The sequence below is a fragment of the Chanodichthys erythropterus genome, chromosome 14, assembly GCF_024489055.1.
Source record: "Chanodichthys erythropterus isolate Z2021 chromosome 14, ASM2448905v1, whole genome shotgun sequence".
NCBI classification, from domain to species: Eukaryota; Metazoa; Chordata; class Actinopteri; order Cypriniformes; family Xenocyprididae; genus Chanodichthys; species Chanodichthys erythropterus.
In genome coordinates this window covers 28,874,920-29,019,098 of record NC_090234.1, presented here as the reverse complement: position 1 = coordinate 29,019,098, position 144,179 = coordinate 28,874,920, and the positions used below count along the sequence as shown (strand labels likewise).

The 144,179-nt window shown below is 37.5% G+C and overlaps 5 protein-coding genes and 1 long non-coding RNA gene across 12 annotated transcripts; 2 read left to right on the top strand and 4 right to left on the bottom strand.

The window, feature by feature from the left end:
- The first annotated feature begins 36,898 nt into the window (after nucleotides 1-36,898).
- On the top strand, nucleotides 36,899-48,604 carry creb1b (cAMP responsive element binding protein 1b). 2 transcript variants are annotated; one of them, XM_067409928.1, is made up of 9 exons: nucleotides 36,899-37,003; nucleotides 39,744-39,801; nucleotides 40,077-40,189; nucleotides 40,327-40,473; nucleotides 43,017-43,117; nucleotides 43,192-43,331; nucleotides 43,526-43,708; nucleotides 44,852-45,005; nucleotides 46,217-48,604. In XM_067409928.1, exons 3-9 carry the CDS (start codon nucleotides 40,085-40,087, stop codon nucleotides 46,359-46,361), a joined length of 975 nt encoding a protein of 324 aa, XP_067266029.1. In that variant the 5' UTR covers nucleotides 36,899-37,003; nucleotides 39,744-39,801; nucleotides 40,077-40,084; the 3' UTR covers nucleotides 46,362-48,604. The 2 variants fall into 2 exon arrangements, with proteins under 2 accessions (XP_067266029.1, XP_067266031.1); XM_067409930.1 differs by lacking the exon at nucleotides 36,899-37,003 and adding an exon at nucleotides 37,023-37,159.
- Nucleotides 48,605-49,545: 941 nt separating this feature from the next.
- ccnyl1 (cyclin Y-like 1) lies at nucleotides 49,546-60,906 on the top strand. The gene is made up of 10 exons (XM_067408632.1): nucleotides 49,546-50,565; nucleotides 55,671-55,745; nucleotides 55,934-55,968; nucleotides 56,063-56,163; nucleotides 56,349-56,384; nucleotides 56,505-56,556; nucleotides 56,949-57,068; nucleotides 57,977-58,143; nucleotides 60,130-60,292; nucleotides 60,398-60,906. The coding sequence occupies exons 1-10, from the start codon at nucleotides 50,412-50,414 to the stop codon at nucleotides 60,512-60,514; spliced, it is 1,020 nt and encodes a 339-aa protein (XP_067264733.1). The 5' UTR covers nucleotides 49,546-50,411; the 3' UTR covers nucleotides 60,515-60,906.
- LOC137035400 (uncharacterized) lies at nucleotides 50,609-58,084 on the bottom strand. Its single transcript, XR_010897076.1, has 4 exons — nucleotides 57,955-58,084; nucleotides 56,070-56,143; nucleotides 52,690-52,723; nucleotides 50,609-52,218 (listed from the first exon to the last, which is right to left on the bottom strand). It is a non-coding gene; the product is annotated as an uncharacterized lncRNA (long non-coding RNA).
- Nucleotides 60,907-61,166: 260 nt separating the features above from the next.
- Nucleotides 61,167-65,392, bottom strand: fzd5 (frizzled class receptor 5). 2 transcript variants are annotated; one of them, XM_067408630.1, is made up of 2 exons: nucleotides 64,781-65,392; nucleotides 61,167-64,686 (listed from the first exon to the last, which is right to left on the bottom strand). In XM_067408630.1, exon 2 carries the CDS (start codon nucleotides 64,427-64,429, stop codon nucleotides 62,651-62,653), a length of 1,779 nt encoding a protein of 592 aa, XP_067264731.1. In that variant the 5' UTR covers nucleotides 64,430-64,686; nucleotides 64,781-65,392; the 3' UTR covers nucleotides 61,167-62,650. The 2 variants fall into 2 exon arrangements, with proteins under 2 accessions (XP_067264731.1, XP_067264732.1); XM_067408631.1 differs by having other exon boundaries at nucleotides 65,099-65,392.
- Nucleotides 65,393-74,452: 9,060 nt separating this feature from the next.
- Nucleotides 74,453-122,086, bottom strand: plekhm3 (pleckstrin homology domain containing, family M, member 3). Of its 4 annotated transcripts, none has more exons than XM_067410338.1 (8): nucleotides 122,043-122,086; nucleotides 118,341-119,236; nucleotides 112,822-113,769; nucleotides 104,188-104,333; nucleotides 103,808-104,001; nucleotides 94,637-94,700; nucleotides 82,020-82,177; nucleotides 74,453-77,055 (listed from the first exon to the last, which is right to left on the bottom strand). In XM_067410338.1, the coding sequence occupies exons 2-8, from the start codon at nucleotides 118,792-118,794 to the stop codon at nucleotides 76,884-76,886; spliced, it is 2,136 nt and encodes a 711-aa protein (XP_067266439.1). In that variant the 5' UTR covers nucleotides 118,795-119,236; nucleotides 122,043-122,086; the 3' UTR covers nucleotides 74,453-76,883. The 4 variants fall into 4 exon arrangements, 3 of the variants coding, with proteins under 3 accessions (XP_067266439.1, XP_067266440.1, XP_067266441.1); XM_067410339.1 differs by lacking the exon at nucleotides 122,043-122,086 and adding an exon at nucleotides 120,983-121,278; XR_010897147.1 differs by lacking the exon at nucleotides 74,453-77,055 and adding an exon at nucleotides 95,414-95,590 and having other exon boundaries at nucleotides 82,111-82,177.
- Nucleotides 122,087-126,717: 4,631 nt separating this feature from the next.
- idh1 (isocitrate dehydrogenase (NADP(+)) 1) lies at nucleotides 126,718-138,427 on the bottom strand. 2 transcript variants are annotated; one of them, XM_067409875.1, is made up of 9 exons: nucleotides 138,283-138,427; nucleotides 135,764-135,893; nucleotides 131,142-131,433; nucleotides 130,869-130,974; nucleotides 130,028-130,202; nucleotides 129,099-129,250; nucleotides 128,067-128,207; nucleotides 127,763-127,925; nucleotides 126,718-127,465 (listed from the first exon to the last, which is right to left on the bottom strand). In XM_067409875.1, the coding sequence occupies exons 1-9, from the start codon at nucleotides 138,314-138,316 to the stop codon at nucleotides 127,372-127,374; spliced, it is 1,287 nt and encodes a 428-aa protein (XP_067265976.1). In that variant the 5' UTR covers nucleotides 138,317-138,427; the 3' UTR covers nucleotides 126,718-127,371. The 2 variants fall into 2 exon arrangements, with proteins under 2 accessions (XP_067265976.1, XP_067265977.1); XM_067409876.1 differs by lacking the exon at nucleotides 138,283-138,427 and adding an exon at nucleotides 136,816-136,972.
- Nucleotides 138,428-144,179: the final 5,752 nt, after the last annotated feature.

Sequence of the window (144,179 nt, the reverse complement as noted above, 5' to 3'; positions counted from 1 at the left end):
TAGTTTCTCGCTAGAGCAGGGACCCTCAAATTCACTGTCCTCTCTTTCCCTCGCAACATCACTAACACTCCACCCCCTCACTTCCTGTAATCTTCACACTCTTCCTCTCCGTTTTTTTTTTCTATTCTGTTCTTTCCTTGTGTGTTTTTCTTTATTGGTTCTTTTGCTGTACAAAGTGTTTAAAATATTATTATTTGTATGATATAATGTTAGTATGGTAATGTTCTTTATTAAGGAAGAAGATGAAATTTATTTTTGTTACTGGTCTGTTTCATAATTCTTTTTTAAATTGGTATTGTAAGATATCTATGCAAGAACTGTTCAGTGGAGCATTTTTATTTAAGAATGTAATAAGTGTAATAAATGGTAGAATCTGAACACCTCAGACTGATGTTTTCTGTGAACAGAAAGAAGAAATATTTGAGAGATTCGCTGTCTTTTCATAGCCTTTCATAACCTTTGGTGCAGTGCTTTCAAATAGTCAAGACTCATTAAGAGACCATTTTGTCCCAGAAATCACCACATTGTGACAATGGCTCTGTGTACATTGGCTCAAAATGACTTTTTTTTGTGTGTGTGTCTCCACGGTTGATTGGAATTGGAAAGCTGAACACCATCACCAACAGAAGCACTGTGAAGGTCAAAGACTATCACACATTTTTTTGCAGAACAACAAACAAATTTAAACAAGCAGTGATTTTACTATTGTTCACAGCATAATTAAATCAAAATTATGAAAATATAAAATGATTAATAAAGTAAAAAAAAATATATACAATTCAATTTAAAAAGTAAATAAAGAGATTGTAAAACTAATCTATATGAATTGAGTGGTTTAGTCAAAGAGACTTGATCGCTTTATACGATGAACAGATTTAATTTTGGCTTTTACTCACATATACACACTGATCAGCGAAAATATATATATATATATATATATATATACAAAAGCTCAACCAAACCTGAATGAAGCACAAGAACAAACCTCTTTCGGAAGCTCAAACATGCTGTGTAACCAATGAGGTTCATTCTCGTGTGTTACACAGCACGTTTGAGCTTCCGGAAGAGGTTTTTTGTGTGAACTAACCCTTTAGTTACTTTGTGCATTTAGTATTGGAAGTTTGCATGAACTTAAATGCTTGTTGGCCCAAGTAAATAACAAGTGTCTGTACTTCTGAAATACACTTTTTCCTGCCAGTAAAGAAGACCTGTTGTCCCCATCCTTTGATGAGGGCAGCCCACAAAGGTCCTCTAGTAAAGTTTACTCAACCATACAAATATGTCCAACAGAGAATTTTAACAACAGCCTTGCAGGTGTGTGAATATCGGCCATTTTACAATGACTGAAGACTCATCCAATCGGATTTTTAAACCAGAACTATCCATTTTATAATTCGATTTTTATTACAAATTAATGACCCTGCCTCTCAAACTTCTCTCTGCGGGCCACTTTGTGCATCACATCCTTTAATTAGTCGTCACAGGGCTGCCAATGACTAAGCCACCATTTAGAAACTCGTACCCATGACTCAAGGATTAAAAGGGCTAATCGAATAACTAATGGTTAATTAGAGAGTAATTATGTGAAAGAAAAAGGTACTTCTAGCGCACATTCTCACAGCCTTGTAAATGTCTTCCAGTGAGATTTTCTCCATCAGCTTCGCTCCATTATAGCTGATGCTGGTAATTGAAATTCACATTGTCATCGCCTCAAACCAAAAGAAAATGTGATATTTATGCGTCATCCACCTCCTGATGCAAGCCTATCTCCTGACAGACACTCAAGCACCAGTACGTTTCATCTCAACAGAAGCAACCCAATACACTGAACATCTGGTGTCAACTGTGTAGAGTAAATCCAATTAATTGCATTGTTAATTTGTAGGAATAGACGTGTCAGTGTCTGTTGAATAATCTCACCTAGGCTAATCAAGAAATTCTGCAGGCTGCAAATTTCTAGCTCAGTCTCTCGGGATCCATGTCAGTAGCTTAATGTGCATATCCAGCCCCCTCCATTCACCAGCCCGCTCACCCCCTCTGCTCTTGGCACAGGGGTCGAATCGTCTGGGTGGCGGAGAAGACATTCATCCATGCCAAGTTTATTAATGTAATACGTCCCCGTGCCCTTGTGTGCCGAGACAATGGTACTAAAATTAGTGTGTTGATTAAATGGAAATTATGCCACTGATGTGATTATTGCTTTAATAGGGCTAAACCGCTGTAACTGATGCTAACTAACAAAAGGTCACTTAATTAAGGAAGTGATAGCAGAAGATAATCAGGAATTTACAGGACTCTCGAGGTGGCTGGGGACAGGAAAACAATGTTTTGTTGTGCACAACATGTTCGTGTGAACCCCTTGATTGTGCGGTAGTAAACAAGCTTGGATTTTCCCTTAAGACTGCATTCTGGGATGCAAGCAAACATTACAGCAGACGGCATGAGCGCAAGGAATTTCCCATGATTCCATTTGCTACCCTTACACAAAACAACTGTGACTGTAGTTTGTATCAAATTATAATATCACTATACTTTGATATACTTTGGTACTGAATAAACATATTCATTTCCAATGATATTTTCATGATACTCCAAAGGCATTTTAATATAATATAACTTTATATTATATATAAAATCCACATAATGTAATATATAATATATATACTGTAATATTTTTATATATATATATATATATATATATATATATATATATATATATATATATATATATATATATATATATATATATATATAAAATGTATATATATATAAAATGTATATAATATATATAGGCAACAGGCAATATCACTCAAGCAGGAGTGTGAATATCCGGTAACGCTTTAGATTACAGCCCAGAAAGTACTGCGTAGTTACAACAAATTTACAGCATAACTTTCAATAATTATATTGTAACTATACAGTAAGTATAGGGGAACAATATGTAAAGTATTGGGAATAAAGGGGTAACAACCAGGAAAATAACAAATTATTTATACTGTAAATATTTTATATCTAAGGGGTACTTATCATGACATATAACTAAGGGGTAAGTATGACATTACGGGCCGTAAATTAAAGGGGAGCTTGTTACCCTCTTATTTCGTGTAGTTACAGGGTAAATATGACATTACGGGCCGTAAATTAAAGCAGTGCTTGTTACCCTCTTATTTCATGTAGTTACAGGGTAAGTAATTAATAAAATGCAAACAATCTGATATCACTGACTCCGAAACCTTTATTTGAAAAACAACTTTATTAAAAACAGGTCTACAACACTTTTTTTTTTTTTTTAAATCAACTATTCATTTCAAACTCTAAAGTCCTGAAAGAAAGTAACAAGTTTTGTCCGTTTTTTGGTTGTTGTTGTTTCTCGCTTGGCTTCCACCTGCTCTTGTTTCTCAGCTGATGAATCTTAAGAAGGAATCCCATTGCTATTCTGTATTATAAGAAAATACAGTACACCCCGAAATTCTCATGGTTTAGGCTATTCATCTTATCGCTTCTGACCAACTGTCACCAGCGCCTGCATGAAAGTCAAGTTCGCATTCGATGAAGCACATTGAAATGAGCAACGTGAAGCTTTCATGACGTTCTCGCGGGAGATTCGTGTGAAACTCGCGCGAGAACTGCCGTCTCTGTTATTCTGTTTTGTTTGTTTCTCATTCTCATTATCTGTTATTCTGTGTATTTTGTTGTGAGCATTACTAAAAAAATAATTTAAAAAAAAGCATGAACTCTCAAGCATGAACTCTCAACCCTCGCATGCACGCGCAGAAGACAGCTGGTCGAAAGTTTTAAAAATATTCAAATATTTGGTATTTTTCTTACAAATACGTATCGTTTCACTTCAGAAGACATCGATTCATCCATTAGGGTCGTATGGATTACTGTAGTTATTGCTGTTTGTGCTGTTTGATGCTTCGACTTTTAGGAACATGTGAGCTTGCATTATAAACGTTCCCAGATGATTTATTTTTTTCCTAAAATCCTTTTTGTGTTCATCTTAAGAAGGAAAGTCATATACATCTCAGATGGCATGAGGGTAAAAGATGAGTAAACGGTGAGCACATTTCCGGGTGTTAGCAAATGGGATTCCCTCTTAAGATTCATCAGTGGAAAGAAAGAAAAAGGAACAAGAGGAGAAGGAAGCCAAGCAAGAGAAACAAATAAGTGTTTAATAATAATCTGTTTTGAAATAAGTTGTTTTTCAAATAAAGTTTTCCAAGTGATATGACTGCTTGCGTTTTTATTTATTTATTTATTTATTTTTATTAATTACTTACCCTGTAACTACATGAAATAAGAGGGTAACAAGCTCCACTAATTTACGGCCCGTAATGTCATATTTACCCCTTAGTTATGTCATACGTACCCCTTAGTTATAAAATATTAAAAGTATGAATAATTTGTTATTTTTCCTGGTTGTTACCCCTTTATTCCCAATACTTCACATATTGTTCCCCTATACTTACACATACTTACTGTATAGTTACACTATAATTATTGAAAGTTACGCTGTAAATTTGTTGTAATTACGCAGTACTTTCCGGGCTGTAATCTAAAGTGTTACCGAATATTCCACAATATTACTCTTATTACTGTATTTTTAATTAAATAAATGCAGCTATGGTGAGCATAAGTGTGCATATATATATATATATATATATATATATATATATATATATATATATATATATATATATATATATATATATATATATATATATATATATATGCCGTTTATATATATATAAACTGACATAAAATAAAGTCTGAAATGAAAAGATGTGAAATGATTTCCAATTTATAAATGCTAAAGAGGCCAAAATATGATATCTTTCATTAATAGTCTTGAATTGTAAAATATTTTTACTGCCATCACAATGAAACATCAAACTTGATTAAAAATGGTGAAAATGTCAAAGGACTCATAAAAAACTTCTTAAAAGCCCTTTAAAAAATTCATTGTATTAGGCTATAATTTAATGTCTGCTTTGCTGTCTGAAGAGGGATGATCACATTTTGTTAAACCTTTAATCTTAAGATGGCAATAAATATGCTTTTGTTTTATTAGCTCACACATAAAATATCTGCTGTTAGGGCACAATGAGCGCTTTCCCATAAAAGCCAGCAATTTATTTCTAACCATGGAGGAGGGGAATTATATTAACTGCCAGAGGAGATGGTATTTGGAGTGGGATGTGGCATAAATTGAAGGGTTTCATGGTTGTCCCAGCACAGGAAATACTTGTATCCTGACAGGCTGGAAGCAGGAAATGATGGCAAACAGTTTAACTAACTTGTGTTTGGAACAATTCCTTCTCCATGTTGACGGATGCTGCTTATTTATGGGTACTCACATTGGGAGTGATCAAAAAATAGGTTTTATGTATTGGATTTGATAGTAATTTGTTGAAACATTGTCAGATTGACTGAATTTTTATATTTTTAATGAACTAACCACCTGACAAAGATACAGGAAAGCAACAATCTTGATGACTCAGACAAAGAGAGTGAGAGAAATCCCTGTGAAATGACTTCCTCCTAAGAATAGAGGGAAGGAAAACTATGATCTCACAAGCAGCCGTGCAAACACAACATGATTAATACTTCCCCACCGGATCGTCAAGCACACACACACACACACACACAGAAACTTTTCTAGTACCCTCTAGAAATATCTGTTGTGATTGCTCCTGATATGAATGTGCTAAATTTGTCTGTCCTTTGCCACCGTTTTACTGTAAATAGTATTCATTACCCCTCTGCCAACCATAGAGAGGGGAAAAAATATCTGGTCTGGAAATTTTGAATCTGAAATAGGACAATCTGAGGATTACAACATAATTAACATAAACATCATAAACTCAAATTAAACTTTGACCCATAGTACTATAGTATATACACATGAATGATGATGCCTCAAATCATGCAAACCAAGCCACTTGGCACTTGGGCTAGTAAGAAAGCAACAACCTAGCAACCACTCAAAACACCCTAGCAACCACAAATCAATATGTTTTGAACAACCACTCACAACACCTTAGCAACCCTCTGACAAGGGAAGGGCATCCATACAGATTCCACATTTCAATTCTGATTCACACACATTCACACAATTCTGTTTTTGATTCATTAAAAAAAGAACCGCATAAGTCATTTTTGCAAATCGCACTACACTGATTGCTTTGTATGTATGTTTTTGAATGCACAGAAACTGGTTATTGATATTATTTCTCGGCACATGCACATTTAATCACATCGCATTCAATACAGATTGCAAATTCATGTTCACAACACAATTCAGCAGAATGCAGTGACACCTGTAGGACAGGAGGTGCTGTACATTAAAATACATTTTCACACAGCCATTCAAAACAGACAAGGTAAAATATTAATACTGGGATGTTAAGAATAAACATTAGGAATGTGCAAATGAAGATTGCAATTAATCACAAAATCTATATATTTTTGCCTAGTCTTAAGGACAACCTGAACAAAAAAATGAGTTCAACTTTTATTAAAGCATATTTTACTAGAAGCTAGATATACAAATCTGTTGTGAATAACAACACGTGGTCTACCAGTCTTCCTGTGGGAAATAGCAGTAGTGGTATCTTCACGGTGCAGACACCTCGGTTTGCCATCCAGTCAAAGGTCAAGATTCAGTGGGGTCAGGGGTCAGAGAGGGGGTCACATATGCATAGCATTTTATCCATATCTAACCATTAATCCATATAAAGTGCTCAGGGTGAGTGAAGCAATTACAGAAAGTGTATAAGGATTCAAGACAATACAAACTTATCTGTGGATGACAGTAACTCAAGAGCAGATTTAGATTGTCCTCTTTCACCCTAGTTTTTAAACTCATTCTGTAACTCACTCACTGACACACACACACACACACAGTATTTCCTTCCCGTTTTCCTGCATACGCTTTCTCCCCGTTTCCACACGGAAAATCTTAAAAGCAGTCCAGTCCACTGACTCACGCTCAGGGTTACACGGGGTCAGAGCCACTCAGCTCATTCAAAATTCCCCCATAGTTCCGACCAAACATCTGTAGATTCCATTGAGCATCAGAGAACTTCCTGGATGAAGTTTGTATGTTTTTGTGTTTTTTTTTTGTTTTGTTTTTGTGCAAGTATAGCAGTACTACAAAATCTACAGCACCACAGAAAACAATATATTTTTGATGAGCTGTTAGCTCGCAATTAGCCAGGAACCATTTCCATTAATAAATAAATAAAATATTATTCCAAAGTACATTTAAAATAAATCGATTATTATCGACTATTACTGACTTGTTGTTCTTATCTAGTTACATATAAAAAAAATAAAAGAGTTACATTAAAATAGAAGGTATTTAAAAAATTGAATGTGTTAAATAAAAAAGCCAAGTGTTAAAAAAAGAACCCAATATATTATTTACATAAAGTAAATGTATGCACATATAGAAAAAATATTTAATTTTGTCAGCAAAATGCTACTTCACTTGATTGTCTAGCCTATGAAATGGAAGAAGAAAAAAAATCCACTTCAAATTGACCTCATCATGTCTCTCTGCTCGATTTCAGATATGTATTCTCAGTAAAGGTCGTTCAGTAAATCTGCTGAGATCCACCATTATGGCCAATTTCTTGCTCTGCTGAGTAGTCACATCAACAAGCTTCGAATAGCCAATACTAGCACTTCAATTGCTATCTACTGACTGCTCAGACTCATTAATGTCATACGCAGTCTTTATCAGACAGTTACTGGAGTGTACTGCCTAAATTATTCAGGGTAAACACATGCACATCTGAAGAGGACTGAGGAGGCTTATCTCAGAGAGCAGCCTGTTGTTCTTCCACGTTCCCTTCTCAGTGCATATCAATTCAGCCCGTGTCGGGACTTTGGAGGAATCATCATCATCATCACCCTGTCTCTCTGAACAAACTGTGGATCACTATATCTGCAGCTTGCTCTCTGTTGGAGCAAATCCACATTGATTTTAATGTTATCATTATAGCCGTCTTGTTGTCTGTCAGGGGATTACATTCAGGGTTGCCAGATTTTCACAACAAAACCTGCCCAATTGCTACTGAAAACCAGCCCAAAACCTGATCAATCGCATTTCAGGGGGGCCCTCAGTAAAAATTGTGTGGGGGGGGCTAAAATCCGTGTTTTTGGCGGGATTCCCCTGGTAAAATTTCGTATTCCAGGGGCTAAATATCATGTTATTTGGGGTCGCTTCAACCAGCAGACATGAAACACAACCCACGGAAAACTTGGCAACACTGATTACATTAGGTGCTTTTCTGCACATTCAGTCCTTTGGATTTTATATATATATATATATATATATATATATATATTAGACTTGTGCCGATATTCGGTAATGCGATAAATCGCGATAATGAATATGCACGATATTGTAATCGTCGGTACTTCAGAATACCGTAAATAATAATTTATTACCAATTATGAATTTTTTATAAGGCAATTAAGAATACTTTACCCATCAATCATATAAAATGCACAACACCGCTGTATTCTGCGTCAAAAGGACACGCGCTCAGATGTAAACAATCCCAACGTGCACGAGAAGCACATGGCGGAACCAGTGAAGGAGACGAACTGAATGAAAGTGCGCGTTCACTCTCTGACAGCAGAGGGCGCTGATGGAACAGCAGCGTGCAGCGGTTACCACGGAAACCGTGCAAACAAAGGAACTGAATTTTTTTAAATGCTTATTCATTTTTTTGTAATCTCAGTGTTGTTCATCACAGCACCAAATACTGAATACTTAAAAAAAACACTTAAAAGGATATTTATTTTCAAACCTAAACATTTTTATGTTTTAATCTGGACTACAACATGCCCTAATAATTAGAAATGTTCTGATTATTTGTTATTGTTCAGTAAAACATACAGCTTCATTAGTTAACATGTTAATTCATTATCACTAAACTGACAATAAAAATACTTATAAAGTATTAATTATTATTAATTAATGTTAATTTCTTAGTTACTATTTAATAACATTACTAAAATCAAAATAACTTATTTAATGGACCTGAGATAAAACTAACAATGATCAGTTGTGTTTCTAAACTAACATTAACAAAAAATAATACTTTCTGTAACAAATGTAGCTATTGCTCAATCTTAGTTAATGCATTAAATAGAGTAAAGTGTTACCTGTTGTTCTAATTCTTTTGAATTTTAATCTGTTTGAAAATTTCAGTCAGCGATGTTTTTGTTTCATTACAAAAAGAGTTCTTAAACCTGTTAAACTATGACAAAAATGGTTTTGCAACTTATTTTAATATCGTGATAATACCGTATACCGTGATAAAAGCTTCATCAATTAATCGCAACATGAAAATCTGATACCGTCACATGCCTAATATATATATATATATATATATGAGCCAAAACATTATAACCAGTCACAGGTTAGGCAACAGGGTGTTGGGCGTCCAAGGCTCATCGATGCACTAGGGCAATGAAAGTAATCCCGTCTAGTCCCCCCACGACCCCCCATTTGTAATATAGATTATACTATATTACAAATAATAAAGTATAATATAAGTAGCCTATTATAAATAAAATACAAATAAAACTTAATTCATTATAATAAATATAAGTATAACAAATAAATATAAATATACAAGTAGAATTTTTTTTAAATGTCCAAATTGATGACTAACAAACGCATCTACTATCAAAAAAACAAAAATAAATTTATCCATAGAGAAACTGAAATACTATGAAAATAGTTTCAGTTATGATGTTTTGTTTTGTTTTTTCATTTGATTTAGTCTTTAGTCTACAACATGACTTTCAATGATTGAGATCTGGCAGCAACAGCACATTTTTCCACTTGGACGAGCAATTCGCGGACAGCTTTCTTTGCGAATGAAATCCCCCATATGCTACCAAACCAATCAGAATGCAGAACTATTTATACAAAGCATATATCTTTTGTCAGCCATCAGCCTTTGGCAAATGAAAGCATCCAAACTATTTGGATATTGGTATTTGGATTTGAAATCCTCCTGCCATTTACACTTGCATAACATTAAAAATGCTCTCACTACTTTAATAAATTATATATATGACATAGATTATAATCTAACCTCACTATACAATTTAGCAAAATGAGTTTCAGGCTCTCCCATGACAGCCACTCAGAACACAGCTCAGATATTCAAGAGAAAATGTAAAAACTTTTTTAGAATTTGCCAATGAAATGGACACCCCCATCTTCTTTAGCTTCAAAAAGAGTGTGGGGCATTCATTTCCCTTGAATCAGGTTTCAACTATTAGATGAGCCTTTGAACATGAACATAAAAGGAACATGTCCCACTCACAAGTATGCCTCAATTCCTTTTGTTAAAAAATAAAAAATTAAAGAAAAAAAAACCTATAATACCCCAAGACCTGGTTCATCTTGATGGGAAGACAGCACTGCACATATATACGGCCTCATCGAGCATGAGGAAGAAACGTTCCTTTGTCCCCATCCTAACCTCAGAACGAATTCCCTCACCAGAAAAAGTGTAAAAGGAAAAGCCCCACTGCAGTTTGTCTTGTCTTTCATCCTGTTTTTCCCCTCTCTCTTATCAAGCCTGAGAGGGCAGAGGAAAAGGAAGTACATACACACAGAGAGGTCTGGTGACAGTCACACGTGTTTCCTTTTTCTCAAGGCCTGTGTGTATTGTTGTGGCCACAGGTGTGGGGCAGAGGGCAAAAACTGCAATTTCTTTCCCTTACCAGCTAGGTCAAATACCCTTCACAGTGCTGGACCTGGTGAAATTCTGCATCTGAGTCTCAGAACGCAATCTGTGCTGTCACACATAGTCACACATATTGTTGAACTGCAGAATGTCTCCACACACTTCTTCAACTCTGATCCACCAATGTATCGAGGAGCTGAATTAAGTAAAATAAAGAATAAATGATTTTGTCAGTGATTAGAGGACTGAATGCATATCTTTGGCTTCAAGACCAAACACAGCATGTTTTATAAAAAAAAAAATAAAAAAAAACATACTGCCTATAACTGGGTGAAATATTGACAAATATCTGATATGGCCATTTGATTATATTTATATAAACATTTATATGTTATGAATTTATAAACACATTCATAAAATGAAAAATAAAAAGTTTTTTGTATTAATAAATAGTTTTTTTTTATTTTTAAATTGCACAATTGCAAATGAAAACCCATATTGGCCAACCACTAACAAATAGCACCCTAAAAGCTACTGGCGTACACTTTGCTTTGTCACTAGAAGAGTCTATAACGACAAGACCAGAGCGATATGAAGAGAGAAAAGAAAACTTCCTTTGAAGAAGTATAATGAAGGCTCTGGCCAAAATGGATGTCTTTTTGTATGACTTAAAGGGGTCATCATGTGAAATAAAAATTTTCCTTGATCTCTAGAGATAAAAGTGTTCATTGTACTATGGAAAACACACTACAACTTTCAGAACTTAAAGCTTCTGTCCAGTTGAAAAAAAGACCAAATCAAAACAAAGCTACAAAAACAAAAGATTTTTCTGCACTTACGCAACTTTCGGAAATCAGACAAATAAAACCACTTGAACACTTGACTGTCATTATATGCCATCCTGAAAGATGAAAACAAAAAAAGAAAAAGTTAATGGTGAAATTTATTTATTTGCAAAAATTATTATAGATATCGCAATAATATTATTACCATACATTTCTGCCAATTTCTGAATTTGTTTTGATATTGTTATACAGCCCTAATAGATGCTGTTAGTCCAAAACTCCAGAACTTCTAATTATAGTGTGAAATGTATGCAAATCAGCCAAATTATATGTTGTTACTGGCTGTGTGTAGCATCCCAACATTAGAAATGAGTTGAAGTATTTTTCACAAGGTTTCTTTTCTGTTCCTGACCAGTTTAGTCTGAACTTCACATTTTCAGTGAATTATTTATTTTGTGACTCTGTCACACTGTAATTCAGGGTTTGCCAAAAGGCTGTTATTGAATTGCGCAGCGCAAACAATACAGGAGCCAACAGCAAACCCACAGCCTGTGAGAGAAAGTTCAGCAAAGCACTGTATCTTATTTCACATATGAAGAGGGCATTTATAGAAAGCACAGAGAAGGTGAAAAAATGGTCATAAAAACACAAACACATACACACACACACAATTACAGCATAAACAGATAATTTTAGGATGTCAGCAAAATAAGGAATAGTAAAAAAAAAAAAAAAAAAAAAAAACAGTTCATTAAGCAAATATCCTAGGCTGCCAATGGCTAGGGCAGAGGAGAGGATGAGGATGTAATTATTCCATTATCTAATTGTCAGGGCATACACGACTATTTAATTTCATCTTCCAACACAATATGATGCCATGGGCAGGGATGGGGTTGAGATATGCGACACGAAATTCAAAGAACATTTTCACCCACTTGGGTAAAACTAAAAGTCCAAGAAGCCGAAAGAAATGACTAGTTTTCCAAGAAGTTAAAAACCTATTTATGTTGTTTTTGTCAGTGAACTAATCACATTTTAATTCCTTTTTTTCCTCTAGTATTTTGTGTTTCTGCAGAGACAATGATCCAATTAAGCTGAGGCTTAGAGCTTATCTCTGTGCCCGTAGCCTGCAGAAGTGAATGGGCTCTAATTGTGTCTCTTAATTGCCACGCTGATTCACCTGCAGCTGGGAATGGTTAGATGGCAGTCTCACACCACCCTGACAGACCTGGAATGGAAATGATGCCACTAATGAAGACACTGGGCGGAACTATTCCTCACGCTGACAGGAAGGAAATACGCGTCCAGAAAGACTTACAGGTTCCAATAGGGATTAGAAGGCTCCAGGGTTTCTCTCTATTGGGCCTATGTTCTCATGGGCTTTGGCTGTATCTCAGCACCATTATCGCAAACTCAAAGCCTGAACTATTCACAGATAACTGCTGGAGGGCGATTGACTCCCAAATCACACACATGCTGGTCTGAATGTCGCCTGCCTAGCTGAGTATTGATTTGAGCAGTTATGTGCATTGTATCAAAATGAGACAAGATCAATATGAAAGTACACACCAGTTCAAGGCTCTATTAATATCAGTTTAGATTAAAGTTTCTTTGAGACCAAATAATTTCAAACTATGATCTACATATAATGTACAATATATATACACATCAACTTAATAAGCTTGACCCCAACACCGGTTTAACAACAATGATGTTGCTACACCAAGTTGTGGTTAAACTTTAACACAAGGAATAACTTCTTGGTAGCAGTCGCAGCTGAAAAGGGCCAACCACAGTTCTCAATCTGATGGCTCCTCTTACTGTTTTCTCCACATTGAAGTACTGTTTTCTAATGACCATTTACACAACCAGGTACAACAAGATAACATGAAACTTTTTGTTCATCCTCTCTGTGTCCTCTACTTTGCCCTTGGACTGACGCATGGGACACAACATGGTGCTAATACTCCATGATACACCAAAGTGAGCAGTGGGATATCAGAAAACATTTCACTGCCAACATGACTCGATTGAGCAAAATTTCTCAAAGGGCTCCTGCACTCGGGCCAGCCTCCAGCCTTCAGTCCCTATAGCAATGGTGGCTCTCCTGCCAGCCCAGCGGGAGGAACAGAAGCCCAGGTGTGGATCAAAGTGACACTTTAAGACCCTGCAATCCTAAATGGGAAGCCCACAGGATGGACAGACCAAGCCACACCTGTGCTGGGTTTGATAAAGGATCACAAAGGTGCCTCGACCATGACCTCCAGACGTGTGCGCAGACAAGTTTCTATTAGGCTCCTAGGCTTGTGCAGGCGATTAACATGTCTAATGCCTCAGTGACAGAGAGGCTGAGAAGGGGGAGACGGGGGTGTTTGCTGGCAGAGGAGTGTGAAATCCGCTAATTAACGTGACCTGCCTTTGATCCAAAGAGAATACACAAATAACATCTGAATCAGGAGGAGCACTAGGCAAATGGGGGCTGCGCCCTACCCAGGCAAGCTGGGGCTTGGCGTGTGACTTCTACCCTCCGTCATATTACACATCCTGAAACAAAAATATCCCGGGTATCAGATCTTCTTTTAAGACCATCCCTCATTCAAAGACAGTGCCTATCTCGGTCTCCGCCCATTCTTAGAGAACATGTGTGGACCAGGCGGCATCTTTTGCGCCAGGTCTGGAGCAGGCAGTCCCCTCCCCGTCCCCACAGATGGCCCTATAGGCCCCCGCCTGACGATGTGTTGTTGTGCTGTGCACTCAAGCACATTTGATTGAGGGAGGAGGACACGTCTCTTCCTCTCTCCGTCCACCACATGGGGCTCACCAAAACATTCCACCTGCTACTCAAGCATCAGCAGTTGCACGCTCCGGACAGATTGTGGAGTGAGAGGTGGCAGGAGGGTGGAACGGCAAGATTTTGTCGCACGCAATTATATTTTGTTTTTTTCTCTTTTCAAGAGACTGCTCACTGCAAGCCATGCCAGAGGATGCTTCTGTGTTGTTGTTTTTTTATCGTGGCCCCATGTGCAACCTGCATTGCATATGTAGTAACACAGAGCCAATTTCCCAAGCTATGTCACAGGAAGACACATGGGGGCGTCTCGAAGACATGTCATGATAATGACTGTTTACCTGCCGTCTTCCTGTCTCCATTTTCCACAAGCTGTATCCCATCATACAGAGAAAGACAGAAATGGGTAGAATAACAATATTTCTTTGGAATGGCATAATGTACACTGTATAAAATTTTACTGTGCGCATGCCACATGATCTATATTTAGACATACGAAAGAAAACAAAACAGTCATAAAAATTTATTTAATTGACTTCATCAAGCATTTCACCATTTCATCAGATAAAAGCTAATACACACAGAAACTCAAAAGGTCTTCACTATAACCATTAAAAAAGTTAGATTTAACATGAAATTATTACAGAAATATATTACTATTCTATAGTAGAATGCACTTCTCAAAGTACAATAATGCAATTTATTAATTGTAAAAGTTTTAGGGATTTGTTTGATTACAAGTTTTTCATAATAAATAAATAACAAAACTCCATATCCGATTAAACTGAAATGGATAACAAAAAAAATAGGGCCCTATTGTTGAATTTTTAATAAAATATTATATTATTAAACTTTAATGAATTCATTTAATTAGACATTCTTTTGCATATTAAAATTTAACTAATTTAATTTAAATTAAATTTTATATTTAACATGGAATTTGGGGCGGGGGGGGGGGGTATAGGGCCATATTTACTGGCTGAATTAAACATGCAGTGTAGTAAGGTCAAGTGACCTTAATGTAGCATACTAGAGTGAAATATTACTACATACTGTACACACAAGGATAAGAAGTACTGTTGGAGCCATTTAAGTTTGAATGTTTGAATGTTTAAAGTGTATTAACTTAATTGTTGACTTAACTATGATTTATATGTTTTTTATGAATTTAAAGATGACTTTTATTTTGTAAGGTGACTGTATAAGGAAGAGGTCAGATTGGAATCAGCTGTGAAGGTGGAGAGAGCACACAGCTTTTGACCAAACATTGTTTGATTGACCAACATTAACCTTTTTATTACTTTCTTCTGAAAATAAATACTTGATTTAGCATTTACGTTGGAATGGAGGTCATTTCTTGGATTATGTGCATCAAAGAATCCCTCAACCTTTACACAAGATCAGTGGCTTTAATTTGAATTAATTGTGGACAAAAAGGCCCTACATTTCAAGAACACTAAAGGCTGGAATACACTACAAGATTTTTGCTATTGATTTGTCCTGATTTGCCAAAAGTCGGAGCCAGTCTGCAAATTTTGGGCAGTTGACAGATTTCACAGAAAATTGTGTAGTGTATGATGGGCACAGACTGAGACTTTTTTGGTTTCCGTCTGATTCTATCTAGTTGGAGGATATTCTGATAACTTGAGAAATTTAGAACACATTGTTTTCCTTTGTCATACATCTGTTTCTGTGTGAGATTGTTGTGTTCAGAATGACGTAGTGCATGATCCTCAGACAATTAATGTATGATGGCCAGTTTTCTCCTTAATTATTTAAAAGGTCAACAAGTCAATATCTTCTACACAGGTTGCCATAGTAACAACCCAAGCATCAGCATGATGCCTAGAGACGTTCTTGTGCAGCAACCAAGAGTTGCGAACATTGTGGACAGTTTCCATTTTCCATGGAAACTGGAAATTTCACCTAGTTTGTGTCCATCAAGACAACTTGCCATGTTGCTGATCTCATGGGGTGCAAGAGACAGCATTGCAGTACATGCTCTATGGCAAACAGTTAACTATAGGGAAAAAGTGAACTTATTGAATTTGGGCACTGCAGTGTGTAGATGCTACACATATGATGTTACATACATTGGTTCCCAGATGGCAACTACTTTGAAATCTGAGCTTACCTGAAGCCAGGGGCGTAGCACCAAATTTTGGGCCCTGGGTACAAACCATCTTGCTGGGCCCCTGTACCAAATACCATAGTGATACCAATGGGTGGGGTATTGCATTTTTATCATAAAAACACTTAAAATGTAAACAAAATAAGCCACACTCTGATTAATATATTTTTGTTTCATTGTCAAAAGTACTACTAACTTGCTAAAATATCCTTTATTGTCAGAATACCCTTTTTAAAGTGTAGGCTAAGTACAAGTTAATTGCTGATTATTTGTCTGTTTAAAATAAATGCAGACTATAGAATCACAGGGTACACTAACCGCCAAACTAGACATTCAGTCTTTGAATTACGTTTTAAAATAAGTCATTTTCAATCATTAAGATGTGCATTAAACTGAGAACAATCCTGTACTTAATGTAAGAGCGTGCGCGAGCTAATTTGCATAACAATGCGGTAAAATAGGCGCTAACGATCTGTGTTTTCGCGGGTGTTAGATTTTGATAATGGAGGGAAATAAACAGTGTTTTCATGTAAAGTTCTGACTCTGGGGAGAACTGCAGCAGAAAAGGAGACAAGCTGCGCAGGCTCCGCCTCCGTCTGCTTCTCACTCCGTTATTTACTCAGAAATATTGTTTGCTCGCTATGTAGGGTGTGATACTATAAAGTATTGGTATATTATTCAAATAGAGTACGAACATAAATGTATGCTATTCTACCTGGAGTAGATATTTATGTTAAAACAATTTCAATGCTCGATGATGCATTTGTAGCTCACCTTTCTTTTCAAAAACCTGAGTGAGCAACTGCTTGCCCTCATTTGCCTTTCTCTCTTTAATCTTCTTTTCTTTTCGTTTTTGAGCCCCTGATTTTCCTTTCTTAAGGAAAGACATGACTCTTCCCCTGTCTTCCTAGTTCATATCACGGCTAACTCCAGCTCCTGCCTCATTAACTGATTCACGAATCACCGCAGGTCCGCAGAAGCACCTGACCTGCGGGTCGTACCATTTACATTGATTCGAGAGGGGTGGTGGGGCCCTGCACAGCATGAAAATGACTTTTTTTATACCAAACCAGTGCCTAACTACAAGTTTAGTTTTGCACAGCAACTTTTTTATTTGTAAATAAATGCTATACAAATGTTAGTGCATGTATATGTATGTATAGAAAACTGACTTCTAAGGGCCCCCCCCTGCCTCGGGCCCTGGGTACTCGGTACCCTTTACCCCCCCAGTCCGACGCCCCTGCCTGAAGCAATTCCAAAAGTTTGATTTTAATAGGATTTCAAAGTGCCTACAAAAATGTTCTGGGTTGGATTTCAAATCACATTGTTTTTCTCAGCTCAGATTACAAAAAAATTGACATTTCAGGCCGATGCGTGGGGGGGAGGGAGTATGAACAAAATCCTATCATGCAAACAGTACAAATCACAATTTCTTATCTTTGATGAAAATAGAAAAAAGGGTACTTTAACAGAACTTAATCTCATTTCATTATTTTGTGTTTTTATATGGAAATGGATGAACACAACCTTAAAAAAAATAGCAAAAATAACATACTGTAACTCTTGTGATAAACACAGTCAATACAGTAAAATTAACATTAACAAAAGCGATAGATCTGACTCATGTTCAAAGCTGTTGAGCTGTTCGAAGCCAACTCATATCTGTGTCTGCACATTATTAAAATCTATATTAAATGTGCCTAAAATTATAAGAAATTTAGGACATCCCCAGCTAATTTTCCGACCTGATCTCATAATAAAACACAATTTTTTACAAGTTGGCAATTTCATATGAATTTGTACAATTTCATTTGTACAAAAACAAACTATTTTCAGGAAAAAAATAAGTATGAAGGTCCACCCCTCACCCCAAACCTAAACCTAACTCTCATGGGAGCACAAGTAGATTGTACATACAAAGTCATACGAATGAATATGAATTCATTTCAATTCACAACTTAAAATTGTTACAAATTGTCAGTGTGTTTGTATTTTCACATTATTTTATTTTTCTTGACTCATTTTACTCACTGATACTGATCTAACACAGTATAAACGGTAAAATCCCTACCATTTGACATATTTCTGCCATCACATACAGTCAGGCCCGGCCCCTAGGATACTTTCTGTATAAAGTATATTATTCTTGAGATCAGGTTTTGTTACATTTACCTAATCTGGAATATTTCAAATTGCATTACTGTCAGTCCAAATACATATGAAATGTGAACACAAACCTTGTCAGTACTGCTCCAAAGCAAACAGAGAAAGTGTTGCAGTTGTGGTTCGGAGGAAGCTTCATAAATTGAGCAAGCGAGGAGGAGCACTGGACAAAACAGCACACAGTAATTTACTGTATCCCCCTATCAGACACGTTCTGTCTATCTGCTTTTAAGAATCAGTAGGGACTGTCAGATCTCTGGCAGGCTGTTGGGAGCAGATTAAGGACACTATCTTGGCATCAAGCCGGGTCTACAAGCACAGCTTCTGGAAATAGATAGCACATGGCAAGCCTATAGCCACATAACACACTGCAGGTGCCCAGGATGGGGCTGTGTTCAATATCATGAGCCTATTCATAGAAGACGCCAGTCTATTCACAGGGGATGTACTGCAACATTAACGATTATTAATTAATGGCACAGATTAAAGTCCTGGACAAAAGAGGATCTTTATATTGAAGAATCTTTCTCGCTGTGATCTCTGCTTCACAAATACAACACTCACCCATCATGATTTTTAAATGCTAAGCCTTAATTTAAATGTTAAGTGTGTTAGATCAGCTCCCCATGCCATGAATATTAGATCCAGATCTTTACAAGATCCTGCCAGAAGATATCATTTTTTTCTGGTATCCAAAACCAGTCAGCAGAGTTTTGTCTGATGCCCAAAACCAGTTAACATGTAAGTCCTATCTGGTACCCAAAACTAAAAGTCTTCTATCAGCCTGACACAAAAGTCAACAGAACCCATTATAATCAGTGATATTGCCTACACTGGATGAGGCGCGGTTTGACGCGACGACGTGACACAACAAATTCCCAACAGTAAACGGATTTCCTGTTCTATTTCTGACACCAAGTTCCAGGTTCTTTGCAACGGTCAGTTTGTCGCGTTCCGTGTAGACAGCTTTTAGCTGTTGCGGCACGATGCGATGCAACGAAAGTTGCCTCTGGTATAGACACGTGTAAGATGTCAACTGAGAAAGCCAAGAAAAAGCAGAAAGTAGGAGACGACGTAATGATAATAAAAATTAGCAGGGATCATTATGTTTTAATGGACTTCATCTGAGCATCATCCCTTAATCTGGGCTATGTCCTGTACTTTGTCCTGTACTTCATCTGACCAGTACAAATCCAGTGTTATTAAAGGTGTACTATGTAATATTGACAGCTAGCGGTTGAAATGGGTACTGCAGTCCAAATTCAAAATATTGGGTAGAGTTGTTTCCCCTTCTCCTCAGACTCAATGCTCACATGTGTTGCAAGTTTGAGGACAAGCAACAAGAACGAGCTCACTTGACAACAGAAGGCGATGAACCTTGCACTTAAGTTTATAAGATGATTTATCTGTGTTTTAATATGCCTCTGTTTAGATGAATGGTGAGGCTTTTTCGTCAGGTATAATCTGCGATCTCTGACCCAATTTGTTAGCTGGATTCCATGGCTACAAATAGTGGTTCAATGGTTCGGATTGTATTATGGTTTTTGATTCTGTGTTTTGTAGTTTGATTAACATTAATGACATATAGACAATAGTATGTATAATAGGCCACTGTCACTTTAAGACCGAATGCACGGATCAAAAATTATTCTCTTGTTCTCTTTCTTTTGAGACATAACTGACTGTGAGAACACTTGTGGAGATTGGTATTTTGAACGAATATTGTGTGTGTCCATCCAAATGCAAGGAGGCGTGAAAGAAGAATCAATTCGGAGTTTGTGCGCTATCTAAAAAGGCGCCTCTCTCTGTGTGTGTGGGCACCTCTGGTGTGTGTGTGTGTATGTGCGGTCATGCGCACAGATAACAGTGCACGAGACGTGTAACAAATTAAATTCTCTTTTGCCTCTTCTAGTGCTGAAATGGTTTAAAATCTGTTGAATGTGTAAACTAGCAAAACAACACATGTAAATTCTAAAGTTTCAGTCTACGGTGGTTAAAATTGAAATTAATCCGCGAATCACATGCGTGCCGAACCGTGGGTCCTGGTCCGTACGGATCACGGATCAACAAGGATCTGTTTAACCCCTAGCAACAATACTCTGTTTTTTCGCCAACTGGCAACCCGGGGTGTCGAAATACTATTGGGTAAATCGGCAGTGGGCAAGATAACACATACCAAAACAATAACAGACATTGCGACACAGAAAGCACATTTCAAAGTAGAATAACTGGCTGTAGAATGGGTTTCTTTTTTTTTCTGAGAAACAAAATATGTGAACTTAGCTTTTTTCTTCCTAAATATCTGCAAATATATTATGGTATTTTTATGCTTTAGTGCAGTAAAAAGTTACATATAACACCTTTAAAAAAAAGCAATGGAAAAAAGTGTGAATAGCATTTGACGCATCAATTTGACTGCAATTTAACAGGGTTTCATGTGTGAAAGTGGCTAATAATACAGTGCACACTTTATCTTACATATTCTAGCCAAAGGGATTCTAAGAGTTTGCAGTCAAAACAGATGATAATGCAAACCACTCTGTTCCTCTACAGGGGGTTTCTGGAGAAATGCTCCTCATGCGCGATAGCATCACAACAGCATGCTGAAGCCACATGGCGCACTGCGAATTAAAGGATCTAAGAACATCTGAGTGCCAATACATGATAATGTACTGCTTGATTTACATGTTTCATTCTAGCTCACTTTAATTAGGAATGAGAAATCAGCTTTTGCCTCATGAACGAAGCACACATGGCTCGGAATATGAAAATCACATAAATGCCTCAAATCCCAATGCAGCAATAACACCGGACACACTGGGCCGTAATGCACCATATGTTTAACTATACAGACATTAAAACATAAAGGACCCTCTAATATAAGCCTAGTGATTAACTGCCTTAGGAAGCAGATTTCAAACTATTCTTTTAGTGACACTGGATATGGTAGGCAATAAAACAAGCATCTGTTTGGTGCAAGTGTCTTCTCCTAATGAAATGTTGAATCTCACACCTGCTACCTGTCTCCTTCAGACCAGAGGGGATATCCTAAACATATTAGACGCCACAGGATATGAAACTAACATTGCATGGCAGTTAAAATGCAGTCGATCTCTTCTTTGTAGGTCACTTTGGCTATATATTGTTTCCTTGCCGACTGTAATGTGTTCATTTACAAAGTGCCCGAAGCAGAGAAAGTCTAAATATTTCCAATTATTGAACAAAGTGTCAGGCATACCTGTGGTAATTAAAACCCAGTTGACATGGAAGATAGTCAGCGCTCTCATAGGTCACCACTGCACATGCTGCAGGCCTGCTCATTAATTGCTACCAGATTTAATTGTTTATTATCTTGATATGAAGCTGCGATAAATAACCTGTTAGAGGCAGTGGGAATGATGATTTCTCCTTTCCTTTCATGCATTTTTACCTGTTGCAGAGCTTCAAACTGTAACTAAAATAAAAATTTAAAATCTAGTGAGTTGAGAAAGATTGAGTGTTTGTCCCTATGTGGTTTCATCAGATATTATCTCGATAGTGTGCGCACCAGAGTTATCTACATGCAACAGAGTGCAACAGTGCCCACCCACTATTTTAGCGGTCGTGGTTCTGTAAGTATTTTCCCCTATTAATTTTTCCAATAGGCATTTTAAAAAAGTCTTTAAGAGTTATAGGACATGAATCAACATTACAAGCTGTAATATGAAGCAAAAAGTATTTGAAAATCGGACAAAAACACAAAGGTACAAGACTGTGTACTAAATGGCTTTAATGAGGGAAAGAACTACAATCCCATTAAGCAAATGACAAAATCGAATTTAAACAATGGAGAAATATATAACTATTCATTTAAAGATGCTGATAATAAACTGACTCTACATCCTTTGAAGTGCTTCATGGGAGTGGGTGGACGCTAAAGTGTTCTTCTGCCATGATTTACTTATCGCAGTTTTCTGATTGGTGGAGATTTCTCTGCTGAATCACTGAATCATGGGTAGTTTGATGTTTGACGGTACCCCCGCAAAATGTAAGGGTTTTCTTCTGTATGGAGAGAGGATAGTTCCGTGTTTCCCACCTTTTCAGCCTTTCTACAAAGCTTCAAAGAGGTCTTTGAGCATCCTGAGGGAGGCAAAAGCACTGGAGATCAGAAGCTATCGCTGTGTCAAGGTAAAACCACAGCTTCCGAATACGCTCTGAACTTTCGAACACTTGCCGCTCAAACGAACTGGGTCGAAGATATGCTGAAATTATTAGAAAGATATGCTGAAGCTATTTCGTAAAGGACTATCTCTGGAGCTTCAAGCTGAGCTTGCATGCCACGACGATGGAAGATCGCTTAACGAATTCATTGAATTAGCCATTCGCATTGACAATCTCCTCTGATCACGGCGCCCTGTCCGTCTGTCCACCCTGACCAATCCCTCGTCAGAACCCATGCAGCTCGGGTACACCCCACTTCACCCAGAGGAGAGAGAAAGTAGACGACAGCTTTATTTGTGCTTATACTGCGGTCAGGCTGGCCACTTCAAGATCAAGTGCCCCATCCGACCCAATCCATCCAACCTGAAAGCGGTGAGTTCTCCACTTTCCATCAAATATTCCTGTAACTGTCTCAAGATTCCCATTCAAGTAACAGTTAACAATCAACGCATATCCACATATGCACTTTTGGACACTTTTTGGCAGCGGGTAAATTCATGTCAGATACATTCATCAAAGAAGACAATATTACACTCACGGACTGTAGCTCTCCATTGACAGTGGAGGTGCTAGATGGGAGACCCATTGGAGGAGGAAGAATGGCGCACATCACCACTGAACTCTCTCTGCAAATGGGAGTCCTCTGTCACGAGCACATTCGCTTTTATGTTATCCATTCAACAATCCAGTCATCCTTGGTCTCCCATGGCTCAGAACTTACAACCCGCATATTTCTTGGATGGGATGCTATGGGATGCTACCTGTCATGAATGCTGCCTCAAACAGATCCCTCCCATACCAGTTCAAACTGTCTCAGTTCACGAGACCAACATCGACGAGCCCGACATACCTGCTGAGTATGCTCATCTGGCGATCGCTTTTAGTAAAAGCAAGTCAACTGAATTACCTCCTCACCCTTCCAGTGACTGTGCTATTGATCTTCTACCTGGTACCACGCCCCCTAAGGGCAGAATATTTCCCCTGTCACAGCCTGAGTCAGCAGCTGTGAAAGCATACATTGAGAAGAATTTGGCCAAAGGATTTATCCAACCTCCTACATCCCCAGTGGCATCAGGTTTCTTCTTCGTCAAAAAGAAGGACGACAGCCTTCTGCCCTGAATAGACTATTGTGGACTGAACGACATTAGTCAAATTTTGCTATCCCCTGCCATTGGTACCCGCAGCCCTAGAACAGTTAAGGCAAGCCAAGTACTTTACCAAGCTGGACCTCCGCTGTGCATACAACCTGTTTCGTATCAGAGAAGGATATAAATGGAAAACAGCCTTTTCCACCACTACCGGCCACTATGAGACCCTTTTTATGCCGTTTGGGCTTTCCAACAGTCCCTCCATCTTTCAATCATTCATCAACAACATCTTTCGGGACATGCTAAATCGCTGGGTCATAGTCTACATTGACAACATCCTCATCTATTCCACTACCTTCGAGGAACACATCCAACATGTCAGGGCAGTACTGCAACAACTTATTCAACACAGTATGCCAAAGCTGAGAAATGTTAGTTTCACTGTACTTCTACATCGTTTCTGGGATATGTCATCAGTCAGGAGGGAGTGGCAATGGATGACAGTAAAGTGGCAACAACCACGCACTTTGAAAGAATTACAATGATTTCTGGGGTTTGGCAACTTCTACAGATGGTTCATACGGAACTTCAGTGGCATCGCGGCCCCATTAACTTCCATGACTAAGCGACAATCCAGTGTTCGAGAAATGTCAAGGCAGATGCGCTGTCTCGTCAGACAGAGGAGGTGGAAAGGACGGAGAACGAAAAAATAATTATTCCTGACAAACTGCTGCTAGCCCCGGTTCAGTGGGACGTCATCACCAAAATCACTCAGACAAACGAACAAACAGCACCACCACCAGAGTGCCCACCGAATCGCACGTTTGTACCCGCACACATCTGCAACAAATTGCTACACCAAGTTCATTTCCACAGCTCTGGCCATCCAGGTATTACCATCTGCTACAAAACCGGTTTTGGTGGGACACCATGTTAACAGACACCACCCAATTCATCAATGATTGCACAGCCTGTCAAACCTCCAAGACACCACATCAAGCCCCAGCGGGTCTGTTACAACTGCTGCCCATTCCTCAACGTCCCTGGTCTCATGTTGCCATTGACTTTGTCACCGACCTCCCTGAGTCCCGTGGTCATACCACTATACTCACAGTAAATGATCGCTTTTCCAAAGCATGCCGACTCATACCACTTCCCAAGCTACCCACCGCGTTTGAGACAGCAGAGATTCTATGCAACTATGTGTTTTGCTTCTATGGTCTTCCGGAGGACATTGTGTCTGACAGGGGCCCACAGTTCACATCCCGGGTATGGGCAGCTTTCTTTAAACAATTAAACATCAACATCTGCCTCACCTCAGGGTACCACGCCAAATCCAATGGACAAACCGAACGCATGAACTAGGAACTCATCAGATTCTTACGCACATACTGTCAACAAAATCAATCAGATTGGAGCCGCTACCTGTTGTGGGCCGAATATGCTCAAAATTCCCTGTAGAAACCTGCCACTGGCGTCACGCCCTTCCAATGCGTCCTGGGTTTTCAACCGCCACTCTTTCCCTGGTCCGGGGAACCATCCAATCTGCCATCAGTAACCGAGTGGATGCAATGAAGCGAGGAGACCTGGGACCTGGCCCATCATCATCTACAACGTGCTGTAAGAAGGAAAGAGATACAGGCCAATCGGAATCGTCGCCCCAATTCTGAATACACCGTGTCACAATGGGTCTTTCTGTCAACAAGGGACCTGCATCTAAGACTTCCATGCAGAAAGCTCAGTCCCAGGATTGTAGGGACTGAATTCTTTTTAAATTTGGAAACCCTCTGGAGGTCCGAGAGGAGAGTCGGAGGGAGCCAAAGCCCACAACCCCCCACGCTTGATGATCGAAGGTGAGGAAACCTATCAGGTAAGAGAGCTGCTCGATTCCAGGCGCCGGGGTAGGAGACTACATTATCTAGTCGACTGGATGGGGTACAGCCCGGAGGAGTGATCCTGGGTCAATGCGGATGATATCCTGGCCCATCATTCATAGAAGAGTTTCATCGGACGCATCTGGAGAGACCAGCCCCTTGACCACGTGGTAGACCCCGGCGTCCTCGCATCTGGAGCCGCTCGCAGGGGGAAGGCTCTGTCACGAATGTGGCTCCCGCGCCTCTTCCTCCGCACCACCGGAGGGAGCCGTCACCTGAATATTGACTGTTCACCATTCAGACTACGTTTCCCATAGGCCCTCATTCCTGGGACTGATTGCACACACACCTGCACCACATCACACTCACACTATTTAAGACACTCACACAAATCGCAAAGTCTTGATTTGCCCCGGTGATCATTTCTGAGCGTTTTCTTGTGGACCGTTGCTCTGTTGCCGTTTGGACTGTTTGTTCCCTGTGATTCTCTGCCGCCTGCCCTGATCTTTGCCTGTGTACAGGACTGTGCTTGCCTCCTGCCCTGATCTCTGCCTGTGACCCGACTCTGTTTGTCTGCCGCCTGCCTCGACCATTGCCTGTCCCCGTTTATGTCTTTGCCTTTGCCCCTGTCTGCATTGATTATTATCTTAATAAAAGCTGCAAATGGATCCCCGCTCTGTCGACCCATCATTACAGTCAGCCAGTAAATCGTTCAGAGCCATTAGAGTTCACAACTTACTTTCTTCACTGAACAAATTATTTATCTTCCATTTATGTCCAATTTAAAATATGTCAGGAATGTTACTGTATACAGTGAACTGAAGCACTTCTGAACAAATTATCAAGTGATTCTGTAATCATTAAACTAAAAAAGTAATTTGACAAAAGTCAATGCTCCTTTGTCATTTTTTGTCTAGAGCCCTATGTTGCTGTTAAAACCTGTGCATTTTGTATCTTTTTTTTAAGGTACCGCATGGAAGTTGTGCTGTTTATAAACACATCGGGTTTTAATGAGCTCTACCAGGGTGGTGCGCTCAGAAGAAAATCTGACATTTTTGTCAGCTTAGCTGAAGAATAGCTGTAGTCGGAGGGATTTTCAGCATGTGCCACAGAGAGAATAGAAAAATTTATGATTCAAATCCTTTTGGGTCTAACTATTCATGACATGAATGACTGATCTGTTACAAGGTCACACTCACAGGGTGCTGATATGAATTCATATACAGACAAATGATCAATGGTACACACAGTCATGTCCGAATAGGCATTGAATTATTGAGATGCACATGAATACAACTATTTCTTTCTTATTTTTATGAGTCATGAGTTACTGCAGATTTTTATCACATTCAGTAGCACAACTTAATACATTATTCATATCAAGCTTATGATCCAGATGACCTCCAATCTAGGTGCCCATAATATGCTAATCTAGGATCTGCTTTCACAAAGTCATGATCTTAACCATTACCAGAACAAACAACCTTCAGAAAGAAAACAGGATTTATGGGTGTTCACTTAAGTTCTCATATAGACTCACTATAACTCAGCTAATTAAAGTCCTGGTTTTTATTAACACATTAGCGATAAATCAATCAATGACAAATTATTCTCAGCCAAAGCAAATTTCCACAAGCAAAGCACAACCAAATAAAAAAATAAAACCTGTGTGTAAAATGAAACTCAAGCATAAACCCCTACAGTATAGGTAATGAAAACCACAGCAGGTGCTGCAGGCATAGAAAGACACAATCGGCAACACATCATGTACAGGAGGTGTTGTTTATTGTGGGGAGAAACTATAGAGGTTTCCATAGTTACTTATTCATTTCTGGGGGGGGTGAGAAATAGCCAATAAGCTATTGTAAGAAAGAAATTCATGCTTAAAAATATGCTTCAAACCTAAAAATCCTGATATCATAGATTAACTTGTTGAATTGCCTGCATGTCTTATTTTATTTTCAGTCAGTTCAATTACTAAATTTTTCTGCATTTTTTCCAATAAAAAACACAAGAATAGCCAATAATGAATGCTGTCTGCATGAATTCTCGCTATACACCTGAAACCACATGAACAACTCAGTTTGCTCTCAAATGCACCTTGCTGGCAATCACTTTTGCTACAGCATGCACTCTTTTCAAGCTCTTTTAAAATGCCTCACGGTTTATGAACTAACTCGAATTAACACTATAAAAAGGAATGACAAGAGCCTGTGAGACATAAAATATATCAATCAACACTTCATAAATTCATTACCAGAACAAAAAACTCACCCTGCGTGGAGTTTCCTTGCAACAGATAAAGTAAATGTGTACCATTTCTAAAAGTTTTGTGTCATTTAACCCTTGTGCATTAAAAAAAAAGTTACACTTAGGTTAAAAATGGACAAAAATGTCCATGCCAAAAAACTGTCATAGAAATATGATGTATTAATATTTTTTTCCACTTTCACTGATGTCAATTTTTTAACCAGCATCTGTTCTATTCATAGATACCAAATATTCATTAATTTTAAGAACTTTAACCATTTAAATGCTGGTTTGTTTACATAATGCCATAGGTGTTTTTTTATGAAAAAAATAAAAATAGTAGTTAATTTTCATAAACTAAATGCTAAGCAGAATTTTTTTTCTTTGCTTATTAGATTCTTGGGTGGGTCAATGAACAACAACAACATTAATTTTGAGGCATTTATATTTTTTATGTAGTGTAAGATGTTTTACAAAAAATAACACTTAGGTCGATAATGGACAAAAATGTCCATGCCAAAAAACTGTCATAGAAATATTATATATTAATATTTTTTCCACTTTCACTGATGTCAATTTTTTAACCAGCATCTGTTCTATCCATAGATACCAAACATTCATTCATTTTCAGAATTTTAACACTTTACAAATCGGTTTCTTTACATCCTTGGCTTCTAATGCACCTGTGTGCTCATTGTCAGTGGGCAGCACTAGTTTCAGAGCTTCCTCTGCTGAGTAACGTCTCTTCAAACAATGAAATGATCAACCCCTCAAGCACCACATATTTATAGGTTTGGCTGTGAGGATACCTGTGTGAAATCAAACTTTGTATAAAATCTACCAGACTAAAAAATCAGTATTTTCTTGTGGTGAAAACTAGAATAATGTGTTTAGGGGCTTCTGAACGTCTACTTCAAATTCAAGCGTAACTTTTATCTCCGTACAAAAACAATAACAAGTGAAAAAGTGCAATCAAGGGTTAAGATGCGTGTTTGGTCAAAAAGAAGAACCTTAAAGCCTTCTTTGACCTTTTTCATAGTTTTCACATGACCCAATGACCCTGCCAAGGGTGTGACTCATACATGGAGTGGGATTTTTGATTGCCAGTATGATATAATTTCTTTCAAACTAATTACACAAATTAAATTTTCAGTAAACACCTGCAAACTACACTCTGACATCCTTACCAGTATCCACACAATTATAGCTGCATTATTTTTCAAATTGACTTTATCATAGACTATAATATGCATAAGCAGAAAACTCAAATAAAGCGAGTATTTCTTTTATATGCCAAATTTGAAAATGTGGCACAATCTAGTAAAAAATGGTAAAAATGTAAAATTTGAAGCCTTGCCGATAGAATGAATGCCTATTTGCAAATATTGTATCATTTTATAGTCAAATGGCCCTGGGTTAAAAAATTGCAGTTTAAATGGGTTTCAATGTGGACATTTTTGTCCTTAAGGTCCTAAGTGTGAGTATTTTTTGTACAGAGGGTAAAATTGATTTTTTGAAGGAAATGAGGGTAAAATATTAAAATTCCAATAAAAATAAACACCTGAGCCAAAATTCATGTAGTTGGCATTAACAAAGGCACACTTATAACAAAAAACAAAACTGAAATGGACAAAAATGTCCATAATTCGAATTAATTACAAGCCATCTTCCGGTATGCGCGAGTCAATATAACATAAGCAACTGCTTCAACAGAGATTATTCAACCGATGAATATTAGTCTATGCTTTATCTATTACTCAACGTGGAAATGGGGATCATGTAACGTTATTTTGATGATTCTTATTCTTTGGGCACTTTTATGTCCCAGATTTTTTAAAATAAAAGTTTTTTTTATCGTCAGGTCTTTTATTTAATTATTTATTGCCCTTTTATCCCAGACCGACAATGATTTTATTATAAAAATACGAATTATTACATGTATAAAACTAAAGAAGTGAAATAATCATAAAATATTTAATTTTCTGATATTAACTCACCCTCATGTCGTTCCAAACCCGTAGCCTAAAATCATTCAAACTTTCGCGCTTTGGCTGTGAGACGGAAGCGCTCAGCGTTTGTCATCACAACCAGAGCCATTAAATATGTTTTTCCACGGCTCTGATCACAACTATGCACTGTTTTCAGCCACATAATGTTTTTTTTTAAGGTTTCAGACATTTATACACATAAGCACCAGTAAAACAATACATTTAGAGTTTGTAAAATACACACTTAGCCTATGTCAGACCTCAGTGGAAGCAGCAATAACAATCTATTCAAATATAATTACCGAAGTTTATTCATATCGACACACATAATGGGCCTAAGTAACTATAAAGTTTACTCTATTATTCTCCTAGTTCACTAGCCACTTACTTGCACGTATTTCGGGAGAAACTGATGAATTCACGTGCTGTAAATCCGACTGACAGGACTCTGCGAACTGCTGGTCAAACTAAGATGGCGGCGCCCATCTCCCTTATAGATCAAGATAAAGATCATTTATAAAGGTTTTAAAACTTCAAAACACACTCATTTACACATATTTGAGAATCTGAATATCAGATAGTTGATGACATGGTGAGCAAGTTTGTTTTTATTTTAAATAAAAAAAGTTATTGTGGCTGCGTTAGCCTACTTGACAAGCATGACGCATCGCCATGGAAACAATATGCAAACGTTAAAATAATAGTCGCCTTAAAAAAACTCACTCTGAGGGGTCAACCAGAATATTTTAAACTCACGCTTGAGAGGGTTAAAATAGTCAATGTGACTACAGTGGTTCAAGATTAATGTTATGAAGAGACGAGAATACTTTTTTGTGCGCTAAAATAAAACAAAAATAATGACTTTATTCTAAAATTTCTTCTCTTCCCTGTCAGTCTCCTACACTGTTGACGTAGTAAATGCAGTGCAGCGCTTCCGGGTTCTACGTCAGAACGGCACCTCAGTATCGGTCGACACTGATCACGTGAGCAGCGCGACGCATGCGTGTGATGCTGACGCAGGAGCCGGCCAATAATGAGTCAGCGTTCCGGAAGTGCTGCACTGCATTTATCAACAGCGTAGGAGACTGGACACATTTTGATAAGATTGTATGAAGCTAACAGATTATTACTGGTTCATTTCCCTTGTGAATAATAAGATCACCTGTGTCTGCTTCAGTCAGTGCTGCAGACTTTTACAAACACTTATTGCCCTCTGAGAGCATAGTGCTTTGCTTCTGACAACTTAGTCCACTTAAGACAAAATAAACATCTACTGAGGTTTGTAATTGTGAATTAATATCCAGTGAGGCTCGCACTTTGCTAACTTTTGATGTAAACTGGGTCTAAAGCAAGGGTTCGGACAGCACAGAGTGATGCTCAGGTCTAGAGAGAGCACCTGGTTGTGTAACACCCCAGTGCCGCTCCACAGGGGCCATGCATTATGCAGCGATTGCATTTCCATGCTGCTTCCTCCTGCGCAGCAGTAAAAATAGAAACGCAGACCTCTGTGCTCATGCTTTGTTGTTTACGACTGCGCCGTCCTTCTTCGCTCCTGAGCACAGACGTTATTACTCAAACACCCATACATGGCACCTTACCAGAGATATTAAGATCAGAATAGGTCAGGCTGCACAAGGAAACATCATCCTGAGATGTCAAAGATCCCAAGCCACAGAGCGTTTTATGTCTTACTTATTATTAAAAACACCATTGTGTTCATATTCCCTCTCTGAACACTGCCTGAGAGACAGGAAAATAAATGCAAACCATTTTGCATGAGGCTATTCTTCACCTAGTGCTTGATACATTTTGTTATACATATTTTGTCTGGTAAATTTCCATATTACATATTCAAGTTGATGTTTCTGTGGGGGTTGTGAGTGGCAACTTTGCTTGCACTACCAACTTTGTGTTTTAAACAACAGAAAAGGCCAATGAGATTTCCTCCGGGTATACAAAATCTCTATCTACTCTGTTTACTGTTGTCACCATTGCAGTTCTACTGCCTATTATAAAGAACAGCACAATATAAAAAGTGAGTGCAACTTCACTGACAGCTACACTGAGGCAGCCTTTGAGCCCACGCATCAATAAAAACTGTGGCTCTTACTTTCTCTAAGTCTATCAACACTGCAGACACAAACAAGAGGAAGAAAAAGACATGACTGAGAACTGGGGTATATACCCACTGAATGAAAGTAAAAGTCCATCGCTTATTGATAGAAACAAACTTTTGCTAGTTTAAAATGATAGAATGAAGAAACTTTTGTTATGAAAACATTAAATCTTTTTCATTATCATTTTATAATGATTCTACTGTGTGCACTAGAACAATTTAATCGCTGAAGCTCATTCGTGTATTCAGAAGTCAGAAATTAACAGGAGCTTGGGGCAGAAAATGGCATGTTCCTCTGATTTTATTTGTGACATTTATAGTCTTTAATTAGTTGGAACTGCACAGAACTTTGCAACTGCCTAGCACTGCTCTATAGTAACCATTCACAATGCCTTAGCAACACCTTAGTGACTACTTTAGCAAATGCCCTGTAGCAACCAATTTTGGCATTTTTCTTTAGTTTCAATTATTAATATATTTATTGCAAAAATTACATTGAGTTGATGTTGATTTAATTTTATTGTAACACTTTAGTTTAGGGTCCAATTCTCACTATTAAGTTGCGTATTACATGCATATTACTGGGATATTGGCTGTTTATAGTACTTGTGTTGTGGATAATGCAATTACAAGTTCCTTGAGTTACATAATCAGATTACTTTTTTGAAGTAACTAGTAAAGTAACATTACTTTTTCAATTTCCAACAAAATATCTAAGTTACTTTTTCAAATAAGTAAGGCAAATTACTTTTTCACATTCATTGACTTACACCTCTCCTGTCCCCATGTTGAGAGAAATAGGGTAAGTGCAGAAGCGTTTCGTGCGCTGTGTGTCAACATGATGGTTATTGTAGTTCTAGACTAAATGTGAACATGCATTTACTCATCTCACTTGCACAAAAACATTCAGCATTCCTCAAAACGAATAAAAACAGTGAAATGCAATGCAAACCTGTAATAATTAAATATATTAAATTACACAAATATACTTTTTAATCTGACTTTGTTAACCAATGTATTTGCTGCTGACCTTCAAAAATCTAATTCAACCATATACTAACAAGCAAAAAATTACTTTAGATTCGATTTAGAAATAAGAGTGTTGAACTTCCTTCTCCTGTATCCTATTCTTTTTTAGTCCAGAATGGCAGCACAGCTAAAAGGTTTGATTGAGCTTGAACATTACTTTTCATAAAAAGTAACTAGGCTAAGTAATGCAATTAGTTACTTTTTTAGGGAGTAATGCAATATTGTAATGCATTACTTTTAAAAGTAACTTTCCACAACACTGCTTATAAAGCAATGATGAATATGACCATATTCTACATCCCTTAATCCTACCTAAACTTAACAACTACCTTACTAACTATTAATAAGCAGTAATTAGGAGTTTACTGAGGCAAAAGTCATAGTTAATAGTTATTTATAGATAGTGAGAATTTTACCCTAAAGTGTAACCAATTATTTATTTATTTTTAAAAATCTTCTAATTTTTTAGAGAATTTGGCAATTGATTAAACTTAAACTAAAATAAAAACATAAACGTACAATCTTAAAAAATAAAGGCTGCAAAAGGGGGGGTTTAGGCTCCCCAAAGAACCTTTCAGTGAACCTTTTAATAATCTAAATAACCCTTTTCCAAAATGAACCTTTTGTCCGATGGAAAGGTTCTGCAGAAGTTATGGATCCGATGCTAACAAAGTGTATAAAATTCCTCTGAAAGGAAAATATTGCCCCTTAACAGAAAAGATCATTTCTGACACAGATTCAGAGCTGTCACCACCTTCCACAAATCTGTGTTAAATCACCATTCAGTGTGGGTTGCTGCTCGACTGGGAGAGCTCAGGCTTGTTACCTCGATTGTTTGGGTTGCATAATTAGTTGAATATAAATCAGTGAATAAAACACAATCTGCAATTCCAACGATAGGCCATTAAGTGCTAAACACATTAGCATTTTTTTCTGATTCTAGCTGAATGACTCCAGTAAAGGGAATATTCTATAAGATGCAAATAGATTGATCACAGATTTAATTTGTTAACTGTTCAGTAATATAACTTTACGAATCACAGACCAAGTAGCAATGTTTGAAGCCCTGTATGTCACATCACTAGCGTAGCACAACTAGCCACCGGCTCCTCTACTTCCTCTGACAACGTTTGATGAATTTTCATTTGGTGATGTGCATGGTTTGCAGTATTGAAAAGGCTTTAATGTATCCCATATTCCTTTCATTCTCGCTCTTTCTCTTTTCTTTTTTACCTTGAGCACCCTCACTGCACCATCAATGGAACAGTTCCCCCAAACTCAAGCACTGTAAGTCCTGCTTATCCTAATGGGTCCTCTTAGGCTGAGAGGAGATACAACCGTGCCAGACTCAGACAAGAGACTGAGCGAGAGTGTGCGTTCACTCGGGGGATGATGCGCAGCAGGAGCTCAAAGGAGAGAAGAAGGTGGAGGAGGGAGTGAAGAGGAGGAGGAGGAGGAGGAGGAGGAGGGGAAGAGAATCTCTATGGCCAACTCTGAATGTAGTTCTTTCTCAAGGTCAACCTTATACACATGAACGGTTATACAAAAACAGAATAAAAACAGGCTACATTCAATGTGCACTTTCACTGGGAAGTGAGAATAGCTTTACAAAAGATGCTTTCTTATAGATTTATGTTTTCAATAACAGTGGTATTGCCTAGCTGTATCATAGAGACGAGGGCAATTTTAACGTGCTGTCGTTGTGATAACGGAGCAAATTTTTTTTATATTGATTTTGGTGTATATCACAACAGTTTCCTCTTATCATCACTCTATAGGTCTACTGTCAGCCCACGCAGCCTTGTAAAGATAATTTCACATATTGCACAGATTTGTCACTTTTTCCCTGAAGACATCTACAAAGCACAAATTCATGGTTGTTCATTAACGAGACGGTCAATTCCCCAAACAATGTGCTTCATGTCACAATAAAAAGCAGGTTTTATGGCTTGTTGCAGTAAAGCGCTATTAAACAGATAAAGCACACCAAACGGGCATCTGGAGGATTATAAAAAGGGCTGCCACACGAATAAACTCACACACCCCAAACCCATTGCCATTCAGAGAGGGGTTATTGAGTGCATGCTGCAAAAAAAATGCGTAAATGCTGCCCCCTTCAGGATGACTTTAGGACGGCTACAACACCATGTCAATTGAAGAGAAAATTGTGTGTTCTCTCAAAAGAGGTTTACTGCTGCCTCCATGTGTTAACTTAAGAGTGCAGCTTATGTAACCTCTCAAAATCGTAGCTTTCTGCATATCAGAAAATTAAGAGAAATTTAATTGTGTCTGAGGTAAACACAAAATATAAATTAATATAAAGTGTCCACTGGCCCACTCCTTCTCAAGTTGAATAAGGCCCAATGGCCTATTTCCTAAGGAGATTCAAAACAGCATGAGCACCACAAACTCGTATGGCGAGCATCCAGTCAAGCAACATCTTGTTCATGGTTTGGCAGAGGCTCTGCTGTGGACAAAAAGGCTGACTTTTTTTTTTTTTGTTTGTTTGTTTTTTTGCTTTTTGTGCAGCTTGTCTGCTATGGTATTGCATATCAGGCTTATTGCTATATTGTGTATTGAGCATATTCTATATTATTTGTAGTGTGTTGATACATTTTATTTGAGCACCTGCAGTGTTAAAAATTAACTTTCTTATTAAAAGGCAATTTTTGACCCATGGAATTGATTTTCAAACCCCATAAAACATCCATATACACCAAATACAAAAAAATATTATAACACAAAAAACACTCTGCCTGAATGCATTTTTTTATGGACTCTAAGACTATACAGTCATCTACCATCATAATTGCATTTTAATATAATTGCTGTTTCTAGTTTTGGACTAGAAATTTTTTACTTTAATGATGAGTGTTTTTATAGGATCAGAATTTAAAAAAAAAAAAAATTGTAGGCCTAGAATAGAGTGTTAGACAACTGAGTAAAATAATGGAATTTGCTAGGGGGGCATTCAAATTTTAAATATTTATTTAATATAAGGTAGCTAGGCATATGTTCTGCACTATGGCTCCATGAGTCACTGTATTTCATGCCCACTCCCTTAAAAGAAATAATTTTATTCAGACTTTGATGCCTTTCTAAGATATACTATGAATTCACATCAATATCAATTTAATAAGAAAATCGTAATAAAATTGTCTATCGTTATTCCTCTCCCCCTCAATACCTCTACAATAACAGTGTTTGCCAACCCTCTGCATATTCATTTGGAAAAGCTGAAGTCGACCATAATGCTAATAATAGAGGTGATTTATCCTTGCTGTCTTGATAATTTATGTTGAATTAATTATTTATTGATGAACATGACGTTTTGCAGAATTTTGCGTATAATGGATTACAGATACACGGTTAAAGTTTTCTGGAAAAAAATACCCTGCTAAAAATAAAAGCTTAAACCAACCTGGTGAAATGGTTTGATGGCTGCATGGCTTTAAAGGCTTTGAGGACACTAACCAGCTGAACGCCAGCTTAGCCAGGCTGTTAGGCTAGTTTTGGTGTTTTATATTTATTTGATATTTCTATGTAAGCCTATACTAAACAATTTTCTGTTTTTAAAAACATTTGTCGAGATTCATTCACAAAATCTTGTAAGTGTGTCGTATTCGCACTATTTCGTCAAGCTTCGGCCACGCTTCGTCTGTAATCGTCACCACTCGACTCTTCCCGCCACGCTCTCGGCCGCTCTCGCTCAGTGCAGTGGGGTTGATGATCGGATTTTCGTCTCGTTCTCTGTGTTGTTGTTCTCGGTGACGCGACGGAGGTGTAGCCTGACGCGGTCTCTTACGTGTCGGCCTGAATAAAAGTGGAGCTCCGAGGGCTCGAGAGTGACGGAGGGAGTCTGTATCGGTAAGAGGAGACAAGTGTCCGGAGGGAAAGGGCTCGTCCCGAATGGCATATAAGTCTGGTTTGGGTTCGGCCCGTTGGAAACAAAGAGATCATGGCGGCTGTAGTTGTTGCATGCAGAGGGAGGGGAGGCAAACGGGAGAGCAACACAAACCCAGGGTGGGAAATTTTGATGCATGGCTGATCATTTAAAATGCTACGAAATATGGATGCACACCATCTCTGTTTTTTTTATGCATCTTCGCAGTTCATATATGTGGGGTTTCTCCCTTTTTGTTGGCTTCTTTCACACCCCGGTTAGACAAAAATGTGTGCTGCCTGGTGGAATCAGGGTGTAATACTCTTATATCATTCAGGAAATATTTAATCTTCTCTAATGTCCTTGATGCATTGTGCGATTTATTGGGCACGCCCTGATGATATTGCAATATTTTAGGACAATATATGGTTTATTATTGCACTGTTTCATGGTTTCATTATATATTATTCCAAGGGCTGTGATCGCACGCCCTTAAACAAATACAGTTTTTATACACAATATAGGAAACCTTTTACCCCCTGTACATTGCACATGACTAATAAAGAGATGCAATATTGTATTGCATAATTGCATTTTAAATAGCAAAAACCTATTCAAATACAAGTGATCTTTGATTATGCATTTTGAGGCATTACTCCTGATTTGTCCACAGTGCCAACTTTTTTTAATGCACATAAGTATTTTATATTAATATCAGTAGGCTGTCATTTGGATTCATGCTTACAGTTTTAGATATAAAGATCTATGAATGCACAATATCCTCACGTTTCCTAGAATAAGCTGTCTGGCAGAAAATAGGATTTGAAAAGTAGAGGGAGAGCTATGCATGACCAATCAAACCACAGATAGACTCTGAGCGTCATGAGATCACATTACTGTCGGTTCACGCTTTCTGTCATGCCGGGGCCCGCGCTCTCTTTCTCATCTTTTTCTATCTCAAAGTGCTCTGTTTGTCTCTTTATTTCACAAACATCATGCATAAAAATACTGCCACTAATGGTAATAAAACATTGTGTTGTTTTTTATATATATTTTGTATTTATTGTATGTATTTTATCATTACTTTTTGATATTGTATTTATATTATTTTATATCTATACTAACATATGGTACAAACGGTATGATATAAAAGCCTAATGGAGCTTTAAAAAAAAAAAAAAAACAACAGTATAATTCCATTATACTGTTACTGTATAGTATTTTAGTTTTTGATTGTCAACTGTGTTAGCATAACTTAGACTTTTTATCTTAGACATAAGTTAGCATATCTTAGCCTCTAGGATCCAAGAGGGCTGAAGCCAGTTATTAAAAGCCATATAGCCTGGCTAGCTGTATATGGTGTAAATTAATCCAACTCTTCCTCTCCAGACAGTTTAGAGGTCAAGCACTCCAATATCTACACATGCCGAACAGTCAAGGGAAGTCAGGACTGCATTCACAGCATATTCTGATGCTTTCTATAAAAGAAAAAGCTATATGATACCTTTATTGCAGTACTTAATTTTTATCACTGGCCAGTGCGCTAGTAATTTTAAACTCTCATATTAGATGTTATTGTAGACTAGTGCAGAAATCTTTTCAGAGCACCTAGGGGTTGCGTACTGGGACCTTCTTTAATGAGAACCTACAAACTCTTTACATTCACACTGGGATTTCGATTAATTTCCATTGTGCACTGTAAGGCATTGCATCTCTTAGTGTGGCTTATATAGGCGTACATTTAGAGAGAGACCTGACAATATTCTGTGCATTAGCATCAAAATCCTGACTGTAAACATGTCCAGCTAGGATTTAGCAGTTGGTTTATGTATCTTAAATTTACACTAGACATATTTTCTTTTCTGGACAGGAAAGGTTTCTGGGAAGAATATTTATCAGTGGACATGCAGTGTTGCAGTCTCAGATTTTAGTTCAAACGACCATAGTATTGATTCATAACTGCTCATCTCGAGTCCAGGAAATCTGCACCCTTATTTCCGACATAATGTCAAATGATTCAATTAAAACTCCATATAGAGTTGCAGCACAGGAACGCTTTAGCCGTACTTAACTAATGTGTGTCTATATTTGGATATTCTAAAATTAGCTCCCTTTCCAAGAAAGTCTAACTTCATTTTCATTTGCTAAAACTAGAAAGAAAAACTCTTTAGTGGTTTTTAGCCTTTGTTTGGGTTGGGTTTCGTCATGTCTTAATCATGTTACATTACTATACCAGCTAAATACCAAGTAGTATACTACTTACTTGGATGCATTGTTTGTTATAGCATGTCAATGACTGTGATACTATCATGGCAGCAGGATGCCATACAACACTGGTACTTAAAATAGTACTTAATGCTCATTCATTTATACAAGCCACAGTAACAAGGAAGGAAGGAACTGTGTCTAATCTCATATTACTTGCAGTGGTGGCACCACAGAGCCATAGTCTGTATACTTTATTGAGGAATCAACCCGCTAATTACTTATAGTTGCTTCTTCATATTAAGCTGTAATAAAAGAAAGTATTACAATTACACACTTGAGCTTTAATGCCACTTTGACCTCATTATCTCAATTGGTAGTCTTGTCAGATACTGTATACCAACAACAGTGTTAGCAGAGGTTTTTTCTCAATATTTCCTTAGTACTATGGAGGATGATTTTCAAAGTAGAAATGTCAAAGTTGCTGACTAGTATAGTGACTTTTCTGTGTCTGATCAGATTTCCACAGTAGAAGAGAGGACGGTGTGAAGGTTCTGCCTAGGTTCCCCTCTTATAGGTATGTATGCTTCATCTGCAATGCCACATCCAAAGTTTCAGGTCGAGACTGTGATATTAGTGTTAATAAAAAAGAATTAACTTGCTTAACATATTAATCATTTATGTAATTGAAAGTCACCATGATATCAAAATGTATAGTTCTTGTTTTGAATGAATTATTGAGTATTTATTATAAATTTATTATAAAACTCTTTTTTAATGCCATTTTGTTTATTTGTTCGTGTGGCAAAAATTCACACTAAAGATGTTGGATTCCATTCGGTCTCTCACCAGCTAACTCAATGACCATGGAGTCGGGAGCCGATGCCCAGCAGGGTGCAGACACTGCGATCTCTGAAAATGAGAACCAACAGCTCACACAGGCCCAAATCGCCACTCTTGCACAGGTAAGAACATAATCGATTGTTTACTATACAGTACGTCAAATGAATTTAAGACATCATAATTTAAGTCAAGAGTCTGACATTAGAGACAGAACATCTATATTTTACTATATTTTTACTCTGTGTGTGATGTTGGATAGGTAACGATGGCTGCCGGACACGCAAGTGCCACAGGGCCTACTGTCACCCTGGTGCAGCTGCCCAATGGTCAGACAGTGCAGGTCCACGGAGTTATCCAGGCAGCTCAACCTTCAGTCATTCAGTCACCACAGGTGCAAACTGTCCAGGTATGACAGCTTAACACATCCAAGATCTCTAGATGTTCATGACCCTGATGTATTTTATTCTATTCATCTCACATGGGTTAGTTCTTAAAGGTTTAGTTCACCCAAAAATGAAATTTCTGTCATTAATTACTCACCCTAATGTCGTTCCAAACCTGTAAGACCTCCGTTCATCTTCGGAACACAATTTAAGATATTTTTGTTGAAATCCGAGAGGTTTCTGATCCCCAAGAAAAAGCAATGTAATTACCACATTCTGGGTCCAGAAAAGTAGTAAAGATATAGCTAAAGTCTCATAGTCAATGTGACTACAGTGGTTCAACCTTAATGTTATGAAGCAACCAGAACACTTTTTTTGCCAAAAACAAAACAAATTCTATTCTCGTTGATTCATAACATTATGGTTGAACTACTGTAGTCATGTTGACTATTTTAACAATCGCTTTACTACTTTTCTGGACTTTGAATTAATTATGTTGCTTATTATGAGGGATAAAAAAAAAACTTATGGCCAAAAAAACAAACACAATAATTAACATTGCGAACAAATTTAAACATGAAATCTATGAATGCTAACAATATATATGTATTTCAAAGAGGGTATTAAAACTGCATATTTTTAAATGAACTGAATGTGATTAATTACAATGTTTAATATGATTACTTTGATTACAATATTAATTGTATTTCAGAGAGTGTAGTGAATTTGTCATTTTATTATGAAATACAGAAAGCATTTTAAACTCTTTTTAACTAATGAGATAATCATAATCAAGTATGTGATTAATAACGAATTATGTTTTATTTAACTGGCTTGTGCCAAAAGTAAACAAAAATGCACTAGTAGCCTATTTATCTATATGTTCACGTACACTACTTAAGCCTACGTGTGCATAGACAACTTCTAACAGCCAGTAAATGTTAATTAAAAGTTAAAGTTTGCTTTATTTTCGCCAGAGTAACCTATACAGTAATATATGTTTACAGCTTATACCGTTAACGATTAGCATTACCATTATTACATAGCATATAATTCTTGACCAAAACACAGCAGGTAAGAATGCAACAATTACTCCCAAAACTAATTGTAATAATAAATACTTACACAGATAGCTCGTCCTTTTGAGGTAGGAGAGCGCCAGGATGTTTTCTTCTGAGGTGCTTGTTAGGGGTGTGACAAGTCAGGTAGCTCGAGATTGAGTTCACAACAAGATTTTTACACACTATTTTTAAGAAATCCTCAATGGATTTGAGGATTTCTGTTTCTGTTCTGCTTTCTGAGTATGAATTATCATATGCAGTAAAAGACAACAATACTCAAGTACTGTAAAAGGTTTTGCCACTAACTCAACTGACTGACTTCTCTCCTGTATGATTTCAGTCTCTTCAGACCTTACTGTACATGATTTATGAGCTTTTACAACTTTTGACCTCCTAACTGAACTCCTTTCCACAAACTGATCATAGAAATAAAAACAGTATAAATAAAAATGTTAATACTTTACAATAAGGTCTCATTTATAAACATTAATGTATTAATCAACATAAAAAATGAGCAATATATTTGCTACAGTATTTATTAATCTTTGTTAATGTTAGTAAATAAAAATAGTCATTCATTGTTAGTTCATAGTTCACAGTGCATTAACTAATGTTAACAAATGAAACCTTATTGTTTGTGCTCGATAAGATTAAGAGAAAACTGTTATTCATTTTTATGGTAACACTTTACAATAAGTGCAACCATAATCACACTCTCTCAATATTCAAAGTGCAAATTAGACCAAATTTTTCTTTGATACTGAGCTAAGAGTTTGTTACAACTACACTGCCCAGCCTAAAATAGCTTTCATATTGAGAGATATTTGCATTCATCAGGGAGCCGCTTTCAAAATGCGGGGTATTGAAATGTCGTTCGAAAGCGCGCTCGCGTTTACTTTCACTTTCACTCTGTGAATATGGAGCGTCGGCGACCGTTATCCAACTGAATTAAATGTTTTTTAATTTAAATACAAAGCAAAACGACAGTAGAGGCGTAATGTAAACGTAGCGGTGGCATATTCTTTCCTACTCATCCTAACACTCTGTCATGGCAACATCACGAGACTACTTTTCACCTCAACGAGTAATCTCGTCACATTTTAGTCTCGCGTCACACCCCTAGTGCTTGTGTATCGCAGTTGTGCTGCTGTGGTATGCCATTTCGGTTTTGCAAAGGGAACAAAGGACCATTTTATTTGGCCTCTGTTTAAAGTATTCCCATACTTTTGATAATCGTGGTCTAGGTTTTTGTGATAGAATGGAACTTTCTCCATTCCCAGGAGCAGAAGCGGCCATTATGCGAGATGAATGTAAACAGTGTGACGCGTCGACGCATTTCACGCACGTCGACGTATTTTTGTAGTCAACGTAATCGATGACGTCAACGCGTCGTTGCAGCACTAGTGAGTACTAATGAAAGAAATTTCATTTTTGGGTGAACTAATCCTTTAACATGCAATTATGTGAAATTTGACCTACGCATGAAACAATTGTTTGTTGCTCAGATTTCTACAGTAGCGGAGAGTGAGGACTCACAGGAGTCAGTGGACAGTGTGACCGACTCTCAAAAACGAAGAGAGATCCTTTCTAGACGCCCCTCATATAGGTACGTATAGGTTCTTCAAAGGTTTTGCATTACATAAGGAAATTTTCCAGTCTACAGCTGTTTGTGATCTATAGGAAAATCCTGAATGACCTGTCATCAGACGCTCCAGGAGTTCCGAGAATCGAAGAAGAGAAATCTGAGGAGGACACTGCGCCTGCCATCACTACAGTGACAGTGCCAACCCCAATATATCAGACCAGCAGCGGCCAGTACAGTATGTTAAAGCCCATGACTGAAGTATTGAGATATTTTGGGATTCTGCATCTCCCACTTTACCATCACTGCTCAACATTCCTGGAGCACCGTTAGACCATAACTCCAACATATTTGGTTCTTAGACATATAGTGCCTTGTGCGAACCTTCTCACCAAATCAGTGACAACCTCTTAATTGCCATTTCTCTTTCAGTCGCCATTACACAGGGTGGAGCCATTCAGCTTGCAAATAACGGCACAGATGGAGTGCAGGGATTGCAGACTCTCACCATGACAAATGCAACAGCAGCCCAGCCAGGGACCACCATCCTGCAGTACGCCCAGACCAGTGATGGTCAGCAGATACTGGTGCCCAGCAATCAAGTAGTGGTACAAGGTAAGTTTAATTTTTTTCAAATCAGTTTTAAGGATATAACCCAGGACATTTATTAAGTAAAAAGTATCAATATTGATTTGATGTTGTTTTTAACTTGTTGACCTATTTTGTTATTCTGGGCAACTGTAAAAGCTAAGGGCCGCTAACAACAAGGATGATAACTCGGGGCCTAATTACACCTGGTCACTTCATGTGTTTTCTCTGATTGGATTTAAATCCGATCACTCGAATCACTTCAGGAAGTGTTTGAGAAGCAAGTGTAAATGCATCTGGTTGTTGAAACCACATATGCAAATTTGACTCCTCCCAAAATGTTAATGTGCGAGAGCGTGTTATATGCTATATGACATTGTAGCCAGATATGACAGTGCTACTGCAACACGCATCGCCGCAGATGAGTTGCTGAGTATCGCTTCAGCAAGCCGACATGCAAACTAATGCAAATGAAACAAAGTAAGTCGCAGATGTTGAACACACATTCATCTTCATTAAAAGTAGTGAGACTAAATGATCTTACCAGTGCTAATGCATCTCTTTCTGTTATTGTGGTCTTTGATCTTAAAATTAGCTGATGGTAAATAAAATGCAGTGCATATCTGTTGCTTTTGTTGACATGAACTTGCATATAATTGGCATGTAGTGCAGAAATTGAAGATCGGATTTATATTTGTTTTGCAGAGACACATTTATGTGGCCAGGTGTAAATGAAACCGTTTTAACAAATCAGATAACCATAACAATAACGATAAAGATATAGTTCTAAAAATCTTTCTAAATACAAAAGAATAGCAGAGTCCACACTAAAACTATAAAGTTAAGGGCACAGAGAAAAGATATCGTTGGAATCACTTAAGACGATTTTTTTCCAGCTGATGAACGATAAAAATAATGACAGCCAATCAGAATTCATCCTGCTGTACAGAGCTCAAGTATTTAAAGTGGCAGATGACAAAACTGCAGCGCACGTGTAATAATCAGAACTATTATCGTCCACTGATGTGGATGCTAATATAGTTAACATTATAGTTATCGTTCTTGGTATGAAGTTCTTTAGACATTAATATTCTATGATTTGATGTTGTGCTTTGAATCAAACTCTCTATTGATTCATTGTTTGTGGGCTGCATTTTGTCTGTCCGACAGCTGCTTCTGGAGATGTGCAGGCCTATCAAATTCGTACTGCCCCAACCAGCACGATTGCTCCAGGTGTGGTCATGGCATCCTCCCCGGCCCTGCCAAGCCAAGGTGGTGCTGAAGAGGCCACGCGCAAAAGGGAAGTCCGCCTCATGAAAAACAGGTAAAAACAAAAAATGGTTTTAGTAAAAGTAAACGTACAGTAAACCTTACCACCATTGGGCATAAATAATATAATTTACTGCCGTGTTGGCAAAGCTGAATTTTTAACAGCCATCACTCCAGTCTTCAGTGTCACACAATCCCTCATAAATCATTGTAATAAGCTGAATTTCTTAAAAGTGTCTTATTATTATCAATGCTGAAAATAGTTGCTGCATAATATTTTTGTGGAAACAGTGATTTTCAGGATTCTTCAATGAATAGAAAGTTCAAAACAACAGCATTTATTTGAAATAGAATTTTTAATGTATACAATTCTAATTTAAAAAAAAATATCTTACTAACACCAAACTTTTGAACGGTAGTGAACATAATATCAGTCTTTCTACAGTAGCAGTAGTACAGTACTGACTAATCTCAATACTCGCATAAATATGTAAAGCTATTGTAAATATAGGCAATCTCATGTAAACAGTCGCGAAAAAAAAAAGATTTGTGTCAAAATATTGGTTCTATGCATTAGACCTTGTAGTAAATCTAGCCTAAAATACCTGGTGCGTTTGATTATATTGATAATATTCAAACATATATATTGACCAAAAAAAAAAAAAAACATAATACTTGGATACATGCAGTTGTTTTAAATTTGTTTGTTAAAGACCCCCTGTGGTGAAAATCAAGTTTTTAATGTTGTTTATATGTCTATGTGGTGTTTTTAATATGCTTTAAGACAAACCATGTGCAAATTCATCAGTCAACACCATTGCTGATTATTTTCTCCTTAAAACTGTAGTTTACCAAAGACGGTTTGAAACTGCCCCGTTCTCTTCCATCACAAGGATGTAACCAATATCGTAAACGTGTGGGGCGGGGCTTTCATATAATTATTTTTACGGAAGCTGATTTTTAGAAGGCAGCTGATTCTGAGATGGCGAACGGGAACATGGTTTGTTTAACATTAGCAACACATTATTTGCTGTTTGATAACAGTCAAGTCAAAGGCTAATCATATCAAAATCTGTTTTGTCAATATAATATTACAGTATCAACTGAGGGTGCTTTTGTTTTGGTTTGAGGGTGCTTAAGCACCTCAAAGCACCCCGTAGAACCAGGTCTGCCTGTATAATTAGCTCTTTCTGGTTCAAACATATCATATCATAAGAGTCATCAATGCATCTGCTAAATAGATCTCAAATTTCTTCTGTCCTCCAGAGAGGCTGCTCGTGAGTGTCGTCGGAAGAAAAAGGAATATGTCAAGTGTCTGGAGAACCGCGTGGCCGTTTTGGAGAACCAGAACAAAACACTCATCGAGGAACTCAAGGCACTCAAAGACCTGTACTGTCACAAATCAGAGTGATGTACCACATGTTCTGGCGGACTTACGTGTACAGAGACTAAAGGGCGAATCAGCCCGACACGGACGCATGTTTTCTAAATGTTTTCTTATTTTAAAATTGCTGCAGACTGCCTGTATGAACACACAAGTATGTGAGGGAACTGAACAGAAGCCCCCTGGCCAACACAAATCTCTTCTAGAAATATTGGATCATGTCATTATAGACAAAAAATGCTGAAAACTTTACTGTGGACTTAAACACAGAAGCACGTTCTCAGCCATCTTTACTCCTGGACTCAAACCGAAACTCAGAGGAGGGGTTTGTAGGAAAATGTTTACCTTTTTTCCAGTGTGCTGTTGTATAAGTCATCAATAACTTTTAAAAGAGTTACAAATAATGTAAAATAATAATTTAACTGACATTTCAGTAGTATGGTAGACATCATTAAGAAAGATTTTCTCTTGGAGTTGGCATCATTCCCTCTTTAGATTTAAAAAGTTTAACGTGTCTGTTACTTTTATTTGGTGTATAGTGCTCTTGTGTTTTAAGTTGAGGTTTTTTACATTTACTTATGAACAAACTATATACAAATATGAATATTGATTTACAGAATCTATGCCATTTATAAACTGAAATATCGTGTATCATATACAGAACAAGATTATATCCCGTGTACATTTCAATTTCGACATTTTGCTCATTTCAGAAGACAAAAAAGTTTACTTAAATGATTTAATTGCTTAAAATCCTGCCTTTGCAGTAGCAACAGTTGCACAAACACAATATAAAACGGTTGTTTTATTGCTGACATTAGGTCACTGATACACCAAAATTATGTCAGAAGTTACGCACAGACGTAAATTTGAAATATTTCGAACATTTCTTCACATTTATGTTGCTCAGATTCAGCAGATCACTTTTGTGTTAAGCTTGTATATCATAGAGCTATAACTGGATGAAATACAGTCCAATACATTCTATCTCTGGCATTACAGGCCAAAGCATGTTTTATCAATATTACATATTTGGCTTTGATATCGTTAAATGGTCAATTTTTTTTTTTATTTCAACACTATGAACGTGGAGGCGGTGTCTTTGTATTTGATAACACAAGTAAAGAGTACATGTTATCAATCTATTATGGCATATGCATTTTGGCAGCTATTTCATAAAAAAGACATGTTTAAAGGATTTCTCGTTTCATTTTTTCTTTTTGTATACAATCAGTTGCTTCTGAAAGTTCAAGAAACAACTAAACAGTTGGTAACTTAAGTTACAGCTTGCCTTTATCAACATTAGTTGTATTTTGTTTACAAAGTTGTCTCATTTGACCCAAACTTTTAAAGTTTTTGATGAATAATGTTTTTTTTTTTGTTTTGTTTTTTTTATAAATCAGGTAATTATTGGACTTTTAACCAGCTCAAGGTTTCACATGTTGGTTGGAGAATGACATTTTGCATGTTCTCTGCATTGAGGACTGAAAGTTTTAAATGAGATGTTAGCAGACTGAATTAAAAATGCCCGTCAACAATTCCAGTGTTCCGAAATGTACCTTTTGTCATCTGTTGGCGAGTGCATCATCTGCTGCTACTCTTAAATGTCGAACCGTCTGCCTGACGTGTCATTTACGTGCTCAAGCGTGACAAATTAGGGAAGCAATCTCTCCACAGCAGGCACTCAAGGTCCAGATCTGCAGTCGAACTGCTTATGCAAGCTGACATGCAACCTGATTTCCCTTACAAAACCAATTATTTTCTGACACAAGAATCTCATCGAAGGACAGACTGACCTCAGCTTTCAGAGAAATGCAAATTCTGTCTCCAGTGATAGAATCTTTCTTTATTTTTCTGAACCAACATGAATAGAACTTTTTTTCCCCTCTTGTATGTACCCTGTATGCAATGAGATTGTTCTACTGCCATGCTGGCCAAAGTGAACTCTGAAATATGCGAATATGCGTGTTTGCCTTCATGCATACAAAAGACCAATCAATTTAAAGCAATGTTTGATTCCACTCATTTTGGACAAACACATCATGCACTTTTTGTATGATAGCTTTCACCTTTTGGACACTATGTACAATAACCGTTAAGATTTTATAGTGTTTCAAAAGTTTAGAAGTGTATTGTATATACTCTGTGACTTGGCTTACATTTTTAGAAGCTTTGCACTCTATTACTATATAATTGTGTATACTTGTTGTTGTTCCCCCACCTCCCTTTTGTACACAAATGTAAATCTTTAATAAAATACTAATACTGCATTATGAGTCTTATAGTTGAATAAAATGCTTCCCACAATGCAATGTGCTTAACTTCATCATACTCGAGTGGAGAGCTCAGCTGAATGAGACCCTCAAAAAAGTATGAAGCACCAATTAATTTGTGACTTAATGGTAATTTGGTAGATACATTCCAATTTTTAAGACATTTTTTAAACAAAATTGGATTTAAAATATAAAATAACTTGGCTATTCTTTAATTTGAGTGGCAAAAAATTGGCTGAATTTCTTAGACTGCTTGTTTTTTTTTTTAAAGTAATAAAATGTATTTAAACTATATTTAGTAAAATGGAAGGATTGTTATTAACATGTAACACCAGACTAAAAGTGTAACAAAGTGTATGAAAATTAAGAATGAATGAACGCATCATGCACTCCTCATGACCTTTCACATAGAAAGTGGTATATTTTATAATATATATATTATATAATGTAAAGATGTAATTTTAACCCAAATCTGTTTCGTCAATATTATATTTTTAGTTTCAACTGAGGGTACACCTCAGGCACTTTTGCAAAGTAGAGGAACACTGCTTGACCCTGCAAATGAAGAATGGCCCTACCGTTTTTATTTTAGAGATGACAACTGGACCCCACTCCCTGAATTAAACATACATACTACTGTTTGAAATGTTTGTCATTACATAGTTTATAACATTTCACATATTCAAAAGAACAGTAGGCATCCTACAGTACACACTATGGAGTATGCAGTACTATAGTATTCCATTTTATTCTATTCACAAAGAGGTGTGTAAACGGGCGGGGTTAAAATCTCTAGCTTGACGGCGTGGATTGACAGTTTTAATCACCAATCCTTGAACAGATATTTAGTTTGTTTTGATAACTCATCCAATCGCAATTGATGGAATGTCAAAACGGGGCGGGTCCTTAGCTGCGTCACTCGGAGCAGATGGCGGTGGTGGCGGGGAGCGGATCGCTTCTGCTGCTGCACTGGCCGGCGAGGAGGAGGGGATAACGGGGGGACTCTCCGACGAGACTCGGTGGACAAATTCTAATAACTTAAAACAACCCCGGAGCTTGAATTGGGCGCACGTAAATGGACAGGACTTTATTTATCCGCTGCGTTAAAAGCCTAATTTTCTCCCGTTGCGGGCCGAAGGCCTGAGGATTTGAGTGATTATTGAATCCAGAGTTTCAGCCAACACACAGATCTGCCCTATAAACGACGGATAAATGCTTGGAAGTTTGTTATTTAGGGGCTATTTCATCTCTTCCCGATTTGAACCGCCAAATCGGCTTAATTTAGGCCTCATTCGGACATTTAAATCAGCGTTAAAGGGATGGTTTATCTCAGTTAGCTCGGCGGCTAATAACTCGCTTATTCACAATGAATCAATATTAGCCGTTAGCAGTTAGCATGTACGGCTAATTTAAAGGAATAAATCCGTATTCGATAATCTCGGACCGATATTTTGTAGTGATATGTTTTCAGTCACGTGTCTTGTATCCGGTTGTATTGATTACTCGGGTGCTAATGCCTTGGGTTATCTGTGGCACTGTGTCTAAATGCATGGAGTCCCGTTATATGACTGGCACAGATAGTAAAATACCTCTTGAGTCTGGAGCAGCAAGACAGCACAGCAGTAAATGCTGACTTTGTGTCCATTTCAGCTCTTCATGCACCTTCATTTAGCTTAAGTTCATTCATTGGATCCATTGATTCACATCTGATGACAGAATCAGCCCAGGTGTGAGTTTCAAAGGTGTTTGTCATAGACCAACACACCTGAGCAGGTAGAGCACGTGCTTGTGTGTGTGTGTCATCATGGGGAATACAGTGTCCTGCTGCGTATCTCCCAGTGGGAGCCCCAAACTACCCCGGCAGGTGGAACGTCTGGAGGACTATCAGATCAACGCAGACCTGAGCGATGACACCGGTCCATACCTGCAGCACATCAGTGACCGAGAGGTGCCCGATGGTAAGTTCTAGTGGGTGTTGTGGTCTCCTGGTAAAAGATCTAAACCACAGTTGCACTAGTGGAGATCAACTATCTGGACCAACCCTGCTCGAACACACCAAAAATAGCTCATCAATGTCTTAATATCTACTTGATAATTACAGACAGGTGTGATTGAACAGAGTTGGAAATTAACTTTGCAGGAAGGTGGATCCCCACTAGCAAAACTGCGCAACCTTGAGCCAGACAAGTGGTTTTCAGCTGCACTTTTTGAATGTCTCTTTATTTAGCCTGATTTGTATCATGTGCTTATTTGAAGAGCTTTCAAGATCTGAAATAGATGTGTCAAATAAGGGCACATCCAATATGTGCAGTTCCGAGGTTCTCCAGGACCGGATTTAAGAACCAAATCTAGAACTTTAACTGAAATGTTGTAGGTTTGAACCATGTAAGGGTTCATCCATGTCACCAACTGTCACCACAAAACAACAGTATTATATTATATTCAAAACTATTAAATTCTGTTTTATTCTTCTGTTATTGTGTTTCTGCATTTGTGTGCCACAGCGTCTTGAAGAACTGTGCTGAGATCCGATGCCTTGACCTCTTCATCTCATGGGTCGGGTTTCTCCTAAGAGCTCAACACTTTAAGTGCTGTTGGTTAGCTCTGAAAATGGACAGCCTATGACATTTTTGTTCAAAATTACAGTTGCAGATTTAAAAATCAGCTATTGTTACTGAAAGAAAAGAGGTTTATGGAGATTTATCGAAGAATGTCTGTTAGAATTTGGGATGTGTGTGTGAAGCCTTTTGGGGCTGTTTGCAGTCTTTACTGCCGTTTATTTAGCCTGAGCTATTTTACCCTCAGGGGAGACCTACATAGACACACACACAACTTAATGTCCAGTGCTGTATTTAGAGCAACATGTCTTCATCTTTGTTTCAAAGCACATTATGACAGCAGTGTAAACTCCACTACTGCGACTGTGGTAAATCCGTTTATGATTGGGACATTCCAGGTCATGGTTAATTTGGAATTTTGTTAGAGAACTTATTCTAAGTTTAACTGGCAGAGATTATCAAAAATGTATAGTATTCCTGGCATCCCAGTGATGTCGATCTTTGGGACAGCTGCATTCTCTCCTTATCTCTCTCTCTCTCGTTGGGAATCTGAATGAGGCACGTTTTGTTCCCTTTGGGGCTTAGAGGTTGAGTTTGGATAAACTTAGTTTTCCTGCATTGAACTGTCTCACCATTTTCATGAACAGAATCACAGTTCTCTCTGGTGTCTTATATGAGTGTTCCCAATCTTTTTTTGTCTTATTTACCCATTAATAGGCCTTATGTACCCTTTAATAACCACCAAACCAGGAGAAAAGAGAAGTGCAAGAAAGACAAGCACTGCTGCTGAGATCTTCATTAAAATGTCATTTGTGTTTTATTACTACTGTAGTGACAGCACTGAAATTTATTTGCAAGTTGTGAATTCTCTTTTATAAGTAACAAAATCTGTCTGTGAGGTACACATAGCACTTGTTAGGAATCACTGTGCTCCACGACACTACAGCCGTGTTCCTCTCCTCAGTAAGGATGGCTGCCCTACCCCCAGGGCTTATTTTTGACATTGGTGGTGGGGGAATGGGAGTGTCAATTGAGTACATGAGCTCTAGAGACCTGTGGAATGAATGAATGAATGAATGAATCTCTGTTGTTTAAGCATATACAGAACTGTTCAAAAGTTTGGGGTCAGTATGATTTTTTTTTTTTTTAATTAAATTAATTCTTGTATTCAGCAATGATTCATTAAATTGATCAAAAGTGACAGTAAAGAAATTTACAAAGTTACAAAAACAAATACTGTTTTTGATCTTTCTATACATAATCCTATAAAAATGCATCACAGTTTTCAGGAAAAAATATTAAGCAGCACATTGACAAGAAATGTTACTTGATACTAAAGTATTTTAAATAATTTTAAATTTTACTACTATTTCACAATATTACTTTTGTACTGTATTTTTTAATTGAATAAATGTAGCATTGACTTATTTCGAAAACATTAAAAATAATCTTACCATCCCCAAACTTCAAACAACAATGTTGACAGATCACCATAAATACTAATACTGTCTTTAATTTACTCACCCCTACGTCGTTCCAAACCTGTTGGACTTTTATTCTGTTGAACACAGAAGATACATTTTTGAAGATTATCCTAGTTATCCTTTCCAATAATGAAAGTGAATGAAAAAAAAAAAAAAAAATCTCAAATCTTCCAAAACCAAACAATTGCTAAAAGTCACTTGCATGTTTATCAGAGTTCATTATAGACAGAGCGATGCTTGAGTGGTCAATGAATCATTCTTTTCAGTGAATTGTTCATAAAAATTGTGTGTCCATTTTGATGCTTGAAGCTCCAGTCCCTAGTCATTGTAATTGAATGGAAGACAGTGTCTTGTGTCCCTTTTTCCCACAGAAGTTACACAGGTTTGGAGCATAATGAAAGTGAGTATATGATGACAAAATATTTAGGTTTTTGTTGAACTAATCCTTTAAAGCAGTAATTCATGGGAGGTCATTACAGGGCTTTTACCACAGTTAAGGAGTGTTCTTACCCACAAAGCGAGGTGGAGTAAAATCACTGTAACACACAGCCTCTTGTTGCTTTTGGTCTAATCTTTATTTGTGCTCCACCAAGAAAAAAACGCATTTGTATTTTTTTCTGCAGTGTGACGTTAGTTTTGCGTTTTAACACTGAGTTGGCGAACAGATAATTGGCTCTGGTTTGCCGCCCGTATATGTTAATTAAAGCTGCCTTGTCACCAGGCGTTCCTGCACCTTTCTATCGGTCAGCGTTCTCTCTCACCCATATCCATCGATCTCTCAGGGAAAGGATTCTGTGCCTCAGCTCTAACAAGCATTTGGTTGAGAAATAAATCTTCAGGTTTTCCCAACTGGACTTGGCATTTGTACTTTGCCATGCCATTCACATTCTCTGATAGGTAATGGCTGTGATAACTTGTGTTGAAGAAAGCTGTCAAGACTGGAACTGCCAGGTTCTGAGGTTTTCATCTCCTAGAGTATGCCTTCGGATGTATCTGAATTAAGTCCTTGGAAATCATCTATGCTATGCAGTGATCATAATTTAACATGAAGGTGAATTGCAGCAGGAATTGGACATTTGAGTGACATTTCGATAGTTACCTTTAAATATCTTTGCCATTAAACCGAATCAATATGATGTTAGTCTTGTAGCTTGCTATAAACTTAGCAAGAATTTCTCAAACTGTTGCTTCATAGTTGTTGACCTGCAAGAGAAACGTTTATGCTAATGCCCTCTTGCAAGCATAGTGCCCCTTGTGGTACTGCTGACAATGCTACATGCATTATGATTTGACATTTGTGACCCTGGACCACAAAACCAGTCATAAGGGTCAATTTTTTGAAATTGAGACTTAGACATAGTCTGAAAGCTTAATAAATAATCTTTCAATTGATGTATGGTTTGTTAGGATAGGACAATATTTAGCCGAGATATAACTATTTAAAAATCTGGAATCTGAGGGTGCAAAAAATCGAAATATTGAAAATCGCCTTTAAAGTTGATCAAATGAAGTCCTTAGCAATACATATTTACTCACAAAAATACATGTTTGATATATTTACAGTAAAAAATGTACAAAATATCTTTATGGAGCATGATCTTTACTTAATATCCTAATGAGTTTTGGCATAAAAGAAAAATTGATCATTTTGACTGATACAATGTATTGTTGGCTATTGCTATAAAAATAACCTGTGCGATTTATGACTGGTTTTGTTGTCCAGGGTCACATTTGATCCATTGGGACACAAAATTATGTGATTGTTTTCACATACTTGTAAAAGTGCATTCTGGGCTGTAGACTGTAGAGTAAAGTCATCTAAAACTGGGTTCCCAGAACCCCCTCTAGAATCCTTCTGCCCTGCACCTGCGCTGCACACCTCCTGCCAGTTTTGTAGCTCCCATGACATGGTTGCAGCTGTCCAAACATCTCCTTGGAGTGTTTACTGTATAACTTAGCAGCACTGGCACAAGTCTTTTGACCCTGTCTACACTGAATTCCAAAAAGAATGCCTCTTCATTGGCTGGTGAAGACACCTTTTCATAAGGTGACCTGGGCAAAATCCTCAGTCCTAAAATTCTAAACTGCACTTTGGGTAGAACTTTTTTGCATTTGAACGATACAGACAAACATAACACCATCTCGGTACAGTTGAATTTGTGTCTCGGCCAGGGGAGTCGGTTCTGTTTGTTATATGTGCTCGTCCTGGCACAGCTCCTACGGTGCATGGAGGTGTGGGTGGAGCTATGGGTGTAAGCTTGCGTTGTATTGCAGTGCCCATACAATAGGCTCATTGTGCCCACCACTCCTCTCGCTCCTGTGGCAAGAGCGGGTAGCAGCGTGTTCCTGCCAGTCAGTTTGAGCGTGCCGAATAGGACTACACACCACCTTATTACTGTTGTAGGGGGGTTTCAGTTTGAAGATGAGTATTTATTCTGAATGATCACTGCCACAACTGCTTTTCTAGCACTAGCTTTTTCAAGCAGGAAAATTGAATCTTATGCTGTACTGCAAGTATGGAGTTTTATTTATTTATTTATTTTTTTTTGAATGAAATTAATACTTTTATTCAGCAAGGGTACATAAAAGTGAAAGTAAAGAGGTTTCGAAAATTTTTAAAAAGATTTCTGCATCAAATACTGTTCTTTTAAACTTTCTATTCATCAAAAAAAAAAAGAATGAAAATTTTTTATCATGGTTTCCACAAAAATATTAAGCAGCACAACCGTTTTGAAGATTGATAATAATAATAATAATAATAATAATAATAATACATGTTTTTAAAGCACCAAATCAGCATATTAGAATGATTTCATTCAGAATTATGTGACACTGAAGACTGGAGTAATGGCTACTGAAAATTCAGCTTTGCCGTCACAGGAATAAATTACATTTTACAATAAACAAACATGATAGAAAAGTTTTTTTTTTTAATTAAATTGTTAAATTTTATTTGATATTTAAGTACATGCCATAATTTTTTAAGTGTTTTTTCCTAATGTTTTTAATTATGTCTTCTAGATCTGGCTTTAGAGTCCAACCCCTCAGATCATGCCCGCGCCAGCACGATCTTCCTTAGCAAGTCACAGACAGATGGTGAGTGTTTCCAAAAATTGTCATCAGTTAATTATTTCATTTTACTTCTAGTTAGCAGCTGCATATTAACTAGTGTCCTGACCCATACTGTTAATAGATGGAAGATTACTGTTAAATGGCCAGTGGCACAGCTTGTTAATATTTGTTAAAGAAATGTTTAACAAAAACCCTTGGTTTTCTCTTTTCAGTACGGGATAGGAGGAAAAGCAATCACATAAACCACGTGAGTGAACATGTTACGGACTTTGTTTTGTGGTTGTGCTTGCTTATACTGTTGGAACATCCGCAAGTGTATTAAATGTTGGTCTTTTCCGAAGGTCTCACCTGGTCTGCTTTCAAAGAAGTACAGTTCCTGCTCTACAATATTCATTGATGACAGTACTGTTAGTCAGCCCAACCTGAAAAGCACAATCAAATGGTCAGTGAAGGTCCACTGTTTTATTGCATGATTTCTATATTATTGTTTAGAGTAAAATATACACATTGAGTACATATTATTGAATGCATGTAAAAAAAAAAAAAAAAATGAAAAGGTAGAGTACTGTTGGTTGTTTTATTTTGTCTTGGTTTGCATGTTGACACATTTCTGTTCTCTGTTTCCAGTGTCACATTAGCAATATATTATCACATTAAAAACAGGTAGGTTTTGTTATGTTCTTTACCATGAGCAAATAATTTAAATTATACATATGATGAGGTACTTCATATAATGTTTACATGTGTTCTGTGATTTTAAACCATTTCATTAATCCATTTTAGGGATTCCAATAGGTCATTGGACATCTTTGATGAAAAAATGCACCCCTTATCTGTAAGTTAACCCCTTATTTATCTTGTTAACTTCACTTTTTTTCTTTTTTCTTCAGACAGGTTGCAATATCTATTTTTGTGTGCATCAAATCCGTTTAGCTATTTAGTCTGAGCAGCAAAAAAATGTTTTGCAATCCGATTTGTACATTTTATCTGATCCATGTGTGGTTTAAAATCCAGCTGAAATGGATTTTTGGAAATGTATTTCTGAACAGTCAGTTATTTTTGTTACTTGTAACACTGTAAGAAGTCCTTATGCTCTCGCACTTTCCACAGTAACTCTGTGTTATAGTAGAAGGTCTCTTGGCATCTTACTGGCATTTGAGCTTAAATTTGAACTAGAAATTGTGAACATATTAGCATATTATGTATAATAAATGCTTGCTTTGACAGAGGGAGCAGGTTCCTGATGATTACTCCCGCACAGACCCCGAACACAAACTCATCTATCGATTCGTCCGGACACTGTTCAGCGCGGCACAGCTCACGGCCGAGTGTGCAATCGTCACTCTGGTAAGAGAATGCCAGCCTGTCTGACTGGTCTGCTACACTTTCAACAATACAATGAGGAAAAAAAGACTGTACAATGAGGGAAAAAATAAGAGGCTTCCATCAAGCAGAGGCTTTGATTTCTGACTGAGATGCTTAGGCACATTTTCCTGAAGTCCACTAGAGGACAGCAGAGCACCAGAGAATGAATCATAATTTGCCCGTTTAACCTGTACTGGTCCAAAATCAGTTCCAACTTCTTTCTTTTATCTTCAAGAAAATCATGTTATGCACTGCTCACCCATTTCACGACCAGTTAATGTGGAGTTAGTTAAATCATGAAGAAACAATAAATACAATTTTTTACTGCATTTCTTAATCTGGGTAATGCCATTTTATAAAAATATACTGTTGTTCATTGTTCATGCAGATTAATAAATAATACGTGAATTAATGGTAATTTATAAAATATGAAACAATGTATTAGTATACACTATCTTCAAGTGTTTTTTGATTAATACTTAATATCCAGCAAGAGCGTATTTAAATTGATCAAAAGTGACAGTAAAGATATTTATAATGGTATGAAATTTTTTTCAAATAAATGCTGTTCATTTGAACTTACTATTAATCAAAGAATCTTCGGGTAAAATATCACACTTTCCACAGAAATATTAAGCAGCATGACTGTTTTCAACACTGATGATAATATGGCATATTGGAATGATTTCTGAAGGATCGTGTGACACTGAAAATGTGACTTTTTTACTCTTATTTAGAAATTATCATTAACCTTAACAAATACTTTAAAAGTATTAGTAATTGTTATTTTTGTAATGAACACATTAGCTAATGTTAATGATTTTAATATTTTTATAAAGGGTTAAAAAGGCATTTTCTGACAACATACTTCTCCACTGTCTTTGCTGCAGGTATATTTGGAGAGGCTGTTGACATATGCCGAGCTGGACATTTGCCCATCTAACTGGAAGAGGATTGTTCTTGGAGCCATCCTGTTGGCCTCAAAAGTCTGGGACGATCAGGCCGTGTGGAACGTCGATTACTGTCAGATCCTCAAAGACATCACTGTTGAGGACATGTGAGTGAGATAATATAATCACTGTCCGTTCCTGCTGAAATGCCACAGGTCGTTTGTACCATCCGTGTATGATCTAGAACAAAACGTCCCGATGTGATACATCAATGCACCATCCAAATTCTAGTATGTGCTGCAGGAAGGAGACAGTACTGCTTCACTCCTCTTCCAACTCATTCCAGTCTACAACTCCCACATACCCCACAACTTCCCATATCCCTTGGAACAGGACACACTTCAAAACCTTGTTTTTTTGTTTGTTCTCATGTCTCAATATCCATATAAATGACACAGACAGGGTTTGTGTGTGTACGTGTCTGTTTTTGTGCTGTTCTACCTGATTGTGTATGTTAAAGGCCATGTCCCTCTTCTCTCCTCTCTGCCCCTTCGCTCTATTTTCATCCCTTTCATTGAAGCAGTCTTTGTGAGCCTCTGGGCTGGCGGGCTTCAAGTGCTCTCAGACTCCTCTACAATGGTCCAGGCTCTCGCCCACTCCATTTGTTGCCCCTAGCGACCGAACCTCCCCCCTTCCCCTCTCCCTACACCTCCCATACCAACCTCAACCTAATGTCTGCTCTTCCCAAAACATTCGATCACTGTCTCCACGATGACAGTCTCTGTACCTATGATGGTTTGGGGGGTGTAAAAGATGTTTCTGGTTTATAATATTACTATTATGATAGGTAACAAATAGAATGAACTTTTTTTGTTTTGAAATATCAAGTTTATGATATTAGATTAAAAATTGTGAATTTAGGCCTCTCCTCATTTTAAATGTTCTTTACATTTCATGGCTTTTTTGCAGATGACTTAAATAGCCCAAAGTAAATGGTACAGTTTTTAAAAGGACAATTATTCGGTGTATTCTTTCTCATTTAATATGAGATTACCTACTAGGGGCCAGATTTACTAACAGCTTGCGCCAGCGCAAACCCTCTTTTGGTGTTAAACTACTGTCAGGATTTACTGAAGACACACTATGAATAATTAGCACTGAAAAGGTGTGGACAATTATTTTTGATTTTATTGCACATGAATTTGTAGGAGTTTCCCTTTCAGACGCAAAATTTATGGGAGGACAGTATTTAAATGAATCATGCAAGGTGATTTACTAAAGTTTGCTCTAATCAATTTACTGATATTTTATTGGTATTTATTACACCATTATACCGCCCAAAATAGCATGTCTTAAACCAGATGCTAATTTGTGCTGCTCTTGGTAGATTGCATTGGACATCATGAAAATGATCCGGCTTCATCCTGTTCTTTTATTTGCTTGACGTCAGTACTGTAGATCACGTGCAGAACTTTCCAGTCCCATCTGCGCTTTTTTGGAATTGCATTCTCACGCTAATTTGCTATGTTTAGTAAATCTGGCCCTAGATGTATAATTATACTCTATTGTTCAAAAGTATTTTTTTAGCCAAATCAGTACTTGTGACTGTAAAGACAAATAAATGCTCTTTTGAACTTTCTATTCAAAGAATTCTGACAAAAACAATCACTGTTTCCTCAAAAATATGTTTTCAACACTGATTAACAAAAAGAGAGAAATGTTACTTGAGCAAATCACCATATTAGAATGATTTCTGAAGGATCATGTGACACTGAAGACTGGAGTAATGAAGCTAATTCAGCTTGGCCATTACAGGAATAAACATTTTTAAAAAATATTTAAGTAGAAAACATTTTAAAATGTAATATTTCATAATAATGCTGTTTTACTGTATTTATGATCAAATAAATGCAGCCTTAGTGAGCGTAAGAGACTTCTTTCAAAAACATTTTAAAAATCTTGCTGACCCCAAACTTTTGAATGATTGAAAAATTGAAAATGCTGTTTAAAGTAGTTTAGTATGTCACATTGTGAATGCTTGATGTGGATCGTATAGTTGTCATGTTGCTTCTTTTTTCTAATCGGTTTACATTTTATTTACATTGATTTTAACATGCTCGTGACTAATTTAATCTCAATATCAATTTTTTTAGGAACGAGATGGAAAGACATTTTCTGGAGCTGCTGCAGTTTAACATTAACGTACCGGCCAGCGTCTATGCCAAGTATTACTTTGACCTGCGCTCTTTAGCAGACGACAACAACCTGAGCTTTCCTTTGGAGCCACTAAGCAATGAACGAGCACAGAAACTAGAGGTGGGGAGCTAAACAATTTGACCAGTTTATTTTGGGACATGAAGTCATAACTAATGGGTCAATGTATAAATACAAAAGTTCTCATTTCAATTTTTTATTTCAAAGGCAATCTCAAGACTATGTGAGGATAAGTACAAGGATCTGAGCAGAGTGGCCATGAGGAGATCATTCAGCGCAGACAACCTTGTGGGCATTCGCAGATCCAACGCCGTTCTTTCTTAGAGCTTTTGCTCGGAACAGTCACCACTCTAAGACGGCGCTCAATGGACAAAACTCATTCTCTGCCCCTTCCTTTGGCTGCGATGTCACGCCAGTCGAAAGATCCTACACCTTACCCAACCAATGCAGAACAACATAGAGACAAAAACGGACTGAATGGGTTTTTTTTTGTTTGTTTTTTGCTTACTATGTAGGCTACTAGCTGTGAACTGTCAGTTTTTAATTGAAATCATTTGCAGATGGAGTATTTTAAATAAACACTAATCATGTAACACGTCTGAATTTATGTTTGAAGAATGTTTTACAAGGTCACTCCAAACTGTCAGAAGGTTGGTTTAAGTGGTTTTGTTGCATTACACTGAAATTAATCCAGGGATTTTAACACATACAGTTCTTTCTTAAGTGCTAATTAACCATGTTAGAACTGTATTTGTTTTAAACAATGTAAAAAAAAAAAAAACTAATAAAGTGCAGGTTTTTAGTGCCTGTAAAAAAAAAAAAAAAAAAAAAAAATTGATAGTACTCTAACAAAACATCAGGGTAAACATGCTCAGTAGGATTTGTTTTAGATCAACACGTTGAATCTTTTTTCCAAAACAGCAGTAAAAATAAAAAGCACAAATGATTGACCAAACATTTGACTTGCAGGCTCACAAATTGCTCCTCACTTTTATTCTCTACCAGCAAGAGAAACAAAAAAAACATGTAAAAGACACTTTTCATAAATATCTAAGGATCTCTTTAAAATTGTAGCACTGAATTTCATATCTTTTACAAAACATATGTACAAAGTTGCAGTCTGGACTCTTAAAAGGACATGTCTTCTACAAGATTTACATATGAATAGAGCCAAACGAGTATGTACACTCAACCAGACATGCAGCAAAATTGTGAGGCATTTTGAAGACTACACAGGAAAAGTTTTTCTACAACAGCTTGGACAGTAAACAGAAACCATTTACATATTAATGCTCCACTGAAAGATTTCACACAGATCTACGAAACCAACACAGGTTTACAGATTCTGTCTGCTAAAAGTGCATACCCAACACTGGTTTTCTGATTCAAAACACAAATAAGGTGAAATGACAAACAAAATTACCAAAGGATCATGAGGCTCGACAAGGAAATTGATGGAAGTAAAAGTCTTTCAAACAGACCAGAAGAAATTAATGTTCCACATTGTTTTGAAACCAGTTAATATTTGGCCTTTTAAGTTCTATTCAACAAACCTAGTATGGCTGCTGGTTAACACCTGAACCCTTGACCACAAGAGGGAAGTCAAGCTCACATTATAGAGCTACAGACTTTCCAAACAAGTCTATAGATGGTACATACACATCCTATCATTTAACACTGCCTAATAGATGCTAACCAATAATCTATTATCAGTGGACAGATAGCTTGACAATCTTTGAAACACAACCTGGTAAGGGGCTGTTGAGGGACCCTGAAGAATATACGGTGACCATGAACCAATGTAAAACAACAAAGTGAATGTGAACTGCTGCTTCACTATACTTCACTAAGCTGGAACAGTGTTGTTGCTTACAGAGAGCACAGGAAAGCATCTACTCGCATCCAACCTAAAACACATATTTAAATTAGACGACTTGAGATGTTATTTAAAATGATGGAACAAAACATACCCACATCCTGCAAAATGCCGATAAAGTCACAAACACAACAGAGCGACTCTGAGATATCACAATGTTCTTGAATAGCATATTTACAAGAATACACAAATAAATAAAATATCTCCAAAAACTCATCAATTTGACTCGACTCATATCAAGTACTAACCTCAGATCTTTTTTTCCATCATTCATGATCTAAAAGCCACAGACAACAGCTAAGATGTTTGCGACAATTTTAAGTTGAAATTTTTTCCTCACAAAGTATCAACATGTTCATTGCTTTTTAAATTAGACCAGTGAATGAAAAGAGCTTGATTACAACAAAACAAAACAACCAATAGTCTGTAAAAATCCTTCATAATATTATATTCATGCCGTCCATCAAATCTGGTGATGTTGGTGGAAGGTCGAATAGACACCTGCTCATTTAGAGTCATGACCTGCACACTTCATGCGTCACTGTTGTAGGGTTTATAAAGGATCAGGGGTTCCTGGCCAATGTTCAGACATGTGATGAGGGTGCTGATTTGTGATAGGTCCCAGTGGGTGCTGTTCCAGCTCGGGCTGTGAGAGCGGTACTGGCCTCGCTGTACATGGACGAGCCTGATACAGGTGGCTTCCGGGTCCTACAGGGCATGTACCGTGCCACAAAGCGCTTCCAGGACTCCAGAGTCTTCCCTGACCAGATCCAAACACCTGAGGTAATGCCTACTACAAGACACATGAAGTACTTCAACATGAAGACGGCATAGTCCGGGCCCATGCCGAGCCGCTGGCGCTCGGATGGGCAAGAACAGGCCAGCGCCCGCTCCCATCCTGGCCTGTAATGTTGCTCGTACACCAGGCATGCTACCACGATAGTTGCGGGCACCGTGTACAGGACGGTGAAGAGCCCAATCCGGATCATTAACTTCTCTAGCTTGTCTGTCTTTGTGCCGCCCTGTTTAATGACACTACGGATCCGGAAGAGGGAAACAAAGCCAGCCAGCAGGAAGAGGGAGCCGGTGAAGAGGTAGACGACCAGAGGTGCCAATACGAAGCCACGTAGGCTCTCCAAGCTCTGATTGCCGACGTAACAGATCCCAGCCACAGGGTCTCCATCTACTGAACTCAAAGCCAAGACAGCGATGGTCTTGACGCTAGGAACGAGCCAAGCAGCAAGATGGAAGTACTGAGAGTAGCCCGCGATGGCCTCGTTACCCCATTTCATTCCTGCCGCCAAGAACCAGGTGAAGGAAAGCACCACCCACCAGATGGAGCTGGCCATTCCAAAGAAGTATATGAGCAGGAAAACCAGCGTGCAAAGGGCTGGACCCGTTGTGTCGTAGAGGATGTGCTGTTGATCGCCGGAGCCCTCGCAAGCTACTCGCTCGTGGCCCGCGAGCAGTCGCACGATGTACCCCAGCGACACAAACAGATAACAGGCAGCAAGGAAGATAATCGGCCGCTCTGGATATTTGAAACGCTCCATGTCGATGAGGAAAGTGGCCACGGTGGTGAGCGTCGAGACGAAGCACAGCACCGACCACAGTCCGATCCAGAAGGTTGTGAAGGTACGCTCATCAGGGGAAAAGTAAGGTTGGTGACAGGGCAAAGCACAGTTGAGTAAAGAGCCAGTATGTACACGGTTATGGAGAGGATGCGCTTCTTTTTTGATGGGCACCAGGGGGTCTCGACAACGGCAGTCACGTTCACACTTCTGCGGCGGAGCGGATTTTGCAGTGGCTCTATGTCGTGGTGTTCCCTTAGGAGTGGGTTTGGAGAAAGGAGGTGATAAAGTTGTAGTCTCAGTGCTGTTCCTGTCCATACAAAGCCGATCGGTGTCACCCAACATGGGCAGCTGCTCGCAACTCATCCGCTCTGGCCACTCAAACCCATACTGGATCATGAGGGGGGAGCAACCCCTTTTAGCTCTCTCGCACACAGACCTGCAAGGCGGTAAAGGTTTTTTGTAGTCCTGAAGACAGATTGGGGTGTACATACTGCACAGGAAGAAAAGCAAGTCCGGGGAGCAACGGATTCGGACAAGTGGCCAAAACTGGTGCACTTCCAAGCCGACTTCATCCTGGGTGTCATGATTGAACTGGTTGGGCATGTAGGTGTGATTGTATCCGATCCCTTTGCACATCGGTACGGTGATGGGCTCGCACACTATATCCTTAGAGGCAGCATCGCCGAGTCGAGACAGTTGCAGCAGCAGAAGAACGTGAAGCCAAAATCCGACCAGGTGCATCCCAGAGGTCTCCATGGTGAAATGATGCTTATCTGTAGGTTTCCTCATACTGAAAAAACTATGAATTTCAATTCTTGAGTATTTTCTCAGCTCAGGTTTTCCCCCCCTTCCTTCCTTTCTTTCTTTTTTAATTTATTGCTGCGTTTCGGAAAGAAGAAATCCCAAAAGGAAACCTTAATTGCTCCAGCAGCATGTCCACAGTCCACAAGGTTGTAAATCACAGTGAAGTTTCATTCCAGATCCCGAGGACACTTTCTTCCAACTGTGTGAGTGCATTTCAAACAGACCATGATTCTAAACACGGGCTGAAAGAGTAAAAGAACAACTGTAGTTAAATCAAACAATAGATTAATAATTCGACAGAAAATCATAAACATAGAATTGAACGTCAGAACGTACCGTGGAAAAGCACGCGCAACCGTGGACTGAATGGTCAATCATTCACCAAGTAAACCGTGTTAAGGTCGAAAGTTCATTTCCCGCAGATACTTTGTAACAAAGTAACATTTTAAGCGTCGGTTTCCTTTCTTATCTGCTTTAAATTCCACATGGCAGGTGAATGCATCCGATGAATGCAATCCGGCGGATTCACAACAACACAAAAAAAAAAGACGCCGAAAAAACGAGAAGAAAACAAGGAAAATAAATATGACGTCCAAAAATTAAATCCTTTTTTAAGATTATAATAAAGGTGAATAATAAAAAAATAAAAATCACCTTTCGCACTAGTGCTCAGGGCAACAGGTTTCAGGTGCTTCCTGCCATTTCCTTCAGTGTGTTTCCCAGCAGTCCACTGGAGTCCTTTCACGCACTTTAACATGTATAAACTCCACAATTCCACACTAAACTCTTTTACTAATTTGTTGAGAACGTATTTTTCTGTGTGGCAGAGCGTGTGTTCCCTCTGTTGGCTGCCGAGCCAGTAATTACTCACTCCGTAGAGGTTCAGTGGAGTGAAAATACTCCACCCGCAATGACACGCCCACAACTTTCAGGCCCCAACCCCTTTTTACCAGGGGCCACTGACAGACAATCATCTGTGTGAAAAGAACTGCCCCATCTATCTATCTATCTATCTATCTATCTATCTATCTATCTATCTATCTATCTATCTATCTATCTATCTATCTATCTATCTATCTATCTATCTATCTATCTATCTATCTATCTATCTATCTATCTATCTATCTATCATTTTGATATAACCTGTGTCATTCATATCATTGTGACATTGAGCTTTTAATCACTTAATGAGTCTTAAACTATAACATGGTATCCACCCTAAATTGAATAAAAAATGTGATGTTACATGGGTTAGGCATACTATAATAATGGCTTAACAGATCAACACAATGAAAATTCATGTTAGTCAAAAAAAAAAAAAAAAAATACCAGCAAGATGCCACAAGTTACTCCTCTAACTGTGATGAGGATGTTTAAATTAATCAGTGGAGATTTGGGGGGAAGTGAATGGCACTGGCGTGTGTGTGTGTGTGTGTGTGTTTGACTATGAAAAGGCCTTGAGTCTCTTGTGCAAGTGTATCCTGTATTACGTTTGTTGTTTACCCTCTGGGCCCATTCAGGACAGATGGAGCTGTGCAAACACTCAGATAATGACTCCTAACGCAAGCTTAATCACTCATGCCTCAACGAGACAAAGAGAGCAACAGAGAGGAGCACCTTACCACACTGATACTCTGCTTGTGAACAGCTAGTGTGCACTGTGATGCCATCTCTAGGTCAGGGTTCATTTGTAATGTTATGAATTGTCAACCCAAGGTGAGGTTTTTGTTCTGTTTTGTGGTGAAGCACTGAACATACATCTGTAAATCTTTTTGACTTCTGGTTGCAAGACCCTGTGAATGAATTGGACAGTTTTGCCACACTTGGGTACATTACATTTACATCTTACATTTAAGTAGCTTTTATAAACGTTCACTAGAAAAAACATTACTGGGGTGCATCTTGAGACAAAACTATGGCAGTGACAAGATATGTCAGTACAAGTTGCTTTCAGTTAAAGCAGTTTAAACATGCATTTTAGTCTAGGACTAGCTTAAGCCTTTTCTGTGAAAACACTGTATTTGCAAACTTTAACTAAAATGAAAACTATTAAAATTGTATATAATTTAAATGAAGTAAAATATAAATATTAGACGGAAAAACTTCAAACTGAAAGATTTAAATAAATAAATTCAAACTGAAGTACTAAAATTACTAAAACTAAAATAAAAATAAATTAAAACTAAATAAAAAGATTTAAAAAATTATAAAAAATGACAAAAAATTAAAATGAAAACTGAAATAAAAAATAAAAATAAAAGTTAATTTAAAATTCTAATAAATAGTGCATAAAGAATACTAAAATAACACAGTCGGACACACTCAGAAATGTGAATATAGCATTGCATTAGATAAAATATGTGGCATGTACTTGAACGACTGTACAAACACACTTTCCAAGCAAAATATTCCACAAAAAAATGTATTCGTTTTTGTGTGTGTTTTAATAATAGATATACAATTCAAAATTAAGACTCTGAACACTTACTGGTAGTCAAACAGTGGATCATGTTCATAGTAATTGTGATGAATTGGACCTGTGTAAACTTGAGGAAAAATGACATCATACATCCTCAAGAAATCACTTTAGGAACAGGTTAAATTGCAAAAATGGCTCCGAAATTACTACTGGGGGCAACTGTAAGTATAGTATATATTACTGATAAAGTACAGTCAAATTGTTGTGCTATTTTAAAAGAAAAGTGTGACCAACTATTGCCCATTTCCTACACGTTTGCACTGGCGTTATTCAAGCTCCTCCGTGCACTTATTCAGACAGGAAGCATGTTTTGGAATTCTTCACAGAAGGGTGGCTATCTCTCTCTCTCCCCCTCCCTCTCTCTCTCTCTCTCTCTCTCTCATTGTTGATTCAGTATTCTGTAATCTCACAGCTTTCTATAAGTCCAAAGTTCTCACAGGGTGTGTGCCAGTATACATGTGTGTTTAAAAGTGCAAGTGACCAATCCGCCTGCTCCGTCAGGTATTTCTAATGCTCGATTAACACTTAGATGACATCAGCTCACAGAAAGTCTGAGAGGACGAGAGTAAACAGAACTCTACATGCCACAGACTTGCTTAGAAATCAATCATTGAGACAGACTGGCCTCGTACATTGTTTTCCTTGTAACGCTCGAGATGTTTGATTGTGTCTTAAATGCTATGGCAACCGAATCAATCTTGCCAGCCATTTGTGCACCTGTTTCATAGGTTACCTACGAACTTTGTCACACATTGACTACAGAACCCAACCTTAAGGAGTCACACAAACGCCTTTCAGTATACTGTGTCCATGGTAGTTCTCTTGCCTTGCAAGAGAAATTGCTAGTCATACTTGTATCAAAAGTACTTAGCTAGTCTGTTGAATGGTGATATGGGGAGGAAATATAACCTGATTAAAACCAGTTTCAGTCATGCTTTAGATAAGTCGAGCTTGGATTTTCTTTATTTGAGCTGTAGAGCAATGTGAAATGACATTGAAGCGTGATGAGGTGTGGTGCTCACTAGCCGTCTGTTGTGTTGTCTCCTGGGCATGAAAACATCCCATGGTGGTTGGGTTTTCCTCTTTTTTCTCTCTTATCCACTCCCTCTTCTCTTTCTTTACATGCCTGAACATGTGTTTGGGCACATGCTTTTATCTGATACCTGACTCTCTGTCTGTGCAGATGGACAATTCATACACAATGACAACATGATGCAATCTTGCCAAATTGACCTAATCTCATCTTCATTTGCTTTTCTGTCTCTGTCACGAGAAGATTATATAATACGGATGCCGTTGTTGTATTTAGGAGAAGTACACTGATAGGATATGTAATTGAAATAGCTTTTGTTAGTTATATTGGCAGCGCAATATTGAAAATCGGTCCATTTAACAACAGGATGGTGTAACGCAGTACCAGTGTAAAAATGCAGCAGTCAAAATAATAATAAAAAAAGATCTTTACAAAAGATATTTATAGTAGGCCTATTTATTTATAATTATATTAGACACAGAACTGTCATTAAAAAAGTTTGGAGTTAGTAAAATGTTTTTATTTATAAAGTTCTGGCTCTTTGTCGCCATCTCTGTTCGAAACCTGCAATTGCAGTTATTTGCGGAATTATCATCTTTACGTGCTTTGTGCATCGGCACGGCTCCTCAGCGTGGATGAAACTAATGCTTTGAGGAGAATGTGTGGTTGTCAGTCACCAGACCGGTGGATACTGTACAGGTCCTTTGGAATTACAGATTGTAGCCTTGGAAGTATCACCAAAATAAGAATTTTCACAATTTTGTTCTGACCAAATGAGAAAAACAAACAAACAAACAAAAAACAATAAATCACACCACCAACGGTGGTTAAATCTAATGATCGCTTAGCTCATATCAAATCAAATCGTGCAAATTATTATTGTTATACTTTGTTCTCAAATTGTTAATGTTAACAACATCAGCATTGCTGGTATAAGCGTTACCTGTAGATTTCAATATCCGTACAGTCTAATCTCTAATTGTCCATTTGTCATACCATACAATCCACCCTAAATAATGACAAGTTTAATTATTCCAGCTGCTGTGAGAAAAGGCTATAAATGATCCGCCACCTGCAGCATCCTCACCATAGACTGTATAAGATCCTCACATTCGATGTAGCCTACTAGCTGGGACTCGTTCTTTATGTATACAGACATGACGTAATGACGCAAAGATGAACGGCTGCATGCTCGATTTCCCCGCAGAAACCTACCAGTTCCACTCGAATTACAAAACATTATTACAAGCTTACCGTTGTGAATCGGGCTAAGGTAAGGTGATAGCTTTGAATGACGGCTGCTTATGTACTCGCTCAATTTATTTTGGATCATTTTTAACTAAATTACTATTGATCAAAAGTGACATTAAAGACTTTTACATTGTTACAAAGTATTTTTATTTAAGAAATGTTGTTCTATTCATAAACCTAAAAAAACACACAGTTTCTACAAAAATATTCAGCAGCAAAAATGTTTTCAAAATTGATAATAAGAAATGTTTCTTGAGCTGCAAATCATCATATTAGAATGATTTCTGAAGGATCATGTGACACTGAAGACTGGAGTAATGATGCTGAGAATACATTTCACAGGAATGAATTACATTTTAAAATATATTCAAATAGATAAACAATATTTTTAATTGTAATATTTGGTCTTAAATTTAAAACAAATGGGACTTGGTTTGATATTTTATTAAATGCAAAAACATACATTTTCATTTGTGGCTTTAAAGGTGCCATCGAATGTTTTTTTACAAGATGTAATATAAGTCTAAGGTGTCCCCTGAATGTGTCTGTGAAGTTTCAGCTCAAAATACCCCATAGATTTTTTTTAATTAATTTTTTTAACTGCCTATTTTGGGGGCATCATTAAATATGAGCCGATTTATGCTGCTGCCCCTTTAATTCTCATGCTCTCTGCCCACGGAGCTCGCGCTTGCCTTAAACAGTGCCTAAACACAGTTTACACAGCTAATATAACCCTCAAAATGGATCTTTACAAAGTGTTCGTCATGCATGCGTCGGATTATGTGAGTATTGTATACTGTTATATTGTTTACATTTGATTCTGAATGAATTTGAGGCTGTGCTCCGTGGCTAACGGCTAATGCTACACTGTTGGAGAGATTTATAAAGAATGAAGTTGTGTTTGTGAATTATACAGACTGCAAGTGTTTAAAAATTAAAATAGTGACGGCTCTTGCCTCCGTGAATACAGTAAGAAACTTTAACCACATTTAACAGTACATTAGCAACATGCTAACAAAACATTTATAAAGACAATTTACAAATATCACTAAAAATATCATGTCAGGTTTTATCGCTCCATCTGCCATTTTTCGCTATTGTTCTTGCTTGCTTACCTAGTCTGTTGATTCACCTGTGCACATCCAGACGTCCTGCCCTTGTCTAATGCCTTTCATAATGTTGGGAACATGGGCTGGCATATGCAAATATGGGGGCGTACACCCCGACTGTTACGTAACAGTCGGCGTTATGTTGAGATTCGCCTGTTCTTCAGAGGTCTTTTAAACAAATGAGATTTATATAAGAAGGAGGAAACAATGGAGTTTGAGACTCACTGTATGTCATTTCCATGTACTGAATTCTTGTTATTTAACTATGCCAAGATAAATTCAATTTTTAATTCGAGGGCACCTTTAATATATTGTGGGCCCCTGTATGTACTCACAATGTACTGTTTTGTGCATTTACTGTATATATCATAAAATTAAATCATATGAAGTTTAAATTATAGCTTGCTTGCTAAACATTAACATTTAAGGACAAATCATTACTATTCATAAGGAGATCCCAAACAACTGAGCATGATAAAGCAGAACACAGCTGATGTCGAGGAGTGTTATAGCTCAGTGGTCCTGTGTGTTTAAAGAATTTTCACTTTTGGGTGAACCATCCCTTAAAGCGGCAGGTGGACGTTAGGAGACCAGGGGGTTGAAGCAGACATTCTAACCCCTTTTACACAAGAACCGGACCCTGGCGCTCCATCCCATGTCACTATTGTCTCCACCCCTCCCGCCTCCATTCTGCCATCGTCGTTTTCTCCTTAAACCGCCCTTTTGTTGTCTTTTTCTGATGGCATTTCTGGCCCCTTGTTGTCAGAGTCCTAAATGAGTCTTGACTGGCCTGTGGGCCACTGGAGAAGCACAAAGGAGAGCGTTCCCCTCGCTACAGTGGAGCCATTGTGGCATTCAACAATGTACTAATTGGCGACGACAATTAAGCACGACCAACACTCAGGTTCAATTTGCCCACTCCTCAATACAAATCACAGGCAAATGAGTCAGACCGTGCACACACACAGCTCACACACACATTCACACGGCCCTGCTAAAATAACAGCTATTCTCATAAGCATAGCGCAACTACCAAATATACGCTCCCACCCCTTCAACGTGTTCATGTTAGCTGTGAAGGGACATACTGCAGGAGACTCATACTGTGAGGAGGGTGAAACAAGAACAGCTTGTCCAGACAGATTGGAAATTTCACAAAAGCTATTTTCTTTTGAGTGATGTAAAAAAGATTTGGTAAAAATTCTGCTTTGATACTTAATAAACATAGTATCTAAAGTGTTTATTTCTCTTTCTTTTAGGTACAACTTCAGCATAATTCATCTATTGTTCATTGTGTGTGAAAAAAACCCCCACAGAATATCCCTAAAAACATCCTCTTGACACGAAAAAATCTTCACCGTTCCAAAAAAAAAGGATGCAACAAGTCCAGATATGTGTGAAAACACCCATCTTAAAGGCATCTTCAGCATTGAGCTGTCACACATTAAGACCGTAATGGAGTCTGGGATCAGCAGGACGCCTCAGTTTTAAGCCGAGCTTTAAGAGTTAGCGAACAAGCACATTCTCACAAAAAAAACACACACAAAGGAGGAAAGACTTGGCATGTTCCGGCCCATCGGCAGTGGTTGGATCCTTGTGGATTATTCTCTGTCAGAGAAAGGCTTTAGAGCTCTCTAAGACCTGGACAAATTACTGTTCTCTTTCAAGAGAAGAAAAAAGCAGGGGAGGAGGAAAAAACATGAGGGAAGTGTTGAAAAAGTAAACCAAGGAGGAAGCGTCTGGGGTGGCCGGCCGTTAGCTTAACCGAGACATCACTCAGACAAGAATCGGGAAAGGTTTGCAAAACTATATTAAACAAGCCTGGTTATTTTTTTCCTGCACATGTAAGGTGATGAAAGTGAATATATGGAACAGAAAAAAGAAAACAAAGAAAAAAAGACAGGTGTTAATTTGTGACTACATGGAAGTCAACTAATACAGTTTATATTTTTTTTAACTTTCAGATTTTTAACCACAAATATTTTCCATTTTTATATTAGCTATACTTTCTTATATATATATATATATATATATATATATATAATATATATATACACACTGAATAAAATTATAAACGCAACACTTTTGTTTTTTCCCCCATTTTTCATGAGCTGAACTCAATGATCTAAGACTTTTTCTATGTACACAAAAGGCCTATTTCTCTCAAATATTGTTCACAAATCTGTCTAAATGTGTGTTAGTGAGCACTTTTCCTTTGCCGAGATAATCGATCCACCTCACAGATGTGTCATATCAAGATGCTGATTAGACAGCATGATTATTGCACAGGTGTGCCTTAGGCTGGCCACAATAAAAAGCCACTCTAAAACGTGCAGTTTTAACACACATCACAATGCCACAGATGTCGCAAGTTTTGAGGGAACGTGCAATTGGCATGCTGACTGCAGGAATGTCCACCAGAGCTGTTGCTCGTGAATTTAATGTTCATTTCTCTACAGTCTCTAAAGGCGTTTCAGAGAATTTGGCAGTACATCCAACAAGCCTCACAACCGCAGACCAGCCCAGGACCTCCACATCCAGCATCTTCACCTCCAATATCGTCTGAGACCATCTGCTGCAACAATCGGTTTTCATAACCAAAGAATTTCTGCACAAACCGTCAGAAACCGTCTCAGGGAAGCTCATCTGCACGCTCGTCATCCTCATTGGGGTCTCGACCTGACTGCAGTTCGTTGTCGTAAGTGACTTGAGTGGGCAGATGCTCACATTCGATGGCGTCTGGTACTTTGGAGAGGTGTTCTCTTCATGGATGAATCCCGGTTTTCACTGTACAAGGCAGATGGCAGAAAGCGTGCATGCCGTTGTGTGGGTGAGCGGTTTGCTGATGTCAGCGTTGTGGATCGAGTGGCCCATGGTGGCGGTGGGGTTATGGTATGGGCAGGCGCATGTTATGGACAACGAACACACATGCATTTTATGGCATTTTGAATGCACAGAGATACCGTGACGAGATCCTGAGGCCCATTGTTGTGTCATTCATCCACGACCATCACCTCATGTTGCAGCATGATAATGCACAGCCCCATGTTGCAAAGATCTGTACACAATCCTGGAAGCTGAAAACATCCTAGTTCTTGCATGGCCAGCATACTCACCGGACATGTCACCCATTGAGCATGTTTGGGATGCTCTTGATCGGCATATACAACAGCGTGTTCCAGTTCCTGCCAATATCCAGCAACTTCGCACAGCCATTGAAGAGGAGTGGACCAACATTCCACAGGCCACAATCAACAACCTCATCGACTCTATGCGAAGGAGATGTGTTGCACTGCATGAGGCGAATGGTGGTCACACCAAATACTGACTGGTTTTTGGACCCCACCGGATCAGTACAAAACATCACTGATTAGCTTGTAGTTTTCAACACATACTGATGTTTTCAAGACTATCAAAAGTCACTTTTGTATTTCAACAGAACATCATTTATGTTATTCAGCTAAATAACATTAACTTGGTGACAAATCAACAGAATTTGAAACAAATGTAGAATAAATCACAGAAGTTTTCATAGGCATAAAAATTTGATCTGTAATCTTAATGGATGTGAAATTTTCAATGTCAGCGCAGCACTTTTTTTTACCAACTGGTCAGAAACTCACTCACACTGGCCCTGGGCCAGCAGTCTATCCTTATTGTTGAGCCCTGGGTAGATTGGACAAATATTTAAAATGCCTTGAAGATAAAGAAAATACATCCATGGTAACTGGTCTCAATAGAATTATGATATCACTAGACTGAATTTCAAATGTTTATAAGTCGGTACCACTGTGCAAAAAATTAGAAGCCTCATGCTGTGGTCTCGAACAGGTCCAGTGGTTGTTGGTACAACTCCAGACAGAACCAGATACAAGCATGTGGCTTTTAATTTGGGATTAACTCGTGAGTCAGTGCTTGGACCCACTCCGGTGCACCAGGACCCAAAAGGGAACACCACAACCACAGCCACGGCCATGATGCATTTGTTCCATTGCTGCCACCTTGGAATCTGGCCAGAAAACGAATCTGTGCAGAATTGGAATTACATTGCAAAATCCTAAAAGTCAATTTAGATGACGAAATTAATGTTGAAGCATAAAAAGAGCAGAATGTGTTAAGTAATTTTCTTTATTGGCAACAGTGGTAAAAAAAGAAAAAGAAAAGAAGAGGAAAACTGGAAGGAACCCGCACCAGTACTGAAACACAAATATTTGTAGTTGCATAAGAGGTTGTCTGTAATGGAGAGTTTACACAATACAAGAAAGCACAGGGAAAATCCGGAAACTTATACAGAAATTGCAGTGAAGTATATAAATAAAATAAATACTTCTGAAACAAAACTGACATGTAAATATACAACTGAAAACAAGAAAAAAAAAAAAAAACTTCCATTACACCTTCAACAAACATGAAAATTAAAGACCATTTTGGTGTACTGAAGGAACAAAAGATATTCACCAAGTACATCCAGTGAGTTCCCTTTTTGTTTGTCCCATTATTCGGTGTGTTAAGAATCCCTGATTTTAAAGAACAGTATGATTAATGCAATGTAACATAATACATCAAACTTTCAAAGCGAACAGATGTCAGATACACCATTACATCTTACAGTATCAAGTAAAACACGGTGCATTTAGCTCAGTTCAAGCTTAAAATGGTGAAATTCAAGATTTTGGGAAGATTTTTTTTTAGTAAGATAAGTAAAGGTCTTTGCCTTCAATTACCAAAACGATTAAGTGATTATATTACGATATATTCTATAGCCTGATAATTCTGATTAGATTAAATACTGAAATATTATTTGATTGACTATAGCTTGCTAATCGAAGAACATCAACAGACCGATGCATTGGCTTTCAATTTAAGGCAGGCAAACAGACACAGATTCAATAAATACAACCAAATGTTCTAACACGATCATCCATCCATCCATCGCTTTACTCATTCTATCACACCTCAACCACACGTAAACTAAGACTGAATCTCATGTAGAAGTAAACTTCTTGGTGCAAAACAAGCTCATAAGCTCAAAACTTAAATAAACACATTTTATCGTAAACAAAATGTAACATGGTAGCAAATGATATATAAGTTGACCTATAGACCCATCTCAAAGAGTTCAATTAGTGACAACTGTCAGCCAGTAATAAACAAAATCCTAGTAGATGTCGAACATCAGTCCGAACGTTTCACATCCAGTAAAACCAGTAACTTGTAGCCAGTTTTTGAATGTCTAGGTAGTTCCAATGCGTTTATATCAGTAAAGCTGAATGTGATTAATATCTAAAGCTTTGTTTGCTGGTGAGGTGTCCAGGTAGAGAGACTCCTTTTTCCTACTGTATGCTTATAGCAGAAAAAACTGAAGAAAATGGGAAAATTAGATATAATAGTGATTTTTAGGAGTCAAGGGAACATTCTAAAATGTCAGTCAGCTCGCTACATTTACAGTAGGGGTTGTCTAGAAAAAAAAGGTAATTTTTTTTTGTATTGTTCACATATTGTCCAACTACAGAAGCACAGGTCTGGTCGAAAAACAGGAAGTCAAATAAGGCAGCGAAAGCAAAACAAGCGACTTTATTGCCAATTCTAATGTTCAAGTAGAAAGAAAACATAGTATGAGCGTAGAGAGGCAGCGTGGATCAGAGGCCAGTTGGACATGAATTATGAGCTTGTCCACGGCGGGTTTGCTTTACGTATCTTGTTAAAAAAAAAAAAAAAAAAATGTATGAATGCTAAACAAAGCCCTGGAACTCTAGACTGTAATTTTGGGGCTTGGTGGCCGAGGGTAGTTTGTAATCATAGACCAGGCGGTTAGCAAGAACAACGTGGTTCGGCTGCTTATAGGCACTGCCATTGAGTGTTGATAAAGAGTCAAACTTTTTAAACTTCAGCTGATTTAAGATGAAAATGGGTAAGAAAACATACTGTGACTGAAAGTGCAAAGAACCTGTAATAAATAAATACAAAACACTGAACAAATTGCAAATGTGAAAATGCAATAAGGAAATCATGTGAAAACAACAACAAAAAAATGTTTCAGTTCGTCTTCATGTTCAGCCTTCATGTCCTCTTCGGCATCGTAGGTTAGCGTGGAGGGAAACCGAATGGAGAGGCCAGACTGCCATCTTGCAGCGCTCATTTTCACCAAACCATTAATGGATTAGAAGCTCTTTTTGTGTCTAGAAATTGGTTTGAATCATCGCTCTTGGATTGTGAGTCTGCCAAAAAGTGCATTATTTTACATCTGTCAGTGAGAGTGTGTTTATGTGCAAGTGTGTGAGCGTACTTTGCCTGTATTTGTCGGTTGGCCCTGGCTGTCATTTGGTAGATGAAAGGGAAGGGTAAATTGGTATCATTATGAAGCCTCTGCTCTTCGGGAGCTGAATTATTGTCTCTGTGCCCATCTCTCTCAGGTGAGGGAGAATGTAAAAAAACAAAAACTCCTCTGTTTCTCGGTTTTCACAGAGCACTTCCACCGAAGGACCACGGTATCTTGTCCTTCTTGGATACAGCAGCACTTGGACTTCATTAGTGCAGTGTGCTCGGCAGAGCTTTCAAAAAACCGTCTCAGGTGTCCAGCTCAAAGCAGTCTAGCACTTCGTCATCAGGGCTGTCGTGAGGGCCGTGCCTCCTCCAGAATGATGCCGGCTTCTTGTGCAGTTCTCTACGTACGCATCGCGGGCACGGCTGGGCTCGCATCCGGCACTCTGCGTGGAAGACGGCTCCACAGCCCTCGCATCTGCAGTCAAAACAGAGAAAAATGCTGATGGTTGATCCAAACATTTATTTACACTCAAAACAGTCCTGTTTCTGAATATATATTCACTAAGACTGAATCTCGAAATGTACAGTAATCATTCTGTTAACAGTTAGAGGTCTATAGGCCACCAGTAGATGTTGTAATTAATTATTTCTTTATTAGAATATAACCAGAAAATACAGGAAATGTGTATGCAATATTAAAAAAAAAAAAAAAGGCTAAAGGCTTCTATAGGCTAAAGTGGCAAGTATTTAGTGACCTCTCCTTACACTTGAGCAATAGCAGGAACCGGCTCTCTTAAACCTAAATGGAATGGAAAAGAACTGGAAGGCCATGAAAACTTTCAAAATCTGTTGAGAAGTTTCTCAGATTTTTTTCTTTGAGAAACTGGAAGAAGTCCAGGTGGTCACACTAAATACTGATTTTTGCTTAAAGGTGCACTAGAACCCTATTTCACAAGATGTAATATGTAATAAAGTCTAAAGTGTCCCCAGAATGTGTCTGTGAAGTTTCAGCTCAAAATACCCCATAGATTTTTTATTATTCCATTTTTTAACTGCCTGTTTCAGGGCATCATTAAAAATGTGCCGATTCAGTGCGTGTCCCCTTTAAATGCTTGCGCTCGTGACTCTATAATACATTGCATAAACAAAGTTCACACAGCTAATATAACCTCAAAATGGATCTTTACAAAGTGTTCGTCATGCAACATATCAGATCATGTGAGTATAGTATTTATTTGGATGTTTATATTTGATTCTGAATGAGTTTGATAGTGCTCCGTGGCTAAAGTTAACGTTACACACTGTAGGAGAGATTTATAAAGAATGTTTATAAAGAAGTTGTGTTTATGAATTATACAGACCAAGTATTTAAAAATGAAAATAACGACATGGCTCTGGTCTCCTTGAATACAGTAAGAAATGATGGTAACTTTAACCACATTTAACAGTACATTAGCAACATGCTAACGAAACATTTAGAAAGACAATTTACAAACATCACTAAAAATATCATGTTATCATGGATCATGTCAGTTATTATTGCTCCGTCTGCCATTTGTCACTGTTGTCCGTGCTTGCTTACCTAGTCTGACGATTCAGCTGTGCTGCTCCAGACGTTAATACTGGCTTGTGTAATGCCTTGAACATGGGCTATTATATGCAAAAGTTGGGGGCGTACATATTAATGATCCCAACTGTTATGTAACAATCGGTGTTATGTTGAGATTCACCTGTTCTTCAGAGGTCTTTTGCACAAATCAAATTTAAATAAGAGACTCACTGTATGTCATTTCCATGTACAGAACTCTAATTATTTAACTATGCCAAGATAAATAAAATTTTAAGTTCTAGGGCACCTTTAAAGAAACCATTTTGTTCTGATCCCCCCCATATTTCCTGTATTTCCTGTAAGTATTTTGTTTTTAAGTCCAAAAACTACTTAACGACCAAACAACCAAAGAAACCTACAAATACTTTTGCACAGTATCTGTTTATATCTGTTTATATATATATCTGTTTATATATTATATTATATTATATTATATTATATTATATTATATTATATTATATTATATTATATTATATTATATTATATTATATTAATTATATATATAATACATGCAGTACAGTCCAAAAGTTTGGAACCACTAAGAATTTATTTAATTAAAAATACAGTAAAAACAGTAATATTGTGAAATATTATTACAATTTAAAATAACTGTGTACTATTTAAATATATTTGACAAAGTAATTTATTCCTGTGATGCAAAGCTGAATTTTCAGCATCGTTACTCCAGTCTTCAGTGTCACATGATCCTTCAGAAATCATTCTAATATGCTGATTTGCTGCTCAATAAACATTTATGATTATTTTCAATGTTGAAAGCAGTTGTGTACTTGATGAACTCCTTGATGAATAGAAAGTTCAAAAGAACAGCATTTATCTGAAATACAAAGCTTCTGTAGCATTATACACTACCGTTCAAAAGTTTGGGGTCAGTAAGAATTTTTATTTTTTTTTAAAAGAAATTAAAGAAATTAATACTTTTATTCAGCAAGGATGCATTAAATCAATCAAAAGTGGCAGTAAAGACATTTATAATGTTACAAAAGATTAGATTTCAGATAAACACTGTTCTTTTGAACTTTCTATTCATCAAACAATCCTGAAAAAAAATATTGTACACATTAAATGTTTCTTGAGCAGCAGATCTGTGCACAGCTGAATCATCAGACTAGGTAAGCAAGAACAACAGCGAAAAATGGCAGATGGAGCAATAATAACTGACATAATCCATGATATCATGATATTTTTACTGATATTTGTAAATTGTCTTTCTAAATGTTTTGTTAGCATGTTGCTAATGCACTGTTAAATGTGGTTAAAGTTACCATCGTTTCTTACTGTATTCACGGAGACAAGAGCCGTCGCTATTTTCATTATTAAACACTTGCAGTCTGTATAATGCATAAACAATACTTCATTCTTTATAAATCTCTCCAAAGGTGTAGCAATAGCCGTTAGCCATGGAGGACAGCCTCAAATTCACTCAGAATAAAACTTTAACATCAAAATAAATACTTTACTCACATAATTCGAAGCATGCATGACGAACATCTTGTAAAGATCCATTTGAGGGTTATATTAGCTGTGAAAACTTTGTAAATGCACTGTAATATAGTTGACAGCTCATGTGGCAGGGAGCTCGTGATTTAAGGGGGCGGCGCCGAGTGTAAATCAGTGCATTGTTAATGATGTCCCAAAATAGGCAGTTAAAAAAATTAATTAAAAAAAAATCTATGGGGTATTTTGAGCTGAAACTTCACAAAAACATTCAGGAGACACCTTAGATTTATATTACATCTTGTGAAAAAGCATTCTTTGGCACCTTTAAATAAATGTAGCCTTGGTGAGCAGACGAAACTTCTTTTAAAAACATTAAAAATCTTAGTGGTTCCAAACTTTTGGACTGTACTGTACTGTACTGTACTGTACTGTATGTATGTATATATATATATAATATATATTATATATATATATATATATATATATATATATATATATATATATATATATATATATATATATAAAAACAAAGATCATTTTAATATATAAATATATATAAAAATATAATTTTCACATACATGTCCTTTTTTTAAATATCTTCTTTTACACAGGCTGAAAAGGTTAGTTCCAGTCTATATAAAATTACTACTCCTTTACTAGAACAATTAGGACCTCAAGAGCTCCTCATTCCTCTAAAAAGAAACAACTTCTCTCTGTGCACCATCATGGGCGGTAGTAGTCCAGTGGTTAAAGTTTTTGGGCTGCCAAGCCAAGACTTAAACCAAGATCACTGTTGGCCAAGAGGTTGTGCCATACTAACCAGAAGTACTACTGGTGGTCTATTCCTGAAAACGGTCTGCTTTGCACAAAAGCATAAAAAAGGACTTGTTTTTATAAGAATTTCAGAAAATCATTCTTATATATATATATATATATATATATATATATATATATATATATATATATCATTCCTATGATATAATATGATATCCTCTTTACAGAGAACTATTAGAAAATAGACCCCAGAACGGAAAAATGTCTTACAATCTGAAGCATGCCCAACATGAATAAAACCTAAAGCATGCTAACAAGATAATACTAGCTGTCAGGATGTCTATTTTAAATGGGCCTCTATATATAAATAAGTCTTTCCAACAGTAAGGATCCAAAAGCCATAAGGACTGTGGTGTACTTGCTCATCAGAGAGGTGTGGTGGTGGTTTGTGGAATTTATGGATTTACAGTGGGGCGTGGAGACACCTTCTGCTCATATGACAGCACACTAGAGCCCTATTGAGCATGTACTGTTACAGATACAACATGAAGTGCATACAAACACACCCATAAAATTCTGGATAAACTAAACAGGTCACACAGTGAAGCAGTTAGTGCAACACCTTGATCCAGTTGTACTAACAGACACGCTCAAACTGAATGGACAGATGCGACTGGGTCTATCAGTGAATCAATACGTACCAATAGTAAGGCTGTAAATCAAATTATAGAATAAAACGTTATGAATCTGTTCATGCATTGCATTTTTTCCTTTGTTATACATATATGCTTTTTAAATAATACATATGTAATTAAATATATTATGTAATTAAATATATTACACTATAGTGTTTAACACATTGTATAAATACATAACATATACATATATAACGCATTGTTAAATTTGGCTTTTAAAGGTCTCTCTCCATTACAGATCTGCTGAGGTATTCTGACCAGTCTACAGAAAACCAGACAGAACAGAATGAAACTTCTAAAGTTTTAATATGAAACAGGGTAAAATGTGTTAACTATGTTAGATAAATGTAACTGCATTAACCTTATCTAATTCATTTAAATAACATAGCTCTAACCAATAGTCATTGCGGCTTTATCAGTGTTGCTGCATGAGGAGCTATGTTTAAATAGCAGCATCTGTTCTGGGAACTGCACTCCACTTCGCTGAAGAGTCCGAAAGATTCTAGTCACACTGGTGGTATGAAGACCAGAGAGCGGTTTATCAGCTGCAGGCCATAAGCGGCCAACACGCAGCATGCTGAAAAAAGCTGAGATGCTCGAAGGATTAACTGCTCCCTTACAAAGGGTGTACTATCACTGCATCATCACACCTCAATCCACCGCCCGCTGGGTGTGACTAACATGAGACAGAGGCTGGACAATCATCCGCAATGAGCTGGAGCACTTGACAGACAACTGGCACTTATATGAACTACACCTGTAGTTCCTCTACTTAGTAAAAATTATTTGAAAAAATGTAAAGCTACTTTTATGTTTTTAGGGCATTGCATGTAGCATCTTTGATTTCACAGGGCTTAAACATCATGAGACATTTAGAGGTGAAACAGTGGCTACATGTCTCACCTTCTGGTGGAATTCTCCTGAAAGGGATAGATGACCTGGCCATTTTGGCAAAGCTCACAGATGAAGCCCTTCTCCCGGCACAGACTACAGCTGTAGACATGAGAGCTGGCAAACTTGATCACCTTGGAGAGGAAGGGAGCAAGCTTTCCATCTATGACCTACAGAAGAGAAACGCATTACAAAAGTGGAGGTTAGCTGTAAGCATTTCATGACCAACATATTATATCACAATAAGAGTCATTTTATTTCACTTTAACAAAATATATAACAATATAGTTATTTTTGCTGGAAATAAGGTTACGATACCAAAAGTTATGATACCAATCGAATTTCACAGCAAAATTGTTAGTAATAACATAAGAAACTAATTACAAGCCAATAGGACAAATAAATGAAACAGTATAAAGATACAAAGGAAATAATGTTTATCTTTGTTTTTCAGATAGGTCTATCTAACAGAAGTAATACTACAGAAATGTAGGACTTCAAGCCGAACCGGATTTAGTTTCTTTAGCATCTTATTGTGGCTGAACAGTTTAAAATTGCTAGAACATTTAAACTGGTAATGCTAAAAAACTAGGGGTGTACATGTATTCGTCCCGAACCGTCATGGTTCGGTTCATGCAGGAAGACAGCGAATACAGTCAGTCAAAGGCGAACCACACTCCAATCCAGAAGGGATTGAAGGCACAACATTAAGGTATGTTGAAAGATACAGTACAACTTACTGAAAAGTATCATATCTCGTGTAATCGCTCAAACAGTGTTTCAACCATGGAAAGATGTCAGTAAAACAGTTTGTAAACAATATGTCACGTAGTATAACATTTACCTCAGAAAAGCCATTCAGTGTCAACAGCTTTTTACGTTAGCTCCCTAGAGAAATGAACTGTTTCGCTAAATATATGCATTATATTAGGCGATATATTACACTGCGTTCCAAATTATTATGCAATTGACATATCAGTAAGATTTCAGTACAATAAACATTCAGATTTTAGTTTTTCTAAGAAAATGTTTGTTTGTTTATCCATGTCTTTTTAGACAACTGGTATCAATCTCAGACAAAATAATTTGCCAGGTCTATGGAAACCCTACTTAGAGGTTGTTCCACATTATTAAGCAAGTCACAGTTCTCATGCAATATGGAGAGGAAGAAAGATCTTTCTGAAGATGAAAAGCATGAAATGGTGCAAAGTTGTGCAAAAGGCATGAAAACAACTAATATTGTGTGAAACTCAATGGAGATTATCGAATTATCATAAGATTTGTGAGTGATTTAGAGCACAGCAGAACTCGGTCAGATAAAGGCTTATTAATGAAAGTTCCTGTCAAAAAAATGTATTGTATTAAAAGGGCAGCTATAAAAAAGCCAGTGTTGAGCAGCAAACAGGTATTTGAAGCTTCTGGTGTCTCTGGAGTCTTGAGAACCTCACCATGCAGGCTGGCAGTTGTGCGTAAAAATGCATTTTAGACACCACTAACCAAACCTCACAAAGAGAAACATTTACAGTGGGTTTAGAAATACAAACAGTTTTATTGCTGTGGTGTTTTTTTGCAGCATGGGATAGTGCATAGTGCATTGTACAATAGTGCACTGTACTATGCACTATCCTCCTTTTTATACCATAGCTGAAAATGGACAGTTATGAACTCCACATATCTTGCAAAAGTCATTTTAATACCCTCCATCTCACTTCCCAGTATTCCAGCCCAAATCATCACCCGCCAGCTCCTTGCTGACATCGCAGTCTTATTGGAACGTGGTGGCCATTCACCAACCATCCAGGAATCCATCCATTTAGACCATCTATTGTAGTACGGCATTATTCAGTGAATAAAAGTATTTAAAAATTAGTTTGGTTTGGAGTGGCTGAAATGCATCTTTAAGCACAACTGCCAGCCTGCATGGAGAGCTTCTTGAGACTCCAGAGACACCAGAAGCTTCAAATACCTGTTTGCTGCTCAACACTGGCTTTTTTTTATAGCTGCCCTTTTAATACAATTAAATTTTTTGACAGGAACTTTCATTAATAAGCCTTTATCTGACCGAGTTCTACTGTGCTCTAAATCACTCACAAATCTTATGATAATTCGATAATCTCCATTCAGTTTCACACAATATTACTTGTTTTCATGCCTTTTGCACAACTTTGCACCATTTCATGCTTTTCATCTTCAGAAAGATCTTTCTTCCTCTCCATATTGCATGAGAACTGTGACTTGCTTAATAATGTGGAACAACCTCTAAGTAGGGTTTCCATAGACCTGGCAAATTATTTTGTCTGAGGTTGATACCAGTTATCTAAAAAGACATGGATAAATAAACGAACAAACATTTTCTTAGAAAAACTAAAATCTGAATGTTTATTGTACTGAAATCCTACTGATGTGTCACTTGCATAATAATTTGGAACGCAGTGTAATTATATTTTACTTAACCTGTTAGTTAATGTAAGGCCTAAATAAATCCATCATGAAAACAAGTTATGACAGCCACTGTGTAAATTATTATTTTTCAACAACGAATTGGAGAAACAGAAGTTAATGCAAAAACGGCCTTGTGTAGTTTACATGTTTACAATACTTATTATTATTTGAGTGTTGATGATTATATCTAAAAATAAATAGCAACTGAATTTAATAATTTGGGCTCCGTGTCATTTGTAACTTTTATTATAGTAATGTGCATATAGTAGTGCTGGGCGATATATCGCATGCGATTGTCACACGCATTTCATCAGTAAAGCCGGTTCCCTGATTACCGCTAAATCGCCATCACCTGCTTTCAAATGGAGCCGCATTTAATAGACAGAACCGTAGTTCACTGACAAGCTACGCAATAACGCGTTCATTATCGATAGATTTTTTTTATACTTAAGAAAATTAATTATAATTGAATAAATTTAAAAGACAGAGACACAGTTTGTTCAGTAAAACATTGTTTAAAAAAAAAAAATCTCTCACCCTGCTGTACCGAACCTGTACCGAACCGTGACTTCAAAACCGAGGTACATACCAAACCGTAATTTTTATGTACCGTTTCACCCCAATTAAAAACGCATGCAAATGATAAACTTTTTTGGTGCGCAGCACTGCAACGTCATATGAGCGTAACCGCAATAGGTGCAATAGCCCAAAATCTAGCAGTTGTCAAACACATTTTGCCATATTTTACCAGTATATTGCTCACCCTTACAAGACTAAATCTCGAAATGGACAGTAATCATTCTGTTAACAGTTAGAGGTCTATCTGGGATTTTTAGCGACTGGACAAACACTTAAGAACAAGCTACAATGGGAACCAAGTACAAAAAAATAGAAGATGAAGAAAAAAAAAAAAAAAAGACATCACATCAGGAATCCACATGAAAACTAATGAATGCTTAGAGAGTGGGGGGTTGGCTATGGATCGAGGGTGGGGTAATTCCTTTTGGGAGACTGTTTGCAAAAAATAATATGTGAATGCCATTTATCGGCCAGAGTAGTTAAAAATCGGCCTGGTCTTTGAAAGTGGGGCGCTGAAGAAGGTGTATTGTGGGAAGTTGAATGAGACAGGGGAAGGGGCCTAGACCTCCAGTGCATATTCACCAAGGGGGCAGAGACAAGTGGCTACACCTGGCAGCACTGCAGCACACCAATTAAAGGGTCTGCCAGCATTCTTCAGCCCTTCCACAAGGAGCCAGCCACAGAATGGAGGAGGAGAAGAGGGGACAGTAGAGCAGGAGAGCTTGGGAGGGTGGGACGGGAAGGCTCGAGGGAAAAGAAAGAATAAAGGAAGGACCACCACAGTCTCCCACGAAAGATGCGCGCACACACATAGGCAGTGTGAGCGGGGAGGATTGGTTTGAAAAGGGGAAGTTTTGTGTGGGAACAGGGACTTTACAGCCATGACCAAAGTTGCCAGATGATGTGTTTAGTTACTTAAAACGTAGTGTGTAGGGTTTACATTTACATTTATGCATTTGGCAGATGCTTTTGTCCAAAGCAACTTACATGGGATTCAAGGTACACACTTTACCAGTTCTTGCTTTCCCTGGGAATCTTATGACTTTTGTGTTGCTAGCGCAATGTTCTACCGTTTGAGCTGCAGAGTTTATTGGAGGGTTGTACATCAAAAATTCAACTTTTTTTATAAAGTGTATTAATATATAATTCAAGTCCATGAGAATGAACTGGGAAACGTGTTAGCTCTAATGCTGCCTTCAAGTGGTATCGAATTATCGTAAATACAGTTTCTTAGTTAAAAATTGGACGTAAACACCCTCTCAAGTCGTATTTACCACTGGGAAGCTTGGGGATGATTTTGATACCCAAGTTCCCAAGATGGCTGCGCCACAAACTTTAAACATGGCGGAGGGGAGAAAGATTGCTGCTGTGACTGTTATTCTTTATTAACAGCTACATCACCTTTTCTTGATGTTAAAGTAGTGCATATTTACATATTTGAATAATCATTTGAAGTGTATTATATGTTTTATACACAGCAAAAATAGTCTGTATTTGACAAACTGACAATAGATAGTGTGGTGAATGTTTATATGGTTGTCAATGAATAGGATGCTAAATATCATTTTGGCTTTAATAAGATTTTCCCCAAAAATAAGCAAAAATAAACCTGGTGTCCTCCATGATTCCTGTTCTTTCTGACATCAAAGGACTTGATAAAGTAGGAAATTTTTTCGATAGCACGTTAGGCAGCATAAGACTGAGCGATACTATACATTGAACACGCTATGATTTTTGAAGCATTTTAAATCTTCTTGGTAATAATTTTGCAGATAACCATTTTAAGCCATTTCAAAGCAAACATATTGCAGATTTACATAGTACATAAATATTTCTAGATTATATCAATTACAATTTTTACATATTAAATAGTCAAAAGGCTTTTAAAAAAAAAATTAAAATACCCAGCCCTACTGTACTCTCAAATGTAATAATAATAATAATTATCATCATCATCATCATCATCATCATCATCATCATCATCAATTTTACATAGTGCCTAAAAAATAGCTTATACTTTACTTGAGTAGATTTAAGGTGCTTTACATAATAAAGAAAAATAATAAAATGTACAACAATACAAATATGGGTATCAGATTAAATAAACTCCAAGACTTTTTTCATTACATTTGATCCCTTTTCAACATTTCATCACCAAAGCACTGCCTAAGTCAAGTTAAGGACTCAAGGCAGAAAGACCCACATTGCTATAAAGTAGTCATTGTCATTGCCCAATGAACACAGAGGTGATGCTGTTGGCAGGCTTTCTCAGTACAGGCACCAGGAGAGCCCTTAACCATCCATCCATCAAGTAGCTTTCAGTTCAGAGTCAGACACTCCTGTTTTTCTCTGCCCAGGCTGACAGAAGCCCAACACCCTGCCTTTTCCCATGTGGAGGAGTAATATAGCAAGGCATTAAGGAAACGCTGCAAGCCACCAATCAAAGCATGGGGTGAGCAGACTTGCCGTCCTTTGGTAAAGATGATGTATACTCCCCTTGATCAATGCTGGCAGAGGGAGTAATTAAGCATTTCAATAATTTAGCAGGCACAGTGAGTGAAAAAGCCAGACTTGATGGGGAGGGACTGTGAAGAGCAAGAGGGCTGTTAAGTAGAGTTACTGACAAAGTAGTGAAAGTGTGAATTTATGTATCAACAGCTAGACAAGCTCAACTGATTTAAAATAAGTTGCAGTAATTGACCCTCAGGGATAAATGTTACCTAAAATATTACTAAACATTAAAATGCATTAATAATTATAAAATATATATTAATTTTCATTAATATAGGTTAATACACGTGTTATACATAATATACACTACTGTACACTACATATTAAAATTGACATTAAAGGCATTTATAAGTTGCAAATATTTCTATTTAAATGCTGTTTTTTGAATGTTCTATTCATCAACAAATCTTGAAAAAAAGTATTACTGTTGTTTCCACAAAAATTGTAAGCAGCACAATGGTTTTCAACATTGATAAGAAGAAGAAATGTTTCTTGAGCACCAAATCAGCATATTCTAATGATTTCTGAAGGATCATGTGACACTGAAGACAGGAGTAATTCATGAAGTGAATTAAAATAGAAAACAGTTATTAAAATTACAATAATATTCGAGACATTAATCATGTGAAATCTTTGTACAGATGGTCAGATGTCCATCTGTTGAAGCACAAGATGCTCAGTGGATCATCTCAAATCAGGCTGGAGAACATGATCATCAGGTTTTACACAAACTTGCTCATTAAAGCAAGAGATATTGCGAAATTAATGTTGTTTTACTCCAATTGTTATACTGAAAAAAAAAAAAAAAAAAAAAAAAAAAAAAATAGATAAAAAATTGCATTAATAAAGTTGGGCAGCTCACTAAAACCAGCATCGTTGTGGCTATAGCAAGGGGCATGGGTGACGTCTGCCAAATCAATTCCCCCCAAATCCCCCACCTTTTGCTCCTGTCTTGCATGCGCTTTGTCGTCAGCTGCTTAATCCCCTAAAACCACAGTTTAGCGCCTACTTCTTCATCCCCTCCTCAGCTCTGGCCCTAATGTCCTCGCCCGCTCCATTAAACGGCAGAGAAAGGGCCCAGATTAAAGAGATAAAGAGAGTGTGAGCTCTGTTTGGATAACACCCTCCCTGCCAGGGCCTCGCAAAACAGGATTACAACCGGCGTGTGTGTGAGGAAGTGAGAGAGAACTGGCCAGTCAGGGTACCGTGTGAGATGGGCACAAGAGAAACAGCATGAAGATCCATCATCACATATGTGGACCATGTGAACGAATTGGTCACAGCAGACCAGGTGTGATGTAGGCATCCTAGAAGCAAGATGGTTTTATGAAAGTTGATGTTTCTCTCGATTCAGATATGCAAGTTCTGAGGACATGAATGCTGTTGCTTGAGCTCAATTAAGTGCATATTGTTGGCAAGGCTAACACTGTTGCATCGGTACAACGCATACAACACAATTAGCATTCATATAGCACTCCACTTGTGTCCATCTTGGTGCACTTAATAAACCTTTCATACTTTCCCAGTGAAGATATCAAACAAAAGGTAGTGGCCAAACAAAGATGGTTTATGGGCAAGTCTAACGCAAACAAATATGGTCAATGGGGTCATTTTTTTTAAAAGAAGACTGCCCAAAACTTAGTGCTAATTGTTCGAACTAAATGAGAAGAGCATCCGGATTTGGTCTATAGTGTTTGGAGTCTTGCTGGAGATAGTTCAGCATTCGGTGACCTCAACGCGGAGGGCGAGCATTCCAGAGCCGTGGAGGAACCGGCATTAAGTAGCAACACTAAAAGAAAATGGCTCCTTAATAAGGTAAGCCAATTAAGAAGCTGAAAGAGAAAGTAATGTGACGTGAATGGGAAATGCCTCAAATTTGGGCCTTACAGAGGCAGTAGGGGAGAGAGAATAAAGGTCTTGTGCTGAATGCAATGAATAAATAGTACAGAAGAAGGACAAAGAACTGACAGTACAGAGAGCATTTAAGAACCACAGATAACCGTGCCATTTCTCTCAAAGATGCAAGTAGGAACCAAACTGTTGTGACAAAGAAAAGTGGTTCAAATTAAACAGACACATTAGGAAAACAATATTTAGAATTTTTATAGAGTAGCCCATTTTTAGGCACCCACACAGTATGTAACAATGTAGTCTGTTTTAAGACCAATAGACCCAATACTGAGCAAGACTGCTACTGTGACACAAACAAACAGACAGACCTTTAAAATCAACTGTACTGCTTTGTTTTGTGGCAAAAAAAAAAAAAAATAATTAAAAATAAATAAAACTAAAAATGATATATATTAATTATAAAACAAGTAAATAATAATGAATGTAATATAAATTAATAAATAAATGAAATTTAAAAAAAAGCTAGCTGTAATTGACATGTAGAATGTAAAAGACATGTAAAACAAACAAACAAACAAACAAAAAAGCTAAAGAGGCAGTGTCAGGCAATGGGATGTTGAGGAAGAATCGAATGGAATGGAAGCAGAGGTAGGACTGTCACGCTTTGTTTTTCTGCCTGTTGCTTCTGAATGGCAGTAATTAGTTAGCTGGGTGGGGGGAACATGGGGTGGAGAGGGACTCCAGCCTCCCACCAGGAGACAGAAGGGCGAGGGGATGTGGGACAGGAGAATAGATGTTCTGAGAGCAACAGAAAAATAAGGGCAGGGGTCATTCCTAAGAAACAGAGGAGTGACAAAAAATTCAGGCACAATAGCAAGGGTTTGGGGGTTTGGGGGGGGGGGGGGGGGGTCAAAATAAGAAAAAGAGAAAAAGAGGGGAGATGAGAACACTGTTTCCTATATCCCTGATATACTGCAATTTTTTAATTAACAACAATGGACTAAATGGAAAACATGTTCTTTTCCAATTGTTTCCAAAAAGAAACACTAAATAGTAATCTGTCTTTTATACATTTTGTTGTTTTGAGGCCTGATTTTAATTAAAGGATGTACATTTCTTAGTTTTAGCTCAATTTAGTTTAGCTAAGTGAGAACAAAGAGAAAAAGCCCAAAACAAGAGCAAATTATTTACAAGCATACTTACCAAGAAAGTACTGAATAATATAAGGTAATAATTATATGGGTTAAGATTAGGTTTAGGGGTAGGTTCAGGACTAGTACCTAGTTATTACCCAGTTATTGTAATTACTACAATAATTATATAGTATGTATATGTGAAACAGGACTGCAAAATAAAGTGCTACCAAAATATGAGCCTTTGGCCATATTATATATGAATTAACAACACTAAGTGTAAAGCAGAATGTTAATGTGTCAGCGACACTGAAGCTGCACATTGATCTACAGTAACTCCCTGAATGTCAGGGTTGTGAGGGAAGGGTGTGAAAAACACCCTCACTCTCACAGCCTCTCAACATCCACTGCCAGATGACACTGAACAGACACACGCCGCATTGTGATGATGTGTGCTACAGGTGTGTGTCTGTGAATTCCATGAAGTCTTTTATCAGAATCGCACGAGGAGATGTGCGTACATATTACAGTCACTTACATACATAATCACTTTTGACACTCTTAAAAATGTATGAATGTCATTGCATTTGTTTAATACGTAACATCAAACCAAGTGGCATTTATGTTTAAGAAATAATTCACAAGCATAAAGTAAAGCATTTAATGCTTTTAATTCAACGTTTTGTTTTGAATGTTTTTGAAAGAAATCTCTTATGCTCACCAAAAGGCTGCATTTATGTGAAATATTATCACAACATAAAATAACCGTTTTCTATTTGAATATATTTTAAAACATTTTATTCCTGTGATGGCAAAGCTGGATGTTTTGCAGCCATTACTTCAGTCTTCAGTGTCACATGATCCTTCAGAAATCATTCTAATATGCTAATTTGATGCTCAAGAAATATTTCTTATTATAATCAATTTTCATATTTTATGGAAACTGCAATTCATTTTTTCAGGAGTCTTTAGCCACGTTTCCACCGCAGGAACTTTGGGATGGTACTCGTGTTCTGACCGCAGGGACCAGAGTCTAAATGAAGTTCTGGGTAAAAATTCCCCCCATCAGAAATCCCTGCTCGCAAAGGTAGTACTTTTTCAAAGTTCAGGAACATTCAGGGGTGGGACTTGGGTGCTGAACATGCTGATTGGTTGAGTGCACACAGCATTTTTTTTTCAACCACCATTTTTAAAAGTCTGTTGCGATGCGTGCAGTAAGAATTGTTTGCTATTCGAATCAACAATGGAGTTTAAAAAAATACAACCAATGGACCGACGACGAGGTTCGGGCTTTATTAAAGGTGCCCTAGAATCAAAAATTGAATTTATCTTGGCATAGTTGACTAACAAGATTTCAGTACATGGAAAAGACATACATTGAGTTTCAAACTCCATTGCTTCCTCCTTCTTACATAAATCTCATTTGTTTAAAAGACCTCCGGAAAACAGGCGAATCTCAACATAACACTGACTGTTGAGATTCGCCTGATCCGATACTCACATGATCCAACGCATGCATGCAGCATGCATGATGAACATCTTGTAAAGATCCATTTGAGGGTTATATTAGCTGTGTGAACTTTGTTTATGCACTGTATATAGAGTCGAAAGCTCGGGGGAGCAGGGAGCGTGTGATTTAAAGGGGCCGTGCACTGAATCGGGGCATAGTTAATGATGCCCCAAAATAGGCAGTTAAAAAAATAATTTAAAAAAATCTATGGGGTATTTTGAGCTGAAACTTCAGATACATTCAGGGGACACTTTAGACTTATATTACATCTTGTGAAAGAAAGTTCTAGGGCACCTTTAAGCTTATATACGGAGGATGAAATAGAGCAGGAACTGGAAAGTCACATGCAGTCCTACATCACCAAACTAATTTTCCTAATCTTCACGGTACTTCAGACCGCGATGGAAACAAACAGCAACAGTTCTGGGGGTAAAAAAGTTCCTGGGACAAATTGCTCCAGGTAATTTCTATGGAAATGCAACTTTTCATAAATTGAAAGTTCAAAAGAACAGCATTTATTTTAAATAGAATTCTATCATTGCAAAATGAAATGAACTTTTTTTACGACAATGTACACTGCTCAAAATGAAGAGGAAAAAGTATTGTTTCTGGATCATATTCATAGTTACAGTGATGAATATCTGTGGTTGCAATGCTGAGGTCATATATGCTGACATACAGTATCTCACAAGTGAGTACAGCCCTCACATTGTAAATATTTGATTATATCTTTTCATCTGACAACACTGAAGAAATTATACTTTGCTACAATGTAGTGACTGTACAGCTTATATAACAGTGTAAATTTGCTGACCCCTCAAAATAACTCAACACACAGCTATTAATGTCTAAACTGCAGGCCACAAAAGTGAGTACACCCCTAAGTGAAAATGTCCAAGTTGGGCCCATGTGACTCGTTAGTGTTACAAGGTGTCAGGTGTGAATGGGGAGCAGGTGTGTTAAATTTGGTGTTATCGCTCTCACTCTCTCATACAGGTCACTGGAAGTTGACCTCATGGCAACTCTCTGAGGATCTGAAAAAAAGAATTGTTGCTATACATAAAGATGGCATAGGCTATAAGAAGATTGCCAAGACCCTGAAACTGAGCTGCAGCATGGTGGGCAACACCATACAGCGGTTTAAGAGGACAGGTTCCACTCAGAACAGGCCTCACCATGGTCGACCAAAGAAAATGCACGTGCTCAGTGTCATATCCGGAGGTTGTGTTTGGGAAATAGACGTATGAGTACTGCCAGCATTGCTGCAGAGGTTGAAGGGGTGGGGGGTCAGCCTGTCAGTGCTTAGACCATACGCCACATACTGCAATATCCTCCTAAAGATGATGCACAAGAAAGCCAGCAAACAGTTTGCTGAAGACAAGCAGACTAACATGGATTACTGGAACCATGTCCTGTGTCTGATGAGACCAAGATAAGCGTGTGTGGTGGCAACCAAGTGAGGAGTACAAAGACAAGTGTGTCTTGCCTACAGTCAAGCATGGTGGTGGGAGTGTCATGGTCTGGGGCTGCATGAGTGCTGCCGGCACTGGGGAGCTACAATTCTTCGAGGGAACCATGAATGAGCAGAGCATGATCCCCTCCCTTCAGAGACTGGGCCACAGGGCAGTATTCCAACATGATAACGACCCCAAACACACCTCCAAGATGAACACTGCCTTGCTAAAGAAGCTGAGGGTAAAGGTGATGGACTGGCTAAGCATGTCCCCAGACCTAAACCCTATTGAGCATCTGTGGGGCATCCTCAAACGGAAGGTGGAGGAGCGCAAGGTCTCTAACATTCACCAGCTCTGTGATGTTGTCATGGAGGAGTGGAAGAGGACTTCAGTGGCAACCTGTGAAGCTCTGGTGAACTCCATGCCCAAGAGGGTTAAGGCAGTGCTGGAAAATAATGGTGGCCACACAAAATATTGACACTTTGGGCCCAATTTGCACATTTTCACTTAGGGTTGTACTCACTTTTGTGGACAGCTGTTTAGACATTAATGGCTGTGTGTTGAGTTATTTTGAGGGGACAGGAAATTTACACAAGCTGTACACTCACTACTTTACATTGTAGCAAAGTATAATTTCTTCAGTGTTGTCACATGAAAAGATATAATAAAATATTTACAAAGATGTGAGGGGTGTACTCACTTCTGTGAGATACTGTACATGCATACACACACTAAAAAATAACCTATACACCAGTTGGGACTGTAAAAAAGTTCCAGAGAAGTGAATTAGTCCTGAGAAAACACCTGACATCATTTGTTTGCCAATTAATTTCCATTTGGATTGATATTTCCTAATGACATTTAAAATTAAATGTGGCCAACTACTTTTTGGAGCAATTGTTATGTGTTGACAGAGTTCAAAATCCTTCAAGGTTCTACACATCTGCAAGTTCGTGTTCATTCTGTTAGCTGCTCTAAGCTTAGTTGATTACACATTTTACAGTATTTTACTCCAATCAGCAGAATTTCATAGATTATTTCATAGATTACAAAACAATAAGTATGAAAAAGATGCTGTGTCAGCCTACATGCATGTATATAGGTGTATAAAGAAAAAATAAATGGTTAAGAAAGGAGACAGAAATTTACCTGCTGCAGGTCTGCCAATGAGTAGAGGTGCACGTGCTGTAACAGGTATTCTCTTGGAAAGATCCTGCAAAAAAGAAAGAAAAATAACATTAAAAATAGCATGAAAAGCATATAAATATTACCTCAAGTCATAACTGAGCCTGATCATATCTGTAGAAAAATAACTGCAATAGCTTACACACATATACATACAAATCTTTTTCAGGGGGAATGCTAGTATCCCGCCATTCCGCCTCTGTATCCATGACAACGTGGGTCCAAATTGCTTGGAAATAGGGGTTAATTCAATTGAATTAGAAAAAGGCTGTAAAATAGGCATTTAAAAGCACTACCCCTTATTATGGGTGAAGTGGGGCGGCTCTGTCACTCTCTCCCTCCATCTGGCTGGCTATTATGGCCCTCTTCACCTCTCTCCTCCCATGAGCCTACACTCGCTCTTTCCCTCTCTCATTCACCCACGCCTGCTCACATTACAAACTCAAGGGCCCACAGAATTATCCAGAAAAGAGGAGAAGGGAAAATCAACAGGCGTACTGTTAGGTGGGGGAAAAAAAACGATGTGCGGTTGCGAGAAGGAAATGAAACGAAAAACTTATTGATCTCATCTTTTACTAACTAGTTAGTCCAGAATATCCTCCGACAACTTATCCAGCAGAACAGACGATTCAGTCTAATGAAATGATCCTCATTAGAGATGCATTAAACAATTCATTCAGACAAGCTACTGGTGTAGCCACACTACAGCTGACTACTTAAACAGCATTCTGTCTTTTTTACCACAAAAGGCTGGAAAATTGGATCTATTAGGTAGTTTGGCACTGGAAGCCGGTGCATCTTTACTCCTGCCCACTAATAGTTCCTCCACTCCGCTTCCTCAGTGGCTTGGTTCCGTCATTAGCAGCCCGTCAGACAGATGTTGGGAATTAGAGACAGCCTTGCAGACCACAAACACAGCTAGAGACAGGAGAGAGGGAATTTACGGCATTAAGGCATGGGAGGAAAGCGTGCTGGGTAGTTTGCGCTATAATGGGGCATTTATGAGTGAATTTAGCTATTATATTATGTAGACAGAGTCGCATATGATTTAAAAATAGTTTGTGTTGATGCATGTGGCCCGTGTTGCACAAATGCATGTGTGTCTTGAGACTCGCTGGACATCTCAGTCTTTAGCTTTGGGGATTGTGGTGAAGCTCCATTTTTTTCATTCACTGCCATAATCTCATTGCTGGCTGAAGAGAAGCATGGCGGTACTCCAGACAGCCCTATTCACAGCTCATCCCTCAGACCTCATTAGGCCAAGCAATCATTACAGCACTAATCTTAGTCTAAACTGAGGCATAGAGGCAGGGGGTGGGATGTTTACTAAGCTGAGGATGAAATCTCTTTTCATTTGTTTATGGAAGGCTTAAGGGTCAATAGACAAGAGTTGCAGCAGGTGTCATTAGTACAAATGGAGCTGATGACAGCTGCTTTGTTTTGGGCTTGATGTATGGCACTTCAGAAATGATAGTTTCAAGAGTTGTGAACGTGTTGTCTTAGGTTCAAGAAATACATGCATTAAAACACAAAGAGAGAGAGCGTAAATGTGCTGTCTTGACCATGTTGTACTGTTCACGTACATGTTCTTTAAACTCTTTAATGATAAAGAACGATGCATGATGAGTAAGGTTGGTAAATGAGATCCATTTTATAAATAAATACTGCAACCAAATGACAACACTACCAAATCTATAGCGCAAAACGTACAGCACAGACTGTTCAACAAATTACTTTTATAATTTTTTTTTTTTTTATGTAAATAGCACAAAACCAGCATAGTCTAACTGATTCCAACAAAAATGACTTAAGCCCTTGGTATACTTTTTTTTTTTTACTTGTGTGCTAGTGTATGCACACAGTTGAATGCACAGCCTTGGAAAGTATACTTCATATGACTCATACGCATACACAGGTGTTCTGTGCATGCGCATTTTTGAGCAATCTCTCGCCACGAGTTACAACCCACGTAAACATCTTTGTATTCTTTCATGCTAGAGTTATACAAACGAAAGTACTTTCTAACTTCTTCGCACAATCTCTCATCTATGTAGGCCTCCATTGTCGCTGTAGCTTGCATGTGTTCCGGTCTGTTCTGTTTGTGGTTTTTCTTTGACTACCTTGTGAATCGATGGCCCCAGGGCACGGTTGCCACCTTCTGGATACTAAATTACTGAGAAAATAAATAAATACATGCGCACGTGCGTCCAGTGCGTACAAGTAGGCATGGTTACAAAAATCCAAAAGGTGCGTGTGCAGTACGGGCATACTCTTCCGATGACAAAATTCGCATCACGCGCTTAACGCTAACCCTCGCGTATGCGTAAAAAGTGAACAAAATTTTGGGCTTTATGATCCAGTTCTTTTTAGTGAATCAAACACAGCATGATCAAAGTAGTTTGATACCCAAATGGATGAGTCTTATGCATTTGTTTTTAGTGAATTAAAAAAAAATGGAACAATGCATGAGTTGGTTCTTTAGTGAATTAACACATGAAGCTAAAATTAAAAAAAAGTCATTAAAAATTTTTTTCCAAATATTTCTTAATATTAAATACTTCAAAGTACTAAAAAAATCATTAATGTGAATAGTAAGAAATGATAAGAGGAATCCTAAACCAGAAATTTTACATTTTGATGGTAAAGAATTTTTCGCTGAAGTGTTTACAGATCACTCCTGACAGATTTGCGGCCTTAGAGAGGTATGAACGCCTAATAAAGGGTCTGGAAACCACAGAGCTCAAAGCTTTACATACCCACAAATCTGATATAACAAGTGAGGTATTACTGAACATCTTGGGAAGGCTGACAAAGAAAAGATATTGCATTGACAAGATTCCATGGTCTAATGCGCTATCTTCTGTATGACAAGATGAAATCCTAACTTAATCCCTGCGGATGTGTTGTTACGCTGATTTGCCCGCCTTTGTCAAGCATGTTCAAGTCAGGACAATGTGTGAAAAGAAACCTGCTTCTATCTGGGTGTTCATTTACCTCTGGTCATGGTGCCCATCTATTTTCTGCTTTCAATATCCTCCAGCATAAATTCATCTCTGCTCATGGGAGAGCTCCATGTCTGAATCTTTTGTCCTTTCTCATGGTAAATACATACAAGTGTTTGCAGTGATGGTAACCGGACGATATGTGGCTTGTTGTCAAACAAAAGACGACCAAATCCAGCCACTGTAAACATAGGGTGGCAGGCACATAAGCAAGAGACTATATGTTGATTTTGCCGTTTTCCCTCAACCGCCTATGGATGGATAGGTACTCTCTTATGGCAAATGAACTGTGAACATGAAGAACCTGTGATTGGTCAGGTTAAAAGTAGATGAAGAAGAAAAGTCAGCAGGCGCCATATTAAACAGACATCTTGTAGTTGTTACTCAGAGAATTGTGCTAATTGTATATTTCAAGTATTCAAACAATTGCAAAGAGAGCATTCCATGGAATAAAATTATAAAGGTTGGGAACAATATAAGGAAATTTATGTTTTTGGTTTACGATTCTTCGAAGAATTCTAGTTCGTTAATGCAAATACAATTTTAGCACTTTTGAAATATAAATATTTAGAAAAAAGAAATGAGACTCTACTGGCAAATGACAAGATTATCTATTAAATAAATAATTTTTAAAGGCAGCATAAATGCAATTCATTAATTTGCCTTGTATAAGACATATTAGACAACAACATTAAACAAAAAATCCACTACACTAACATTCAAAAGTTCAAATAAATGCTGTTCTTTTGAACTTTCCGTTCAAAGAATCCTGAAAAAAAAAAATGCATCACAGTTTCGAAAAAAATGTGAAGCAGCACACCTGTTTTCAATGTAGATAATGAGAAAAGTTTCTTAAGCAACAAATCAGCATAATCAGAATGATTTCTGAAGGACACTGAAGACTGGAGCCATGGCTGCATATATAAATAAAGAAAGATTACAGTTATTTAAAATTGTAATAATATTTTACAATTACTGTTTTTATCATTTAAATGATTTTGATCAAATAAATGCAGCCTGGGTAAGCATTAGAGACTTCTATCAAAACCTTACAGTTTTATTTTACGGTAGTGTATATTTTATTCATTTATTTTTATAAAATACCATTTTAAAAAACTGAAATTGTATCTTTAACTACACATTATCATATGATCAATCATAAAATCCCCTAATTTAAGTCTCACTAGTCCAAAGCACTACAACACTACAAAGTAAGGTGTACTGTATTGTATGTGTTTGATTCACCAAAAAGAACTGGTAAATAGGAGTCATTATTTCAGGAATCTAATGAACTACACTGGCCGTCCTGTGTGGTTTTGATCAAGAACAATATATTCAAGAATCAGACTATACTGATCACACTGTATGCTTATAGTTCACTGAAAGGATCTGGCTCATAATGGTCATTCGTTTGGGAAACGGACTATACTCTAGACACTAGATCCAGTAGCGGTGGAACAGTGCCCCTGAATATAGGGGCAAATCAAAATTGGTTCTTATTTCCCCAAGAGGGAAAACTACTGAAAGGTAAAGACTAAGGTAGTAAAGCATGTGTGTGGATGCCCCTGCAGTTCAGTGAGGTGCATTAGATCAGACTCAATGGTGTGGACCATGACAGTTCTCCCCCTTCTCTACGTGGCTTAGTGTAAACACTTGTGGGCCTCTTCAGAACCACTGATGAGCGTCCGGGCTGGGCGATGAATGGCTAAGGTAATATTTTAGCGCCACCGCCCTCATCAATCCTACACTGTTTGGAAAAGCGAAGCATTAGCCTGATGCCTGCTAATAGCCTGGCCATAAACACTAGCCATCTAGCGCTGCCTCCTGCTAGGGTCACCGCTGTTGCACCCCGTAAACACAGCGGCCAGATAAAGTCACCGCTCAGTAGGCAGCTGGGACCGCTCCAAGGAGATGAACCTCGGAGAGGATATTCAGTTCAAGCTGAGGTTCCCTTTGCAAGAGCCCTAACGTCTGCACTTCAAACGGCCATCCTGTTTCTACGTCACCATGGAGTTCAAAGGAGCCAATACATAGAAAAGGGTACTGGCCCATTCAATAATTCAGTGATTCAAACAACAAACAGTGTTCTGAATGTGTAGCTAAGAGTGCATTAGCAACACCATTAAGTCAACATCTGAAGTTTTTTTTTTTTTTTACATTTTTGTTATGCCATACTTGATTTCAATGGGGGAAAAAAAGAATAAAATGGAAATTAGTTTACCACAAAAAAAGCTCAATGTCAAGCGGAGGATGTTTCATGGGCACTAGGAGAAATTACCTGCAGTTTCCTCTTAAAGGGATAGTTCACACAAAAATGAAACTTTGGTGATCATTTATACATCGTGATGTTATAAACATGACTTTCTTTCTTCTACGGAATGCAAAAGAAGATATTTTTAAGAAAATATATTAATAAAGACCGTGATGCAGGCTTAAAACCACCTTGGAAAATTTACAGTAGATTTTTGGGTGAACTATATAAATCTCCATTTAACCCTAAATTCAGTAAAGTTATCTTTTTCTGATGATTAAAGGGTTAGTTCACACAAAAATGAAAATAATGTCTTTTATTACTCACCCTCATGTCATTCTACACCCGTAAGACCTTTGTTTATCTTTGGAACACAAATTAAGATATTTTTGTTGAAATCCGATGGCTCAGCGAGGCCTCTAGACAGCAATGTCATTGAACTTAAAGATCCAGAAAGGTACTCAAAACATATTTAAAACAGTTCACGTGAGTACAGTGGTTCAATCTTAATATTATAAAGCGACGAGAAAACTTTTTGTGTGACAAAAAAACAAAATACTGACTTTTTAGCGATTTCTAGTGATGGCCATCAGTGATTCGGAGCGCCAAAGTCACATGATTTCAGCAGTTTTGCAATTTGACACACGATCCGAATCACTGATTTCGAAACAAAAGATTCATCCATCACTAGATATTGTTAAAAAGTCGTTATTTCGTTTTTTTTGGCACACAAAAAGTTTTATAATATTAAGATTGAACCACTAAACTTGCATGAACTATTTTAAATATGTTTTGAGCATCTTTCTGGATCTTGAGAAGTTCAATGACATTGCTGGCAATAGAGGCCTCACTGAGCCATCGGATTTAATCAAAAATAACTTAATTTGTGTTCCGAAGATAAACGAAGGCCTTACAGGTGTAGAACAACATGAGGGTAAGTAATAAATGACATTATTTTCATTTTTGGGTGAACTAACCCTTTAACTGTTAATATAAAAGAAGCTGAGCCATTTGTTGGGGAAAAGCTGGTGGTAGTTTCCATTATGTGATATTTCATTACAGAGCTTTCGTCTCCCATGGTGTGAATGTTTAAGGCATCTTAGCACAATCTCATGGTCTCCACACTGACCCTGGTAAGAGCAAAAAGCATTCATCACATAGACAAGCCTTTTAGTGCCGAAACCTTTGCATAAACACAGCTCCTTCACATTCCTGCTGAACATGGCCCTTAGGAATCCACTAAACATCTGCTTATTCCCAACAACCAAATACATTCTTTGAAATGGCATTAAAATTCATACTTTGTCAGTGCTACTATGCAATATATGTGTCTATATTATGACTAAGCTACCTCTACTGTACACATGGGCAGAGCAACAAACCAGATGCGACCAGCAGCAGTCAACCACTATTTTATGCGCCTTGCAAGATTCTACAAATATTTATGATAGTAATGTAGCCTACATCAAATGCATAATGAAGATGCTATTATCATGACAAAGGTGTAGCTATTACAAGTAGGCATTTATCTTTCAAATACAGGTTAATTTCCTGTTTGAAACAACATAAGTTGTTCCACAATATAGATTTACTTCCAGTCCCATCTTATAAATCTCACTCAAACATAGAGAGGCAAATCTTAGTGTGTATCCATGAAAACCTAAATCAAACACTGTTATCAGAATCACTGGACTACTACAACCAGGAAATATTTATACACTCATGAACTGATATCAATGAAGTATTTATGAACTTAAGTTTACCTTACTGACTTTATAACTCAACCGTTTTGATGTCACTAACAACAATATAATCTCTTGCGTTGGTCTCCCCAGTGAGTTTTTGCTCTTGCTCCATGGTCGTGTGTTTTATATAAAATTAGTCACAATAATTGGCCTTTGCACATTTTATTACATGTGTATATGATTCAAGTTATTGTAAACAACTTTTTCAATAGGCAAGAGCCAATTTGAGATCGGTTTCATTAATTCCACAGATCATGGATCACTGAACCTGACATTTGTTTAAAGCAGAAGTTGTGCAACATTAAACTTTCACCTTGACACTTTCCCAAACAGACTACAAGAAATAATTCATTTAAAAATGGTAGCAAATGACTGTTTGATTCCTTGGAATCTAAGGAACAATACTACAGTTGTGGTCAACCAATATCAAAAAATTAAATAAAATTAAACAAGCTTATTATATATTATAGGAAGTTTATTTATATTCTCCTGAGACCCAAGCATAAAATATTATATTTTAGCAAATTTCTCTGACATCGTACATGTCACAGTTTGGATGTCCTGTAAGGAGCACATTCAGGGATTTTCAGAGATACCAAATTTTTGGAGGTTTCACAATGACAACTCCCTCTTCCTTGGTCTTTAAAAATAACTGAATGATCAACATTGACTGAATGATCAAATTTAGCACTCAAATGGAAATATGATAATATATTGTAATTATCATTTAAACCTGACTAATTTTCAAATTGTTTGTCATAAATCAACAACTCAGGAAATTGTTATGGGGTTTCAAATCAGAATATGACTTTCTGTTATGAAACAGGACAATGATTTAAAGCATGTAAATCAGGCATTTTTGAAAACAAGTGAATAGGGAAAGAAATTATATATCAATATTCCTATGAAATATTAGATATTTTTATGAAAAAGTCGCCAATTATTGCTCTCATTTTTACACTTCTTTTTCATTACATGTTGCCCCAAGAACACATTAATATGCAAATTAGATACAATGTATAGATGCATAGCATAGAATGAGACTACCCATTTATGGCTATTTTACACACACATATCGCATAAAGTAAAATAGTATATCAAATCATTCTGTTATTTCTTTCATAACATAGTTGAGAAACATTGGTAATGTTTGGTTAAAGAAAATCCTAAAACCTCAAAACTGATTGAAAAAAAAAAAAAAACAAACAAAAAAAATCATTGTTTTTGCCTACATGTCTTTTCATGTCTTGTTATTTTTTGAATAATGGAGACCTGCATAACATAGCATAAGATATGAATAAAATATCTATAAAAAAATAAAAAATAAAAATCCATTTGTTTCTTATGCTCCAAACAATGTAATGACAATAAAAAAACTAAATCCACACACAAAAAAATCTGGTTCTCAGGAGGATATAGCACATTTCATGGCAATTCAAAGTACTTTGCAATTTTTTATTAAAATAATCATAAGAATAAGAAAAACAATTTAAAATGGATTGAGTGTTTGTTTATTTGTTTTTGAGTAAATATGCTTTTAAGTAAATATAAATAAATATATTTATATTTATAATGCATTTAATTTCAGCAATTTTGAGTACATGATTCCTACAATCATTAAATTGTGTTAAATAGTCACATTAGCAACTGACACATCCTTATTGGTTGACCACTATACACTCTTAAAAATAATTAATTAATTAATAATTTAAATAATTTATCCTTAATTGGCATTGATAATGGTTCCAAAAACAACCTTTAACATGCGTCAGCTTTTCCATTGCACAAAACGTTCTTTATAATGGAGAAAAAAGGTACTCATTAAAATGTTCTTCACACTAAGAAAAATAAAGTTCTTTTAAGAACTGTTCACTGAAAGGGAGCCAAAATGGTTTCCCCCTTTGGAACCTTTATTTTTAAGAGTGTACTGCAGTAACTGTCATTTTCAATAATCTGCTGGTTCGGTACCCACAGAGGTTAATAAAGCACAAAGGGGATGGTAAACAAAATGTTGTTGATTCAAATACAACAAAAGGTGATACATGTACGTTATCAAAATATACCATTTTGTCATTTTTAATCTGTTTTGCTCTCACTTTTCCTATCTCTCCTCTACCTGTTCTAAGGCATGGCTCACCTGCGGCGGAGGTCTTCTGCCACTGTGGCCCGGCAGCTGAAGAGGTAGGCCCTGAGAGACTGGAGCTGCTGTCTCAGTTTGAGAACGGCCGCCAACGCCTCACAATGCTCATACAGACACGGGTTCAACTGCTGGACGTCTAACAACGGCTCCTCATAAACAAACTCCAGAAACTCCTTCGCTTGTTTCGACACCTGAACCACAATGTCAACAGTGATGTTAAAGGTAATCCATTTAAGCTTTTGTTGGATGTCTTGAGTTTGGCTTGTTTTGTTGGTTGATGCAAAAGCTGAATTCTAAACTCAAGTGCACCAAGGAAACTTACAGAATTATTAACAATATTGAAGATATGGATCGGGTTAATAGGTCTGTACACATACCTTGTGTTTGTTAGTGTCCCAATTGTGCAGTAGACGAGCAGGTATGAGGAAGAGGTTGTCCTGGTGACAACTTGGACAGTAGTACCAGCCGCTGTAAGAGCAAACTTTAGCTTTGCCCCGTGACAGACCCACTGGCCTCTGACATCCTGAATGGAAAAAACAAAGCAACAATAAAAAGGAGGAACCTCAAACAAATCAAACCTGGGGATGGGAGAGATCAAGTCTGGGTTAATGAAAATGTTAATGACTACCTAATCTACTGATGAGGGCATGACCCTGTTAAAATCTGACAATCATTAGTGGAAGGTGATCAATCTGTTTGGGTAATGTGCTGATATGTCAAGGTTTACGACAAAACCCTGGTTTAAACACAGCTAAACATAACAGATGATCCAGACATTTCAAAAGATTTATACTACACAAAAGCGTGTGAGTCACTGATTAAAAAACAAAACTAAAAAGGTTTTACCTGTCCAGACACAACAGAAAGAATCCACATGCTTCTTAGTACTGAACAGGCACAAATACTGAGCACATTTAATACAAGATATCTCCTGAAAGTGCTTTGCTTTGTCTTTAAAAAGTCTTGTTCAAGTTGTCTTCAAACAGCTCAGGCGGCACGCTCCCAAAGGGCTTATCCCGAAGGAACCAAAACAGGTGATTGTGAACATGGCAGGTGTCCCCTATCCTAACCATCTGGGAGAACCAGAGCCGGGACCGTGTGGATGTTCAAAGAATAAAAAGAGAGAATGAAAGGAACAGGCACAGACGGATATAGACTTGTACAATCTTTTCGGTGGAGCGTAGCATCAGCTATACACTTCATAGGGAGAAGAAGAAATGTGGACAAGATGGGTGGTAGGATAGAGAGGACAAAAACAAGTCAGAAAACACAGTCTCCAAAAGAGGGAGGCAGAATGTTATCGCTACAAATATCTGTAGAGGGAGACTCTGATTACAGTGTTTATAGGCAATGCTGTAGGTCTATTTTTGAAGCATTGTTAGCCGACTGAAAAGGACCATGCTGAAAACAGTGATGAAGTATGTGCATCTTTGACTGTAAGCAGAATTACATAATTTAGCAAAAGAGTCACAAATAAAAAGGCAATTCTGTTATTTACTCAGCCTCATGTCATTCCAATCCTGTAATATGTTCTTTCCTAAGTGGAGCTCAACAGGAGATGTTTAGAAGAATGTTCATACTGCTGTTTCCATACAAATAACAGTGAAAGGGGTACACATGCTATAAAGGAAATAATATAATGATGACATTAACATTGAGCATGCCACTTGTTGCACTGCAGACATTTAAAGAGAACTGTGTTAGCTGTATAATAAAACAAAAAATAATAATAAAAAAAGACTGGGCAAAAATTATTCTGTGACTCTTGACAATACGTTGCCAAGAAATACAGCCATATTGGACCAAGAAAAGAAAATTCACTCTATTCCACTTCCAAACCAATACGTAATGGGTTGTTCTAGCTGAGGTTAGGCGCTAGCATCATGCGCTGCACTGTGCTGCCAATGTAAACTTGAGGTTTTTAGGGGCAGGGACCCCAGACTATAAAAAGTCAGAGGTGGTGTCCCCCATGCCACAGCTGATGGGCGCCTGATATTTGGACTGAACCACAGACCAAGCAGCAGGGTGTCGTGTGTCAGAGCTGCCTTGTAATCAGCATACATGCAGAGAGTAAACCCACAAATACCACCCTTTTCCATAAATAGCACATCGTTGTACAGCACTCATGCTACGGAGACTGTTATTAAGATAGAGCTAGTTAAGGCTGTGCTTTTTAGCAAAAGGAAAACAAAAACTGTGCAAAAATTAAAGGAGCAGCAGTGACTCAAAACTTGACGACAATGTCTGTATGCATTACACCGGCTTCCAAAGCATAGTTTCTGTATAACCTCATGGAAGAATCAGCAACTAACAGCTCACGTCACATGCTGTGGAATAAAAAAGAGAATATATGCAGTATAACCACCACCTTCAAGGTCCAGAAACGTACTAAAGACATGGTTAAATCAGTCAACATGACTGCGGTGTTTCAACCTTAATTTTATGAAGTGACGAGAATCATTTTTGTGTGCAAAAACAACAAAAATGATTATTTAACAATATCTTCTCTTCTGTGTCATTCTCATACGTTGTTTACGTCCAGCACATCAGAACACTGACTCATTATTGGCCACAGCAGCATAGTACGCACGTCTGATTTTTCTAACCACACGTACAACGTACGATCAGCTCACTCATGCTCTTTAAGTCCTTGTTCAGTGTATATAGCGCAGACACTGAACAAGGACTTTCTAGTGTGCACGTGTCGAGCAACTGTTTTCACATATGCTATATCAAATGGAGTCTACTTGTGCGATTACAGGCTAATTCTCCAACAGTGTAGAATTAGCCATTAGCCACAGAGCATAGCCTCAAACTCACACAGAATCAAACGTAACCATCTAAATAAATACTGTACTCGCATAATTCGAAGCATGCATGCAGCATGCATGACGAACATCTTGTAAAGATCCATTTGAGGGTTATATTAGCTGTGTGAACTTTGTTTATGCACTGTATTATAGTCGAGAGCTTGTGGGGCAGAGGGAACGCATCTCTTAAAGGGGCCGTGCTGAAAAAAAATCAGTGCATAGTTAATGATGCCCCAAAATAGGCAGTTAAAAAAAATAATTAAAAAAAAAATCTATGGGGTATTTTGAGCTGAAACTTCACAGACACATTCAGGGGACACCTAGGACTTATATTACATCTTGTAAAAAAAACAATCTAGGGAACCTTTAATGTGACTTTTTAAAATGATTGGTTTAGACATACTGAAATTGAACTTTTATTGTATGTAAATGCATGCTTTAAAGGGTTAGTTTACCCAAATTGAAAATTCTGTCATTAAATACTCACCCTCATGTCGTTCCAAACCTGTAAGACCTTCATTCATCTTCGGAACACAAATTATATTTTTTATGAAATCCGAGAGGTATAGGATTTGTCCATAGACAGCAATATAACCACCACAAAAATGACGACTTTATTGAACAATCTCTTCTCATTATCCTTACGCAATTGCCACAGTAAGTGAAGGCTTCTGTGTTTACGTCCGAATGCCGGCTTAGTATTGGCCAAAGCTGTACATGTTAGCAGCACGACGCATGGGTGTCATGTTGATGCAGGAGCCGGCCAATAATCAGAGTCAGTGTTCTGATGTAGAACCTGGAAGTGCTGGACGTAAACAACGTATGAGAATGACACCGAAGAGAAGATATTGTTGAATAGTCATTTTTAGTTACAAAAATTATTCTCGTCACTTCATAAAATTAAGGTTGAAACACTGCAGTCATGTTGACTGATTTAACCATGTCTTTAGTACCTTTCTGGACCTTGAAGGTGGTGGTTATATTGCTGTCTATGGATGAGTCATATACCGAAGATGAACAAAGGTTTTATGGGTGTGGAACGGCATGAGGGTGAGTAATTAATGACAGAATTTTCATTTTTGGGTGAACTAACCCTTTAATTGCATGTAAACATAGTGCCAAAACAATTATTAACACATCTGGAAGAGTTACATTAGACCAAGATGATCTGACCGAGCTTTCAAGGAAACGGTCTAATCCATTTCCACCAAAGCCTGTTGGCCTAAAGAGATTCTGGACAGTGGCCAGAGAGCATGTCACTTCTGAGAAGGAGTTGGCCGCTTGGAAACCGCAGGCTCTGTGTATTGTGAACATCACAGTCTATGCCAGTAAAGCACAGCCCCACGCATGATTTCCCACATACATTCAAACACACAAGGTGCAAGTTTGCACAGTACAGCCAGACAGTGCAGAAAATATCCCCAAGTACGCCACTGAGGGTTCAGTGAAGTCTGTGGACATCAAAAAAAAAAAAAAAAGAGCCAATTGAAGCATCCAGTACATTCTAGTAGGTTGAAACTCCGGCCTTGAAGTTGGCACACATGTGCCGCTCATTCAATTCCATGAATTGAATACAGTTTAACATTTCCCAATCTCATAGCCAAGCATAAGTGGAGGGGAACGGCAAGTTCCATGCACAAAAAGTGAGGCCAACCTGAGACTGTGGGAAAAACAGGGAGCCATGCCAAACAAGAGGCGTTTGATGTGTTCAATCCATGACTGTCTGCAAGATTCCCCTCTTTCATTTTCAGCAGCACCCTGTTGTCCTAAAATGACAACTATCTGCAGGGAAAAGAGAGGTGAAGTGGGGTGCTCTGAGGTGCCACTTGCACAATGGTTTTGTAGTAGAATAAATGTGACAGATCTGGAGGAGGTGTTCAGTCCTTCAGTGCAAGAAAGGTCTCGCTGTTTTCTTGCTGCAAAGACTGTGACTCGCGCCACTTTCAAGCAGCCCGCCGAGTTCCATGGGACAAGAACCCCAGGGTGGGGCTTTATAGCTCCATAAGCGTGAAAGAAGACAAGGCCCCAGCTTTGATGTCCCCTATTCAAGCTGACATCAACTTCAAAAAAAAAAAGATGGCATAAGGTTGTGCGTGCGTAAGTGTGCTCACACATGTGTTTGCTTGAGACAGATGCACTGTCCATCTTTTTGATGTAAACAGCAGTCCTTTGGACCCCATTCTATCCACCTGACCCTGCACTCCCTCTTTTCCCACCTACAGCTGGATCATCCCATTTGATCTGCTGTCCTTGTACACTCTACAGGATACTTTAGTGGAAGTGTGTGGAAAAAAGCCCAAGCTGTGCTCAAGCAATCTATGTGATTTGGCTTGAGAAAAAGGATGTGTGTGCGCTTGAGAAAGGAAGGTAAGAGGACGGGTCTCTTCTTCAACTTTAAATAGACGACATGCATGACCCTCTTAAAGTCCTGTTATTCTGTCTGCCTATTGATTTGAATAGAGTTTGCTCACTGAGTGTTGATCAGCAGTGTTTTGATGAGAGACGAGCTAGAGTGAAATGGACAACCGGGATTGGTCACAACACATGCAAAGGCTGAAACTCATTTAATGAACAACCCAATAAAGCACTGAAGGAAAAATAAAAACTTTTACGATCACAATGCTATATTATACAGTGGGGATTGAAAGTTTGGGAACCCCTTTCAGAATCTGTGCAAATGTGAACATTTTTAACAAGAGAGATCATACAAAATGCATGTTATTTTTTGTTTAGTACTGTCCTGAGTAAGATATTTTACATAAAAGATGTTTACATATAACCCTGTTCAAAAGTTTGGGGACCCTTTGATCTTAATACTGTGTGTGGTTACCTGATGATCCATGACTGTTTTTTTTGTTTTGTGATGGTTGTTCATGAGTCTCTTGTTTGTTCTGAGCAGTTAAACTGAGCTCTGTTCTTCAGAAAAATCCTCCATGTCCTGCAGATTCTTCAATTTTCCAGCATCTTTTGCATATTTGAACCCTTTCCATCAGTGACAATGATTTTGAGATTCATATTTTCACACTGAGGGCAACTGAGGGACTCAAAATGTTTATTTTTTTCTCCTGGGAAACATGCAAATATCTTCTGTTGCTTCCGATGGGCAGTACTAAATGAAAAAAAAAAATGTATTTCAACAAAATAAGAAAAATGTGGACATCTTCATCCAGTTCAAAAGAATTTGCAGGACCTGGAGGATTTTTCTGAAGAACAGAGCTCAGTGTAACTGCTCAGAACAAACAAGAGACTCATGAACAACCATCACAAAACAAAAACAGTCATGGATCATCAGGTAACCACGCACAGTATTAAGATCCAAGGGTTCCCAAACTTTTTAACGAGGTTATTTCAATAAATTCATCTATTTTTGTCTTGTGGACTATATGTAAACATCTTTTATATAAAATATCTTACTCAGGACAGTACTAAACAAAAAATAACATGCATTTTGTATGATCTCTCTTGTTTTGTTCAAAATGTTCACATTTTGACAGATTCTGAAAGGGGTTCCCAAACTTTCGTTCCCCACTGTATATACACACACTACCATTCAAAAGTATGAGGTCAGTGAGATTTTGTTTTTTTTTCTGAAGGATCAAGTGACTCTGAAGAATGGAGTAAGGAGTTCTTTGCTTAAAGAATGCCTTGACAGGAATAAAATGCATGAAATATATTAAAAATATATTTCTTTGAGGTTAGAAGTTCAGATTTCACAATGCATTGCAATAATGAAAGAATCAAAGAGTAGTGATCAGTATTCATACTATAAGAACAAATATTTACACCTCCGGTCAACCACTAATTAGACATCTAGCATGAATGCGCTTCCTTCTTTGGGCAAGGAAAAACCAAAATCTTAACATAAACAACAGATGGTAAGTTTAAAATATATTCAAATGAAGGCAGGGATGAGTATTCCTTCTTTTCTATTGTTGCATTTCAATAGTTGTTCTCCTCTTTAGGATCTTCAACTAATGTGAATGCATCACAACCCTTTTCAATAACCTTGGGTTAGCTGACAGAACCTTTTGTGGATGCGGACAATCTGGGGCCAAGAGGTATTGCGAAGTGAACAAATGACAGAACAAAACAGGGCAAGATAAAAGACTGTAACAGTAATGAGACAAAACTCATAATGAAGAGCCACTACTACATCCAATCATCAACCCAGACCGGGTACAATGTCTTGTGTGTCTACATAACAAGATAGACAGGACAGGCCCTTCTGACTGATGTGTGAAATGACAAATCACAGTTTGTTTTGTTATTATGCAACATTTTGGGTGCAGTTATGGTTAAGGTTAACATTTGAGAAAGATGGGGTGTATTTAGTGAGCAGTTCTACCTTGGAAGCAATCTTTTAAACAATTGAAAATTACAAACACACATCACAAATGTCATAAGTAATATAGTGTTGATAATGCAAAGAAAAAGAAGGTGTGAGCATCTGTTTGGGGGAATAAAATAAAAAGAAAAGGGTAAAAAAAAAAAAAGATTAAGTTTTTGTGTGACAAAAATATACTTACAAGAGAGATGAAAAACAAAGACAGAGAGAGAGAGAGAGAGAGAGACTAAGAGAGAGAAGCTGCCGAGTGCAGGGATGTACCCAGCTGTTCTGTTCTTTTTAGGCCGACACGTCCCATTCAAAAAAATCTCTTTCGTGGCCCCGAATCAAACAATTAGCTTCCGCACAGATCGCAGCATCCAGGGAGCCTTTGATTCTAAAAGGGGATTTTTTCCGCTTTATATGGGCCAATTATCGTCAGGTGCCTGCTGTCCTTGTTCAGTGAGGCTTTCAAATATCCTGCATTAAAAAGCTGGTTGTTACAACCACAGAGGAAAGCATTTCATTCATATCCACTTCAAGGGTGGAAATTTCACACCAAAAAAAGAAAGTGATAGACGGGGCCTGATATACTGCAAAATTATATAACTGTGCTCAGATATCTACCTGGCCTTGAAGGCCACCATAGCAAAGCCACAGACATCAACACAATCAAACAGTATTTGGAAAGAAGAGATGACGCTCAAATTACAGACCAGGGTTGGTTTTGTATAAAAGTTTCTTGCTTGTTTGAGCGATTCATATCATGTGGCATATGTTGAAAAATGTGGCATTTGAAAATTGAAACAATTCTTTAGTTAGTGGAACATCTATTTCTTTGAGGGTTGAGTGAGCTTGCCGAGTCATTTGACTCATGGAGAAAGGCTGCAGTTCATAAAGTCATGGCCTTTTCGAAAGGTGAAAAATCAAAGTTAAGGAGTCGATATGAGCTGGCAGCCTTAGAACTGTGATGCCAGATTCAGATCTGAGAGTATTAAAAAAATGTGACATAGCAACAAGAACAAAATAACAAGATGATTTTAGCCCTGTTTACAACTGATATTAACATCTGTCAAGTGGTCAGTCAAGACACATTGCTGCTTGTTATACCTGGTAAGTACATGCATGTCAAATGTGTCTCGTGACCACTTGCTGTCGGATTTCATTGAGGAGAAGGTTTCTAATTTCATGACTATATTTTGCACTTATTATGTAGACCAGATGTGACATTCAATCATTTAAGAAAATGATGACTCAAATAATTAAAAAAAGGCTAAAAAAAATATATATCAAATTATAAAGCAATCACTTAACATTGATAAACAACAAATTTCTTCTTATAATTAAAAATAATCAATTAAAAACCACAGATAAATGAGCATTTTGAAAATACGATATTTAGTGTCAAATATATATTTAATATTCAATAAATATTCAATCATTTTTTGAATATTAAATATTCAATAATAAATCTGATAAACACATTTATGGAATATTAAAGAGTTCATTAAATAGGTTTATTCATTACTAATATAAAAATAATAAAAATATAAAAATATATATTTTAATTTGTGACACACAAAATGATTTGTCTATTGATTTTTCCATTTTATTATCATTGCACATGTTGGTTTCAATTAACTTATCAATTTCTAAGTAAATTAATTGATCTTTTAATTGATATATCACATTTGGGCCCCCAACAAAGGAAAATAATCAACACTAATTATGCAGGCATATTTGTGCCACAACGTATACAAATGAATGTGCAATAAGTGAAGGCATTATCTTCCTGATCATTTTAATGACGATGAACCAAACCCAAAAAGCTATTACAATATTAGGAAATGCTAAGTGCTTTATAAAGAGGTGGTCACCTGCACATCGGAAGCTCTGAGCAGTGAGACCCTTTTCTACAGCCAGGCAGGTAAGGATGCTGAGAAAGCTAGTGGTGACAGACTGTCGTTTAGCTCTCTGGGCTTCCCTGTGCCGCCGCTCCCTGGCTGGCTTACTCCTCATCAGCACTCCGCTGGGGACTTGATTATTCTCCAATTGTGGCCGCTGAGCCATCACTGCTGTTCTTAGGGCCTCCACCCAGTCTTGGGTTTTGGACTCACTCTCTGCCCGCAAGCGTAGCACATCATCAGGGAAGACCGCCTGGAAGCGGGAGCTGATGCCTCCGTCTTCATCATCCCGCTGCACAGCCAAACAGCAAGCCAGCCGGTACCGCAGCACCGGCTCCGACACCGGGCCTCTTCCCTCGGTCGGGAAGGCTTGCAGCTCGGTGCGGCTAAGTACAAACGTGAAGGCCCTCCAGTTGTTGAGGTCAGTGAGTTGGTGCAGAAGGCCAGCCTTAAGAACATCGGCACAGTGCTGGGTGAACAGTGGTAGGGCCGTGGGACGTACCAGCGGTCGAGGAGCTGGCACAGTCGCCGCCTCTGGATCGGGTTCGTGGGGAGTAGGGGAGCTTGCACGAGCTGGCTCCCCTTTGCGATGGGCTGGACGGGCGGCCAAGACGCGTTCCCAAAGGAGTCTACGCCACTCCAGTGCCTCCCACTGGCATGGTGCACGCAACTGCACACGGGTGCTGTTAAAGAAGACGGCCTGTAGCACACGTCCATCCTGTGGCTGAGGAGCACTCACCCCTTGGCAGTGGGAGAGCGAGAGGGCGGCGCACAGCTGCTGGTTGCCACTGCTGTCCAGGCTGTAGAGACGCAGCTCACAGGGTGTAAGCTCCACATGACAGGCGGTCCACCGTCCCCACGGACCCTCTCTCTGCTCTAGCGTTCCCTGCTTCACCAGGCTTGGGCTGCTCTCCTTATGAGCTGGAAAAGAAAAGTCAGAAAGAGCAATGCAAACACATTATAGACTAAAAATATCTTCAAATGACTATAAAATTTAATATATCATGCCTTTGGCTGCACCGTATCAAGCCAAAGGACAAACCTGTAATTGCAAAGGACAATTTGAGGCAATATTGTGGATCAAATACTTTATGGTGACTTGCACAAGGCAAACAAGACTTGATTTTGACTTTTTGATTCTTTTGATTCTAACAATCAAGTACATAATTCATGGAAAGAATTAAAACTTATTTTTCCTTTTCATGTAGGAAGGAATGCCAACATTAATTTTTTTTTTTTTTTTTTACATTTCTCAGAGGACTTTAGCAAAAAACTAAACATTTTGTAGACAATTTAGCAACCAACCTAAAATTGGCAAAATATCCCAAATAAATGAGAAGCATTATAGAAAAAAACAAAACACAAATGATTATATTTCCCAGAAGACTTTAGGTAAACTTTGCAATTATGTCATCTGAAATTTTAGCCAATTTACCATCAAAAGGCAAAAATGTCCAAATAAATGAGAAATGTTTTTAAAGGGATAGTTCACCCAAAAAATTAAAAAAAAATTGGGATTTGGGATTAAAAATTATCCCATAATTTACTCACCCTCAAGCCATCCTAGGTCTATATGACTATCTTCTTTCAGAAAAAGACAATCAGAGATATATTAAAAATATCCTTAGTCCTCCAAGGTTTATAATGGTTGTGAATGGGGGGCCATGTTTGGAGCCAAAAATAATGCCTCCATCCATTAAAAAAAATTAATCAATACGACTCCAGCGGGTTAATAAAGGCCTTCTGAAGCAAAGTGAGTCATTTTTGTAAGAAAAATATCCATATTTAAAACTTTATAAATTCAAATAACTAGCTTCTGCTGGAAGGCCTTTATTAACCCCCTTCAGTCGTATGGATTGCTTTTTTTAATGGATGGAGGCATTATTTTTGGCTTCAAAATGTGGCCCCCATTCACAACCATTATAAACCTTGGAGAACTAAGGATATTTTTAAATGTATCTCCAGTTGTGTTCCTCTAAAAGAAGATAGTCATATACACCTAGGATGGCATGAGGGTGAGTAAATCATGAGATAGTTTTCATTTTTGGTTGAACCATCCATTTAAAAAATGTTTTTGAGGATTACATTTCTAACCAGTCAACAAAAAAGCCATTTTTTAGCCAATTTACTAACAAAAATGCTATGTAATTTTTACAGAGGTTGTGTGAGAAAATAAAATTAAAAGTATGAATGTGAAACTCCTAAGTAACTATGAAGATCTTGTCCTGCCTGAAAAGGGCTATATGTATATAGTAATATTATTAATTAATTTTTCCTTTTAAATGCCCATTACGCCCTCACTGGTACCTCCTTCAGTAGAACAAGTGTCTCCCCTCTCTCATGTAACTCTGCAGCCCTGCGTGAGAGATGTTCACCTCATCTATGATGGATGCTATTATGCTACGCGATAGTAGTCTATCCAGCCACCGCAAAGCAGGAAGAACCATTATTGTGTGTTGGGCTGCTATGCAAACAAAACGGCAAAGACTGACCCCTAATCTTTGGCACTCCTTTTCAGTCCTTCCTTTTTCTGTCCATTTCTTCCACATACTCCCTCCTTTATCTCCTTTCCTTTCTTGGTCCACAACACCCCTCATCCTTACACTTCCTTGGCTGGAAACTGCCCATTTTCCTCTCAACCCTCAGGAACCTGCTGTGTGCCCCGGACTTCTGGGCCTGGCCAGACACATAGAAACCGACAGAGGCCAAGAGAAGGGTAAATTAAAAGCAAATGCCAATGTATTGTTTTCTTTAAGTCTTATCTCTAATGTACCAGTCAAAACTGCACCTTCCATAACATCTGTAACTTATAACAGACAGTCACCTCCCACTTTTTGCTGATAAACTGTGAGCTCTGAAGGTTGGGTTACTCTGAGTAGCCAGCAAAAGCTGCGACAACTGATGTGCTTTGGGCCTCTGGAGCGCTGTTTGGGGACTCCATGCACTCTGAGGTCTTCAAAGGTACATAGTTTGCAGCTATGGAAAGAGTCACTACTAATTTCACGGCAGAGAGGACGTGAGGCGTGCTGACATGACCCAATTAGCGAGCTGGTGCAAGGCCAGTCAGCCCGCAGAGCCTGAACCTTTCCAAGACCGCTCCCTCAGCAAGTTACTAAAAGACCTATTTGAGAAAGACTGGCTCATATAACCAGTCATAGTGATGCTACCACTCACAGATGGGCACGAGGGAAACAATCATCAGCGATGACTCAAAATCGGAGCAGGAAAGGGAAAAAGAAGATAGATACAGAGTGGATCAGAATGGGTTCATTTGGTTTAGATTGACATAACAGACCAAAGCAATCAAGCGATCTTGATTGACTCCCTAACCATTTATCCAGAACCCCTGCAATTTGCTTCAGATTGTGATTGCAGCATAAATCTAATTTAAGATGTGTATAACCGTTTTCAACTAACAATAAAATTGTACTGTTTGAGGTCCAATAAACATGCAAATGAGTAGGCACGGCTCAGTTCAGATGTGCTGTAATCAAACACAGAAAGCAACCCTCATGGAAGAGTCAGAACATGACATCATGGTAAACACATCTGAAATGTTGGGAGTATAATCTCTGTCCACTTAGCACTTCAATTAAAGACAACTAGTAAGTTCTGTTGCACTGACCCTCAGATACCAAAATGAAATAAATCAAAAATCTGACCTATATTAACAATCAGTAACTTTGTATGGTAATAAAATTGCTAATCCATGCAGAGGGCCAGAGACGAAAATTACACTACTGTTCAATTTAGGGTCAGTAAAAAAATGTTTTAACGTTTTTGAAAGAAGTCTCTTATCCTTGCCAAAGCCAAATTTTTATTTAATAAAAACTACTATAAAAACTGAAGTGTTTTTGCAATTTAAAATAACTGTTTTCTATGTAATATATTTTCAAATGTAATTTATTCCTGTGAATAGAAAGTATAGAAATAGAAAGTTCAAAAAACAGCATTTATTTGAAATAGGAATATTTTAGACATTTTTAAATGTATTTACTGTCATTTTTGATCAATTTAATGCATGCATTAATTTCTTAAAAAAAATTATATATTTATATTTATAAAAACTATATTCAAGTTAAGTTGAATCTAAGACCAGTCTCTTAGTTAAAAACAAGACATTGAAAAATAAGTGCAAACAAAGCAGACTATATTGAAATTGATGCTTGTAATGAAATACAGAGCCAAGTCAAGCGTAGCGCAAACACTGTGCAGTGAAGGGTGCATGGGTTTCTCCAGTCTTAATCAGTAGATCTATCAGAATTAGAAACTGGGTGGGTTGCCAATATCTTAATGTCACCTAGGATTCAATCTCAGTCATTGAAGAAATGGTGGGCATTCGAGCGTGGAACTTTTTTCTATTTCCAGTTGCTCCCTTTGGCACATTTTGCTGTAATTAACAATTTGCCCCATTAAGTTTTAATACGGAAGGAAGGACAGCCAAGAGGATTGGTATCACCTGCCGATTTGCAAATCCTAGTTCTGATTTATTGGATGTAGAAATAAATCAGCCTTTTCAAAATGATTTAATATAGAGTTAAACCAGACTACATCGGATATAAAAAGCTTTAAAACAAAGAGACAATTTATATTGGTGAACAAGTATTGTGTTAAATCATAGTAGCATGTTAATCACAATATGCCTCTAGGTCTCTACTGTTCTTGTTCTGGTATGACCTTGACTAAATAAACCCTTCAGAAAAAACACACAGAAATAAACAAACAGGCCAAACCATAAGTAAGCAAACACTCATTGAACCCCTCAACATAAAAGGACGTGATTCCTGCAAAGAGCGCAGGTGAGCGGTGTTGACAGAGACATAGACACAACAAATCACAGGTGTAAGGAGATAAAAGCTACAACATCATATGACATTTTAATAAGGAGTACAAAGTGGTGAAAAACTTCTTCATTTGAGCAATTGAATAGTCTTTCGAAGGTAACCGCTGTAAAAAATAATACCATGTCCTAAACAGGCATGACACGGTCAAGTGCTAATCAGTAAAAGTTGAGAGTTTTTTCCATGTTGAATTTTTGTCCTAACCAGCCACAACAAGTGACAAGTGGGACATTGAAATCTCATTGGTCCAAAGTCAAAGTAAAAAAGTGATTATGACAGTCGCAATGCACCAAGTATTGTACTTCTTTCCATCATTAAAAGCTGCTAAGTATACAGTCTTGCACCTTTGTCTTTTTGTTTTTCAAATGCTTTTTGGTTAAAAATCCAAGTTTTTAATCTTATGATTCACCTTGCAGCTGGTTGATTTTATGGCTTATATAACTCTACAAAAACAATCTTTTAAAAAAAATTCTGATTGGCCGTGATTTTATGGAATCACTCAGCTTTTTCACTTTTGATGTGGATGGACAAATTTCCTGTCGCTGGAATCTTATAAGTGAAACACCTGGTTTCATGTCTGCACTACACATCAATTCAAATTAAATGTATAAATAATAAAACAAGACAGTATAATTTTAGTTTAATTCTTACCATCTCTGTAGTCGTTCAGTGCCATGTTTTTGAATGTATTTTTGTCAATGGCTGGCATGCCATTATCGGTGTAAGTGCGGTTGTTGACATCTGAGCGGGAGCGGTTGTGGCCACGTTTGAAGCCGCCATTGGATGTATTGCTGGTGGAGTTTGTCTCTTTGGCATGAGCCGCCAAATCATTGGTGGATCGCGCCCGGTTCCTTTTTCCATGTCGTAGGCCCAGCACACTGAAGGACGTCTGCTCTGCCCAGGCCATATTGCCTGGTGATATCTCAGACTGCTTTCCTGTCAGTAGCCCCCACACCCCACTGGAGTTCAATTTGTCCATGGTGGAACCCTCTTTAAGCTTGGGCGGACGTACCTGGCCATCCCCTTGATGGTCAGCGAGGCAGTGCAGGTAGTCCTCAGTGGCCTCAAGGGCGGGGCTGATGTCCTCGACCTCCAGACCCTCCATCACCTCAACAGTTTTGGCGTCACAGAAGCAGAAGTTGAGGGGTGGGGCAAATTAACCGATTCCTTATGTGTGCGAGGGCAGACAGGACAGGATCGAGAAGCCTCAAGACACCCCAGCTGGAACATCTGCTATCTGAACCCAAAAGGAGTGTGGCAAAACAAATGGTCCACAAAGGCCTGATCCCCTTCCAGTACTGTCACTTTATGAGCCAACGTAGTTAATCAAGCACCTAATGAGAACTGACCGCTGTGCCAGCTATCAGTATCACCACTGGGTAAGGTGAAGTCAGCAGAACCCGAGTGCAAACTCAGAGCTGTCTAGAGCAGGTGTTGCCTCATTCAGACAAGTGCCTCAATTAAATCACTGCAGTCAGTAAGGCGGTAATTCAGTGAGTGATAAATGCAAGATGGCACCAGGACGTCCTTCCCCAGAGCCCGACATCCTAAATTTAGACAAACAGAAAAAAAAAGCACAATACGGTCAGCAAAATAACTCTTTGGACAGCTGATGTTCTAGTATGATGAGCCTGAGCAAAAAGTATGACATCAGATTCAGGAATTGTACAACAGTTGATAAATAAAATAAAAACAAGTCATTTTTCTGAAAAACCAATCAAGCTTTTCTGAAAACCCAAACCCTAGTGAGCTTCCTTGCTGTCTGTCACCTATATAGACATGCTGCCCTCTAAGGTGACATGCTCTCTGCAATAGACTGATTCTGAATGCTCTACATAGCCAGCAATTCTGTGAGGCTGGTATGTCAACAACATGGCGAATGTAATACATATTTCATTCAAACTAGAGATTACTTCTATAAAGAACATACTTTTCAATGTGGTACTCAACTTGTGGTACCTACTCAAATGAGGCACCTCCCTATCAGACTTCGGATGCAGTTCATGTCTACAATGGACAACTTTCCCTGTTGCACCACATCTTGCTGTTTTTTTCAGCATCATGCACATAAAGAGTAGCTCAAATTTCAAGAGTATGCACTCTTTCCTATTCCACTTAAATGCAAAAAACAAAACCTGTTTTGTGTGAATAGACCATAATGCTGCTTTCTTTTGATACAGCAGCTGAACTCCACTCACCTTGACCTGTGTTTACACTCATGGCACAATCATAACAAGACATTGTCAATTTCACGCTACTACCTTGGCACCGCGGAATCCGTTCAGCAGGCTACCTTATGTCCAGAGCTTCGGCACACAGACAAACCAATGACATCACTGGACGTTTCCAGCCTGGGTAGGGTTCCCTGCCTCTCTAAACATGAGCACGGATTGGTTCTGTTTTCTTTTCACCTGATTATGCAGCCTCTCCTCATCTTACTCATGTCTACATCCTACCGCACTAACATTGATTTCCTCTGCACTCCGGCTAAGGGTCTTTCACTTTCTTTTAACCATCAATTATTAAAAAGACCATTACATCATCTCAGAGCAGAGGCTCACCAAACCCATGGGAAAAATAAGAAAACAAAGAACGAAAGATAAATGCAGACCAACAGACAGCTATGCGAATGGATGTTTCCGTTGGTTTAAAACTCACCAACAAAACAAGCAAATCTGCATGAGTTCAAATCAAGCTATACTATAAAATAATGAGTATCAAAACTTCAAAGTGATAGTTCTCACAAAAATGTAAATTCTGTCATCATTTGCTCACCATTATGTCATCCCAAACCTTTATGACTTATGTAAAATACAATTTATTTTTTCTTTTTTAAAAAGTCTCTACATTCTTCAAACTCAAGGCGCAAATCATAGCAAGGTATCGTCAATTTGAATGAAGGCCGTGGATAAATCTGTTCCACAGAAGAAAGAAAAGTCATACAGGATCAGAGTGACATGAAGGTGTGTAACGCCATGTACACACTAAAGTTTCAGGAGTGACAACTGTACCTAAATATGAGAAATTGCAATGATTGACACCATGGTAAACATTCTGCCTCTTGTGTGTTTTGTACCAGAGTAATATTGCAGAGACCAAAGACTTGTGTTCTGCAAATTTAACTAAACCAGTGCTTCTCAAACCTGTCCAAATTTAGCTGCAGGGTGTATGTGGCCTATAGGATGACAGAATTTACATTTTTGAGGGAAATTAAGTGATTAAAGCAAAACTTTTCTGAACAGTTTTGGAAAATCATAGTAATGTAAATCAGCAGCCAGCCATGAGAACCAGACCTGCAACAGTAAAAACTTGAGCCGGTGATCTTCACACCTCTGCTTGTAGACAAACTATTTAGACAGAGATGTAGAGGCCCTCTTCTTCCATTCTATTTTTAGCCATCTCACAGCAAACATCAATCTACACACTGAGGCAGTGACAAAGCAAAGTTAAGGTCTGCATGTAGACTGTGAGAATCATAAAGTAAAAAAAAACAAAAAAAAAAAACAGTAGTGTAGATGTGCATCCTCTTAAATGCTGCAGCAGCAGTACAGTAAATAAGGTTTATACTGTGATGAGCATATGACATATCAGATCTGACAGAGAGGAAACACATGACCAAAAACCCCTAACTGCCAGTAAACTAGATTGCTTATTTTTGTTGATGTTACACTAAAAAGCACTGTGGTGTCAGATGCTAATGATACCGCTTTTAATTAATACAATGGTAAATAACCAAAACACCATTGTGCTTGCTAAATTTATGCTAATGTCGCAAGACAAGAGTTTATTTCTCCACTACTGTCACCTGATGGAGTTTTGTTTCCTTTACACTGCGCTTTATGAATAAACGTGACTTGACTTGACAAACCAGATACAAAACTAGGAGCGACGACCCTTTACTTCAGCCATCTAATGTGGACTGTTCACACCAGACGTTCTTCATTGAATAAAACTTTAAATCGACAAGAGTCGTAATTAATTTTAATTAATAACTTGCGTAATTAAAGTTCCCTCACGTGCAGCTGACACACAAGCAAGCTGCAAGATACGAGAACAGACGTAAAAAGAGACAATACACAAACTCTAATATCTAGGTTTGTACCTCTTCTGAAAGAGGTATACTTTTATTCACAAGTCACTGTTTCGATAAATCTAGCCGATGACTTCATATCATGATGCTAGTTAGCTCTCGGCTACATCATCTGCCAATGACATTTGTGTCATCCGATTGTGTTTAACTCTCAGCGACTATAATAAGTTTATGTATCAGTGATAATCAGAGAATCACTATAACAAAAAGTACGAGCATGAAAAGAGCGAATAATCCGTTATTTGTATGTGAAAGTGACTCACCCGATTCTGTTTACAATCTGTCACATTCAGTTCCGTCAGCGAAAATGCGCACCGGGTAAAACAACAGCCTGCGTTAAATGGTTCCGGCTGCCGTTATTTTTATGTAGGCCTACTTAATTTATTGTATGTCGTGATTATGATGGCATTCATTGTGGTATCTTGTACTACCATATACATTCATGATACATGGATATAATAATTCAGTACCATGATATAGTCATCTGACACCATCATGGCAGCACCACCACAGTACTACATTTCTGTTAGGAAAGTGAGATTTCAGATTTAGGCTACTTTAGTTTAGTGGAACAACATATTTCAGTGTTTTCTTGTTAACACGAGTCACAGAATAATCTGTTTGCAAAACAGAAGTAGCTGTGAGTCATCCATCAATTTTATAGGCCTATGCTTCCCGACAAGCCTCCATTAGAATCCATAGCAATAATGAATAGGATATCAGTTGTTGTGTAGGAGTGTGTAAAATCATTGTAGCTACTATGCAATATTGCAGAAACTTGTTTTTCAATTTCTCTTCTCTCACAAACACCAACATCCCACACAAACTGCACATATATCACAGTCATTAGCAAGTTAGCAACCCATGTGGGCCTGGAATGAGTTGCCATACAAATGATCACAAAAAGTAGTCTAACTGCATAAAAGATCTATGCATTCTTAATGTGCAAATTGTGGTCGACATTAAGACTTTGTGGGATAATGAAGCCAAGAGGTTTGGCATGAGAGGCAAAGATGGGATTTTCTGTAATAGCCAACAGCCGTTCTTGAAGCCAGCCCTACATCTATTGTTCGGGGTCCCCACAGAAAAAGAAACATTATTCAAGTCTTTTTCAGGCCACAAACAGAAACACAGTAATTATCGTGGGCTCCGGGCTAAACCTGCGACCTCCCCTCCAATCCTCCTGTTCTCCCCCTGCTACCCTTTCTGAGAGCTCATTGTCTTGACTTGTTTAAAGAAAGGCTTCGTTAATGAAGGAGGAGGGGACATGGGCTAATGGGCTCAAATAAGTTCCTCTCTGCAATATTGTTGTGGGATAATGACGCTACGAGACCCAGCTGTAAACTTGCAGGCGCCATATTGTGCGTGACCTACATAGACCCTCATCTGAACCCGCGCTGAATGCTGATATGCCCCAGAAAACTCAGCGTTTTTTCCCCCCCGTCTCTTTTCTTTTTTTTTTTCTTTTTTTTGTTGTTGTTCTGATTCAATTAAGAGAGTCAGCAATTGGACAGGCCACTGTAAGTGACATGTAGAGAGGGAGAAGAAGAGAATGTTGGGTGTTTTTTTTTGTTTTTTTTAATAGGACACAGCAATCAGTTTTGAAATGCTAACCTTGTTAACCTTGACAAAGGTAGCAACTGTATGAAATGCTAGTCCACTGGCTGGTTATGAATTTATTTTATTTTAAAATCTTAAGTACAGAAATGTTAACTTTGCTAACCTTGTCAAATATGAAATGTAAGTTCACAATTCATATAGTTTCATAAGTATTTTTTAAAACCAGTTTTACTATTTTATTTAGCAAGATTTTTATTATTTAATTAATGCATTAAATTGATAAAAATGACAGTATGATACAAAAGTTATCTATTTCAAATAAATACTGCTGTTCAAACTTTCTGAAATCCTAAAAAAGACACTTCATTTAAGCAGCGCAACCATTTTCAGCAGTGATTATGATGAAAAAATATTATTTTGAGCATCAAATCAGCATATTAGAATGATTTCTGAAGGATCATGTGACTCTGAAGACTGGAGTAATGATGCTGAAAATTCAGCTTTGACATCACAGGAATAAATTACATTAATATTTCAATATTTATGAATTTCTGATCAAATAAATGCAGCCTCAGTGAACATAAAAATCTTCTTTCAAAAACAAACAACAACAAAAAAATCTTACTTACCCCAAACTTTTGAACATTAGTACATTTCTAAATCTAACTTAGTATACTATTAAATAATAATTAACAATGTACATGTATCTTGCTGCTCTTTAAAAGGTTTGGTTGTTGTTCTATACCCTCATAAGTTTTTTCTATGTTAAGCAGTTAAGGATCATACTTGCAATACTTTAGAATTTTTATGATACTTTTTAAATAATAATACATTTTACAAGTAAACAAACATATCGACCATCTAAAAACCCACTTCTATTCCCTTGATAAACAAGGTTGCTATTTTTGGTTTGAACAATGTACTTGATGTAGCATAATTTTCTCAAATTGGATGGAAGTGGACGCCATCATTTCAGCACAAACTACAGAGAACTGATCATCAGCAAGAAAAAAACAAGCCCAGCCACAGCACAACTATTCCTTTATCTCTTTGAAATTTATCCTCATATCAGCCTCCCATCTCTCTCTTGCTCATATCTTGACCCATGAGCCTCTCCTTTTCGCTGTTTGTGTTTTCAGTGTCTATTTGGATTCTGTGCTCCTGCGCTGATGACTAAATTATGATTGGGCGTAAGGATAGCAGGGCTTTCATCTGCCCAGCGTTGTTCCACGCTTTCCTCTCCAACACAAAGGGCCCCTCTGCCTCAGCTCGGCCCGCTTTTGAAGAGCAGAGTGGCTATGGGTCCCCATGGAAACCACTGCGTTCCCTACAGGAGAAAGGTGTACTCTCAGACAGAGAGAGACCGAAACAACATCAAGCCATATCTCAATCATTAATCGGTTTATTCATTTTCAGTGTCCATTTCCTTCTTGAGGCTCCGAAGGTGCGAACATGCTGGTATTGGTGCAAATGATGTTTTCTGGTTTTGTGACCTGTGTAAAAATGTTTGTAAATGCTAAATATTATATATATATTCTAAAGATTTAAATAAAAATAAAAGCTAACCGTTAACCTATACCTTAAAAGTTCATAAAAAGTCTGAACTTTTCTTGACAGGTGATGCAGGGCGGGATTTGCATCGCATTGGCCTGTATGATGCTCCAGTGACCTCAGCTTGTGCGTGTTTTACATCATTACGTCGGAATCACCACTGGCCTCTAAATCATACTCATAAGGCTTTACTTCCTTTGGCACAATAGTAATCTTTACACTAACACTAAGCCTGTGAATGAGTCTCCATTCACACAGGGAGAATCCAATTATCACAGCACAATGGTGACAGTCTGAGGGATGATGTCTTTATCCTCTCTCTCTCTCTCTCTCATGCTCGATGTCTTTCCCTCCACTCTCCACTCTCACTGGGGTAAAACCATTGTCACAGATATCTAATAAAGTCAAGGACACTTGGCCTGGAGTGTGTATGTAAAATCTTTGTTCAGACTATTCGGTGCTCAGACATACTCTGATTTTCTGGTCACTTGGCGGAAGTCACATTCTGTAGGCCTACATTTTACAATGTTACATGATGTTTTAATTAATGTATTTTCCCATTAAAACACTGACTCCCAAAAAAATTCATAAATAATTACACGAAAAATTAATACAAATATTTAATAATAATAATGATGATGATAATGATAATAATAATAATAATAATAATAATAATAATAATAATAATAATAATAATAATAATAATAGCCAACTAAATACAAATAATTAGAAAATCTCAGTCCTTCTCTGTAGAAAGATGGCAGGCTCCGTGCAACAGGCTGTCCATCTCCGCGTCAGTGTGCTGCCATCTAGTGAATGAACTGTCACAATCTCCTCAACTGACAACATTATTATTTTATCTGGTAACAGACACAATATGATTTTGTTGCTGCAAGTTCAAAATGTAATGGTTAGTAACTAAGGTATTATAACTTCTACAGCAATGTTTTGTAGTCCAGTATTCAATACACTATCGTTTAAAAGTTACCTACAGCAGTGGCTAAAAGTGATGTCTGGAGGGGATAGTCGAGTTATACTTTATTTTGTGTCTTTGTTACAGCGTAATTATACACATAATTACTGAGTAATATTAATTAACTACATGGTTATGGTTAGGATTAGGTTTGGTTTAGTTGCATATAAATATGCATAATTTATAATTATTTCTACAGTAACTAATGTATAACAAGGACACTGTAAAATATTTGTTACTGATATTTGTTTTTAACCACTTTAGCATTCCACTGTACCACCTGTGGTACAAATACCACACAAAAGAGACCTTAGGAATGCTAATGACCCTACAAGTTCAATTAAAACATCAACATGTGAGGAACATATTTTATATTTATTAAATAGTTTATATATGAGGGAAGAAATACTTATTTGCCAAAAAAGGCAAGCAATAGGTTTTATTATACTAAGCAAAAAAAAAAAAAAAAAAATTGGCTAAAAATTATATCTGCACAATTTGGTGTTTCATTGTATTATCACAAAGACTCCAAGCACAACTATGCCAGACGTGAAATACTTAAAAGAGTAAAAACTAGCCTCTGTGTCTTTTTACCCTTTTGGAAGGAACAATTATGTTGGGAGACTGTGCTACATAGATTTTATGGAGATTTCGATCACAAAGACTTTTAATCATAGCATCAATTTGCTCATTCACATTGTTTTTTGATCATTGTCCCTGCTTGCAGTATTTTAAACTATATAGTGATACCAATTTGTTTTCCATTAAGTTGCTTCAGTTTTTGTCACATTACATAACACATTATATTTCACACAACAAATTTAATAAATGAACAAGATAAGACAAAACTCATGAGATAAAAAAAGTCTCATTTATTATTGACGTCATATCACAAGACCTGATCACATGAGCACACAGACTGACATAAACAGAAGCATATAAGGAAATTAATTTGTAAAACGGTGACAGACAGTGGTACAGAGTGTTGAAGAATGAAGAGGAATGTCTACCGGTGCTAACTACCAGCGTTTCAGTTAAAAGCAGGTATTTAGACCTAATTTCACTTCTCTTGGAATGGCTTCAAGAGTGGCTGCCTGAAGATGAGACAATTACACATGCAGATTATAAGGCAACAGTTGTTCAAGCACCTGACATATGGGTTGTACCCTGCACTATAGCAGTAGAACATAAATGCACATATTTATGCACTACAGGAGACATGGTTTAAAAAGTTGCAATGATAAAATGTATAAATAGGGATAAAAATGTCCTATATTACTGTTTCCAATTTATAATGAAGGTTACAGTAGCTCCTTCCATTTAAAAAGGCACTTTCATGTCTTCCAGTTGAAAGTGCACTGCTCCCCTACTGGTTGTAGTGGTCCATTTCTCTGTCTTTGGCCCCAGTTAGACAGGAGAAGAGGCTGACAGAGTCTGCGGCTCGACATGGGTTGAGGGCTACGTGTCAGTGTGTGTGTGCATGGACACCTCAGCAAAATCCAGCAGCTTTACAGTTTGGGCTGGCTTGACAACTTAATCTTCAGATTCTCAGCCAGTTTGTCCAAGAACTCAAAAGTGTTGAGGTAATCTGAGCGTTTAACACTGCGAAGAAATGAACAGAAAAAAAAAAACATGAAATATATATTTGCAAAGGCTTATTATGTCTTGTGGATATACTTTTGAAAACTGTATTTTTACCAAGTGTTTTTTTTTTAATGCAATATCAAGCTTTTAACACTGAATTCATGAAGTCTAAGTTCTAAGTCCCCTTTAAGTGATCAAATCAACATGTCTAACACCACTCTGACAAAAGCATAATAATTGAGAAAGCTTTCTAATGACCTTCAATAAATACCATATATTTTAGAGCAAGTGACCCAGAGTAGATAACAGACATACTTAGACATGCCCTTGATGCAGATGGCCAGGTCCTTGGTCATGAAACCAGCTTCAATGGTCTCGACACAAACAGCTTCCAGTGCCTCAGCGAACACACGCAGCTCTGCATTCTTATCCAGCTCCGCCCGGTGCAGCAGCCCTCGCGTCCACGCAAAGATAGAGGCTGATGAGATAAAATTGTGAGGGATAAAGTTGCTTTTTGCGATGACCACGTTTTTATATGATCATGAAAAGCAGTTTCTGTGTGCATCATCTGTGCATTTCATTGATTATGATAAGGCAGTGAAGTAAGTGTTTTCCTCACCGATGGGATTGGTGGACGTCTCCTTGCCCTGCTGGTGCATACGATAATGCCGCGTGACGGTGCCATGGGCTGCCTCAGCTTCTACTGTACGCCCGTCAGGACACACGAGCACGCTGGTCATCATACCCAATGACCCATAGCCTTGAGACAGAGACCAGAAAGTTTACTCACTATAAATTTCATCATTCTTTCACAATACATTCACAATGAGTAATGCCATTTCACAAATTCATGATAAGGCTGGACGCATATTCATACTAAGCCACCACAAAAACATTCACAAGTTTTTAACTCAAAATTATACACTATTCAAAAATTTGTAGGATTTTTAAAAGCTTTTGAAAGACGCTCTTAAGCTCACCCAGGATGCATTTACTGTATTTGATCAAAAATACAGTGAAACTGTACTATTGTGAATTATTACACTTTTAAACAAGTTTTCACTACAGTTTTAAACAGTTTTTATATATTTTAAAATGTAATTTATTCCTCTGATGACAAAGCTATTACTCCAGTCTTCAGTCACATGATCTTTCAGAAATCATTCAAATATGCTGATTTGGTGCTCAAGAAATATTTCTTACTAGTTGCTAGCTGCTTAATATTTTTGTGGAAACTAGAAACCATGAAACCTTTTTTCTCTTCTTTCAGGATACTTTAATGAACAGAACATTCAAAAGAATTCAATAAGGAAATTATAGTAACAATGTAAAAGTCCACACTGTCTCTTTGAATCAACTTAATACATTTTTGCTGGTTAAAAGTATGGATTTAAAAAAAGAAAGAAAGAAAGAAAGAAAGAAAGAGAAAGAAAGAAAGAAAGAGAAAGAAAGAAATCTTACTGACCCCCAACTTTTGAAAGGTAGGATACGCTGAGAAAATCCATAATTTTTAAAGATGTTTTTATTATGTTCAGTGCTGAACAATTCATTACTGTTTTTTTTTTTTTCATATGTTTTTGGCATTGTTGGGTGTAAAAGATAATTATCAATAATGAATCTCAATAATATATGTTATGTTAGATGTACTCACCCTGAGCTACAGAGTCTGACTGCACGTCTCCATCATAGTTCTTGCAGGCCCAGATAAACCCACCTTCAGACTTCATGGCCTGAGCCACCATGTCATCAATCAGCCGATGCTCATACCAGATGCCTTTGGCCTCATACTGAGCCTTATAGTCTCTGCAACACAGACACACAGTCTCAGAATGTTTTTTTTTTTTGCTTATTCAGTATGGACATATGCGATTTTGAGTAGATGTTTTTGCTTTAATTTCAAGAAAGGAGAAAATCTTTCATAATGAAAAAATTTAATGCTTTTATTGACTTACATGTAAGCCTTTAACACTAGTTTTTTAACAGGCAGATTTTTAGTTAGCCATTTACTGTATGTACGTATGATATGTCTGAAAGCTTAAAAATGGTGCTTTTGGAGGTTGCATTCCAAAGTAGGAAGGCATCAAGGCATGTCCGAATCCAATATTAACTTCACTTCCTGTCTCCTGAGATACCTTCGTCTGATGGATTTTTGAAGGAAGCATAGATTGCTGCCTTTGATATCTCCCCAATAAAGAAAGATAGTGTCTGAAAGTTGCAGTTGGTGGTCAGTTTGTGTAAACATTTTTGACCAAAGTTTTCCACTTTTGATGTCACTTCTATAGATAAGTTAGTATTGTACTAATTAAATATTCGCTTAGTTATCACCGAAGCGCTCTCTATTTTGCTGTAGATCATTTAACAGTAACAGTGCCTCAGAAGTCTGTCCAAAGTAAATTTTGTAAGATACCTTCATGTGCCAACGCTTCCTGCAATGTCATTGCCTGACAGCGCAGCGAGGCAACAAGTCAGCTGCCTAAGTTTTGGTTGTAGCCAATGCGTTTTTAGTTCAAAAGATCATATGTAACTAGATAAGATCAAGGTTAGTTTATTCAAATACGCAACCATTTCATGGTGACTCACTTTTCATAGATCTCCTGGAAAATATCTTTGAAACGCCCATCATATTTCTTCAGGATGGTGTTCTTGGTGCTGAGGTACATCGGCCAGCCTTTGGTCAACCCCATCTGGAAAGAGCTGTGAGCAAAGTCCCGGATTGACTTGTCTGTGTTGTACATCCCCAGAGCAACACCAGCACCTAAACGTATATAATTATGATATTTGTCAAGAAAACCTGGTCTGAAAGCAGATATGCATGTGTGAAATTAAATTTAAAATCATGTAGGCTACATTCCAAAAAACACTCATTTCATCAGAACGCTCTGATGAACAGTCATTTCATCAGATCAGTATTTGCAGAGCCAGGACAATGTTAATCTGGCCACGTGGCCTTATACTGTAACATTGACTAGACAAACTTGTTCAGTGCTCAAACAGGTGACAGTCCACTGTGCATCAGTCCATCATCATACAGAGATATTTACACATCTTTGGAATACAGAAGGGCTGCATCCAAAAACTCATACATCCTATATAGTAGCCGAAAAACAGTATGAAAAGAGTAGTGTATATGAATTCACAGTATTTCCTGATACCCAGATAATCTTCTTCTTCTGGTGAGATTCTGAAGTGCGCATACAAATGAACAATTTGCAATTCTATGAGGATTTCGGATGAGCCAAGGACTGTGCCATAGTAAATAATTCAGATCAAATTAATTCGATTGTTTAAAGTCTGCATGAATGGAAGTTGGAATAGTCTTGTGACATATATTCAAGTGAATCAGCTTCACAAACAAGAAAAAAAAAAAAAGAGGGCAGGACTTCATTTTGTGCAGCAGGAATTGATTGGATGGTTGTAGTACCTTCAAAGTCATGGACAACAAACTTAAGCGGTTCTCCTCCATTTTTGGGTGTGTAAATCATTTCCAGTGTTCCAGGGCCTGGCACAACGAAATCTGTAGCCTTGTACTGGAAAAGTGAAGAGATTATTTTAGAAGACCTTTTACCTGTAACGTAATCTTACCAAGATTAAAATATGTTTTCTTAGGCATGTGAATTTTGATAAAACAGCAGCAATATGATAAAGTTAAGAAATATGTATTAGACTTAATTATATACATTCTAACATTCCATACCTGGTCTCCATGTGCGTGCCTGCCAATTATTATAGGCTTGATCCAGCCTGGAACCAAGCGGGGAATGTTTTTGCAGATAATAGCCTCTCGGAACACAGTGCCACCCAGGATGTTCCGGATTGTTCCGTTGGGTGAGCGCCACATCTTCTTGAGCTTGAACTCCTCCACGCGCTTCTCATCAGGAGTGATGGTGGCGCACTTGATGCCAACATTGTAGCGCCTCACAGCCTCTGCTGCTTCTACCGTCACGTTGTCGTCGGTGGCATCACGGTTCTCCATTCCCAGGTCATAGCTACCACACAGAGAGGAAAAAACAAACCTTAGATTTTTGCTCATCTATGAGAACTATTCTGTGATGTTCTTGACATTAATAATGATTATGTATTTGTTTGCCTTTTATAGTTTGCAAATTTTATATTTATATAAACTCAGAAAATTATAAAGCTCTATTATAAAGGTTTTACTATTGATACTACTTTCCTTGAGCACCAGAGAAACAAGCTCGCAACCATCTTTAGGAAACCATCTCGAGGAAAGGGAATTTTTTTTTTAAAAGCAGTTCATTCATATATCTATTGATCTTACCTACATGCTGTGGAAATACAAACCAGAAGATGGAACACAACGAGTGCAGCACTGAAAAGGGCATGGCTACATAAGGTCTATAGCTTATAACCTGTCTGTAGTGCAGTGGACTGTGGACATATAAGCAGGTTTGAGTCCGACCTGGGCATTGTTCCGATCCCATTTCCTTCTCTCACCCCTACCTTCCTGCCTACATTATACTTTACTATAAAAATGTTTATAAACAAAGTTATAAAAAAGTTAACTCAGTTCATACGGACAGCCAAATTGGTAATGTTAGACTCAGAACTACCTTACACAACACAATCTGAACACTACCAGTCAAAAGATGGCGCCCCACGGCACGCTTTAAATTAGGTCAGTGGGAAACTAGTGCCATGGTAATTTAGCACAAAGACACTGTGTTCCAGTGAACTGAAATAGAACAAGTCATTTCTTACTGCGTTAAAACAGACAGAATTCTATTACAATTTAAAATAACTGTTTTCTATTTTAATACATTTTATAATGCAATTTAATTTTCTTCAGCCATTACTCCAGTTTTCAGTGTCACATTATCCTTCGGAAATCATTCTAATATACCGATTTGCATCAAAAGAAACATTTCTTATTAAACATTGAAAACAGTTGTGCTGCTTAATATTTTTGTGGAAAACATGATACATTTTTTCAGGATTCTTCAATGAATAGAAAGTTCAAAATAACAGCATTTATCTGAACCAGAATTCTTGTGGAACATTGCAAATGTTTTTACTGTCACTTTTGATCAATTTAATGCATCATTGCTAAACAAAAGCATTAATTTCTTTAAAAAGAAAGAAAAAAAATTTTTTACTGTCCCTCCCTAAACCATTAATTGGTAATGTATATGCTTTTTTGCCCTCTCTACACTAATTGTAGGGGGGGAATCTGTTGAATTCGGTAGAAAGCATTTAAATATGGTAAAATGTGTTAGCTGAGATGTAGCTGAGAGTACTAGAGCTGAACGGTTTCAAAATTATTTCAAAACGCAATTACAATCCAAAAATTAATCAATTCTGAGGCACAGACTAGAGGGCTGAATTGGGATCCCACAGACCCAACGTAAATCTCACGGGAGTGGGCAGTGTTACCTGTGCTGTAGGTGGGATTAGGCAGTAAAAAAAAAAAAAAAAAAAAAAAAAAATATACAGCGCAGATCCCCATGGTCCATGGATTTGCCACGTAACCAGAAAAGGAGTCAACAAATGAAGCTCACCCCAGTCAATCAGTAACATTTCATATTATTTATTTTCTTTTGCTATATGTTAATTATCTAGGCTACATAAACAACTGTAATAGAAAACAACCATTTTTTTTTTAATAACAAAAAAAACGTGTATTTTTGGGCTAATGTAACACCTAAATTGAAATAATGCAAATTCACGCCTGTACATTAGATTGGCATGACAGCAGTTGCGCATTCTTGATTGCAGAAGAATAGGATGCAGGAGAATAAAGTTTAAAAAAAAAATTCTAAAGTCCTTTTTGCTTATGGTTTAACAATCAAAGGTCAGCAGCAAGTACATTGGTCAATAAAGTGAGATTAAATGCATAAAAATATTTGTTTTATTTAACATATTTAATTATTGGAAGTTTGCGCAGTATTCTGATTTTGCATTTCACTGATTTTATTCATTTTGAGGAATTCTGATTTTTTTCTGTGCAAGTGAGATTAGTAAATGCATGCTCATATTTAGTCTAGAACTTCAATAACCATCATGATTACACACATCTCTGCGTTTATGATCTCTCTCAACATGGGGACAATAGAGCTGTCAGTCAATAAATGGGGGAAAAAAGTAACTTGCGTTACTTATTTGAAAAAGTAACAATTAAAATATTTTGCTGTAAATTTAAAAGTAATGTGTTACTTTACTAGTTACTTGGGAAAAGTAATCTGATTACGTAACTCAAGTTACTTGTATTGCGTTACAAGTAATTTGATCTCCAGCTACCAAAAACATGCCTTCAAACCAATGAATAGTCAGGCATATTCAAAATAAAGTTAAATCCATGCTGATTTAAATTCGTCAAAGCAACTTTCACTCGTGCTCTGAGCAGCTGAAAGCAAATGAAAGGCCTCATCTGTTCTGTATGTGTGTGACTGAAATGATGAAGGCATCCTTTCAGAGTTTCTACAACTAGCAAGGAAGAGTGTGACACACTTAACACGCTTTAGATAAAGCATCCCTGAGCAACAACACAGGGGAGCTTTCGGAACTTTCCCATACTTTCCTTGCTCTCGGTCCTTGCTTTTGTGTCAAGTATGCTGTGAACTTTCACCCACTTCACTTCACTTGCTATAATGATTCTGAAAAACGTGCTGGCGCTAGAGGATTTAGAAATATCAGAACAATTTCTCATACATTTTTTGGGCTACCATAGACTTCGCTCAGTTTAATCCATCAATAAAAGCCTGTAATACATAAAAGGCATTCAACAATGCAACTAAAGGATGTTGAGGGGTAAAGATACGCAAACAATCTTACAACACAAGCTCAAAGAGCAGTTCAGTGACTGAATGAACATGAATCAAGATATCCCACTTAAGTGACGACACCTTGTTTGCTAACATACGGATGATACTCTTATCAGTCTGATACGGTTTTAGTTTGCACTATTCTAGCAAACTCCAGGTCAAGTTCATGCACTTTATTCATACTTCATAGCTGAAGAGCCACTCAGATCAAACTGTAACCACAAGCTCAAAGTTCAGATGCTGACAATTCATGACAATTTCAAGAGCAGAAAGTGATGTTGGGTAATAAAAGTTAACTTGTGAGATGATAACACTTCCCTTTGGCCTTGAGTATTACCACATTGTGGCCTGAAAAATCTGTACTGACAAACAGGAAATGTCATATTTGAAATCTTGGCAAGTATCTGCTCAGTGGTGTGATTACTGTTAGTAATGCAGTTATTGCCACAAAAATAAATGGAATTTGAAAAGTAAATATTAATTTTATTAAATATTCATATTTTTATATTTAGAGAAATAAAAAGATTTTGAAAAGAGGTCTATATTAATTTATGATTTTATAGTAGAAACAATAACTGTAGTGACAACATTAAAGGATTAGTTCACTTTCAAATTAAAATTTCCTGATAATTTACTCACCTTCATGTCATCCAAGATGTTCATGTCTTTCTTTCTTCAGTCGAAAAGAAATGAAGGTTTTTGATGAAAACATTCCAGGATTTTTCTCCATATAGTGGACTTCAATGGTCCCCAAATGGTTGAAGGTCAAAATTACAGTTTCATTGCAGCTTCAAAGAGCTCTACACGATCCCAGATGAGAAATAAGGGTCTTATCTAGAGGAACTATCGCTCATTTTCTAAAAAAAAAAAAAAAAAAAAAAAAAAATTTTAACCATAAATGCTCATCTTGAACTAGCGCCCTTCTTCTCTATTAGAATTCTGGCCGTGTAGACACTGCTAAGTGTATTACTGCCCTCAACAGGTCAAAGTTTGAACTAAATTGTAATATGCAATATGCTAGTGCAAGTATATAACAATTAGTTCAAACTTTGACCAAGAAGAGAGCTAGTTCAAGATGAGCATTTATGGTTAAAACGTAATTTTTAATTTTTTTTTTTGGAAAATGAGCGATGGTTTCTCTAGATAATACCCTTGTTTCTCGTCTGGTATCGTTTAAAGCCCTTTGAAGCTGCAATGAAACTGTAATTTTGACCTTCAACCATTTGGGGTCCATTGAAGTCCATTATAAGCAGAAAAATCCTGGAATATTTTCATAAAAAATCTTAATTTCCTTTTGAGTGAAGAAAGAAGGACATGGACATCTTGGGGGTGAGTAAATTATCAGCAAATCTTAATTTGAAAGTGAACTAATCCATTAACTTTAGTGCTATGGTTACAAATGTTTGTAAGTCATAACTAATTGGCAGCAAAATTGGATTAAATCAGATAAGCATGTATTCACAAGGGAAATCAGACATAATGATAGAAACCCCACCTGCCGTGAACGTAACACACAAACACACACATTTAATCTCACCTGTGCAGGTCGAGCTCCAGATAAGGAAAGATGAGTTTCTCTTTTATGAGCTCCCATATTACTCTAGTCATCTCATCTCCTTGCATTTCAACCACAGAACCGGCTTTGATCTTCTGAGACATTTTGGACCCTGCAAGATCAATGATGGTTATTTGAGAAAATGTATAGTAGTGTTAGTACTTCCTCCCTGAAGAATGAATAGATTCCACTGAGGAAAAAAAAAAGTTACACAACCAGTGATTCAGCATTTTTGCCTTAAACCTGTTTTAACGGACAGCATTTTGGAGCTTGCAGACTAATAAGCAAAAAATGTCAGATTTAGAAGTCTGTAACATAAAAAATACAGTCTGTTTTTGTTTTTCAGATATGCAAGGCAATACCGTGGTATTTTTGGACATAGTAGTATGTACCATACCATTCTTTTAAGTACATATCTTTTAAGCACAGTTCAGTATTGTATTACTATCTCTGTATTAATGTCACAGCTTTTGTGAAAAACATCAGTTAGTTCAGGCAACTAAACAGCACCTTACAGACAGGCAACCACTGTGTAATAAGACACTGACCTTTTATCCACCATGAGAGGTTAAGTGTATCTTTGTATCAATTGTGTTACTCTTTAAAAATGTATCAACGTTTTTTTGTTTTGTTTTTTGCAGTTCCACAAACTGGCACTGGTTACATAAAGCAAATTAGGACAAAGGTAAAATACAGCCCGTGCAATACTGATTTACACACATATCTTGATTATTTTAATAAATTAAACATAATGAAGCTCTAGTCGAATGTGGGGGTTATTTGTACTAACTGTCGTAAAAATAATTAATTCAACATAAACAATCCATTAAATAGGTCAATTATATGTGATCACCGAGGTTTTAACCCTTATGTTTTCGTCTTTTCTGATGAATGCATCACTTTTATAGTGTTTTCTTCGATACGGAACTACATACCAGTAGCACTTTGCAAGAAACGTCAAATCAAACGACAGCTACTGTAATGTGATTACCGACTATTCTAAAAGATCTCGCAAATCAAAATACGACGCCTACCTTTTTCTTGAGATTGTACCGGAGCAAATAAAGAGACCTCAAATGATGTGTCCTATGGAGGCTTGAAAGGTTTTGTACTAGTCTTGGAAGGCGTTGTTTCGGATCAGCTGAGCGGAAGGCATAGGCTCTCCTCTGCTCTGCTCATACATTTACTCCTCGATCAGATAATCCTCCACCAATCCACGAGAATAAGGAACTAAACTCAAACGACTAGCCCCTCCCTCTTTATGCATCTCTTTGGGAGGCATATGCTTCTAGATAATAACAGTTTGGGGTGGGAAAGACACTTGTATTCCTCTAGGTGGCGCTATGCAGCTCAAAAAGCCGAATCCATCGTTGAGCTGCAAGACAACAAACGCATTTTCTTCACCATCTAAAATTGAAATATGGCAAATAATTAAGCAATTACTTTGAATAAACGAATAAAATAAATTCACTTAGCACACAAAACATTTAGAATCATAAACATTTTTTTTGTATTCTGATACTAAAATATATATATACAAATACTGAAACAAAAAATATCTTTGAGTTTTTTTTATTACGCCAATTTGTTTTTTATATATATAAAAAAAAAATAATAATAATAATAAAAGTTCATTATATGCAGGATAAGGAAATCATTTTAACATTGATAGCCTAAATGTCTTATTTTTAAGTTGGAAATGTCGGACTTCTGACTTTCACACTGAATTCTGGGGTTTAATTCTTGGTGAATAATGTTTCATTTTAAACATAGATGCAAAACAACAACAATAGTAGTAGTCAGTTTTTGCTGCTATTTGGATTTGTTGGAATTGCATTAAGTTTTTTGTGTTTAATGATGCATGTTTTGGATTTCATTCACACATAAAAAAAATGCCTTAAAAAAAACTTAAACTGTGATTGGTGACGTCGATACAACGCAGAGGAAAGTAACACATACCACGTGACTAATGCGCTTCTATGGCAGCTGTCTTGTCAATATTTCTCAGATATATAGAGACAATGAATAGAAAATAAACATTGAAGAGCTGAAACAGAAAAATCTTTTTAGACCCATCGTGCCTGACAACTTCGAGACAGTCCGCGGGCCACCAAGCCCTGCCCATTTTAGACCACCTTTGCAAATTCTATTCACATTTATCGTACTTCTAGGATCCTTCCTTTCTGTTTAAATTTGGGCTGCGTGCTATTTTAAGGTATTGCGTTCTATTTACAGGTGAATGCTGTCAAGTATACGCTGAATTGTGTAACATAATAACCGCGTCATAAAAGTGCGTCTCTTGAAGCCAACAAAGTATCAAAATAAGTGGTATACCAATTGCAATATTCAAAAACCAAATTGTTAATGGTTTTGTAGCGGCCCTTACACACAAAACAAATGGGTGAATGCTAATTATCATGTATCCTGCAAACTTTTAGCAACAAAAGCAAAAGAAACAGTAAGAATATAATACAGGTAAGACAGATACAGGTTCAGCCAACCTCCAAAACGCATTCTGTTTCGTGAGCAGTCCATCTTCTCAATCCATCTTCACGAGCAGGCTGCTCTTCAAGTGCGTAACTGTATTTATCCTCTGAGTTTGCGTGAGCAGCAAGCAAGAGTCCATGAAAGTGAGCAGTCGTTTGGTAGCCTATCTCCTGTCTGAGTGCAGAATTCAGACTTACCGGCAGATGTCGCAATTTCATTACTCGGTTTATATGCAAGTAAGTCTCCAAGTGTGGGTCAAACACCATATTTTGTTATTTATACTGGTGTGTACTGTAATGGTTTAGCACAGTATTTTAAATAGCAAATATGATAATTTTTAGATTAATAATTTAATATTATAAATGTGTAAAATATTATATAGCTTATTGCATTTTTTTCCCAGCTCACTGCACTGTACTATTAGATCTTTTATTAATTTGTTTATTAATTTTAATCATTTTTTCATTACATTTTTTATACATTTTAATAATCTGTTTATTTAAAGCATAAATGTATTTATTTGTACATAGTTTTTCTGTAAACTATTCCATGGACCCCCTAGCACTCTCTTGCAGTCCCCTGGGGGTCCACGGACCCCAGTTTGAAAACCTCTGGTTTAGCATTCCTAAAATCTCCCTTTATTTTTTAGCCTATATATTTTACAGCAATGCAAAATGTGTCTTAGGCAAAGGAATCCTGATGAGTCAAAACAGCAAACTGTATGGAACACACCCAAGACAAGTTAAGGCTATGGCCTACTAACATCTTTTACAGTCTGTAATCATCCTTTGGAATATTTTGGGCATACTGAATGTGAGTCTGCAGGACAAGGTGACATCTAAACTTTGAGAGTTTGAGATTTTCACGGCACAAGACAGTAGCATCAAAGAGAAAAAGAAGAATGTGTTTATGTAGAATGTTTGGATATAGGCCTACAGTAAAACTTGTCATGTACATTACTTTATATTACTTATTACTTTATAAAGTGTATATTACTTTATTTATTGCCTGTGTCAAATCAAATGCTGTTCAGTTGTTAATCTTGTTATATGTTGTTTCATGGAGACACATTTGTTTTCTACCACACAGAAAAATGACCATATAAGCCTCATTATTCCCCATCATTATTTTATTCTGTTATTTTTGGCAACAAACATATTGACAAATTAAATGTAAAAGAAATAGTCAGGGGTACCAATAAAACACTCTTGAACACATAGTTAAATCAGTGACAAATAAGGATGACATATGATGAAAAGGAGAAATCTGTTTAAAACACACATGGCAAGTGTTTAGAAGAAACATTTACATTTTGTACAAAATTTCTGATTTTAACCATTAAAAAAAAAAAAGTCAAGTGGTGTAACCAAGTAAAAAGTACTAAAATACTTGCCTTGGACCTTGAATACATGTGAGTGTTAACTTTATCACACCATATCACTTGATATTTTATTTTATAGAACAGTTCTTTTTGGTTTTCAGGTCTGAGAGCTATGCGATATTCTCCCAGTATCAGCATGGTATCGTTTCACCGTTTGTATTACTCCACTTGTGGGGACTGTCATGGCAGTCGAGCAACTCTACCGTATTTTTTTTTTTATATATAAATACTACTGTTTTTTTTTGTCACGAAATGTAGTTCAAAGAGTTTTTTAGGCAAGAATGTAGTTATTTAGACCTCAAATATGTGACTCATATATAAACATAGCGCCTATTTTACTATTTGTTCTGAGGCTTTCGCAGATCATCGGCCATTCAGTGCTCATGTACTCGCAGAGAACAGCTTCATTTCGGCCAGTCATTTGGGTATTTCGAACTGTTGTATAAACACAATATCACACTCGTAGCCGTACAATATGGCTGTATATCAGCACACTACTGTGATTACCTATGGCTGAATCATAGCCGTGCTGATATCGCATGGCTACGAGTGTGATATTGGTCATATATTATATTTTCAAAAACATTTTCAAACATGGCTTTCAAGGTAAAACAAATATATTGCAACTGAAAGTGGCTTTCATGAGTTCAAAAACAATTAAAAAAAAAAAAAAAAAAGAAATAATGCCAACTACTTATGCAAACATTCATTTTTTAAATAATTCAGGAGTTAAAAAAAAAAAAATCTCGTTACACTACCTTGACAAGTGTGTTCATTATCGAAGAGGTGATGACTATTCAAGTCATTTAAATGCATGTTTGAATAAGAAAATGAGCGTCGCGTTAAAATGTCTTACAAAATCAAAATTTGTTTTCCGACTATTTCATCTGAATAAAGAACCTTCCATAAATAATAAAAAGACAATAAGCTGGTACAAGGGTTCTAGCATCCTCACCAGACTCTGCTCATCACGTGACGTGACATCTGCTGGTTATAGCAACTAGAGAACGCCAGTAATATAGATGTAGAGAGAAAGGATCGTGGTGGCACAGAGGAGTTCAGGCATCAGTGCGCAGTCGCCTCACCAGTCGGAGCTCCGGTCTCCAGCGCTGCCGTTACGCACAGGTTCATCTCATCACCAAGCACCTGATTTACAGAGACAACGCGGATTTTTGCCCTCTTTATGACACGATGTAAGGCAGATATGTGGGCTTTCCGTTGAGGGATATGGTCACTGCTGAGCTGCCAAAGTGGAACCGCGCGTATCACGGATCGGGGCGCTCCTGCAGGGTCTAGGATGCGCGCCCGGAACATCCCGATTCTTACCTGGGTTCGGGGCTGACCAGGAGTCCACTGCCTCTGCTGGGCGCAGAGGCGGGAGGAGGACGCAGTCGACCCGCACCAGGATGCCCGTGATGAGAGGTCTGCTGGCCCCGCAGAACACCTTCCTCGACACCATCGCCACCCGTTTCGATGGCACCCGTAAGTGCGCAGAGCGTACCAACTTACCATTTCTTCACCAAAGTGTCAAATGCAAATACAAAGTGTTTTGGGCAAATTTAACAGCCACCCTAAGGTATTTGCATCAGTGCGTAAAGTGAAACAAATGAAAGCTCTTTATACATGCGAGTGGATGTGAAGTCATTTTGTGTAGCAGGTTGCATAGTTGTCTCATACACTGTAAAAAAGAATTGTTGGTTTAACTTAAAAAAAAGTAAGTTACCTGGTTGCCTTAAAATTTTGAGTTCATTGAAATTAAAAATATGAGTTAATACAATGAAGGTGATTGCTTTAATCAACAGAAACTCAATATATTATGCATAGTCTCATTGATTGCATTAAATTTGTAGTTTTAAAAATTAATTGGTCACACTGCAGTATGTGAGCCGCAAAAAAAGTTTAAATATGAAAAAAAAAAAAAAAAAAAAAAAAAAAAATATATATATATATATATATATATATATATATAGATATAGATATATATATATATATATTTCTTTGAAATATGTTAATTTGAACCTAAAATATTGGTGTTGATTTAAAGTTAACTCAACATTATAGCTCCCCTTCACCTGTTGTGCCACACTGAGCTCTGGTTAATTCTTGATTGAACTTAATCAGTCTTAAAGAAAGGGATTTATACTTTCATTTTCCCTCTCTCGCTGAGTTCAGCTTGCTGCGTATCTGCTTATTTTAGACATTCTGCGGGGTGATCTGTTCCCTGGCATCCCTAGGACATTTTGTCTCATTTTCTTCCCAGCATCTAAAATAATTACATAATCTGAAGAATAGAAGCAATGTAATAAGATTTTACTGTTTTTTAAGAATATATTTTACTTGACATCTGGAAGGCTCATTGAGGATGAAAGAGGTTAAAAATCCTTTAAAGAGGGAAAACAGGTGCATCTGTCACTACTCCAGAACTGCAGATGACTGTGAAAAGCCACACTTTTGAACTCTGTAAACCACAGAGAGTGCGTCTGCAGAGATATAGCTCTTGTTTAGTTTGTAAAGTATTTTTGAACAGAAGGGATGAGTAACTTGTGTGCTGTCCGGGTGAGCAGTGGGTGTGTAGGAGGATACAGGGTCGCTAACATGCAGCTTCACGTCCAATATGATGCATGCGACTGTCCAATGGTTGAGGTGGTGTAGTTTAGTGGTTAAAGGAGTATTCTCGGTTCTCGGCATTTGTGGCATAATGTTGATTACCACAAAAATTAAATTAATTTCCACTCTTAAAAAATGGTTAGGCCCTTACTGTGGAAGTGAATGAGAGCAATCTGTAAACATAAAAATATATAGGTTTAATAGTAGCCACAAGATGTAAACAATATGCATGTTAACATCATTTAAGTGTAAAAACCCTTTACATTTTACAACTTTGTTGCCATGACAATGAAACTTCATAAACACTGTATAGAGTGACTAAAAATTATTTAAATAATACACTTTTAGTTTTAACAAGAAGAATTAATATGTTTTTTATAAAATTATAAGCTTTATATTTCTGATATTAAATAAAAAAGGCCTATTTACTACATCACTAGCAATTTGTTATATGTGTGCAAGACCTTTTTTTATGAAACAGATGAACTCTTTTCATAGAAAACCATGACTGTAAATGGAAAGTAAGACTGCAATGAACGGTTGCAGGAAAATACCTTCTGGAGATCCTTTGCTTCGTTGTGGTCGGAGCTGGTAAAGATAAAATCTCTTTGTCACATCATAAATGGTTAGGATCAGCTGCATTTAAACTCAAAATCAATGATTTTTTTCTGCTGTTTGATGCCAGAGAAAAGGAGAGAAAGAGCGTGGGGAGAGTTTTGTGTTGTTGGCGTGCTCTCATTTGAGAGGAGTTCAAAGACAGGCCCATAGAGAGAGAGGAGGGGATTGCTGTAGACACTGGTAAACACTGGACTTCATTAATGCTGTGGGGCACCTCACATTCACACATTCTAACAGGAAGTGATGGATTCAGCCTATATCAGGTCAGATATTTTGAGAGTATGCATGAGGGATGGATGGATCAATCTTGAAATTTAATATTTCTGAAAATGATAGGAGAGGATAAATTCTAAATGTATTGATCCTCATGGTTTTTATATTTATTCAAAGGTAAATAAATTTTACTTTTTTTGTTCAAAATTAACAAAATGTAAATGATGGATCAATATATCATCAATCCTTATTCCAAAATGCGTTTTTGTCTTATCCTTAAACCCATAATCCCCCGGTTTCACAGACAAGGCTTAATCTAGATTGAAATGCATGTTTGAGCTGTTTTAACTGAAAGCAACTTGTACTGACATATCTTAAAATAAGTCAGTGCCATAGTTTTGTCTCAAAACTTTTTTTTTTTTTTTTTTTTAGTGAACGTTTAGTGAATTAAAACCTAATTGAACTAGGCTAAGCCCTCTCCATGTAACCGGGCCTATATGTTTATATTTTAAACCTGACAGGATGATTTTCGCGCGCATACGTCACTCAACCGTGGTTGTTTCGTAATATCCATCAAAGAAAAGTTGCTCCGGTGTCATACGGGATACTTTTACCCGTGTGTGGGATAGGTTAGGTGTCACAACGAGCGAGAAAGTTTGCTGCACGTTAAATTTCAAACCTCCGGGGAACCAGCCGTTTTTTGTTTTTTTTAACGCCGAATAGAGGAGAATCTTCTGGCAAAAAGAGAACGCGACAGAGCTCATATTAAAACAAGAATCAACACTGGCTTGGCTTTTCGGAGATGGCGAGAAGTTGAGAACGGAGGGCTTTAAAATGTTGTAAAAGCGACGCGGAGATGGCGTTTTTATTGGACCTAACGTTACAGGTGACTGAGTAAAGTGTTTTATTAAAATTGCCATATGTAGCTCTTTAACAGTGTTCATGGTGAATCTATTGCGATGGCTCATTTCATTATGGTCGTTGTAGCTCTATGATGGAATTTATTTTCAAGTAAGTACCATGTCTATTAGCTGCTAACGTCATGAGTTAGTATTTCCACCTAATCTGGTTATATCTCCCCCCCCCATTTTA

Coding starts and splice junctions, on each gene's coding strand:
- ccnyl1 (XM_067408632.1), top strand. CDS start 50,412: ATGGGGAATACAGTGTCCTGCTGCGTATCTCCCAGTGGGAGCCCCAAA. Junction 56,164..56,348: donor CTGAAAAGCACAATCAAATG/GTCAGTGAAGGT, acceptor CTCTGTTTCCAG/TGTCACATTAGCAATATATT. Junction 56,385..56,504: donor TATTATCACATTAAAAACAG/GTAGGTTTTGTT, acceptor AATCCATTTTAG/GGATTCCAATAGGTCATTGG.
- idh1 (XM_067409875.1), bottom strand. CDS start 138,316: ATGGACTGCTCACGAAACAGAATGCGTTTTGGAG. Junction 129,251..130,027: donor TTCCAGGAGATCTATGAAAA/GTGAGTCACCAT, acceptor TCTGTGTTGCAG/AGACTATAAGGCTCAGTATG. Junction 127,926..128,066: donor GACGTCCACCAATCCCATCG/GTGAGGAAAACA, acceptor TTATCTCATCAG/CCTCTATCTTTGCGTGGACG.
- creb1b (XM_067409928.1), top strand. CDS start 40,085: ATGACCATGGAGTCGGGAGCCGATGCCCAGCAGGGTGCAGACACTGCG. Junction 40,190..40,326: donor AAATCGCCACTCTTGCACAG/GTAAGAACATAA, acceptor GATGTTGGATAG/GTAACGATGGCTGCCGGACA. Junction 45,006..46,216: donor GTCCGCCTCATGAAAAACAG/GTAAAAACAAAA, acceptor TCTGTCCTCCAG/AGAGGCTGCTCGTGAGTGTC.
- fzd5 (XM_067408630.1), bottom strand. CDS start 64,429: ATGAGGAAACCTACAGATAAGCATCATTTCACCATGGAGACCTCTGGG.
- plekhm3 (XM_067410338.1), bottom strand. CDS start 118,794: ATGGAGGGTCTGGAGGTCGAGGACATCAGCCCCGCCCTTGAGGCCACT. Junction 113,770..118,340: donor ACTGAACGACTACAGAGATG/GTAAGAATTAAA, acceptor TTTCTTTTCCAG/CTCATAAGGAGAGCAGCCCA. Junction 104,002..104,187: donor GGGACACTAACAAACACAAG/GTATGTGTACAG, acceptor ATTGTGGTTCAG/GTGTCGAAACAAGCGAAGGA.